This window comes from Streptopelia decaocto (assembly GCF_964273445.1).
Source record: "Streptopelia decaocto genome assembly, chromosome: 17".
Lineage (NCBI taxonomy): Eukaryota > Metazoa > Chordata > Aves > Columbiformes > Columbidae > Streptopelia > Streptopelia decaocto.
The window spans coordinates 10,558,424-10,683,769 of record NC_138672.1 but is presented as its reverse complement, the minus strand read 5'-3'; the positions used below and the strand labels follow the sequence as shown (position 1 = coordinate 10,683,769).

Sequence of the window (125,346 nt, the reverse complement as noted above, 5' to 3'; positions counted from 1 at the left end):
TTTCAGAAATACATATACGTTCTTCTAATCACAGTTAAATAATTCTGTGCATACCTCAGAACTTATTCTTTTGGCTGTGGCGAGTAAAGAAGATACTGCAAAAAATATATGGCAGTCATTTAGTAATGTGTTTTTTTGTCCTTGAGAAGGGTTTGGCAGCAGCCCCCGCTTGCTCGGTGGATGCCTTCTCCTCAGAATCAAAACTCCACAGGCCTTGATTAAAATACCTGGTGGGGTCTTTGTGAGCGAGCAGAGGAACGAGGCGCGGCTCCGACCCCCTCATCCTTCTGAGCGCTAGTAATAACCAAGTTAGTAATTACAGTTTAAAAAGGAAAGTAAACCATCGACAGCCGCAGCGGAGACGCGACGCTGCAGGCCGAGGAGCCGCTGGGCGGGCCGCCAGGGGGCGCTGGCGGCAGGTCACGTGGGCCGGCGCGTCTGCGCCACCGTCTCGATGGTAGCGCCCCAGCGCCTGCTCCCACAAGGCCCCGCGCCGCCCCGCCCACCGCCACGGTCACGTGCGGGGCGGCGGCGGGCGCGGCGCAGCCGTTGGGCTCTCGCGCGGCGGCGGGCGGGTCTCGCGAGAGGGGGCGGGGCGGCGCTCCCGGCTGTCAGCGCGATGAGGAGGCGCCGCCGAGGCCCCCGCCGCTGCCTCCGCCGGGCCGCGCCGCGCTGCCCGCCCCATGGCGTGTGAGAGGCCGGGGCCGCCGCCTGCTCCCGGCCCCGCCGCCCGCGCCTCGCAGGTAGGAGCGGGCTGGGCGGGGGCGGCCGGCGCGGGGGACGCGGTGACCCGGTAGGGCTCCGCCCGCCCCCCCTCCCCCAACCCCCCCCCGCCTCTTCCCCGGCGCCCTGCGGGGTCCCGGCGCTGCGGAATCCGGGCGGGGAGCGGGGCCGGGCCTCGCCCGCCGAGCGCGGCCCGTCAGCGCCCCCGCCCCGCCGGGGACCGGCCGCCGCTGCGGCGCGGGGGAGGGGGCTGCGGGGCAGCCATTTGGCGGCGGCTCCGAGGTGACGGCGAGGGCCGGGCCGGGCGCAGGTGCGCGGCTGCTGGCAGCGGCCTGGCGAGGGGGCGAGGCTGCGGGGGACCCGCCGGGCCTGCCCGCCCGCGCTGCTCCGCTCGGCGCCGGCACCGGGGCTGCTCCCGGTTACCTCGCCTGGGCCGGTGTTGTGGTGTTCTCCGGTACAGAGGAGAATCGCACCGGCACCATGGGTGTTCCCGGCCTTGTGGAGCTGTGCTTGAGGGTAATGGTGGAGAAGAGTCATGGTGGAAAATGGGCCCTGGAACTGCACCCGTCATGTCACGTTTAACGTGTCTTAAACAAAAAGCCCAAAGCAACTGACCAGGAAAAGCGTGTCTGAGTTCTGCTGATGCTTGAGGTGCACGGAGGATTTTAAGTGAAGCTTTAGACGTCAGCACAAGGCACAGAAAAAGGCAGCAGTGTCACTGGAGGGTGAGGATGATCAGTTACAGTCAGGGTTCAAAGTGGGTCGGCGCGTATCTTTAATGAGAGAAAATAATGGCAAAGTTTAGGCCGACAACCAGGAAAATTTCTGCTTGAGGTCTGTTCCGCTAGTACAAACTTAGGATTTTGGTTGGGTTTAACTGTAATTCCTGTAGCTCCTCTTGTGATCATTCTGTCATGCCCATTATAGCTATATCATAATGGTGAAACAGAAATTGAAAATAGCTCTTCAGATTACAAAGGTGTAAATTTGTAGTTGTGACAGAAAATATTTTCTCGTTTTAGATGAGAAGCAACAAGTACAATTGTAACAATCGAAATACTCTTATTTGACCTTTGGTCTGTGTTAAGTATCTGTGGAAATTCTAGAAATTGAAGGTTGAGTTGCTAATATAAGTATTATTCTGTGAAGCACTGAATTCTTAATTTTTGTAATTAATCGCTTTCCCAAGACCTGCATGCCTTGTTAACGAACTTTTCGTTGTTTCTGCAACATAAGCAAAGCTTGCCACAAGAAAAGATTTCTTATTAACTCGTGCTCCTGTCATGTTTGAGGTCATGGCCATTTCTCTCAGAAATACTCAATTCCAACAACTCTAGTGTCAGTGCTTGAGATATGTCAAACCCAAGGCCTAGTACGGAGTATTGATCACTTTTAGTCAAGGCTTTGATTTACAATAGGTGGGATATTTACGGTATCCACAGGGTAGTAGCTAGTAGTGTTTTTGTCAGATGTATGGTCTGTTTTGTTTAGTAAGATTTTGCGTACCCCTTGATGGGATCAGTGGAAGTGATCTCACTGACTGGACAATCCCAGTTAAAGAAAAAATAATGTATATCCTGGCCCTATTAAGCTATTCTGCATGAACTTTACACATGCTTTCCAGCTCCAGTGGAACCCTCTGTTTTCTTGCCCATGTCTCAGAACGGAATTGGTATTTATTTTATAAAATGTATAGTTTCAACATGGAGGTCATGGGTTAAAAAAAAGGGGGGGGGGGAGGGAGCACCAGGAACTAAACTGTACATGAGGGACCTTATTCTCTGAAAATATTAATGAAGAGTAGGGAATTCCTTAGTATATCTCTTCTTGAAGTAATTGTGTCAAAGCAGATCTGCTTAGAGATAGGTTCCCTTTCTCTGCATTCAGTGTAAGCTCAACTGATTTTGATGACAGAGAAATTTTTTCATTTATTTGCCCTTCAGTTAGTCCTGAAAAGTCAATACGGTTATAGGAGCTGAATTCGTATCAGGCTTGTGGCAAGGACAATCTCTCCTTTCAGTGGCACCTACGAAGCACAAAAAAAACCCACAGTGGCATTACATAAGTATATAGGAAACTTTTAAAATCTACTCACAGGATTTCTGCTTGTGACACTGGAACAGGAAAGAGCAAGTGTGAACTGCTGAGGAGCCACTGACTGTGGTGTTGATGTGGGGATTTACCTCTGAAGGGGGTGAACTGCAGCAGCCACTGAGCAACCGTGAACTTATATCAGAGGATCGTACCCCTGCTCACGGAGTTATTCTTCAGCTGTGTTTCAGGGAGGGAGAGGGGATCTAAGCTTTAATTGTTTAAGACAACCAGAAGCAAAGTATCCTGTAGGCATTTTGACAAAATGTAGTGTGGATAGAGATACATATTCTAGTATGTCACCAAGTTTTCTCCTTTCTGGAATTTAAATTGGCCTGTAGATACTCTCCATAGCATTAACATTGAGTGGAAAAAAAAATCATTGAAATAGTATCTTTAATAGCCATTAAAGATTCTGCTTTATATATAGAATTTGCACGTGATATAAGGAGATTTACATGTGACAGATATTATGGAACGTAGAAATAAGCAAGTCTGCTCTGTAAAGAGGATTTATTTTAATTTCAAGCCGTCATAGCTGAATGATGCAAAGCTATTATGGGGATGGCCCTTTTCTAAGCCTTTAAGGAAGCTTATTTTTTACATCTGTAGATGATGGGTGTTGAAGAGAAATGAATAAAAGGTTCTAGCCCTTTCAGAGAATAATTCAATGCTGATAACTTGATTATGTGGACGCTACATTTTTGACCTAGTCAGGATGCTTTCAGAACTACATCATTTAAGAAGGAAGGCTTGGAAAAGCTACCTCCTTGTAGTGCAAACAAATTATTAATCTGAAAAATGGAAAATTATAATGGAGATCACTTAGAAAATACCATAATCTCTGCAATCAATATTAAGAGCAAGTCAACATCAAGGACTCTTTAATTTAGTGATCAAAAATCAAGTGAATTCTAAGATTTGGATTGAAACCCACAGTGGGATTGTAATTGGACTACCTTAATTTGTGAAAATGCTGTATAATCCCAGAAGTTTTTCAAGGTTTTCCTTGGTTAGCACCGACAGAATTATTCCATGTTGCGTTCTCGTGCAAGCTCTGCTTATTAGACTCTCCTTTGCCTGTGTCCCCGGGGGAGCTGATCGAGCAGGTCTCAGCAGAGCAGACCGAACGTGGAGCTACTTCTGTTCAGCCACACGGCTGCTGCTGATCCTTCTCTTGTTTTCCCTGGGCACTTGCCTGGGCTGTGGGGACCTGAGCGAAAGCCTTCAACCCTTCCTTTGAAAAGAGATGAAACCTGCCTATCTTGCATTTTGGTTGATGCCCTGGCTCAGGGCGATGTGCAGCTTTGAAGGGGATCCCTCCCTGCCTCACGTTGAACCTGTTTGACTTCGAAGAGAAGAAAGTTTTCTCAGGTTGAACCCCATGCTGCCCAGGAACCAGGGCAGGGAGCTGGGGAGGAGGCGCTGCGTTTTATTATGCCTTGCTCAAAGAACTATACCTAGATTTGATCCAAGGGCTGATTAGGAAAAATGCACAAATGATCTTTAAAAATGAAACAAAATCCAAGTTGTCTGCTCGGGCAGCTGAAAATGAAGCTGCAGTTGTCTTTGAATATTCAGTCCTTTTATGTGTGAGGAGTAGCTTCAAGGGGAGGGACTGAAATTGCCCCATCTCTAATGTATGTGTTTGGATTAAAAGTATTTAAAAGTAATTGAATATGTATCTCATATTGTAAATGAGAAATCTAGTCACTGAACTAAGATGCAAGGTAGCACAGCACTACTAACTAAAAAATATCCCTTCCTATGTTTTTGTGTAAAGTTGTTGGTCTCCTGAAGCTGTTAACTTCTGGTGTGGAGAAGTGAACATCTCCCGGTGTTGGGCCTCTAAGCCTTGGATAAAGACAGACTGTAAGATATAAAGCACTGTCATCAGATTTCTAATCAGCTGGTCCAGACACCGTTCAGCTCAACGTGCCGGCTCAGTGTCCTGCGGGGGGTTCTGAGACCTCTCCTGGCTTAATGAGTATCGATACTGAACTCCAGAGAGCAAGTGCCGTATGTTCAGCATTGCTCTTCATAGACCAGGCCCTGTGTCTTTAGAGGTTTGTTGGAACTCCTGCAGATTTGTCATGTCCCTTCCTTCCAGATAGCCCTTTATTATATCTGAACAAAATGTGATATTTTGGGGCTGGGCTCTGGTTGGCTGGTTGTGTATGTGATGATAGATCAGAGAAGCAGGCAGAACAGATGGTGATGCTGGAGCCTTTCATGAGAAGTGTGCAAATGTGGACCTTTATCCAGATAGCAACTTTCATGGAATGTATATACATGACAGATGTGATGCATCTCTATCAGGTTGGCTCAGAAATGATCCAGAGGTCCTGAGGTTCACATGGAATAGGAGTAGACTAACCGAAAGCACAATCATCTAAGCGTGGTTTCTTTAGGAAATCAGGATTAAATTAATCACGTCCAAAGGTTGTTGAGTAAATACAATGACTTGGATTAGTTTAAAAGAATGTCATGGGATCAGATAGCTAAAAGTTAATGTAAAATAAGAACATCTAAATCCTACCACTTCCAGTGTTTGTAAATGGTACCGCTATTCAGGAAAGGTTTTGGGGCTTCACCTTCCTCCACCCCTTCCAATTTCATCAAATATTCTGGTCTAAAATTATGATGAGAAAATCAGTCATTTATCATGGTTGCTACACTCCATTGCAACCATTTCTGCAGTGGGAAAGTGTTATTGTATTAGAAACAGAAAAATTACTTAACTGTAATAGTTTTTATTATGTAATTTCTGAGCTTAGACTTGTGCATTTTTCAGTTTGTCATCTGAAGTATTACATCTAATGTAATACTATAAAATTTATTGTAACTATACTGTGTAAACATCGTCTAAGTAAAATCTCCCGTGTCTTTTCAACCTGTTTACCTTGTATGTTTGGCCAGTGTCTGCATCAGCAATTTGGGGGGGAGTTTTTTGCAGGGTGCTTCTACTAATACGTTACTGGGGAAGAGATGTCCTGTGTATGTCTAGCGATAGATAGACCAGGGGTGATGGTACAAACTGAGTATACTGCCTGTTAAAAACAACCCCAAAGTGATTTCTACTTTGCTGCCTTTATTATGTTTTCCTCCTTGTGTTTGCTCTGTTTGGAGCACTGAAGCAATTCAAGAGGACATCCCTGAAACACATTGTTTCTGACAAGGAGCAAGAATCTGTTAAACATTTGGCTTATGCTTTTTGTAGAAGGTGACATGGTAATTAGGAGATTGTTTTCTTAACACGCTGGAGTGCAAGAATGGCAGGGTAGCTGGCGTGGCTCGTGGAGTCTGGAGGCTTCTCTGTGTGGCTGTTTGAAGCTGGGGGAGTTGGGGGCTTTCCCCAGCTGTTTGCTGATTTAATTATTCTTTTTTCTTTTTCCTGTCAGGAAATCTGAAGGTCAACACATGCTTAGTGGAATCTGTCATTTATGATGATTAAATACCCAGAGATAGATCTTTAAAAATTGGTGGTGCATGCTTTAAGAATGTATTGTTTCATTTCTGTGCTGCTCAGGAAAACAACGATATTTTAAAAGCTTGTAAATAGATCTTGCAAGTCTCTGAAGTATCTGTGAAGACTGAACGTGGGTACGTCTTGGAGCGTTTGAGATCATCAGTGAGCAGGGTGGAAATGGAGACTGTTTGCTAGTGACCGGCAACATCTCAGCAGCTGAGCTGTGTGTGTCCTGGCCTTTTTGAACTCTCGCCTGTGTGAGTCATGGAGCAGCACACCGGTTTGTGCTGTTGGCCGTGTCGTGCGTTCCGGCAGGTGCAGAAGCACCGACAGCGTTCCTGGGTCAGCAGCGCTGCCGTGGGGATCGCGACACTTCTGGGCCGCTGGCACAGGGCTCTCGGGACAGCGCTGCCTGCGGAGCTTCGCGCTGCCGTTCTGCACAGCCCTCGTCCTGCTGCTCTGGGGGGGAAGCTGAAGTAGATATGCTAAGGACATGGTGGGATTCTTGACAGAGGCTTTAAAAATCTTTCTAGCTGTGTTGGCTCTTTGTTTGGTTTTGCTTTTGTTTGTTTTGCTTTTGAATTTCCTTGGTTAAAAGACACGTATAGCAATAGTAGATTAAAGGGGACTGCAGGTCTTTTTTCATCCCTGCGAGAGCTTCGCTTGTGCCTTCCTAGAAGTTGGATGAAAATCTCTTTTGCCCAATTTGAATAGTCTGGCTTGTGTTGAACGTGTTACATCAGCAGTTTGGTTTTGAAGGGACAGGTTCAACCTTCAGTGTGTTGTGTTTTACACTTACTATGGGAATTCGTTTGGGGGAGAAATTGCTGCATAATATTGAAAAGCTCACTGAGATAAGGACAGCGTGTACGAGTATCCTGTTACTTAAAGGACACTGAATGTTCGTAGTACTAAATAGAATTTCTAAACAGATGGTCATAATTAACATAAACGAGATCCACAGATAGTCTATTTGGTGTTCTAGTGATTGTTTCAATGATCTGATACTTTAGCATTAATTAACTGTAGCACAGCCAACAATGGAATTGCAGTGAAGAGTTACCAAATTCAAATGGGGAGGGGAGATCTCAGCTTCCTCAAAACAATTACCTTTTTCTGTCATGGGAGAAAAAAAAAAAACAGAACAGTAAACATGTAATTAAAACATTTGTGTATTTGCATTTCTAACAAGCTGCTGGGAGGAGCTTCTTCCCAACCTTGAAGTGAACTAACTGGTCTGGAGGTTGTGCAGAGAGTCACCATCATTGCACATCGCAGCCAAGGGTGGGGCTGCGCCTGGAAATCTTCAGCATGAAAGCTTGAATGGAAATGGTTTGGGTGAACTTCAACCTGTTATCTCTTTCAAGAACATAAGTTACATTAGATGGGGTGTCTTTCAGAACAACCTCTATAAATCCGTATTTTCTTTGTAATACATTTATGTAAAAGATTTGCGTGGTACTACTGCACTGTTTCAAGAGAAGAGACTTAGTAGTAAGCCAACCGAAGTTATTGCTTGTTTTGTCATGAGTTTTGTCCTAAATACCTGGACTTTCAACACATCAGAGGTTTTCTTGCTGTGTGTTCTTGGAAGTGGAGTTGCACTGTGTAAGGTAGAGGTGTGAAAAGCAAACCTGAATGCAGTGATCTCTGCCCTTGGGTGCTAGTGTCTGATGAAGTCTGAGTAAGGTTTGCAGAAGGAAGGTATTGTTCTACTTCACCTCAAATGGAAAGAACATTTTAACTCCCCTCCCTGAAAAAAAACCCCAAAACCGTATGTTCTCCCTACCCCAGAGCCATTGCAGTCCCAGGGCCACTTTCAGGGCTTTGAGAACGCGAGGTTAGGTGAGAGAGTGTGAGAGATGATTACTGTGATTCATGCCTTTGTGCCAATAAGTGTCTTCCTCTTCCTACGCCAAAGGTGTATTTAATCCTCTGAGAAGAACTTTAATGCCATTTATTGTGAATAGGTTCTACTTCAGTTTATGGTAGTCTGCATTAATTCAGTTCATGAGCCTTTTCTGGTACATTTATTAGACTAACACAAAGCTGTTTTTTTTTCAACACAAGGATTTATTTTTATTGTGTAAAATATTGAAGTGCTGGGTTTTTTTTAATTAAAATAATTCTAAATTATCAGAAAGCATGTTTTAAATATTCTGTTATTCACTTACAGCTGCCAAAACATAGTACAGTGAAATAATGGTCTGCTAGCCTGCTAAACAAGTGTCCAGCTTCCACAATGCCTGTGCAGGCAGCTCAGTGGACAGAATTTCTGTCCTGCCCAATCTGCTACAACGAGTTTGATGAGAATGTGCACAAACCCATCAGCTTAGGCTGCTCTCACACTGTCTGTAAGACCTGCCTGAACAAGCTTCATCGCAAGGCATGTCCTTTCGACCAGACTGCCATCAACACAGACATCGATGTGCTTCCTGTCAACTTTGCACTCCTCCAGTTAGTTGGAGCCCAGGTATGATTTAAGCAGCTTTTTGTATTGCCACTTAGTGTTATTACCTTTTACATGCCAGTTGCAATAATATGCTCATCATTTTCCTTTGTTTTAGTGTAAAAAAATGTAAGATTAACTTTGTAATATCTAGAAGTCCATACATATTCTTAAAAGCAATGACACCATTTTCAGGACCATCCTCTTCTCATACAATATTCTAGTTGTAAGCTTATTCTGGCTCAAAAGGCTCCTGAACTGTGACTGGAGAAAAATACCCATGAGGAAATAGACAATTATCTGTCACAATTGGCATTAGAAAGGTGAACCTGCAGATTGCATTTGTTCATCATGCTCTTGGCAAGGAATCTTGTTTCTACATGTCACATGTTGGGAAGTAGCGAGCTGTTTAACCAAGACTCAGAAATATATGTGTATTTAAAAAAAAAAAAGCACGGTGATGGCTTTTTGGTTGCATTTTCAGACACAGGCTAATCAGGCCAGGAATGTTCCCTCTGCTGTCTCGCAGCAGTGGCAAAACAGCAATTATATAATCAGTACTGCGCTTTATGGAGACTAAATAAGTCTGTTCACCTTCTGCTGATTCATATGCTTTTTCATGTTACTCTCGCTATACCACCTGGGTGATGCAGTAAGGAGATGCTTTTAGAGTTGCTTTTTAATGTGTTATCACATGAATTGGCACAGCTATCGGTAAGAACATGATCCGTATCAAAGTGGTTTGTTTCTCAAGTTCACATGTTCCTTTTTTATTTTTGTGTCAAATCACTGCCTTGATCTTGCAACATTCATTTTCCTTGTCTTCCGACTTCTTGCAATGTCTTTCAAACAACTTAATGTATTGTGACTAATACTCCCTCTGTTTTCATTGTCTGACCTTGTTATTCTACTTTGAGTTTTTTCCACCAAGTTAAGCTTCTGGTTCTTCTCTTTGAAGATTTTCACATGCCCAAATTATGCTTAAATTATTTTTTGACTTTGCTTTTGATTTTTTTCATGTTATTTTCTTGCCAGTTAATTTTGTCTTGTAACTTAGTCTGTCTGCAGTAGATCATGCTGATCTTGCATACTGATCATCCTCTCCCATCTTGTGTTCTTCATCTTTTAAGTACCTTCTCATTAGACCGTGGCTATTTTTTCTGTCCTACTTCTGTTCCTAATGTGTTGAGTACTAACAAAATTAATCTTGCATCACCCTGATCCTAGTCTTGAGTCTTTTTAGGTTATTCCTTACTACATTTTACATACCTTGGGTGGGTCCTGTCTTTCACTTCTCTAAAAAGCGGTGTAAATCTGCAGGGTTGTGTGATTAATATAGAGATGTTGGTACCATCACAGGCACATGAGATGGGTCAGCTGGGTATATATAATTCTCCCCCTTCCTCCCCCTTGCATTTTCTTAGGTACCTGACCATCAGACAGTAAAGTTGAGTAATGTAGGAGAGAACAAACATTATGAAGTAGCGAAGAAATGTGTTGAGGATTTAGCACTCTACTTAAAGCCGTTAAGTGGAGGAAAAGGTGAGTCTGCTGAACCGCAGAGTTTGGATGTAGCTTCTAACAGCATTGTGTTTTCAGCACTGATTCGAGAAGTCAATTGGGTAATCCTGTCATTTTGTAATAACATGTTCCTTATGTCTTTAAAAGCTTATTTACACCTGTGACACCTGATATTTTTTAAGTTTATATTATATTCTTTTATATTTAATAATATTTGGGGGGGCTAACTTTGCACTAAAGCTTGACTTTCCTCAGGGGATGGGTTTGATATCAAAACTTTAATTAAAATTCTTTTTGATAATGAAGAAGTTGCCAAAGAAAAGGAGTTGCCAAACAGAGTCTAGTATCCGAGTCCTAGAGAGAGACACGTGCTCTTAGACATTTTTGTTTGTCTTATTCAGGTAAATTTTTCTGCTTAGAAGCACCAGTTTTCCTTTTCTCTCTTTCTTTGAAGGTGTTGCAAGCTTGAATCAGAGTGCACTGAGCCGTCCGATGCAGAGGAAGCTGGTGACGCTGGTGAACTGTCAGCTGGTTGAGGAGGAGGGTCGGGTTCGAGCCATGAGGGCAGCTCGGTCCCTGGGCGAGAGAACCGTCACCGAACTGATCCTGCAGCACCAAAATCCTCAGCAGCTTTCTGCCAACCTTTGGGCTGCTGTCAGGGCACGAGGATGCCAGTTTCTAGGACCAGGTGAGGTACCTCTAGAGTCTGCAACAGAGAGTGATATTTAGCTGTACCTTTTCTTAACACAAACAACATTCTTTGGCAATTTCTTCTGTGTGATTGAATATTTAATTACTTCTAGTTTTCAACTCTTTGCCAGGAAGAGGGGAGAAAAAAGTTACAAGTTAGAAAAGTCTGCTAGTTTGAAGTTGTTTGTGGTGCGTGGTGTTTTTCCTTATGAACTGTTCTTTGAAGTTGTCGGGAAGCATTTCAAAAATTCTGGCCAAAAGACCAGATAAGCATGCTTTCTGCACAGTTTGTAGTGCAGTGTAATTTGCTATCTTTTGGTTTTGTGTGTTAAAGCTATGCAAGAGGAGGCACTGAAGCTTGTATTACTGGCACTGGAAGATGGCTCTGCACTCTCGAGAAAAGTTCTGGTACTTTTTGTTGTACAAAGGCTAGAACCAAGATTTCCTCAGGCCTCTAAAACGAGCATTGGTCATGTCGTGCAGCTACTGTATAGAGCATCATGCTTTAAGGTAAAATACCAGTATTTGAAGTTTGTTATCGTACTAGTGCAGCTCCAGAGAACCCAGCTTTCTTAGCTGGAAGTAGTGGAATTGGTAAAGTTTTGCACCTGCGATCCTGTAAAGACTTGAAGAGTTGGCTGTTCTGCCTGTGCGCTGCCAGCTGAGTGGATCAATACATGGAAGAAAATTAAGTATATGCTAAATATACAAAAGCGATACTTTTGTGATTTATGCTGTGTAACTGTCATTTTCTGATGGAGATTTTTTTCTGGTAAAGGAGGAGTATTTAACTATTGCTGTTTATTAGGTCACTAAAAGGGATGAAGATTCTTCTCTGATGCAACTTAAAGAAGAGTTTCGGAGTTACGAGGCTTTGCGGAGAGAACATGATGCCCAAATTGTTCACATTGCCATGGAAGCAGGACTTCGAATATCACCAGAACAATGGTCTTCCCTTCTTTATGGTGATTTGGCACATAAATCACACATGCAATCCATTATCGACAAGGTTTGTGAAAGGGATGGCTTTAGTATCTTTGTATTATTAGATTTAACTACTAAATGTTATAATAAAAATCAAAGAACTGCTTAACTTTTTGTCTGTTATCATATCAAATATTGATTAAAATTAGAGTGAAGGGGCTTTTTTCCCCTACTGTAGTGTATTCTTCATATGAAGACATTTTGTTTACCAGTAGTTTAATACTAATTCACTTTTTTGTGTCTTATGATGAAGCTTCATAGGGCAGATTCTGAGCTGAGAAATGAACTTTCTCTCCACTGATCCTCTCTATGCCATCTGAAGACACTGTTACATTGAGGAACTTGTTTAATGGGAATCTTTTTAAGATTAGTAGTTCACGGTTTGTAAGATGCAACACACTAACGCCTGCTTTGTTTTCAGCTCCAGTCTCCCGAGTCTTTTGCGAAGAGTGTACAAGAATTGACAATTGTCTTGCAGCGCACGGGAGATCCCGCCAACTTAAACAGGCTGAGGCCTCATTTAGAGCTCCTGGCAAACATCGATCCAAATCCAGGTGTGCAAATGAAGCTTTTGAAACCTTTCTTGATATTTTTTTTATCTAGCAAGGTAAACTATTAAGATGATAACCTCCATTCCTGCTTTCAAAATTCCCATTAATTAATATAGTATGTCATAAACCCTTCTTCAGGGCTGAGTTCTGTCCTCGTACTTGGTGTTTTGACATACTGGAAGAGTTTCCTCCTATACTACTGGAATTATTGACAGAATGACAAGCTTGCTTTTAATAATTTTAGATGCAGCATCTCCAACTTGGGAGCAGCTGGAAAATGCAATGGTCGCTGTGAAGACTGTGGTACATGGGCTGGTGGATTTCATTCAGAACTACAGTAGAAAAGGCCATGAAACTCCACAGGTAATTATGTTTAATTGTTGCAGTATATTGCTATTGATTTGAAATATTTATGGAATATTTTGAGTACTTATGGAATTTTCTGTGGAATAACTGATGATACTGCTATTTACTGCATTCAGGTTTTTGGCAACATTTCTGAATATGGAATGCAGCAGAGCTTGCTGTAGTGAGCTTGATACAGTGGCAGAGTACTTAGCCCAGCAACAAGACATTGCCTTAGTTCTCTGATTAAAGGTGCAAAACCATGGATATACTTTGTGTATTTTATGCGTATCTTTTTGTAAATGTTTGTTAGACTCTAAGAGGAATGTCTTGTGTTGCTTTTTTTTAAAGCCACAACCGAATAGCAAATATAAAACAAGTATGTGCCGAGATCTTCGCCAGCAAGGGGGATGTCCAAGAGGAACAAACTGCACATTTGCTCATTCTCAGGAAGAGCTTGAAAAGTGAGTGTGGGAGACCTTTTTTTTGGTGTTTTTTTTAAATAATTTCCTTTTTAATTTAAATCTAAGCAATCTCCATAAAATCTTGAAAACACTTTATTCTGTATATTTATTCATTCAGAAGGATTTGTGAATCTCTTGAAGAGATAATTCTTTACATGGAATTGAAGGTACAGTGAAGCGATGTCTGCAAACTAATTCTAGTTTTATTTTACCTCATGTGAAGTAAAATTTCATTTCCTGAAACTGAGTCTGTCCGTCAGGGATTTGGTTATATCACCCACAAGAGTGACAATGTTAATTACATTTTGATTGATTAAGGAATGAGTTATTTAGATAGTATGGTAACGTCTCAATTCTTGAAGCTGTTTTCACCCAAATCCATTTTCAAAGAACTGCAGAAGTGGATCTTCTCTATGAGGAGAGGTGATCGTTGGTTACAAGGAAGACATTGATGTTCTATTTGCAGATCATTGAAAATAAGCACCAGTTTTTTGAAGTCTTGTAATTTTTTTATGTCGTGTTCCTCTTATTCCCTTTCTTTTGCTAGTTTTGCAAATACATTAAACTTCACAGTAAGCACTTTTAAAAATGTCTGGCTTTGTGTGTGTTTGTCCATGCGTTTGCTTATAGATATCGCTTGAGGAACAAAAAAATCAGTGCAACAGTGAGAACATTCCCCCTTCTAAATAAAGTTGGCGTGAACAGCACCGTCTCAACCACAACAGGAAACGTAATTTCGGTCATAGGAAGCCCTGAAGCAACGGGGAAGATGGTGCCAAGTACTAACGGAATAGCTAATCTAGACAGCGGTGTTCCCCAGCTGATCCCTCGCTGTGCAGACACCTCCCTGAGAGCTCTGGAGAACACCAAGAAGGGTGGGAAGGCTGGAGCCAACAGCCAGAACGTTTCTGGATCCCCTACAGAATCACTACCTGAAAAGTAGGTAACTTTTTTTCATAAAGACAACGAAGCACAACATTTTGCTTTTAGATTATCATGGAGTTTGTGGATGGCAAACAGTAGGTGCTGAATTATGGTCCTGACCGGCCGTTGTGTAAGATCTTGTACTGCAGTGCAGATACCGTTACACAAAGTCTGTGAATTCAAGTTGTCAGAGCCAGCAGTGGTTGTTTTGCTGTTGAATGCTCCCATGCAGTGTTGATAAAATGGTAAATCTCTCCCTTTATTTTTTATTCTATTGTTCTCAGTGTAGTATCTTACTATTGAGTTACTACATTAAAAAAAAAAAAAAACTGAGAACTTGCACTTAAAATGTGACACTTCCTGAAACCAAGAGGGGTACACATAGTGTCTGGTCTCTTAATGCTGGAAACCTTCTTGGGCTTGGGTTTTCCCTTAAAACTTTTAAAATACTTCTCCAGGAAGCACTGAACCTCTAAACAACTCTTCAAAGCCTTTGTCTTTACCAGAATATAATTAAAAGTGGTGTGTAAGCTGCTGGGTACACAGCAAAACATTTATATCTGCTTTTGAGTTCTCTTAGGACAAAGTCTGAGATGTGATAATAGTGTCAGTTTGGGATATGAAGAATAAAATTCCAGAGGCTGTTATATGGCCAGTCACACATGGGAGTGTTCACAAAGAGGTGACTGAAGGAAGTAAAGATCTGCTTAATGATTTTTTGGTAATCCTTTTCAGTAAAATTGGTTCTCCACCCAAGACTCCTGTAAGCCAGGCAGCAGCTACCTCAGCTGGTCCTCCTAATATTGGAACAGAAGTTAATTCTGTGCCTCCAAAATCCAGCCCGTTTGTTCCCAGAGTTCCTATCTACCCTCCACATTCTGATAATGTTCAATATTTCCAAGATCCCAGGACTCAGCTGTCATATGAAGTTCCGCAGTACCCGCAGACAGGTGAGTGAGACGAGCGCTGAACCAAAAGTAGCTCTGAACTTTTCTCCAGATAAGCCTGAAAAAGTCTTTCATCTTAGTTTTGTGGATTTTTTTCAATATCAGCTGAATCTTCTCTGAGTGAAATACTAATCTGGTCTGGTGCTGAGTATGGGAGGGACCTGCAGTTTACTCGCAGTGTTGGTGCTTCTTGGTTTTGTGTACTGTATGTTACGCAACTTGTACCTCAGCATCCGGAAGAACTTGAACCTCAAGGTGTTTCATCTACTTTTTCCTTTGTTAGCATTTAGTTGCATTTATTTAGTCTTGCTCACCTCATGCCCTATCCATGAGGGTATCGACAGGCAGTATTCAGACCCAGAAGCACTGCATGCTTCTTCTGTGAGACCTACACGTCTTTGTGCTTGCTCAAATGTTTTTGAAAGGTTTCAATCATCTTTTTGGGTTGCAGTACGCATGTTTATGTTCAAGCAAACAATTACATGTTCTAGCATCAGGTCATTCACAAGCTCTCAAAAGAAAAGGTAGGGGCGTTCAAACATATTTATATCATAGTACATAGGAGCAACGGCAGAGAAACTCTCTTTGTCCAGATTGGGTGAAGGTGGTAAAGGGTCAGCATTACCTCTGTGAATACAGTTGTCAGGCGTGAAACTATATTCCACAGAAAAATGATAAGGGTCAGTAACAGGTTTGTAAAGTGTGACCCTTCTCTAAAGCTACTTATCAACACTATTTACAGTTTTAGAAGGTGTAAAATTCTGGGTCATTTGTGGTTACATTAAATATGCCTTTTTCCAATTTTTAAGGATATTATCCACCACCTCCAACAGTACCAGCTGCTGTGGCTCCCTGTGTTCCTCGCTTTGTGAGGTCCAATAACGTTCCAGAATCCTCCCTCCCACCTGCTTCCGTGCCATATGCCGATCATTACAGTACATTTCCCCCTCGAGATCGACTGAATTCTCCTTACCAACCTCCTCCTCCGCAGCCGTATGGACCAGTTCCTCCTGTCCCTTCTGGAATGTATGCTCCAGTTTATGACAGCAGGCGCATCTGGCGCCCACAGATGTACCCACGAGATGATATTATTAGGAGCAATTCTTTACCTCCCATGGATGTGATGCACTCATCTGTCTATCAGACATCCTTACGTGAGAGATACAACTCTTTGGATGGCTATTACTCTGTGGCTTGTCAGCCCCCGAGCGAACAGAGGACTGTGCCTTTGCCAAGGGTAAGTGAGAGCCAGCAAGGGAAGGATGTAGTCTTTATTTTGAAGGTCTTTAATGTAAAGTTGGTAAATAATTAGCATAGACCTCTTCTGTTTATTTGGGGTTACAATGATACTAACATGTGACCTGGACAAAGTTCTTGTTTTGGTTTGGTTTTTTTAACCTTAATAAACTGGGCTTGTAAAATACACCACTCTAATCTGCATTTAGATCAGATCCCCTCTGCCTCTTTAATTCCCAAGCAGGTTGCTTGAATTAACTACATATTTAAGATTTGAGTTGCCGTACATGGGCCAGGTTCTCCTCCAAACCTTGTGAAATTCTTCTAGTGACATCAGTGGGAAGGTTACAGACCCAGGGGAATTTGAGGGTCCAAGTGGGTCCCATGCAGGTGTTTGCCTTCTGTTCAGAGTATGGTCAGATATCCAGTCCTGTATTTATTATTGCCAGGAGCCTTGTGGTCATTTGAAGAGTGGTTACGATGAGCAGTTAAGACGGAAGCCGGAGCAATGGGCACAGTACCACACGCAGAAAACTCCTCTGGTATCGTCAGCCCTTCCAATGGCAACACCATCTCCAACGCCACCATCTCCTCTCTTCAGTGTAGACTTCGGAACAGAGGTGAGAAGCCAAAGAACTTTTTTCCATTCCTGTTTCTGTAAGATGCCATGTAAAGGTTTTTCTATCTGCTATCTATTGTTGATAAAATAAATCTTCTAGTGAAAAGTAGTATCTAATAATGAATGCATTCAATTTGATATTAAGGTGATGCTGAACAAGATTGCTGAAAAGAGGTCAAGAAGTGAAGTGATTCAATTTACCCTCACTAAAAGAAATGTGATTTTATTGAACTAGCTTTGTGAATCTCCAGTTTTTTTGTGTGGTCCTTTTCATTCAGGTTGGAGGGTTCCAAGTCATACTTCTGTCTGCCATTGGCTTCTCAATTTAATTACTGTAGGTGTTTGCCTGAAGAAACATGCCACTAACATAGTGACACTGATTCCAGTGTCTCAGAGCGGCAGAGCTTGTCCTTCTTTGACAGTTGCCAGCTGTACTAGTTTAAAATTTGAACAGGTTGTGTTTTCCCTGAGTCAAATCTTGAAAACGGCTGGAACTCCTTGGTTGACTTCTCAGATAATTTGATTAAATAGCAATAAATGTATTTTCTTACTTTAGTACTGAATTCGTTGTTTTTATTATTCCCTTTTCTGTAGTTCTCAGAGAGTGTCAGTGATTTGAGTGGAACTAAATTTGAGGAAGACCATCTCTCTCACTACTCACCGTGGTCTTGTGGAACTATCGGCTCTTGTATAAACGCTATCGACTCAGAGCCCAAGGATGTGATTGCCAATTCAAATGCTGTGTTAATGGTAGGGGGTTTCTGCATGATCTCTCATTAATGTAATGATGCTTACATGCTGAAGTGTCTTCTGTTTGGTTAAACAAGCCTTTAGGGAACAAAAGCCCCTTGATATGAATCATGAAATACAGCTTATCTCTGGAGGGGTAAGAGCTCATGTGTTTTGGAGACTTTCTGCCATATCGTGTCGCAGGTTTCCTTTATGCTCTGGAACGCGCTTGGAAAAGCAAAATTATTTCTCCTAGCACTGGCAATAGCTTTCTTGTGGTCGGGTTGTCATTGAAGGGCAGTAGGTAAATCATTGAGACCCATCTTGGCTCTCTAGTTGGACAGACTTTCAGCATTGTATTCAGCAACAATAATGAGAAAGTTATTGGCCAGCTGAAGAATCTGAATAACCTCAACTGAGCCCATGTGTCTTCTGTCTCCTAAATATGTAGGATTTGGACAGCGGAGATGTTAAAAGGAGAGTGCATTTATTTGAAACTCAGAGAAGGGCAAAGGAAGAAGATCCTATAATCCCATTTAGCGATGGACCGATCATCTCCAAGTGGGGTGCGATCTCCAGGTCGTCCCGCACAGGTTATCACACAACAGATCCTATTCAGGCCACTGCTTCCCAAGGAAGTGCTACTAAACCCATCAGCGTGTCAGGTACAAGTCCAGGCTTCCTATGACAACATAGCATACATCACAAGTACTTCATCCTGTTCATGCTTACTACAGCAATGAAGATGCAAAGAGCTAAAATACCTGCATATCCCCCTTCAAGAGCAGAGAAGATAATGAATGGTGTCTTAATTTGTTACAGATTATGTCCCTTATGTCAATGCTGTTGACTCAAGATGGAGTGCCTATGGCTCAGATTCTACTTCATCAGCACGTTATGCAGAACGGTATGGACTTGTTTTGGTGTGTGTTCTGTTAAAAGATTTTTCTATAGCTTGCTGTTCTTCAAAATCCTGAATGTGGGGGGGAACCATTAATAGACATTCTTAATTTAAAAGATTTTTTTCTTATCCAACATCCTCCTGCTTATTCCCCATGCTGCACGCATTGGGGTGCATGTATTTCAGAGAGCGAGCCAAGCACACCGATTTCACCCCAGGGGTATGGGAGGCCTCCCAGCCTTCATGAACTCTAGAGTGATGCCCCACTGATGCCAGCCCAGCTACAGCCCCATCCCCTTTCGAGTCTAGTTTAAAGCTCTCCAAATGAGCCCTGGTAACTCCTGTGCCAGCATCCTTTTGCCCCTGCGAGATAAACCTTTCCCACGTATCACTGTTTGGACAGGTGTCTTGTAAAACCAGCCGTTACCAAAGAACCAAAGCCCTGCCTGTAGCACCAGTCCTGGGCCAATTGTTTACAGACTGAATTTTGCTATTCCCTCCCATATCATCACCCAAAACTGGAAGGAGGAACATATCTCTTGACAGACCTAATCAAAGAATTGGAGTCTGTCCTATCCATGTGTAAAATAAGGATGTTTGCTTCATACAGTGGCTTGGGGTATTGTGGGCCCCAATGAGGATGAAGAGTGTGTTGTCTTAGTCATGTAGTTTATGTCCAAAAATCTTACTTTGATAGACTAATGAAGTTTATGGGACCTTTGATTTAGAGAACTTGTTTTTAATTCGTAGTTCTGCCTTCTTTCTCTTGAAGGGACAGGTTCATAGTTACAGACTTGTCTGGTCACAGAAAGCATTCCAGCACTGGAGATCTGTTGAGTATTGAATTACAGCAGGTAAGATCAGGTATTATACCATGTGGGGTTTTTTAATTTAAAAAAAAAAGGTGGTTTAGTAAAGTGGCTTTAAATAAACTTTCTTAGTGTATCATACAGAAAATAGTACGATTGACAAAACCATCAGTACAGGTTAACTAGACGGTAGCACCGCAACACTTAGTATGATGCATAAGGACCACTAGTGCGGGCTGTTCCATGGCGTCAGTGAGGCCACTTTTGAGAGGAAGTGGTGGGCCTGGTACATGCCAGTAGAGGCAGAACAAAATAAATGCTGTGCATTGAAGGAATTCACAGTTGTCCATCTAGCAAGAGAAATGCTCTTTTTGTAAGCTGGTTTATTTTGCCATTTGACAATCCATGGCCTAAGCATCATTGTTGGTAACTGATGCGTTTCTCTCCGTAGGCCAAAAGTAACTCGTTATTACTTCAGAGAGAGGCGAATGCACTAGCCATGCAACAGAAGTGGAATTCTCTGGATGAAGGCAGTCGTCTTACCTTAAATCTTTTAAGCAAGGAAATTGATTTGAGGAATGGTGAGGTAAAGAAAGGGGTAACTGGGATGAAACAGATCTTTTGAGGTGTTTTGTATATATATAAGTGCATGCGTTGTAACTAAGAGTTAGAACTCTTAGTTTTAACATTTCCAAATATTTATAACGTATTCTGTGCAAGTTAAGTCACTTGTTGCTGCACCTGAGATCAAGGAGGTGCACCTGCTGTGCTGCTGCTCCCATCATCCATTTACAAAATGGGAAGAATGTGACAATCCATTTTCATGCAGTTATTGTTCTTCATTCTATTTGTACATGTTGTAAGTCTAAACATTCTGCCAATGGACTCTACAGAAATTTGTTTCAATATTTATTTTCTCTCTCTTTTTCAGTACTTTAACGTAATTAGATTATCTTTGTATCCTGTGTTGTCTGTGCCCAAAGTTGTGTCTAACTAGCTCTTCAGTATTGTAGAAGTGTCCTAGAAATACGTCTTCTGCTTTGACTTTAATGGATGAGTGTTGTGTGAAGCAGGTGAAAAGCCAATTTGAAATGTACAGAACATATTAATTCTTTTTTTAGACCGATTATACAGAAGACTGTGCAGACACAAAGCCAGATCGAGACATTGAATTGGAGCTGTCAGCCCTTGATACAGATGAACCGGATGGGCAAGGTGAACAAATAGAAGTAAGTACAAAAATCTGTGTGCCTGAAGAGCTCATTGGGTCCTTTCGTTGGCTGCTAAAAAACTTCTAAAATTTCTTTGTGAATTAGTAGATCGTTGATAGCAAAGCCTTTGGGTTTTAGTCTTTGTAGTGATAACAAACATTTGCCTTATTTTAGCACTAGGGGTCTCATACTTCTCATTCAGACAGCCAGCGTTACTGACGTTAAAACCAGCTCACTGTGTTCTTTTGTCACAGCTTCCAGCAACTGATGTTTATACTTGTGTTGTCATTTGCTGCCATTTTGAATAACTGTTTTTTCCTTTTCCTATAGTAAAATGTGATAGACATTCAAATGGTATTAAATAAATATAAGGAGTCTTATGACCAGCCTCCCATTTCCATCAGCTTTATGTAGTGGAATATAATAGGAAAATGTAAAGCTGGTAGCAATGGTATTGATGGACATTTCTCCTTTTCTCCTGTAGGAGATTCTGGATATACAGCTAGGTATTAGTTCTCAAGATGATCAGCTGCTCAATGGAACAACTGTAGAGAACGGGCATCCGCTCAAGCAGCACCAGAAAGAATCTATGGAACAGAAGAGACAAAGTTTAGGTGAAGACCTTGTGATTCTGTGAGTGTTAGACAAAACAGCAGTGTCTGCCAGTGTTAGACAAGCAGCAGCAGCAGCAGCCTAGGTGAAGCGAGATTGTTTAAGGATGAACTACGTTCCTGCTCAGACTCGGATTAGACGTCTGCATTGTGTGTACATGGTGAAGTGAGAAGAACTTGTCAAGGAATAGAATTAGGTCACAAATATGAAAGTCACAAGATGGTACCGTTGTTCCTACGCATTGTTGTAATTGTATATACTGAAACACGTCACAGCTGTTAAAAATACCTTTCACATTCAGTAAGCAAAAAAATCCAAAAGTATTTTTATAGTTAACAGAAATTAAGAAGAACTTCAAAAGGTTTAATGTCATACCGTTTGCACAAATCTCCATAGAGAGGTAGTTTTTAAAATACACTATTCTAGGTTTGTATGTTCTGTAGTCTTTAACGTGTAATGCAGCCTTTGAAAATGAGGCAGACTGCATTTAACATCTTGAGCGTACCGTTCCATAGTAAGATGTTTAGCCTGTTGCTAAAAAATGAGTTTGTGTCAGTATTTATTTAATGCACACAATTCAGTTCCGGATACTTGTGCATGTACTTGATTAATATTTGTATAACTTATTTTTCTCCTCAGGGAGGAGCAGAAAACAATCCTGCCTGTAACTTCTTGCTTCAGTCAGCCGATCCCAACATCTGTTAGCAATGCGAGCTGCCTGCCCATCAGCACAGCAGCCAGTGTTGGCAGCCTCATTTTGACAACTGCTCACATTATGTCTGAGGATAAAAATGACTTTTTAAAGCCTGTTGCAAATGGCAGGATGGTTAACAGCTGAAAGGCATTCATCTTTCCAGCTTGTGACCACACCATGGAAGCATTTACACTAGCTTTTTATATATATAATATATATTATATAATGTATATTTTTTTTAAAGAAAATAATATTGGGGTCATGCATTTCCTGTGGACTCTTTGATACTTCAAGCCCCTCTCGCATTAGCATTCTGAAGAAGAAAAAACTTACTTTACTAGAGTAAGGCGTTCACTTTCCACAAATGAATGGAATTTGGACATTGTTTTACTTAAGCTTAAAGCAGCTTTTTATGAGTTTGTAGCAATCCGGTGCGGTATCTGAGCCATTCTTGTTTAAAATGGCTTCTGTAGAAAACTAACAACTCAGTTATTTAAACTAGCAGGATCCTACAATGATACATCTAGTGAAAGGAAGACTAACTTATTTGTCTCTGTTTTGTTTCATGAGAGAAGAACTTGTGTCTTGTTGCAGCTGCTTTTTCTTTAGTTGTGGAACTTGCATGGAGTATAGTTTCCAGTTGGAAGACTGAGAGGTGGAGATTTGGACTCGAGACTTGTACAGGGTTAATACACCATTAGCTTTGCACTGCTGCGTTGTGTGCAGGTCTGTGGTGCAGTGCTTTGCTGCGGCTTTTTGTTTCCATTCCCCCCCAGTTTCTGCTTTGGCGCTGTAGATACACATACACAGGCTACTTGTCCAAGTAAAGTTACCAGAAGTAAACCAAGTGCCTAAGTCCTCCAGCTAACGTACTAGGTATTGATTTCCCCAATTCATATGTGAAACACTTTTCAACCGTTTTGAGAGGTTATGCACTAATGTAACAGCAGGTTTGGGGTTTCTTTTTTTTTTTTTTTTTTATTAATTAATAGTTCTCAACTTGGAGATTATAGAATCCAGATGACTTGGCAAAAAGCATCGGGTGCTCTTGGCTTTCCTTTGAAAACCCTGTATGTAGTGTTTGCACTGACTAACAAGATGGTATTGCTGTTTTTTGTACTGTTTTGTTTTTAATTTAAACTAAATATTGGGAATTTAAGGCGGTTGTATTACCTTTGTTTAAATGTTGTTAATCATAATTTTGTATTCAGGTTTAATTTTTGCTTGTTCAGTGGCAACTTATTTTCAGAGACCTTGAAAATACAATAATATAGCATTATCTGACCTTCGCAGTACTGAGAAGTGTATGAATTTATGCCCTGTGAAGATGTGACTGAGAATCAGACATGGCAACTGAAAATTGGTTTTCATAAATACACACTAACCAGAGCCCTGGGCATATTTTTGTTGAGAAGCTTAAAAATCCACTTTTTTGGAAAAGCAAGCAGGATTCTCCCTCCTGATGATTTCCTGTCTGTGTTTGTCCTCTTTGCTTTGTGACAAGTTTTACTTTTTTTTTTTCTTTTTTTTTCTTTTTTTTTGATGTTTTTATTAACTTCTGTGAAGTTGTTTACTCTGAAAATGATACTGGAATATTTTAAGCCAAGCTGATCTTTCACCAGGTGTACTGCATGTAAGGGCTTTTCCTGCTAGCAAAATGCTTAAAGAGGATCATGTTACTGGTCGTCTGAGTTGTTGTTTTACAAAATCACAGCTATGTGGTCGGCTAAGATTTTGATACCTGTTTTGTGCACGCTTCTGGGGGGTGGGGGTTGGCATTTCCCTGAGGGTCACTGATTAGACGGAGTAAATATTGGTGTTTGATATCTCTCCTAATGAGCCTCTCCATGAAATAATTATGTTGTAAATATACCTGGAAATCCAAGGGTTAGTTTTGATATTCTGGTGTCAGTATGGAAGATCTTACACGTCTCTTTAATACTCCAATGTAAAGGAATGTATGTAGAAAAGCAGTCCAGTAGTGTGTTGTAGTTCCTTTGGCTGTTGCTGTCCCTCCCTAGAGCCGGTGCCACCGCGGAGCTCGGATTAGGCTGACGCTTCGTTTCACTCGCAGCTCCAAGTGAATGGATACAAGAACCAGACCACCTTTGTCACCTTAACTTATTTCCTATTGATGTTAACTTTAACTTAGAATGTTAGACATAAATATAATTGTTGTATATTTTATACCAAGACCATTCTGTAAATATGAATTTATATTACTTTTGAAATGCTTCTGAGATACTATTATTTGCTGTACAATGTAATTCCAAGACAGATATGCAAACAAGTATGTCTCTTTCATGGATATTTAAACAGTGAGATCTTCCATGTTGAAGGTGATGTAATTTTTTTAAAAGATTTTTAAATTTTAAATTGCTATTTTGTTACAAAAATAGAGAAAATATAAAGGTTTGAGAAGTCCTTATTTGCCCTCAGGGAAAGAGCCCTCTGTGCACCAGAACTCCACAGAACATCTTCAGCATGATCTGAGGGTGAATATATACTACATAAATTGATTGTGTATTTACCTTAACTTTTTAATTTTAAAATTACACTTTTAAAAACTTGGTTGTGCTCTGCTGGAGGAGGATTGGGATAAGCTGCTTACACACATTTGCCTGTTTGTCCAGTGAAATTACATAAGCCTGACATGTTCCTGCTGACTGTTTGAGAACAGCTGTGTCTCTGTGCTCCTGTCTGCGGCAGGAGGTCCCGCGATAAGGCAGCTCTCTAGGGTGACCGGACACTTCACATAGGAAGTTGGTTCTTAACTGAGGCTGGGGTTTTTTTAGTTGCTTATTTTATATATAGAATGACAGGCAGAAGAACTCGGGGGGTTTAACAGCATGCCAGCTTTGTCTTACAGTTGTCACACTGACTGTGTGCCTTCCAGTGCCCTGACAAGAAGCTGCAGGTGGGAACCCAGCTCTGGCTTTCTGCTTTGGTGAAGTTTCAGCCCTTGACCCTATCCAAACAAGTATGTATTCATTTGTCTGGTTGTCAATCAGGTGCCTTTGGGCTATGGAAGGGCTTATTTTCTGACACTGAGAGACAGTGACTAATCTTTGTGTGTTAATGGCAGCGATTCGTGTTTGGGTTTTGGCCTAACTTACCTGTGCTGTCGGAAAAAGGCCCATAGCAGATTGGGGAAAGAGATTGGCTCTTTTGCTTTGCTTGGACAAGCATTTTGGGTTGTTTTGGTTTGCCTTTTTTTTTTTTTTCCCCCCTGCTAGGGGTGCAGCAGAGATTTCACATGCAAGAGATACAGGAATTATTAGTATCTAAGTTAATTGTGTTGCCTCACTACCTGGATTCATTCCTTGGTTTGCCTCCTTTCCCACACAGGTCTTAACAGAGACTAATGCTTGTGCCGGGAGAATGTGTGTGTGCGAAGTGATTACCTGTACGTTCTGAACGTGTACTTAGAGCAGAGTGATCGCCCTGCTACTGATATTTTGTTCCTGTAAACAGGTGACAAGAAATGAATCTTAGTGTTTATGCAGATTTTTGCATTGTAGAATGTATACTAGACCCTTCAGAGGAAAGGTTAGACTGTGCACAGCAAACTGGCATTGGCTCTTGCTGGTCGAGTACAGGGACACCAAAGTTTGACATTTGATTTAGAGGGGAGAAAAAAAAGTTGTATGCAGCTGATTACATAAACTCTTAATTGCTCTTTGTAGAAGCCTAATTTGGAAGGTTTTGGTGCTTTGATGACACAATTGAATTTTTAATTTATCCCGTACTCAAGAGCTGAATGCTGGGTGTGTATGGTAGTGTACGAGGCTGGATGAGGTACAAAATGATGCGGAGTGGTCAGAACAGCTGAGGAAAGAATGCTTAATAGAACTTGATCTAAACTGAGAACAGTTCCCAACGTTGTTTTTGTTTGCTTTCTTAAAGCACAAGTTGTCAAGTTGTACCTGTTGCTGTACATACACACTGTGTGCCAGCAGCTCCTCGATCATATTTGTGAACAGACTTTTCATTATTATTAGACCGTTCTTAAAGGAAGACGTTGAATTTCAGAATGTAACAAAATGAGAAATGATCGGATTATCTCTAGTATGTAAAAGTCCATTCTTTACATTGTAGTTTAAACCCTTTGTTAGGAAGTTCCCTCTCAGCAAGGGACCCCTCTGCAAGCAGAACACAATAAATGTGCTTTTGAAATGACCCGATGTTCCAGCGGAGCTGACCGGCTGACTTTGGCTGTAGCCACCGCCGTGTGTCTCTGCTGGCAAGGGAGCACGGCAAGGAAAAACCCCACCTGTCAGTGACGGAGTAAACCAAACCTCAGTTATCAGAATGACCGATACTGAACATAATCCTGTACTCCGTTATGTGAGGAGGATGTTTGTGGAAGCTTTTAGTCACTCAAGATTTTGCTGTAAAAGCTGAAATACAACAGCCGGCTACATTTATTACTGCCAAAAGCCACGGTCATTTGCACATAGCCCATGGGTTTATCCAGAGTAGATCTCCGTTCAAGGCATGGAAGTGCATGCGTTTTCTTAGCTGGGCAAACAAGTACATTATACGGTAGTTGTGATACAACACACGTGGCTTTGATTTGTACTGCACATACCCACTGTACAGCCACTCAGAAGTATTGTGGTTAGCTTGCAGCATCTGCTGTCCGCATTTATACTGTTTATTGCGTATTCTTTTCCCTGGAAGTTTTAAAGAAAATTTTTTTTCTTGTTGCATTGATTATATTTTATAAATTTGCTTAGCTGGAAAGTTTGGGAAAAGAGGCCTGTTTGTCAATTGTACAACCGATTGTGAAGCTCTAGTGTGAATATTTTTACGTCTGTATTAGACATTTTCTTTGCAAATCTATTGTTCGATTGAAATGTAAATGAAATAAAAGATGGTGTACACCCATCATGTATAAAGCAGGCACCATCGCTACGATGGATTTAATGCTCATTTTTATGGCGCATTCTCAGCTTCTATTTAAAACTATAATTTAAAAATCTGTAAAATGAAATGGGGATATATGGGGGAGTAAATTCTATTCCGTTTATTTGGGTTTTGGGTTCCCAATGGTCATGTTTCCCTTGTGGTAGCGTAGGGGGGCCCCGGCGGGGGTGCCGTGTGTGTTTGCTGTCGCGCTGACGTGCGGAGGTTGTGGCGTTGGCCGGTCACGGGGTTGAGCATCCTGGTTTTCCGTGTTTGAGAGACTTGATGGAAGAAGTTTGCAGTATTGACATGTATTTGCATGCACGAATAAAAATTATTTGTCCACCTTAATCGCCTCCTCGTTTAACCGGGCCGGGGGGCGTGGCCGCGGCGGGGGCGGAGCCGGCGCTGGCTCCTCCCCCTTCCCACCGTGCCCCGCGCGGCGGCCCCGGAAGGCGGCGGGAGAGGGTGAGGCGGCGGGGCCGGGCTGGGGGTCGAGGGTTCGGGGCCGGGACGCGGGGTCGGCGGTTCGGGGCCGCCCGGGAGCGCCGCTCGGTGCAGCCGCTGCCGGCCGAGCCCGGGGCGGAGCGCGGCTCCCCGGGGGCTGAGGGCGGGGGTACGGCCTGCGGGGAACGGGCGGGCGGTCCGCGGGGGGAGCGGGGCGGGGGCTGCGAACGGACTCGCCCGTTGCTGCTGGAGCCGAACGGCTCCGCTTTCAGGCTGCGCATCGCCCGCTGGTCTCGGCGGAGGATCCGCGGTTCCGACAGCGATTTGCGGCGCCCGGAGCGGTCCCGGTAATCCCGGCCCATCTGGCGCTCTCCCCGTAATCTGTTTATCCCGGTTTTAACCGCTGCGGAGCCTGCAGGGAAGCTGAAAGCCCTTTCCATCCACACATTGCTCGGGGTGCCTTTGTCAAATACATTAAATCATTTTGTCTGGGTGAGACCCTCGAGATCATCGAGCGACCATTAAAATACACGTTACCGGGGGCCGACTTGCAGAGTCCTGCAGGGTGAAGCGCGTTCCTTTAGAGGGTGGGTGCTGCTGGGCTTGGTTTCTGCTTAGCAGAAGATATTTTGCATAAAGAAAACGTTTAACTTGGGGGCGAGTGAAGATTTTTAGGATAGTTGCAATCACTTCATCAGCGCGTCGGCATCTGACTTGGTGTTGTCCATCCAGACGACGCTGTTGGCGCTGTGAAGGTGACCAGCGTGGTCAGTGGGCAGGAGGAACGATGAGGGACGTGAAGATCCTGCTTTTGATCCGTTATTTCTTAGCCTGGTCATGAAATTGTAGCACTGAGCTTAAGAATTTTATCTTCTGTCTCAATACCCAAAAGAGTGTTTTCTGTGTTTGAGAATAACGTTTTTTTATTAAACAGCAACCACAGTTACGTTTGCTTGAAACTCTTTTCCTTGCATTTGCCGTCTTCCCTACGTGTACTGACTTTCTGCAGAAGGCATCGTCTGCAGCAATTTGAATCAATGTAATCTGAAATTTCTTCTTCCAGGTGTTGATAGAAGCTTGTCTCTGAAAGACTGGAAAGTAGTACAGGTCAGAACGTATTAATTTGATTAATTACATTTTCAGCTCAGATAAATCATTGTTAAAATAACACAAGTGATACTGGAAATTTAAATTGCAATAACTGGAAAATCAACCTTATAGAACTGAGTGAGGCTGATAGACTCCCAAATAAAGTCAGAAAATTAATGCCTTGTGAATGAGAAGACACATAAAGTGTTCTCGCACTAGTGAGCCTCAAAAAGTTCTATTCCTAAAGGTTTTTAACTCCAGCGAGTTTGAAATTGTGACTCAGAATTAGCTCCTGTGACTGTCTGCAGCGCAGGCTGTTCGATGGTGGGCTATGAACTGCCCTCATTTGGCTAAAAACTGCTCTGAGGAGGTAAAGCACCATCGTTACGCATTTAAAGTGGTGTGTATTTGATTAAGAGACATTCTCTGCTTGGTTAATTTATTTTTTAGGGCATCATGACTGCTTTGGATGATAAACTGCTGGGTGAGAAGCTCCAGTATTACTACAGCAGCAGTGAGGGTGAGGATGAAGACAGCGAGAAGGAAGATAAAGAAGGGGAGAGCAGCATTCCCGAGGGCGTTGGGGAGGTGGAGCTTTGCAGCGATGGCAGCGCTGTCAACACAGGTATCCCAATATCAAACAAATTGTTTTGTAAAGACTTTGTTGGAAAATTCATGTGGTTTTCTACAATGCATTTTTCTAGTTGGAAGTCCTGGTTTTGTGCATCCGTGGGTCAGAGGTGGATCCTTTCCTGCTGTAGTCTAAGAAGCGGTTGAGGGCTGGTGGTTCTATTTCAGGAGCACTGATATTAATCTTCAGAATAATCTTTAGGACAATTTTGAGAGTAGCCTAGTTAGATAAACTTCAGTCTTCTTAGACTAAAAAAAACAGATAGAAGCTCAAGGACATGTCAGTGGCAAGTTACTACTTGTGTTTCATTTCAAGATTTTGCACAGTATCTAAAAAATTCATGAGGGCCACTATTTTCCTACTGGCTTATTACTTGAATTTTGAATTATAGGTGTAATTTTGTTACCCTTTTATACCAACTGTCAACATACTTAATTTCAGGTCCCAAAGGCGTCATTAATGACTGGCGGAGATTTAAACAACTGGAGACTGAGCAGCGGCAGGAGCAGCGCAGAGAAATGGAGCGACTCATTAAAAAATTATCTATGACGTGTCGCTCTCACTTAGATGAAGAGACGGATAAGCAGAAGCAGAAAGAGCTTCAGGAAAAAATCAATGGAAAGGTAGCACAGCACAAAGGAATCAAAATGCCACTCGAATGTTTGAACGTTCTCGGTTCCAGCACACAGGAGCCCTTGTTCTAGCGGTAGATCTCTCTTGTTTCTCCCAGTGAGCAGGAGCACAGCAGCGGTGTGGGAGCTGTTCTGGAAATGTGTTTGCCAGGTGTTGTCAAGGTTAATTATTTTGCATTTTAGTGATACTTTGGGTGCCCAAATCAGTGCTCGTGGCTTGGTGAAAGCACAGAGCCACCGTTAACCTGAGTTAACGTGGGAGCGCGGAGGGGCCACTGGTGTTATTAGTGCAGCCCCGGAAACCAGAGTTCCCAAAGCTGAAATCGCTGTTCCCGCTGGACGTGGTTTCTAATTAGATCAAAATAGAATGTAATACAGAGGGTGCCTGAGCCTTCGTGAGTTGTACTTTGCCATCATTAAAGATGAGTGACCCACATTAATCCTCTGGATTTAAATTATATAAGTTATCCATATGGTGCTGCGGGTCTTTTTAATATATCTTCGTATGTGTTTTTAGATGACGTTACAAGAATATAACATGATTCACAATGATGAAGACGATGAGGAATTTTTACAGCGATACAGGAAGCAGCGGATGGAGGAGATGAGACAGCAGTTGTACAGCGGGCAGCAGTTTAAACAGGTTTTTGAGATCACCAGTGGAGAAGCGTTTTTGGACACAGTTGATAAAGAGCACAAGAGCACGCTGATCATGATCCATATTTATGAAGAGGATATCCCCGGCACCGAGTCCCTGAACGGCTGCATGATCTGCCTGGCCACCGAGTATCCAACGGTGAAATTTTGCCGCGTGAAGAGTTCGCTCATTGGAGCCAGCGCCCGCTTTACTAACAACGCTCTGCCGGCTCTGCTGGTCTATAAGGCAGGTGAGCTCATTGGCAATTTTGTGCGAATCACCGACCAGCTCGGAGAAGATTTTTTTGCTGTCGACCTGGAGGCTTTTCTGCAGGAATGTGGTTTGCTTCCAGAAAAAGACCTGGTGCTCCTGACTTCTATACGTAACCCGTCTGCGTGTTACAGCGAGGACAGTGATCTGGAAATCGACTGAACCGGTTGTACCGAGGGGCCAGTAGGTGTAGTTGTGCTGTGGGATGTTCTTGTGCTAGGGATTGCTCTCTTCTTCCTTAGTGTGGATACATATTCTTCCCCTTCATTCACTTTGACTTTTGCACGTTAAAAACTCGTTAAAAATAACATAAGGAATTCCTAATATTTTCTTAAATTAATTCAATAATGTATGCACTGAAACAGTCTTGCTTTTATGCAATTAAAATGTATTTTACTAAACATGGAATTCTAACAGTTCAGTAAGTTTAGGTAATTGTGCATTGTCATCTCTGTTCTCCAAATCGCTGTATTTTTTTAAACATTACGTTCTCAGATCAGCTCTGTATGGGCAGTGGTTACAGCTTTCCTGAAGCAGTGTACGTGAGCACCGGTCGGCTCGAGATGTGGCCACCTCCTCACTCAGGTCAGAATTGAGACTGCGAATAAAGAAGTTTTTAAGCATTCAAGACACTTACTAACCTGGAGCTGAACTGCAAGGCCCCATCTCCTGTTCCCGGTTTGCAGTCTCCTTCTTGGAAGTACCTTCTTGTTCTAACACTTGGCATCAGACTTCTGTTCCTTTCTCAGGAGTAACAACAGCCCTGACTTCATCCTGAAAATTCATCTGGAAAGGGTTCTTTTTTCTTTAACCTTGCCTGAGACTTAAATCAGAAACTCTTTGTTCAGTTACAGCTCTTAATATATTACAGGGTTTTAAAATACCCACCCTTAGAGTTCATAGCAGTCACTCCATCAGAAAATGATCCCTGCTTCTTAAGAAAGATACAAAGAGCTCCAGCATGTGCTGAACAGCATCAAGGAGAATTTTGCTGGCAAAATGCAGAATTAGGACTTGAATAGCCTCGGAATTTCATCTCTCTGAAGTCGCCGAGTCCATGCTCAAGTTCATTTCTGTCATCTGCCTCAGCTGGGTCACCAGGTGTGTTTTGAGTGTCAATAACCCCTGGGGCTGGGAGGGGACCGGGGCTGTGTGGGACAGCAGCCGCGGGCCCACAGAGCAGCTCCCGATGCAGGGGCAGGAGCAGGAGCAGCTCCCGATGCGGGGGCAGGAGCAGCTCCCGATGCGGGGGCAGGAGCAGCTCCCGATGCAGGGGCAGGAGCAGCTCCCGATGCAGGGGTAGGAGCAGCTCCCGATGCGGGGGCAGGAGCAGCTCCCGATGCCGGGGCAGGAGCAGCTCCCGATGCAGGAGCAGCTCCCGATGCGGGGGTAGGAGCAGCTCCCGATGCGGGGGTAGGAGCAGCTCCCGATGCGGGGGCAGGAGCAGCTCCCGATGCAGGAGCAGGAGCAGCTCCCGATGCAGGGGCAGGAGCAGGAGCAGCTCCCGATGCCGGGGCAGGAGCAGCTCCCGATGCAGGGGCAGGAGCAGCTCCCCGATGCGGTGGCAGGAGCAGCCCCTTTCTTTGCAGCCGGTTCCCTTCTCTGAAGCTCGGGATCCAGTTTCTGCACAAGATGTTCAGCGGGATCAAAACATCACTGCTGTCCCGGTTTTGCTCTTTGGGAGCCTGGCTTTGTACGGTGCATCCGTGGAGTTCACTAGCACAACAACGCCTTGGAGCGGGGCTGAAACCCCAGTGCAGACTGCAAGTTTTCCCTCTGTCCTTTGCAGAAAACAACAAGTAACAGCCATCTCAAAAGCAGCACCGCGGCTGTTCCAGTTGCTCAGTGCTACTGATGTTAAAGTTCTCATCTTCCCCAAAGGCGCGGGGTGACTCCTGCTGCTGGACTCTGAATAAAGGCCACCCAGCGCCAGCCAAGCCCGTTTCTCTTCACGAGCATCACTGCTGCTGAATGCAACGGCCCTGTACTGTGCTCCCCTCCCGCAGCACCTTTGGCATTACCCTTTGTCACCGATTTCATTTCATTAAGGTGCGTTTATTTATTTTGTTCATGCTCGACTTACTTCATAAACCAGATCACAATATGGGGAAGTAATTTCCAGGGCTCATGGTGCATTGTAGTTCACGCTCCTCCCGCCCAGCTGGTGCTGCGAGGGAACCTGGGGACAATTAGGGACCATTGGCAATTTTTGAGTGAGATCCTGCGAGGCGAGCGTGCACTCTGTGCTTCCTTATTGTTGGATCATCTCCACGTACTTCATTTGATATCCCAACATGTTTGCTTTCTCATGCATTGCTCGTTTTGCTTGTTATTTTTTAATTTTGAGGAAAGTAGACTATCGTTACCTAAGTATGTGACCCAATGTAATGCTGTGTTTAATGATTAAATTTAATTGCAAGTTTTCCGTGAGGTGTTTTGGAACACCGGGAGGAAATTAAAATGTCTCTATGTAAGCACTAGGTTCTTAGTAAGAATGAATCTTAGAATAGAAAAGGAAGAATTTGTAATTGTATCTATTTGAACTGTGTTTTAAAAGTAGTACGGGCAGAAAAATAATTTGTAATTAAAAATTACTGAATTGGCACAAGTTGTAGCTGTTTTAAGGGAAACTGGCAGAAATCCAGATTTTAAAATGTGGTAAGAAATTATTTCTTTTAATCTCAGAATTGCAGAAAAAAAACCCCATGAAAGTTACGTGAAATTAAATCACTGAGCATGGGTATCAGCACATTTAAGGAATAAAAGCTGATGCTTCTGTGGGTTCTAAATCCTTCCAAATTGACCCACTGGTAGTTGTGTGCCCTAAAAAAACAGCATTCTTAATGTGCATTAAGCAATATAACAAAGTAAACCTGATTTAGAAGAGGTTAGTTTTTAATTTTTAAGTGTCTGCCCTTCATCCATTCAATAAAAATAAAAACTACAACTCGTAGTCATGTTGTGTCTAGAAATGTTTTGGTTGTAGTGTTAAATTCTGCTTTATTTCTCTTAATTATCGATGTGGTCCTGACCTGCAGATTAAGAATTGGGGTGTGTTTATATACACATATGGGGACTAAAGTGAAAATTAAATTGTACAAACAACTACCTAAAATGAAACTTGGCATCGAGAGGTCGCGTTTTGGGTTGATCAGGCGCCTCTCCTTCCCCAAGGCCGTTCTGTTCCCTCACCGTCAGAACCTCACTTCAATCCATGCATTCCTGCTCAACGGTTTGGGCTTGAATAAAGGATGCTTTTTAATTCTGTCAGATTACAGGCACAATTCAGCCGTAAATAAAAAGCAAGTTTTCTTAAAATATTTTAACAGGACAAGAGAGCTCAGAAGGACAGCGGCTGGTCCTGGACAATGAGGTTGGTATTTGTCTCCGTTAAGTGTTTTGAAACATTTACACTGGTTGTATGTCTACGGTATGACAGTAAGTTAAGGCGTGGTGAAGAGCCAACGGACAAGACTGAGGTGCTGTGTGCTCTGCCTTTGCCGTCTGTCCTTTCCTTGTCCCGTTTTCTCTGCTGCCTCCCAAGCACAGACGGACGTGCAGACGCGGCCCCGCGGGGTTCGGCTCTTCCTGCGGGGTTTTGTGCGTCCCCGTGGCCGCAGCCTGGTCTGGGTGGTGCGATACACCCCGCACATCAAGCAGGTACATGTACCAGGTCTAAGTCATCTCTGCGTCCGATTTTCATCTGCAAGAAGTACTATAAATAGGAGTTGGAGAAACCACTTGTCAGGGAGGTTGTGTTGCCCCGGGGGACGTTTTGGTTTGGGCAGCCAGCCCCGCTGGGAGAGGGCAGCGGAAACAATGGGGTTTGCGGGAGGGTGTGATTCTGCGTGGGGAAACAGGAGTGGAAAATCACCTGGGTTGGTTCCTTTTTAATGATGTCCCAATACAAACAGCGGAGTTTGGCCACAGGACGTGAATGCACAAGGAGGCGCAGTCGCTGCTCGGCAAGGGCAGGAGTTAAATCACGGAATGAGCTTAACTCGGGCATTTAATCGCAGTGTTGACCCGGGTGCCGGGCATTGAGGGACAAGATTTGTCTTGAAGGACATTGAAGGACAAATTGAAGGACATTGAAGGACATTGAAGGACAAAACAGAAGTTCATATGGATTGTTTTCGCCTTCAATCTACGTCTTCTTTCTGTAATGTTCAAAATGTGCCTTTGTTGAAAATCTAAACAAATGTTCCTGTGCAGTCACGCCACGAAGGGGCCCGTGGGGCGGGCTCGGGGGAGGCCAGTGCCGTACGCAGATGGGGGTTTGCTTTTCCTTTCACCGTTAGGACCCGACTTACTTTTGCCAGCATGTGGTTAAACAACTTCCCAGCGTGGATCCTGTGGTGCGTGGGGCCGCAGGGTGCGTGGGGCCGCAGGGTGCGTGGGGCGCAGGGTGCATGGGCCGCAGGGTGCATGGGCCGCAGGGTGCATGGGCCGCAGGGTGCGTGCTGCCCGCCAGGGAAACCCGGAGCAGCTGCAGCGCAGCTGCAACCTCTGCCCTTCCCTCCAACCGCAGGGACCGCTTTGCATGGAACAGCATTGCGGAGAGCTGAGCTTCCTTGTGCGGTCTGCTCGGGTCGGTAACAACCTCCTGCTCGGTGAGTCATCGCTGAGGAGGTCGCACAACCACAGACAATGGTTTTTGTTGTTGCTGCTCGTGCCGCAGGAGCGCAGGCACTGCTGTCCTTCTGTCTGCGTCCGTCCCTGCGCGGGCAAGTCACAGCTGGGCCCTTGGAGACGTTGTTTAGATAATCAGAGGATGTCCTGTGAGCCGTGTTTACGCAGAGCTGGGACAGCGGGTGGGTCTGGCAGCACCCGCCTCTGCGCCGGCCCCAGAGCTGGCGGTCCCGGGGACACCTGGAGCCCGGCCTTGGCGAGGCTGGTGGATGCTCCCGACTAAACACCGTGTTTAGATGCAAACTGCTGCCTCCTACTTTGGCTGCACATGGCGATGGCCAAGCTGGTGAGGCTGTGAGTAATTTCTGCAAACCAAAAGACTAACAAAGAGCACACAAGGGCTGGGCAGTGCTGGGCTGGGGGAGGCTCCACGTGTGGGGCTGTGCGTCCCCAGGATCACGGAGGAGCAGGTTTCAGTATGTGTCAGATGCTGTTCCTGGGGTTGGTACAAGTTACCCCTCCAAAGAACCCATCGCAAAGCTTTTCCGGGTAGCAGAAGGGTGAGGTACAGGAGGGAGATGCTTTGCTGTGCTGGGCTGTGCCGTGTGGGAGCTGGTGGCACAGGTGGAAGATACGTTGTTGTTCAAATGACTAAAACTTCCAGGGCAGAAGGGGGGACATCACAGGACTGTTGCTCCCTCCCCAAATGGCCAACACCTTCATCTGTCCTCATATTCAACCCCGGGAATAGCAACAGAGACTATGGAGGAGGCTGTCTCCACCTGCATGTGTCTACCTTGGGGGTACCACATGCGCTGGCCCCCTCGGCCCTGCCTGCCCTGTCCCTCGTGTGCCGCCTGGCCCCAGGTTTTGGGGCAGTGCCCTGTACCAGGACCCTCTGCCCCGGTTCTCCTTGTTTCCCAGGGGGTCAGGGTGGAGAACCCCGCAAGAAAGGGGGAGCAATGTCTCTGGTGCTGGTGAGACAAAGCTTGGAAACTGGCTGGAGGAAATTAGAGAAGTTTTAAAAATCATTTATTATTCTAAATGTCCATTCTCTTAGAATTGGGAACTGAAGGGGATCCAAAGGCAGTGACAGTAGCTTGCCAGCTACCACGTCATTATGTCAGTGAGGGCTGGTGGCTGCGTGCGTTGCTGGAGCAGGACGGAATCGTGCTCTGTGTGCCTTGGGGACACCATTTGCTGAGCTGTTATTGCAGGGAAGTGTAACGATCATCGGGTGGAAGAGACTTCACCGCTGTGTTTGCACAGAGGTAGCGCCTTGCTCGGAGCAGCCCTGCTCAGGCAGCCCTGGGTGCGCCGGGGGCCCAGCCAGCGGGTTGGAGGTGCTGGAGGTCTGATCTGACACTTCTCTCCAGTCTCCTCCTGCAGAGATGTTGCTTTGGTTCCTTCTCCTCGGCCGCGTCTCGGCCGTGCCCGTGTGCTGGGCGCGGCGGGTCCAGAGCTGCTGCAGGAGAATTGCATCAGGGCAGGTTCGAGCTGCAAGCTCAGCCGCTGCTGGGCCAGCACAACCACACACGGCGTGTCCTCCCCGTCCCTCGGAGTGCTGTCACCTGCCCCCTCTGCCTCCCCTGCTGGGCTCAGCAGCTTAACCGGCCGCAGCACAGGAGGAAGGACCACGAGGGCTCCCCGGGCTCTGCTCCTCTGTCCCTGTGGCAGAGAAGCTGCTGGTGGCCTGATGCTGGAAAGCTGTGTGGCCCAGGGGGTGACAAAGCACAGGGGAGTCCAGAGTGTCTCAGGGAGATGGGTGTCACCTGGGGAACCCCAAAGCTGGCTTAGTGCGAGGTATTGGCAAGCAAGAGAGTTGTGTCTCCTGAGGACAGCGGTGGCAGCTGCACTCCTGAGGCACTTGAGCTTTTCGCAGAGCTGGTACCAGCCTCTCCTCGAGGGCTGGTGTGGAGGACACCCAGGGTGGGACCATCTTCTGTCCTGGTCCCGCTCAGCACAGGGGTGGGCATGTCCCCGTGTCCCCTGCTGCCTGCAGGAAGGAAGGGGACGCTCAGTGCCCAGCCGGCAGCTCAGCTCGGCCGGCACTGGGGGGAGGACGGTCTCTACCTGGGCAGGTTGTCCTGGCGCTAGAGCTCAGCAGATGATCCGCCAACCCGAGGGCTGCCCTTTTCTGCAGCATCCGGCACCTGGAACGCCACGTATGGGCACTTCTTCACGTTGCGGCACACAAGTTTCTCAAGTGATGCTGAATTGACTATCTCAAAGCCAGTTGCTCCGCCGAATGTACTGGGTTTCCAGTACTCTGGGGAGCAGATGGGGTTTCCGAGAAGCCCCTTCAGGGAAAACGGAGATCCAATCTCAATCATGCTTTCTCCAAAAATACCATTTGGTTGAGGTTTCTCAAGCAGCAAGCCCAGATAGAACTCCAGAGCGTCGATGTCTCCATACAGCTCTTCCAGTTCTGCTGCCTTTTCTTCCTCTCCTGTACCAAGTGAACATCAGAGGGTTTTAGCAAGGGAATCGCCCCCCGGTAAGGACTGTCCTTGCTGTGGGTAACAGCGCCAGCCCCGTCCCCCCGCTGTGAGGGTGACGACCTGGGCGGGAGCAGCTGCTCTGCTGGGCCCAGCGCTGGGTGGCAGCTCCTGGTCTCACAGCCCAGCTGAGGGCACAGCGCGTCTGCGCTGCCCCAGCAAAGCCCCGAGAGCTCCCGCAGCAGCGCCGCAGCCCTACCTGTCAGCTCCTGGAAGGACTTGTAGGGCTTCATGCCAAACCTCTTCCGATACTCGTTGAACGGCTGGAGCCTCAGCTGCCGGGACTCCTTGATGACCCCAACGGCCACTTGCAAGACATTGGCATTGATGGTTTGTCCCCCACCGATCTGGAGGGTGAGAACACAAGGAGGAGCAAACGTAAGGCACAATGTGGCACCAGCATCCACTCCAGAGGAGCCACCGCACCAAAGCATCCAGGTCCTGGGCACAGTGTCATGGAGACCAGCACATCATCACAGCAGCAAGGGGGTGGGAATTACTGGTCATTGCGACAAAAAGCTGTAGAGCAGCTTGGGTGAAAGTTGATCCTGTTCCCAGGGAGGGTCAGGGAGAAGCCACAGATGGAGCCACTCGTGGGAGGAGGAGAGAGATTATGGGGGTTTGGGGTCACAGGGGGAACCCAAGCACCCAAGGAGCAGTGGGTCTGCACCTCAGTCTCGCTGCTTTGCAGGAGCCAAGAGGGTCACAGCTGTGGCTGTAACCACTTGGAAGAAAATATCCATGTGATGGCAGCAAAGAACAACGCCAGGCGAGCTGCTCCGTGCCCAGGCTGCTCCACGGCCCTCTGGGCAGGAGATCCCAGCTCACCGCAGGCTCCTGGCGTCACCGTGGTGTTTACTACGGAGCGGAGACCAGGCAAACGGGGCTGCCAAAGCCCAGCCTTGCTACGGTGCTTGTGAGGAGGACTCGCGGCGTGCCTGTCAGGTGCTGCCCTGGTTAAAAGACTATATGTGATGTGTGACCCACTGCTGAAGGGGGATGTTTGTTACTGCGGTAACGGCACTGCCTTCAGGCTACCACCAGCATCCCTCCCCAGGTACCACGAGCATCCCTCCCAGGGTCCCACAGCCCTGGCGCTGGCAAGGAGGGAGGGGAGAGCAGGACCTTACCCTTCCTGCAACCTGCTTGGAAAAGGACTCCACCAGCGCCTCCACACCGTAGTCCATGAGCATGGAGGTGTTGTAGAGGAACTGCTCGTAGCTGTACTCTTGCCCCTGGATGATGAAGGAGTCGGGCATCAGCCCGTGCCAGTGATAGAGCTGGTTGAACTCCACCGCGATGCGATTCCGGTACTGGAACTGTGTCCCAAACAGCAGCTCGGGGTCGAACTTGAGGCTGAGGAAGTACCCGCTGAGGTGCTGGACATAATCTTCAATGACAATCTTAATGGTCTCCCCTGGGCAGGAGGCGAGAGGAGCGGCTGTCAGCTCTGTCCGCGAGTGCTGTTACCACCCGCGCGGCAGCGCATCCCAGCAGCCGCCGGGCAGCTCCCCAACCGCAGCCTTGTTGACATGCTTGGGAATTTTTCAGTGAATGATTTTTTTCACCAGCAAAAGTCATTCTGCCAAAACCAAAATGGTTCTGGAGGAAGCTGACCTTGATTTGCTGCTTAGAGATAATGTGCTGACATGGCTTTTTTCTGGATTTTGGCCAAAAATGACTTTTCATGAGATTATAGTAAATTTGTAATAGAACATCAAAAAGAAATCATTCAAAATTATGACAAAATTATTCAAAATTAGTTTTTTTGATGAACCAAAGCAGAGATTAGGGCAACAAAGATGATTAAGGGAGTGGAGCATCTCCTGTGTGAGGAAAGGCTGAGGGAGCTGGGTCTCTTTAGTTTGGAGAAGAGGAGACTGAGGGGTGACCTTATTAATGTTTATAAATATATAAAGGGTGAGTGCCACAAGGACGGAGCCAGGCTCTTCTCGGTGGCAAACAATGATAGGACAAGGGGTAATGGGATCAAGCTGGAACACAAGAGGTTCCACTTAAATTTGAGAAGAAACTTCTTCTCAGTAAGGGTGGCAGAGCCTGGCCCAGGCTGCCCAGGGGGGTTGTGGAGTCTCCTTCTGTGCAGACATTCCAACCCGCCTGGACACCTTCCTGTGGAACCTCAGCTGGGTGTTCCTGCTCCATGGGGGGATTGCACTGGATGAGCTTTCCAGGTCCCTTCCAATCCCAAACATACTGTGATACTGTGATACTGTGATTTGCTATACGGACAAAAGCCAACGATCTCCAGAAGGCTGCCAGATAGAGTTGTCCAGCCCCTAAACCCAGCCTGGCCCCCACCCTCAAACAGAGACCAGCTACACCTCGGGGCCTGCCCGGGCGGTGGGACACGGGGCTCCTCACCGATGAGGACGAGACGCGCTGTCTGGAAGAGCTGCTCGTCGCCCCAGGTGGGATGCTCCCGTTTCAGGATGTCGCAGACACGGTTGTGCTCGCGCAGCCAGAGCGTTTGGTACATGGAGAGCCCGGGCAGCAGCCCGAACACCTCCTGCCCCATCGCCAGCTGCCGCTCCTTGGGGATGCCGGGCGGGTAGACCATGTGAACTGGAGCATCGGTGACCATCGGGGGGTACATCTCTCCATCCACCACCTTAGAGAGACAAGGACAGGATGGCAGAAAGGGAGGAGGGGAGAAAACCACCCTGTGATGGCGTACCCAGCTGGGACCTGCCGCCCTATGGGCACTGCAGCCGCTCTCCTGCAGGCATTGAGCAGGATGGAAACACCTCCCTCACGCAGCCCTGGCTGCGGGTACCTGCTGCCACCAGAGCAGCTTCACCCCAAAGCTCTTCCCTCCAGCCAGCAGCTGCTGCGGGGACCCAGGTGCACTCCCCATGGGGCACCAGCCCTGGGGTCTCCTACAGCGCTGGGGTCTCCTGATGCTCCCAGGAGCCTCTGGCCTGGCAGCTGTCAGAGGGACATGGGCTTCAAACAGCCCTGGATCACAGGGCTGAGACCGGTTGTGCCGCGTGGTACCTGGAATTTCAGCTTCCCATCTCTGAAGAGTCGCAGCTGGTGCTGCCGCTGCAGGTTGTCCCCATACAAGTGCCCAAGGTCCACCTGCCAGGAGAGCACGGAGTCAAAGCTGCTCCGAAAGGCCCTGTGCACCCCAGTCCCCCTCCTTGCTCCCCACACACCGCCCTCCCCAGTGCCCTCACCCCGTGCCCCAGCGCCTTGGTGAAGCCACGTCCCATCTTCCCAGACGTCTTGAAGAACTGGTGGGTGAAATGCTGGGCGAAGAAGGCGAACATCAGGTTGGTGCCTCGGGGATCAGCTTCAAACTTCTGCCGCAGCAGGAACCTCTCCGCCAGGAGCTGGGGGTCGGGGAGCTGCTGCTTCCCTGCGAAGGACGGGGGCTGAGGGCGGCGGTGGCGGGTACCGGTACCATGGGCTGTCGGCGAGCGCTGCCGTGGCTGCTGCAGCACCGGGCACGGACTCGTCTGCACAGACACCGCACAGCCCTCCTGCACAGGCTACAGCATCCCCAGCAGCTCAACCAGAGCCACCCCAGCAGTGCTGCAGATGCCATCAGGCTTGTCCTGCCTGTGGGATGGTGGCACCACACGGCACTGCTGGCAGCAGCTCGTGGATTATCCACGGCCGCGAAAGCTTCAGCATGAGCAGGTAGGAAACACAGATGCTGCACGAGGTATGGACCCAAGATGCTGCTGCAGCGACTCAGCCCCACGCTGGCACCGCGTGGGACCCCCTGCGCCAGCCACGAACCTTTAGTCCCCATGGGCGTGGGGCAGCCGTCCGGCACGGGCGGGAGGATGCGGGTGTAATAGCTGACGTTGGCGTAGGCCTCCCAGCTGATGTAGCCGTAGTCAGAGTTGAAAGTGGGGGGGCTGGGGATGAGATTGGCGCGAACTGAAAGGAGAGAGGAGGTCAGCGCCATGGGGCCTGGGGCAGCACCCCGTGAGCTCTGCCCCCAGCCCCTGTCTACCCACTCAGTGCTGCCAGATGCCCTCCCCGACACCCCGAAAACCAGAAAGGTCGCAGTGGCACACAGGCATCCCGGGCTGTGCTCTGAGCCTTTTAAAGGCTGCAGCTCCCTGCAGAAGAAGAGAGTTCGCACTGATGTACTAAGTGGATTCTTGGATGATGAACAGGATGACAACCACACAGAAACAGTAAAATCAACAGCCAAAGCCTTGTGAATGTGTCGCTGCAGCTCCAAGGGCTGGAACCTAAATATTTATGCAAAGTGCAGAATGTGGGGACAGGAGTTACAAGGGCCAGCTCCACATTTCCCCAGCCTGCGTTCCGTGCCACTGTTTAAAGAGCACTTTGGGCCCAGAGAGCACAGCGTGCCAAGCGTCACTCCTGTCTTCCAGCTGGCTGCTAGCCTGGTGTGCGGCCGGGGACACACGGCTGGGACACACGGCTGGGACACACGGCTGGGGACACACGGCCGGAGACACAGCTGGGGACACATGGCTGGGACACACGGCTGGCACACACGGCTGGGACACACGGCTGGGACACACGGCTGGGGACACACGGCTGGGACACACGGCTGGGACACACGGCTGGGGACACACGGCTGGGGACACACGGCTGGGACACACGGCCGGGGACACAGCTGGGGACACACGGCTGGGGACACACAGGCAGCCCGGCGTGACGACCCCCTGTGCCCCGCTGCTGCCTGGCCCAGCAGGACGATGGGGTGACAGGATGACAACCACTCTGGGTGTCCCACTGTGGTGCCTCAAGCCCAGTGCCCGCGGGAGCTGCTCAGCATCACTGCCGCAGTGCCGCCCCCACCTGCACCTCTGCTGGTGCCCGGGAATCCCCAAGTCCTGCTGCACCCCGAGAGCCGCTTCAACCCCTCACCTGTGAGCACGAGCCTCATGAGCGTGTCCCTGATGAAGGTGCTGTTGATAATGTCCCAAAGCCCCGTGAAGTGGGTCAGGATGAAGTGGAAGAAGGCAGGGCTGGGCTTCAGCAGGTCGCGGAGGCGCGTCCAGAACTCGGCTAGGGGGAGACAGACCAGGCAAACCGCTTGCCCCACTAATGAAGCTCGTTAACAGCGCCAGCCCACCCGCACTGTCACCGCCGGTGAGAGCACATGCTGCAGGCACAGCGCTGCCCCGGGACCCATGGCTGCTGGGGGTCTGGTGGGACAGAGGGACTTACGGGAGGTGCAGTTGGCCCCAAAGTATCCCGTCCGCGTGCAGTCACACTCATATCCTGCCAGGCCGACCCTCACGCACACCCCTTGGTGCTGGCAGGGGTAATAGCAACAAGGATCCACTGCGGGGAGAGAGAGATGTCACCATCCATCACAGTGTCCCTGTGCCCAGGGGCTCCCTGCTCCCCATGGGATGATGCTGCCCCAAACACAGCTGAGACAGATGCAGCTCAGTTGGAAGCACTGTGGTGTGTCCCCCTAAGATGTGATGCTTTGTTGCCAGCTGCTTCTATGAGCCTGTCACCGAGTCTGGTGTCACCGACGTGCTGCAGGGAGATGGCAAAAAGGCTCTGCAGGAGCCAAGCACTGCCCTGGCCATCGCAATCCCAGACCTGCTCAGCTTTTCTTTAACCTCCCTGGTGAGATGTTTCGGGCAGGACCATCACTTCGGCACCGTACCTGCTTCCTTGTGGAAGTCAGCCTGTCTGAAACACCCAGGATTGCCAAAGGAACCATCTGCACCCCACGGCCAAGCACCAATGGGTGCTGCAGCCCCAGCCCAGTGCCCCGTGTCACTGCAGGGAGGTCTCACAGTGGCCTCCTGCACAGCCAGGGCTGTAGCCTCATGCACAGGGGCCACTGTGCCCCCAGAGCCCCAGCGTGGGATAAAGTCGTGCAAACACAGCACCGCTGTTAATAATAATGGCAATTGTCAGGGCTGAAGTTTGCTTTGGCAAGCGGCTCCTCCGCCCTGGCCGCCCTGAGCCGATGAAAAGGCCCGATGGCTGGGCTCGCTCCCTCTGCTCCCGCCTGGCCCCTTCCTCCTGGCCCCTTCCTCCGCTGCCTTGCGCCCCAGCCTGCAGGCGAGAGATAAGGGCCCCTTCCCGGCAGCGGGATCCTGAGGGACAGACGAGACAGGAGCAGCTGCCACCAGCCTGGGTCAGTCCCCATGGACCCAGGATGGGGCCTTTGTGGCAGGAGAATAAAAGTTGAGCTGGAGCTCAACCAGCTGAGGGTTTCAGCGGGACAAGCGGTTACCAGCTCTGCCGGGACGCACGCTGCTTGGGGACAACGGTGCCACCAACACACAGTGCTTGGCCGTGGGGACAAGGATAGACAACACGCCTTGAGCACCAGAAGGGACCAAGAGCTGTCCCCAGTGTCACAGCTGATGAGGGAAGGTCTCCTGAGTCCATTGGCCCGGCCACGTGGTCGATGAGCTCACCAGACCCCTGCCAGACCCTGTTCAAATTCTGCTGGAATTGAGGAAGAGGTTCCAATGCTGGGGTGGAGGGACAGGCATGCAGAATAGAAACCACATTTTTTCCATAGGAAATTGCAGCTAAAAATTAACATATTTGAAACATAAAGCTAATTTTGCAAAGTGGCTCAGTTCCCCAGCTGGCTGCCCGCTGTGACCCTAAATCCCTCGCGCCATTGGGGCCGGCTTGCAAAGACATGTTCAGCTCCCAGCCCTTCCATCAGACTCCCTTTCATCTCAGATGAAATGCATCCAGACGGAAGGCAGCAGGCAGGTTCTTATTTATCTCAGACAAATTAAGGTCAGACCACCCATTCGGATTTTTGCAAGATGGGAACTTTTGCAAGGGGGGCTGTGTTGCAGTGCAGCTGCAGCATCCTTCAGGCTGTTCCTGGACCGGTAGCTCTGTGTTTGACTCTGCTGCAAAGACCTAAAGCTTTGACAGCCCCCTGCCATGCCCAGTGCAACAGGGGGTCAGAAGGATGCTCCGTGACGCTGGCTCTGGCACGGCAGGTCGTGTCCTGCCCCGTCTCTCCAGCTGATGCGGAGGGTCATGGTGAGTTCACTTTGCCGGGGCTGTCCCGGCGCAGGGCTCACGGTGGTGTCAGTGCCGCGGGGTCCCGGAGGTGGGGCAGGAGCAGCATGTTCCAGCCAAACGGGTGGGAGGGGGACAGAACGTGTCCTGGCCTGCGACAGCAGCTCCTCGCATCCTTTCGGAGCCTCCCTCCTGCGGTGGCTCTGAGCCGCTCCCCGGCCAGGAATCCTGCGCCGGCCCTGCCAGGACGGCTCGAGGTGCAGGGAAAGCTGCTGTGAGCCTCTGTGCTGGAGCACGGCCCCTCCGTGATGGCAGGACTGGTGAACACGCTCCATCACCGCTGAAAAATGCCAGATTTCAGGGACAACATCCGCTCTGCGAACCGCAGCCAAAGCAACCTGGCGTGAATCATGGCCAGGCTGGGACTGGCCTCGCTCGATGGGACATGGCTCCACGGCTGCAAGCTTTTAAGATGATGAAAGCTTCATGCACTTGTTTTTCTGATTCAAGGAGGTTTTCTCGGGCCCACGAGTGGTTCACAGAACATGCAGCACGGCCAGATTGTCATCTGCAACTACTTCTGGCGGCACCGTGAGCAAGAGTCGTGTGCCAGGGCTGCAGCTGCACACCACATGGGGCTGGGCCCTTCTCCCCCTGCACCCATGGCCAGGCTGTGCCCCACGGCCGGGCTATGGGCTGACCTGCCCATGGAGCTCAGGTGATGTCCGGGTGCTGCCGCATGTCCTGTTTGCCAGTGGGTGAAACAGCGTGGGCTGTGGAATGGCCGTGGAGAGGACGGTCAGGTTTATTTTCCAAGAACACTTGTAGAAAACTACACCCCTGAAGGCAAGCCAGCAGCCAAGGGCAATATCTGCCGGGGAAAACAGAGAAACACCATGGGACCAGCTTGGCTCCACTCACAGCCAGAGGAAAAGTCTACAGAGAGCAGACATCGTGGCTCGGAGCCAAGGTGCAGCCAGCAAGCAAAGAAGGGCTGTAAGCAGCAAACACCAAGTGAGCTCACGAACACCAGCTTCAGCCCAACATCCTGTTATTTGGTCTTCGAGAGCAGATTCAAGGGCCTGATTAGTGCTGTGGTCCTTCTGGTGCGGCGCAGGGATGGAGCAGGAGCCCGGCTGTGCTGCTGACAGCGCCGTGGGGCACGGTGCAACTCCCCTAATTCCTCAGTCAGATATCTGCTTCCCTAATTAAGGCTTGGAAGAGAGCTGTCCTTTCATGTAGATCCCAGGTATCTTTTTTTTTTTCCCTTCAGGTAGTAAAATTTGCTTTGATCCTGGCGTGCCCCAGTCAGCTCCAGGAGCTGGTAACAGCTGCGCCATCCCAGCGTGTGTCTGTCCCAGCTGCTTCGGGCATGTGGGTCCCCAGTGGGTCCCCAGGCCCTGCCCTGTGCCCAGCAGGACACACAGATGCTGCTCCCTGTCCTCAGCCCCCAGGAAGAGCTTCTCAGGGAGGTGAGACCCATGTCAGGAGAAGGCCAAGCTGGAGGAGGGACTGGACAGAATCTGTCCCTTGCCCGTCCCCACCCGCGCTGCCTGCTCAGCCCCATGCACCCACCCTGTGCACAGTTTGGGAGCTCTTGGGTTTGGACACATCAGTTCCCACCACAGTGGGTAAACCTGGGCAGGCTGCTGGAGACAGTCACCATCAGCACCATTTGCACTGCAGGCAGCCGGAGCCCTGCTGAGGGGTACGGCCCACATGCTGTTGGTTTTGCTGAGCGTGTTACTTTAGTGAGGAACTGTAAAACCTGAAAAGTGCTATGACCTTAATGCTGGGATGGCATTTTTTCTGCAGGGAAGAAGGTCATTTCTCGGAAGAGGGACTGGAGTCAATGCTCCATCAGGACCTGGAGAAAACTGCACGGTACGGGCTGGAGATGGAGCTGATGGGATTCCACACATGGTTTTATTTCACAACATGCTCTGTGGATGCCTGCCATAAGCAGCGTTACTCCTCGACATCCCCAATGCACAAGCAGCCCAAGCCCATTGCAGCTGTGCTAGTGCATGGTGAACTGCTGGAGCACACGGGCACAGGAATGAAGCAATGGCTCAGGACACTGATGCTGTCTCTGCTGCCCCCAGCCTCCATCCTTACCCCCAAACTGCAGTTTCACCTGCTATGTTTGGGAAGAGCAAGGAAGGGCCCTGGCATTCATGGATACTATTCCCCTTTCTTCTAAGAATCCCTATCCCAGCTGGGATGCTATGGGGAGCTGCCAGGTGCAGCTCCTCAGCGCGGTGGCCGCGAACCTGTCCTGCCCCGGGCCCCTGCGGGGTGGCGGTGGGCTTGGCGGGAACCCAGCCCTGTCGTGCAGCCACACTTGGGCCAGCGACAGCTCCTCCAGCCCTTGCGTGTGGTCTCAGCGTGGCCGCAGCAGGAGGCAAAGGGGAAGTTTGTTTTTCATGGGTGATGTTACTCTCCAGTCTGGCATGACCAGCCAAACCCTGCAGCTCCAGCTGCTGTGGGGACTCTGCCCCAGGCGGTGACCTCGGGGCTCCCGGCCACTGGTGCCACAGCTCCTGCTGGCTGCCCGGCTGCCCCTGCCCGCCCTGCCTGCCCGCCCTGCCTGTCCTGCCCCGTCTGCACTGCCCTCTGCTCCGGGGCCCCAGGGCCGGGTCCCGCAGCGGCGGGGCGAGGACCAGCCCGGGGCGATGGGCGCGATCCCAACCCCGGGGGCCCGGCGGAGCGCGGACCCGGCCCGCAGGGCTGGGCAGGGGCTTGGGTCGGACACCCCGACGTCCCCCGGCGCCCTCCGGGACCAGCTTCCCCTGCATCCCCCGGTACCGAATCCCCCGGCGCCGGGTCTCCCTTCGTTCCCACCGTTCCCCTGGTGCCGGGACCCCCTCGCTCCCCGGGTCCCTCGCGGTACCGGATACCCCAGTTGCAGGTTGTGGTCGCTCCCCTCGATACCGGATCCCCCGGAGCCGGGTCCCTCCCCGCTCACCGAGGCCCCTCGATGCCAGATTCCCCCAGTGTGAGATGTCGCGTCGCTCCCCGGTACCCGCTTTCCGGTCTCCCTCCTTCCCTCCCGGTGCCGGCCCCCGCCCCGCGTACCGGAGCCGTCGGTGGCGGCGGTCCCGGCGGCGCAGAGCAGCACGGCGTGGGCGAGGAGCAGCCGCAGCCCGGCCCGGCGCAGCCCCGCAGCCAGGGGGACACGGGCCCGACACCCACCACCCATGGTGAGAGGCAGTTCGGCCGTGTCCCGCCGCCGCTCCCGGCCCGGCCCCGCCGCCCCCGCCCTCGCCGCGCCTCCTCCCGCCCCCGACGGGACGGGGCCGCCTCCGACAGCCCGGCCCGCCGGTAGGAGCTGCCCCGGCCCGCGCACCCTTCCTTGGGATCCCCGTGACCACCCGTGCACCCCCAGTCGTGTCCCCCAACATCCCCACGCTCTGGCCATCAGGTCTCCCTAGTCCCCACGTCTCCAGCATCCCTGTGCCCACACCCTGGTACCCACATCCCTCTGCACTCCCATGCCCACCCCCTGAGCCACAAGCCTGGGTCCCCATGCCTTGGGACGCCGTGTGACAGTTCAGGCAGCAGCAGGGCCATGGGCTGTGGGCCCAGCCCAGTTCCCTCCAATCTGTCGCAGGAGGCTGCCCCAGCAGCGCTGCCCAGCTGGCACCAGTAGCCGGGCTGCCCACAGCCGCCAACAACCAGAAAAGCTGAGTTTATCAGTGAAACCATCGCTGAGTGTTTCCTGCCTGGCTGCCTTGTCCCCCGGTGCCAGCTTGCTGCCAGCAGGGACAGGATCAGGCCAGCCCAGGCATGCACCGGCCACCCCACAGGGGAGTGCATTGGGTTGGGAGAGCTCTGCATGGGACTGGGGTGGGCGAGAGCACGGTGGGCTGCAGCTCTGGCTGGGACAGCCTCACAAGATGGCCCTGAGCCTGGTAGCACCCAGAGCCCAGGAGCTGTGGCTCCTCTCCCTATCCTGTGCCGCTCTGCGGTAGCAGCAGAGACCCTGGCACAGGCCCGCGAGGGTTTCAAGATTATCTGGAGTTTTGCAGAGCAGCAGGAAGCCCCGGCAGAGCTGGGGGGTGCGCGGTTCCTGTGCTTTGCACAGAAAGCGGCTGTGCAGTGGGGACAGGGGCTCATGCTGCGGGGCTTCCCTGGGTTTCAGCAGCAGGGAGGGAGCGTCCACACAGGGCCAGCGACTTTTGCAGGTGTCCAGAAAGGAACAAGGGCCTCAGGTCCAGCTTTAGTGGGAAAATGCATCAGCTGGAACACGAAGATGAGCTCAGCAGGCCCCTGATGTGCTCTCACAGGGTGGGGACACTGGCTGCCTCCCAGTGATGAATACGCACTGGAAACGAGGGGTAGGTTCTGCTGTATGTCTGCAGTTGATATGGTCAGTGTGTGCTGGGCCCAGAGCTGCCCTTGCCTGCTGAGCCCCTGCCTGTGGGCAGCGCCGTCACCCCGGGCACTGCACCCCCGGCACTCGCCCTGTCCTCTGGCCCCTGAGACAAAGAGTGGCTGATCCATGGGGATGGGCACTAGATATAAACCATGGTAGGCTGCTGGTTCAGCATAGACGGATGGGTTTCGGCAGGGTGTTGGGATGGTTTCAGCATGAGCGTGGGGAGACGGTGTCAAACACTCAGCCAGGTGCTGCCCCGTCCCCCTGCCCCACGCCTGTGCCCTGTGGGGCTGCAGCAGGGGGGCAATGTCAGGTCTCCCCTCCCACTGCCACCACCGGCACCACGGTGTTGTAGCCCACAGGGAGCAAAGCACTTCACCCTGTAGCTGTGCGTCTTTCGCTTCCCTTCATCACCTCCAGACCCAGCTCCGGCCTTTCGCCCTCCCTACTCACACCTTATCACCTGGTGCTGTTGTCTGCAGCATTGGGACCTGGCCAAATGCAAACTCCCTTGTCTCCCCTGCTCAGCCTGGCAGCCCTTGGGGATGTCCCATCTCTGGGACTGCTCCTGTGCTCTCAGCCCCCTCTCTTCCCCCTTGTCAGGTTTTAATAATAATTCAATTGCACAATACAGGAAATTATTGCAACAGCCCCAAGGCCAGCTGTCTCGCCAGGGCCACCGGGAGGCTGGCACTGAGGCAGACGGAGCATGTCCTGGCACCCAAGGGTCATCCCCACCTCCTCCTGTGCGATGCCAGGGCCTCACTGTGCCTTCTGCCATCCTCTCATCCCGTTCCTCTTGTCCAGCCCTGCGCTGGTCTCACACTACTCTTCTGCTTTTCACAGCAGGGGCCATGGGCTGTGGCTTCAGCCCTTTTCCTCCTGTGGCATCGCTCTTCCTTCCAGAGGCATTGCTGGAGTTTTGCTTCCCTTTTCTCCCTGCTCCACCTTCAGCTGTCTCAGGGCTGTTGGTGCTGCCCTTGGTGATGCGCCGGCACTGGACCTTGGTCTGTGCTGGGAGACGTCCGCTGAGCAGGGTGGATGCAGGAACCAGCACAGCAGTCTTGCTCCAATGTAAAATAGGATGGAGAAGGTGTGTTTGGAGGTGCACTGCAGCGGTGCTCGGGTGCACCCAAGTCCCCCCATCGGTGCAGCAGCTCTGCCCATGCGTTGCAAGCCCTGAGACACCGCTGGGAGGTCACCCCCGGACAGGGGACAGCGAGGCTGCGGGAGCCGGAGCCGCCGGCCGCGTCCTCCCATAGGGAGGCAGCAAAACACCGTCTATGGCAGCGCAGGCGGCCGCGGCTGCGGCAGCACCGGGCGGCACGAAGCACCACTGTGCCTCCGGCCGCCCGCAGCTCCTCTCTGCCCCGGACCCCCTACCCGGCTGTGGGCCGGTATCGCCTCCGTGAGCCGCAAAGCCACGGGGCAGGACAGCGGGACCGGGAGCCTGCAGCAGGTGGGCATCCAAAACTCTTTTCCCTCATCTTCCTAGGCATGCTGAAGCTGTGGGGACACCCTGTGCTGGGGCTTCACAGCCGTGGGGCAGGGGCAAGGTGGCAGCTCGGGGAGCCCCCCACAGGCAGCAAAAGAGCCCAAGCCCCAGTCTGGGAGCAGAGACACCCCCTCTGCCCCCCAGTCCTGTGCTCCAGCTGCAGCCGTGGCCCATGGAGCATCGCCTGGCCTGACCCACCCTTGTGCATCCCTGAGAGGCTCCTTGGGTGGGACAGGACTCAGCGGGTGGACACCTGACCGTGGGCTGCACCAAAAACAGAGAAGCCAAAACCCTCTGTTTTTCTGCCTTAAGGTTAAGAGGTGACTGGTGATAAGTCCCCCTTGGGGAAGGTCCCCAACAGCCACAGGAATTTCAAACCAGCACAACAGCACAGCAGATACTGGTGGCTGGAGACCCCTCATGGGGCATCGGTGTGGTCTGGTCCACCCTGCTTGGCGCTCGGGGGGGCTGCAGGGGCACAGGGCTGAGTGGGGCAGCAGCAGGGCAGCCTGGGGAGCAAAACTGGCCCCAAAAGCCAAACAGACCTGGCAGCCCCTTCCCCAGCTCCACCGGCCACGGCAGCAGAGGACCCAGCATTTCCTCTGTCATGGGGAGCTGACAGATGCTGTTTGGGGGGCTACAAATCAGAGCTGAAAACCCAGGGCTGGACAGGCTGTCTGGGAACTCGTAACCTGAGCCCCAGGAAAGGAGGACTCAGGAAAGCGCTTTCAGCAATCATATTCATCATCTTCAGCTCAGACTCATTAGGCTCGCGGAGCCCAGCCCCGCCACTGCCAACGCCTCCCGCACGCAGATAGAGCCGCCAGCTCAGACAAATAAATGCTTCCAGCTTCCCGGTGGATGCGACAGGTCAGGGAGCATCTGATGCCAATTACCCGCGGTGTAGGGTTCCCTGGTGCGTGCAGCGAGGCGGCTGCCGTGCTCTGGCACTCCTGCCCAGGTCTACCCTGGTCACAGGGGTACTCGGCCACCTGCACAGCCCCTCCAATTTGGGGTGGCCCCATACATCACCCTCTGCTGCTCCTTGTGCCAGGAGCCTGGGGGGCAGCCACGGGGGGAGAGTTTTAGTCTGCCCTTGCAGAGGAAAGAGCAGCCCTGTGCCACCCACGTTTTCTCCATCCTAGGGTCGGGGATCAGTGCAGAGATTGCCCATCTGAGCATTTCAGGGCATGCTTGGTGGCCACCTCTCCGTGTGGCTGTCCCCACCATGGCTGGCTGTACACAGCATTGGGCACTGGCGTGTCACTGTTGGGGTTTAACTTCCACGGGTTGTTTCCTTCCAGGCTGTTCCTGTCACCCGTGCTCACAGCAGCTGCCCCGCTGGCACAACACGTTTGGAAAAGTCCTGGCCAAGGGTCCCACAGAGCAGCCACTTCACCAGGCGTTGGGAAGCACATCAGGGCTGCGCATCATTGTGTGACACTGCGTGGGTGCCACTGCCCAGGGACATCCCTGGGGTGGCACATCCCCATTTAGAGGTCTGAGTGGAGAGAAGCTCTGGGATTCCCCATCAGGTTCGGGTCCAAAATTACAACAGACCATAGAGACCCACAAACAGGGCTGGGAAGGGACCGCAGGGTCTGGGCACCCTCCCCAGCGGTGTCAGCAGCTGGCACAGCCAGGCGGCTCTGCCGTGCGCTGCGGGGAAGTGGGCGCAGGCGGCTCCGCTCACCTGGCAGCTCTTTGGGGCAGCTGCACGTTCCCACTTCTCCAGGCTCAGCCTGGCCTGGATGTCCTTAATTGCCCAAAGGTCGGCGTCCCCGAGCCCGGGGCCACGTGTCAGAGGGACCCCGGGCAGGAACCTGACACAGACACGAGTCATTCGAGATCAATGTTGGGGGCCAGGAAATTGCAATGGACACCAACCTAAATACACCGGGTGTCCCCCCAGGTAATCAGGGGCCGGGCCAGATTCCGTCTGACAGCTAAAATGCCTTAATTCCTCGTCCGCTGCGGTTCAAGGGGGTCTCGTGTGCTGGGGGCTTCTCCCAAACGGCCCGTGAGCTGGAGATTTGTCTGTAATTGGAGGCACGTCGCATTCCCCTGAAAGTAGCCAGGTCCCGCTGGAGGGGGCTGCGGGAAGGCAGCAATTTCCCTTATGGAATTATTTACCTGATTAGAGAGTTTATTTTATCAAAATTGCTTCAGAATGGGGCTGCTTGGTGTGTCCAGCACGGGGAGCTCCCTGGTGGGGCTGGCGGCCTGGAGACAGGTAATTTGTGTGGCTAATGGGACTAATCCACCAGGCAATTACACCAATAGATTTCACGGCTGCGAAGTGCTCTGTTCCCATTAATTAAAAATCTGTTAAGAAGATTAGCACATAAAGGTATCAAAAGAAACCCGAGAGTTTCTTTCCTCGCTGGCCCCCAAAGGTGAGTGTGGGAGTGCTGGATTGCTCGCATTAGCACAGAAATTATTCTTTTAGAGGTAAGGGCTTCACATCCAAAGTAACTGCTGACAGTTTTCCCGACTTCCCCACCAAGAGGTCCTTTATGTTTAATTATAGTTAGTTGAAATTAGCCCTGATTGTTCGCATGGAGCGTTAGTTTAAATCTACTTAGACCGCGTGGTTCCCCCGTGCCCTGGCTGTGCGGTGCGAGGAACAGCCCACAGGTGCCCCCGCCACCGGGGGATGCTCAGAGCCACCCCAGGGGGGACGCAGGGCCCGGGAGGGTCGAACTGGGCATCCCCCGGTTGAGATGGCCACGCCAGAGCTGGGGACGGCGGCACCGGCCACAGGCGGGCGCTCAGCCACCGAACCCTGTGCCGCTCCGGCCCTTTGTCCACAGCCAGACACTGAGCAAAGCAACAGCAGATTCCCCGGCAGCTGAAGGTGCCATTTTTACGGCTGGGCTGGAAAAGGAAGTATTTTTTGATCTCTTAAAAACCCCGAATATTATCTGACAGTTTATCTTGTTTCTCCGCATCCGTGTCTTTGCAGCAACGCCAGCTCATTTACATGTGTATTGCGCCTGCCTCCACGGGTGCTGAGGTCAATTGAAACTCAAGAAAAGAGGAGAAATTTATGCAAAACTGTTGATTGCATTTGTATGTAATGAAATCATCCAATATTCATCTGACTATAGACTCTAATCTGAAAGGAGAAGTGAAGGACATAAGAGTCACTGGAAAGCAATAATGAGCTTCTGTAGTGATTAAAAAAGCTCTTGAGCTTTCTGAAAATCCAGCCAGAAATCGTGTCTAATCAACACGGAATATAGGAGGCAGAGATTACATTGATACATTTTGCAAAGCTCACTGTTGAAAATGTATGCGAGCTGTAAACTCTGACATGCCATCCATGGTCTGTTTTATACAAATCCGGGCGGCACACAATCAGCGCCCGGGCTCGTCCCTGGCACAAAGCAATCTCGGTGTCTCTGCTCGATGACTCACAAGGAGCGCAATCACATCTATTTTGAAGAGCAATGTTGGTTTTTAACTATGTCGAGAGCTTCCAGCTTCCTCAGAGTTTTTCCTTCCTTTCTCCTCTGCGTTTCCCGGTGGCCGTGGGGCTCAGCTGGGGGCAGCGCCTGCCCCAGCCCCTGCCAGACCCCTCGGTGCGGCTGCCCCAGGTCAGTGGCTCAGAGCAAACCGGATTGTCCCGGCAGAGCCGAGCGTGTCCGTGTCCGTCCAGGCGCCCCGGGAGCGTGCGGGTCTCTGCCTGGGGTGCGATGAGCAGGGATGTGCATGGGGGTACCAGGTTTGCCAGGAGTGTGACCCCCCCAGGGACCACTGACCCCCTGGGACATGGCAGCACCCACCAGGTGGGAACCCAAGGGGGCCCCAAATCCACGTGGGGTTGGGAGAGGGTGCGGGACCCAGGGCACAGCTCCAAGGGTCCAGCCATGCTCCCCCTCACCCCCTGCCCTGCATCACCAAGGAGTATTTGCTGCCAAGGCCAAAACACCTCGTGGCCAAAGCAGCGTAACTGACACCAGATCCATGTTACATCCAGCCCAACCATTTTCTGGCCCACAATCCCCTTTCCTCCTGGTTATTTGGCGCAGCTGGAGCTCCTTCCCCACCCGCCAGCAGCATCAGCTGCAGCTCCTGATCAGCTCTGGGTGCTGGTGCCAAGGGAGAGGTTCCTGCTGGTGGAACATTTTGACCTGGCATGTCTTGTGCTGCAGCTCCTGCTGAGGAACACTAGAACAGCAGATGATTTGAGCAGCAGAAAGGAAAGTGGGTCCCATCTGGAGCCTCCCTGTGTGCCAGCTGGTCACAGGCAGCATGGTGAGTTTCCGTCCTCTGTTCTCCTGGGTGTTTGCAGGTGCCTGTGTGGTGGCTGTGGCAGGTGGAGGTGGCCTCGTGGACCATCCTTGTGCCATGCACCCAACTGTGTGTGGTGGGTGCTGCCACAGTGTGAGGGTGCAGGGAAAGGGACCCCCAAACCCTTCCCTGCCATGTGGCCATCAGCTGCGGTTGCTCGGAGGACACGTCTCTGCCTTTCTTCAGATTTAAAACCTATTTTTGCACCTGGCTTTGTCTCCCAAAGGCACAGGGCAGGGCTGTGTTACGGACAGGCGGTGGTGTGGTTGTAGTAGTAGATTTTAATTTATATGAGATGCTACAGGGTACGGACCAGTCCTAAGCCCAAGCTTGCAGCAGCTTCTCCACCTGCCCTGGCCCAGAGAAACCCCAGCTCAGCCGCTCCCGGGCGGGTACCAGGGAAACCCTTCCAGCCCAGGCAGTTGCTGGGATGCCGAGGCTGCAACAACAGCAAAAAAAGCCTAGTTGATAAATGTCAAAAGAAATGCCGTAATCAGCTGAAAGCAATTTACTGAGCCATGTAACTGCCCTGGGCTCGCCATTTTCCTTTATTCATTTATCATGGCAAGCGCTTTGGCCAAAATACACAAAGCAGAGAAATTGTTGACATGTGGGGCCCTAGCAGAGCAAATCCTTCATCCTTCTCCCCCTCCCCACTGCACACAAACTAACTTTTTGGGAGTTGTTTATTTAAGGACTGCAGAGCACTCGGTGCTCTCTGAACGCAGATGCTGGCGCGGGGCTGCGGTGCTGGTCACCACCTTCCCTCTGGCCATGGCCCGGGAGGCGCCGGGAAATACCTGCTGGTGGTGGAGCTGAGCTGTGCGATGTGCTCGGGACCCCGTTCTGCTTCTACCTCCTCCACCCCCTAAAATGTGGTACCAGTAGCTTGCACAGGCCTTCTGTTGCTGGTCAGGGAGGGCAGATGCTGGGTTTGGAAAGTCCCTGTGTTGGCTTTTGGTCTTGGTTCAGGCTAAAACAGCCACGCTGACAGCACAGGTTTCAGTTCTCCATCCCAGGGGAGCGTGGAGCCGTCTGCCCTGCCCGCTGGCACCGCTCGGTGCTGAGCTCCCTGGGTCCTTCCCGCTGGCCAGGCTGCCGGCAGCTCTGCCGGCCACGGGCTCCTCGGGGTCACAGGAACCCGAGGGGACGCGCCGACCAGGAACGGGCTGTCCCAAGGCTGCTCCTCCATATCTGACTTTATTTTAAGCAAAAATAAACGCCGAGGTTCGCAGCGGGACAGCACAGGTTTCCCTCGCTGGGGTGCAAACGGGCCGGTGTGAGGCGAGTGGGGCAGCCGCCCCTCCAGCGTTTCAGTGTCCGTGAGCCCCCCAGCAGCCTCCAGCCCTCCTTTCCGATAGTTTATAGTTCACCCAGTTCTGTTGCCACCCGGATGAAGAACAGCGAGGAGAGTTCCCCCCTCCCTCCAGCACAGTCCACAGTGGGGACTGGAGCAGCCAAAGCTGGGGCTGCTGCATGGGGCTGGGGTGGCCACAGGGGCGGGCGGCAGTCTGTCCCTGCTCGAGGAGGGAGTGTGTCCGTCGGGAAGATGTTTATCCAAGCAGCTCCTTGGTCTTCGCGGCCAGCAGCTTGTCCATCTCCGCTGCAGCGCTGTCTGCCATTTGCTGGATCTGCAGCAACATAACACAAGTCTGAGCTGTACGCCAGGTGATGCCAGAGCTTAAAGGGAAAGCAGTGACTGGGTCACCTCCTGAAACAAAGCCTGAAGTCTTAATAAAACCCAAAATAGTGCTGGGGCAATAATGGCCTCTTCCTGGGGGCCCCCACCAGCCCTCAGTGATTCCGTGCCCGTGTTGCATCTGCGCAGTGAGAACAGGGACAGGTCAAAGGCTCTGAGAACAGGCACAACATAAACTCCTGGCTGAGCTTGGTCAGGTCCTTATTTAACAGAGCGACTTCAAGGGAAAGCAGAGTTAGAGACTGGCTGGTGTTGGCACCAGAGAAGAGAGGGCTGATCTCCTCACCTCCTGCCACCTTTCCACTATTAGAATCAATTAGGTAACAGCAGGAGCACAGCCGTAGTACACGCTAAGAACTCGCACATCAAGTAACAGATCTGTTCGCTTCTTGTAAAAAGAAATGAGTGGTGATTGCTAAAGCCCTGCCCAGGGATCAGGTCTCCTGGTAGCACCAGATGGACATGGCAAGCACATAAATAGGACCAAAATGTGCAGGCACTTATTTAAACAAGTGCAGATAGAGGTTGGAGCACATCGAGGGGTCTTACATACTAGTTTTACAGGACCAATTTAAGATGCATTTGCTTCTAAGGTGTATGATGATGACTCTTCCTCAAGCTGAAAAATCTGGGGTACAAGCAAACATGAGACTTGAGACGCTACCTCTACAAATGCAGAGAAACATCTGTGTGCTCTGGGAGAACGGCTTCCCAACAGGATTCAGTTACAATAGCATGGCCATTTTTCCTGCTTGCACAAACGCTCTGTATATCAATGTTTATTTTTGTGAGCACACAGAGAACTGTCCTGAAGCATTTGCAATGTATCTAACTTTAGCTGTTAATAAACAAACAGCTAAAAAGTAATGGCCTGCCTTCACAGGCATCAACTCAGCAAAACACTTAGGCTTGTGCCTGAGTTTATGCCCAAGTAATTGACTTTAGTGACATCTGCTCTTAGGGAATTAAGCATGTGCTTAAGTATTTTCCTGAATTGGAGCCAAAAATCTCCTAACAGAGATAATCTTGCTAGCCTTTTCATTAATAACAAACTGGAGCAATCCTCATTAACACCAGCTGGTTTGCAGTGGCCAGGCCCTGTGTAGATGATGGTAAAGCTACAGAGGTGGGTCAATTTGATCCCCAAGTTCAGCTGGTTTGTGCAAGTCCCTTGTAGTATGGAAGCTTTTGGGGAGTATTTGTTTTTTCCTGTGTCAGTTTACAACGGTTCATATCATAAATTCGGCTTTGAGACTGAACCCCCAAACCTCACAGAGAAAAGGCAAATACAGCAGCCATCGCCAACTCCAAAAACTCAGCCCAGGGCCACCCGTTGCCCAGCCGGGTCCTCAGCGCTGGGAATTTGTCGGCAAGGGCTGGGACACACAGCACTGAGCTGGAAACATCATGATATGGCAGAAGGAAACAAAACCAAAATTACCTGCTTCTCCAGCAGCCAGATGGTATCTTCAGACACTTTGCTCTTGAACTTCTTGACCTGGTTGACGCTTTTGCTTCGCACCTTTCTCAGGGCCTCTTTGGACTTGTTGGTGGCCTGCTTGGCCAGCTTGGCCAGGCTCTCCCTGTGCTCCCTCGTTACCCTGGAAGTGAGGGGAAAGGAGAAACACCAAAAGCAAACAGTGTCATGTGTAGCACACCCAGATTTACTTTCTGCGATGGACTTGGGGTAAATGCAGCGATCCTCCCTGGCTGCTCGAGCCAGAGCTGCCACCGAGCCAGGCTGCGCGGGGACACCCAAAGCCGCCGTGTTAAGATATTCTGCTCTGCGTGGACGCTGTGTCACAGGGGCAGGGGAACTTAACAGCTCAGGGTGTGCTTTATCCTGTTTTGGTCCACCTGAGTGAATGGGCACCTCTGCGCAGCATCGTCGGGGCGGTGCGCCCCAGTTAAACTAGTCTTGAGCCTGGAACGGAAAGTTCCCAGCACAGCCCTAAGCTGAGGGACTTGGCCCGAGTCTTATTTGTTCTATAGTTGTCACCAGTGCCTGAAAGTCATGCTACGATGTTCAGACTTTCCCTTTTTCTGCTGCCAAAGCATCTGTGGGAAAAGAGGGAAAGTCCAGCTCCAGACCTGAGAGATGGAGCTGAAAAGTGCAATCCCGCAAAGCCAGGAGGCGACTTCCATCCCTGCCTGGAACTTCGTGTCACCTCCCTGCAACTCGAGAGCCTCAATTCTACACCTGGAAGCCACAGAGCTTATATTTCACTTAAACTTATTCCAGCTCATCATAAGGCTTTTCCACCAACATGATGTGAACTCCTGGTTTGACATGAGGATGATGCTGGACACACCAGCCACAGGTAACTCGGCCCAGGAGAACTTCAGCTCCACCTTCCTGCCAATGCAGGGCTGGTTACTGCTGTTGTGCCATAAGAAAACCCTCAACTTTCCATCCCAAACTGAAAACTGCAGGTGATGAGGGAGTCTGGCCATCTGAATAAGGCACAGGAATGGGTGACGTGTCACCTCAGCTCTGGTAATGCTCCAGCACCTACAGCTGATCACTGTCAACACCAACTGCTAGGGCTTAACAATAATATTTTAATTATTTTCATGGCTATTGAAGTTTCCAGACCGCCTTGAGAATTAAAACCCTGGCGCGCTCACTGAGACTCGCTCGCAGGAGAGCGCCCGTCTGCTCGCAGAAGATATTGCAAAATAAACATTTCACAGGAGTATTTAGAAATTGGCTGCAATAGCCTGGGTCACCAAAACACTGAGGCCAGGACTCTTCCTGCAGAGCTCAGGAAACGTGCGGCGAGGGTGTGTGTTACGGGGAGGCTGTCGGGGCAGGATCGGACCCTCGGTCCCTTCCCCGGCAGCCGAGCGCTCGTCCATGTCTGCAGACACCGGCCTCTCGCCAGCGATCTTTATTGCACGGTGCAAGAGGGAACGGGCTTCTCAGAACTGATTAGCAAGCACAGGATTGCTAGAAAAGCTGCCAGACCTAGAGAGCAGCGACCTGTCCCCAGTGTCCCTGGTCTGGGGGTAACCGCAGGCAGCAGCTCGTCCCCCCAGCCCATCCTGCTCCCCACTGAGGGACAGCGGGGAGGTGGCCAGTGAATGGCACATGTGGCAAGGAGCTCCTGGCCAGCGCAGCCTCCAGCCTGGCCCGGACGCCTCATGAGAAGCGAACGGGGTGACTTGTGGTTTCCTCCGCATCCCACCAGCGATGCCTTTAGGGCTTCTCGAGTTCGAGGTCCCGCGGCACACGCGCAGCCAGCAGAGCCGGCTCGCAACCAGAGGTCCAGCTGAGGTCAGATTCTCAGGCAGCTTTTGGGGGGGCTGGGAGTCAGTCCCGGCTGCTCAGCTCGGAGGAGGGAGCTGCAGATCTCTCCCGTCTCCGCAGCGGGGCCGCCCCCACAATGGGAGCCCGAGCTCCCCATCAGCTCCTCTCCTCCCCGCTCGGCTTTTGCGAACTGTGCCGAGGGTATCGCTCGCCTGCTTGGGGCTGCCGAGCCTTTAAGGAAATGTTTTTGTTTATGCAGCGCTGCCAGATTTCCTATGCTTCTTGGCACGGGGTCACAGCTTTCATGCCTCCTTGTCTGTCTTTATTAACACCAATTTCTTTTTATCACTGCGCAGCGCCGTGGAGTTTCTCAGTGGGTTTTATGTTCCAGCCAGACTGTGTGTAAATTCTCAGCAATGCTACCAACAATGCCAGAAATGGACGCTTTTTCAAGCAGATGCTGTTTCTGGTTAAGAAATCCATCAACGCAAGCCAGGCTCATGGTTTCTAAGGACAGTTGCTTAATCCTGCCCCCAGATCTGGGACTTTTAAACTGTTCTTAGATATGTTTGCTTTTCTGTCTAGTAACCATTGGCCTTATCCCACCTTTAAAGCTAAAAAGTGCGTGAACCTGGGGAAGGGGTGCCAGAGGTGGGGAACAAGGACGAGGAGCCGCCTGCAGTCCCTTCTCCTCTCCCCGCAGCCCGAGGAGCAGCAGCCCGAGTCCTGTGGTTCCCCAGGGATGCTCCTGCCCTGCCGGGACCGGGACGGAGCCTGGTGAGTTCAGAAGCGCCCGCGGTCCCACGGGTGACATCTCCTCTCTTTCTGCTCCCCCAGCACCCAGCGGTTTAAGCGGCGCAGCCCTCGGGTGCTGCTCTCCCCGCGCAGCCAGCGGCCACGTCTCGTCTCCAGCGCAAAGACGTTTCTGTGGGTAAGAATAGTTTCTGTATCTCAAACGCTAGGAATTTCCTGTGAAGGAGAGGGATCAGTTAAAGGAAAGTAGGCTTAACTAGATACTCGGCATGCATGATTGCAGATAAACACAGGGTGCAACATCTATTGCTCAACAAAAAGCAGGCAAGAGACTTCTGGTGATGAGCTCAGAAACAGCTTTGGGTTTTCTCAAAGTCATTTTTTTGAGTCCGTTTTCCCCATAGTAGGTATCTGCGCATATTTCTTAAAGGGCAAAGGAAAAAAAGCTCACAATGAGTCATTAAACTTTCAAATGAGTCATCTGGCTTTCAGTAAAGCATGTGTAAAAATATTACTGATTTACAAACAATATCCAGTGTAACACAATGGGTCCAAAAAAGATGAATCTAAAAATGAGGCAATACCATAAAAGACACAAGGTCAGGTCAAATTCGGCCAAGAGATCAACCAATACAAATGTTCCCATGGCTGCTTTTCTTTCTTTTCTTTTTTTTTCTCTTTTTAAACCCTCAGAGAATACTTTTTATACAAATAAATATTGCCTATGCAGAGCTAGCAACACAAACACGCGAAAGCCTTGGGGAGCAGAGGGGATCCTAGCAGGAAGCACAAGTAAACACGCACTAAAGCAGTGTATTTTTTCTGCTAAAACTGCAATGCAAAAACTAAACTATTAGAATAAATACTGCAAAGTAAACTCCGTTTTAAAATGCTCAGTTGAAACACACTTCAGCACTGGACCCGCACAAGGCAAAATACAATGCATATGTGTCCAGCTGACAGGTCAGACTAAGAAGTGTTTCTAATAACAGGCGAGGACAACTGAGGTCTGAGTTTGCTTTTACTGTGCCTCCCGCCTGAAAGAATCCGTTGCTGCAGAAACTGTATTGTCTCTTCATTTCTGATTTGTTTGCTTATTTTGCACACCTGCCGTAATTTTGGCAATTTCACCGCATCTGTCTGTTCTATTTTCCTTCATAAACATGTTTAGAATTTGGAAAATGAAAAGCTTAGAAAATCAGAAAAAGTCATTCAGGGGTATCAAAGAGAGGCCTCTAGCAGAATCTGATTATTTCCACCCCTCTTTGCATTAGGAGGTTTTAAAAGGTTGAAACAGTCTTCTTGTCTTTTTGACAAGTGGATGGAACTCTGAAAGACCCTGTTGTGTTACTAAGGAGCGGGTGAGCAAACGGGACGGACGTGCCCATGCAGCAGATCTGCAGGACATGCGTCCCAAGCCAAAAACCTCCTTAACCTGGGACTCTCTGGGCTGCCAACCAGCCAAGGAGAAAGGAGCCACAACCCCTGCAGAGCAGAGGAACGAGGGAGCACACGAGGCAGATCTTCCCTGGGGAAATAAGACCCATTTTCGCTCTGCAGCACCGCAAAAGAGAGCGACAGACCATATACATTTGTTTAAAAAACAATATTTTTTTTTTAAGATTGGGATTTGCAGTTTCGGAGTTTCCTCCCCTGCAATTCATATTCAAGGATGACCCAAGTGCCCATTAACAATCAAACCACTGTGCAGCAACCCGGGAGCCTCAGCAATTATGAAGATAATGGTGCCCTCCTCCTCCTCCCTGAGGAATGGGGGAAGGGCAGGGAGCACAGGGAAAAGGAAATCAGCAAATAGAATGATAATGTCATTCCCTCTCACCGACAGCAACGGAAAGCTGCAATTAGACTTCTCCGATCAAACTGCTAGATGAAATTCCATAGAATTTTTAGAGTAGATCTAAAGCATGAGAAATACTTGGCTCATCTTTACTGGAAGTCACCTGCCCGTAAAACGCAGCACACGTGCAAGGTGTGTGCACAGGCAGCACGGAGCCGTCCTCACCCCTCGTGGGAGTCATTCTTTACCCTTTATGGGAGCTGTTTGCAGCCCCCAGTGCCAGGTAACCCCAGGGTGTGAGAACGTGTGCATCCGCATCTGCCCGGGGTATCTAGACAGCTCCACCGCTGCAGGGTCCGAGCACCGGCAGGAACTGGTGAATCTTCCTTGTATCGCGCAAAGCTGGGCCGAGCAGAACTGCCCCTGCCGCAGGCTGTGTCTGCAGCCCTGAGCCGCGGGGACAGCCCCAGGGGTCCTGCTGGGGGTCCCACTCCACGGAAGGCCCAGCCCGGTCCCAGGGACCGAACACGCACGCACAGCAGCGACTCGCTCGCTGCACCCACTCTCTGTTTAGCACTCACGCGGTGGCACCTCCTGCCTCACCCGAGGGCTGGGAGCACCCATGACGGGTGAGGGCAGCGATGCTGCAGCCTGGGCCAGCAGCAGCCGGCTTCTCTGTCAGCCCCACACCAAAGTTTCTGTGCAGCCTCAGTTACACAACATGTATGACACGAGAAGAGTGGATTCTTTTAGCCAAAGCTATCTATTTCCTCCCTTTTTCCTTCATTGCTTCCTCTTAGTGTTCTCTGCAACAAGGTGCTATTCACCCCTAACACTACTGGCTCGTTACTGCTGCTCTGCGCTGGTTTAACTCAAGGAATTTACAGCAGGGCAGCAAAGAATCAGCCTCTGAATTATGGCAATACAGCTCCAAAAGCCTTTCCCTGTCTCTTGCGGAGTGCTGCAGCCAGCTAGGACCAACTCTCCCCTGCACAGGGAAGATAAAGAACAATAAGACCAACCACCAGATGCCAAAATGCGGTGACTTACAGCTCAGACACTTGGAAGAGCTTCCACTAGACACTCTTAGAGGCTCAGATTTTTTTTTTGGAAAGCAGCTGGATCACAGCATTACAGCAATTGTGTGTGTTCACTCTCTGAAGGACACTGACTGCAACCTACTGCGTTACCTTGGATGGTGATGAACTTAGGCTGCCATCAATACTCACTTAGGAATTGGCACCCGAATTATCGTCCCATCTGCTTCTGGGTTCAGGTTCATGCCACTCTCCCTTATAGCCTTCGTCGCTGCAGCTGTGCTCTGTAAAACAGATCAAAAGGTAAAGGGAATTAGGAAATAATCATTCCCATATGCCAGAGCTCTGTCAATAGTTGGCAATCCATCTCCATGGAACATGGAAACATTTACTTCTGTTACCAGTAAGATCAGGAAGTTACATTGGTGCGGAGAGCTTTGATCAAACCGAGTGGGAAACTACGGCCGCGCTCGGTATCGGGGTAGGGGGCACAAAGAGGGGGAGCGGGGAAGGGAAGCAACAACAAAAGCAAACTGTTTTCCTTCTTTGAAACTATTTCAATGGTTTGAGGCAATGCAGAGTGAAACCGCAACAAATTCCCAAGGCATAGCCCGACTGTGGCGAAGGAGATGAAAGATTCTGAGCATTTAAAAATTCCAGTTGAATGTTTCCCACTAGAAATCACACAGTGCCAATTTAGAAATGTTATTTAACTTAACCACTTCAGCGCTACAACCTAACCACATTACAGCCGGGCAGTAGCAGTTGGCTGGGAAATAGAGCCTGTGCCCAGCTCTTATGTTTATTTTACAGCTTACTACTTTGGATTAACTTCTCAAAGCTCCATCACCGCTGGCTGACACTCTGCTCTGCTTGAAAGGTGGGGCGCGCAGGTTTGCCTGGTAGCTGCAAAGTGACTAAACGGCTTCCTTCTCCCTCCCAGGGCACTGGTGCACCTCTGCAGAATGTCAGGATTTATGGTTAAACTGCGGTTTTGCCGGGAGCTCCGCAGTGCTCTGCCAGGTCGCTTCGTTCTCAACGCTGACAATAACAAGCCCAAGCGAGTCTGTGTTCTTGTGGCACTCACGCGGCATTTCCTACAAGGTGCGTTGCTATTTCTGATGCCCTTTCCCATCCTTACCTTCAGCTCCAGGCAGCTGCACTAGACTGTATTTATGAAGTTCAGCTTTTGTCAACTGAGGCACAAAATAAAGCTCTGCATAGTTGTTTAGGTCCCCAACGTGTGACATCACTGAACAAAATGACTGTTGGTGTTCTGTAAGACATAAGTGCTGTCCTCTAGAGCACAACAGGGGCAGAGAAAATGTAACCAAGATGATCTCAGCTTGTTAGGAATGTAAACGTGTTATTCTATGGACGGTGCTTGCTCTGTAGGAAGGAAATGCTCAGTAAAAGCTGTGCTGTTTAACAGACATATTGGAGGATATAGAGGAAGGGGCAAATATTGCAATATTGCCCCAGCCTTTTGCAGCCCATGAAATAAATAGCCATGCTTAAAATATATAGTCCTATCTGTTTTTCTAACTCTTGGACAAACAGAATTTGACCCAGCAAGTCCTTTGCTATGATTATTTTCTTTCCCAGACTCTTCAGGCATTTTTATTTGTTTTCCAATGCCACGAGGCACTGGCTGTATGCTGTCAGTAACAATAGCAAGTGAATGTGTGTGTAATGGTTTTAAAGAGTTCAGTCTATCCGTGGAACACTTATGGTATAAAGCAACTACATTGAGATAAACAGTTTTAGCTCTAGTTCAAATGAAAAATGGTCTTTTGGCTTAGAAAGCAAATGTAGGCAATGGTATATACTGTGGTATTTCGTTTCTCACGTGCCCATTTCTCATTTTGAGACATGGGGCATGTCACGGAGTGACGTCCCCATCCCTCTCAGCTCTGGCACTCCGAGGGACCTTGGGGCACTCGCTGATGAGGGGCTGTCACCCTTCACACCACGATACACGCTGGGTACGCTTTAAGAAACACTCAGGCATCAAGTGCCTTATACTGACCTCCTGAGACTTTGCTGACTTAATTAATTGGGGAAAGCCTTTGCAAAATAAATAGAGATAAGCTCTGGCAACCCTCCAGCCCTGGAGTGGGATGAGCAGCTAACCCTGGGCTCCTTACTGCTCTGGGCTGAGCCCGCTGCAGGGCACCGCTAGCACTTGATCCTAAGGTGGGGTCTGGATTTGCTGCCTCATTTAGGGCCAAATCTAACTAGGACCCCTGCAGAAAATTAAGGGAAGTTGGCCCTCTCATGGGATAGGTCAAAGCACCTAATTCGGGTTCTGACCTGCAGGTGCTTGCAAACCTCAGCAGAACTTAAGTCAGGCCCCATGACAGCACTTAGCACAAGCCTGGCTTAGTCCTACCAGGGTGGCTTTGCAGAATTTTGTAGGCTACATCAGCAGCTTCTTCCATGAGCGCTCAGAGGGGTTACCAGCCCTGGTTTTAAAGGAATGTAATGGTGTCCCAGCACAAATCCAGACTATTCCAACCACGAGTCTGTTTCTGTGCATGGCCACGTCTTCATAAGGAACCGAAATGACCCATTATCATTATCTCCTCTCACAACGCCTTTGGCAGCGTGTCCTTACCTCTGGAAAACTGGCCATGTTCACTATAAGGAGCTGTGGTGACTTCTGTGAGATCTGCCCCAGCTGGTTCAGCGGAAACTTCCCGTCTTCTGTCACCACGATGATGTGATCGAGGGCCCCTCAAAACAACCAAACACAGGGAGTTTCAGTATGTGCCAGCAGCTCACAGCGACGCTGAAGAATAACGCATACGCAGTGTCCCACTTCCCCTCCGGTATGCAAAATATAGATGTTACAAAAGAAAAAGAAATCCACGTGTTTATTCAGCCTTCAGGTGCTGTTTGTGTTCATGCATCCCCTGTGGTACTTGCAAGCTAAATATTTCAGCACTACTCTAAAGTGCAAAAACAAAACGCGTTTGTTTTTGTTACTAGAATAGGAAAACAAGCAAGATTGTTATGAATTAAAAGGAAATAGTTATTTTTTAATTCTTAGAACTTAAAGAAAATCAAAATGTTGTTATGAAAATCCAGACAACTATTGTCTTTAACTTAGCAGTGTTCTCTTAAACCCCTCATCTCTTTTCCCAGGTCCCAAGAGGAGGTGCAGTATACTGACTAATTTAAGGTATTCGGTTTCTCCCTGAGCTACTCTTAATCTGCTCTCTAGTTTCTGCTGCAAAATGTTAACAGGCCAAAAGGCACATGGGACGCGAGGTACTTTATCAGTGCAATTAAAAAAAATACCTATGGTTAAAATAAATAGTTAAGAGACTGAGCTACGCTCTCCAACTCCATTAAAGACTGAAGTGCCCCTGCCAGAGCTGGGGTGGTGAATGATTCAAATTTGGTCATTGTTTAATGTTAAATTTTATCCCTGAAACTTGATACTAGTCATAAATCCGTATGTTCAGAGTGTTATAGTAACTGTAGCTTAGGCAAATATATTCACATTTCTTCCTAAGACACAAAATTCACTAAGTGAAGAAGGCTCATAAAGGTCACTAACCACAAGGACACAGAGCAAAAAGAGTTTGTATATACCAGACACCAGCCTGATGGCAATTTCCAAAAGGCTAATTTAATGGCAATTGGATTTTTCCTGCCCTACTGCACCATTAGCTGACAACCTGCTTCTTCATCACATCTGCAAACAGTTCACTTAGACACTTTTGACATCTCCCACTTACAAAAGCTATTTCCAGGAAGCTATTAACAAAAATGGATTCTTCCTGGTCAAGCTCAGGGTGAAGAAAACCTTTAGTTGGAGACGTCAAAGTTGTAGTAATTGGGTGCATAGTGAATAACTCAATAAAATCAATTTTGAAAAATTCAGCGTTCTCCGTTGCTGAGACTGGTATCATTATTTACAGGCAACAGAGCATCACATGAGAAAGTTACCAACCTGGTGAGGTTCTAACACTGAGATTTCTGCTGAAATCTTCTTTCAGAGCTTCTACCACTGCCTGCATGTCTTCATTGGTTTCCTCCAAATTGATAATATCCTCAACCAGGGCCGCACTGATATTCACTCTGGCTTGAGTCTGCCCTTTACCTTTAGCTGCAGAGCACAAATAAAATTAATTTCTGACAACAGTTAGTTGTTGCATTAGAAAGTAGAAAGAAGACATCAAACCCCTGTTGGATTCAGAATTGAGTCTAAGATGAACTGGATTAACTGTATCTTTTAATGAGTAAATTGCCCAGCACTTATGCACATAAGCCAAAATATATTTGTAGGTCACACTGCGGGCACTGACTCCAGCCCGGCCTGTGACAATTGCCACCCCAGCACAGCAGCAGCTCCACGCGGTTCCTCTCCTGGGGGAAGAGCTGAGCTTTCCTGCACTCTGCAACACCAGCAAACCAGCTTCTCCAGAGCTGCGTCCTGCCCGAGTTAGACCAATGCTGGTACAGGAAATAAAAGGGATAAGAAAAGAAATTCTGGCAACGTACTGAGGTTGCAAACACTAGGAAAAAGGCTGCTGCCGTTACCTTTTTTGGTAGCTAGCTGTCTGCTCAGCAGCATCTGATGGCCACAGTGGCTGCAGCCAGACGGGAGCGGGGCCGGGGGGGCCCGCGGTGGCCCCCACAGCGCAGTCAACCGAGAGCGATGCAGCAGGGAGGGCAGGTGACGGAAGCATCTTAGCGTCATCGCCATCACTTACAGCTCTTCTCTAATTCACCTGGAAAAGAGAAAAGGTAGGTGGCTCACTGTGTGCTAAAAAGCAGCAGTGTTGCTCGGTGCAAGGTGACAGCCCAGCGGCGTGGGGAGCGGGTCTGGGTGTTCTGCAGAGACCAAGGGCTGAATGTGGTGGAAGGGGCTTGGTGGCAGCCAGCTCCTACCGCGGGATCTGTGTGGCCTTTGCACAGAGGGGCCTGGGACGCAAAAGCCACGTCTGCGAAGCAGAACAGCCTGGATTTGCACATCAGCCCAGGAGAAACTGTCACACGACATTTGGGGTGCCCAGCCCCTCCGCGTTCACCGGGTTTATTTCACACTGGACTGTTCGGGGCTCTGAGGCGTTTCTACAGCTCTGCCGCGCACAGAGCGGCACAAATACGGACGGAAAAGCGGGTCCGTTCAGACAAGGGCGCGATGTCCGGCGGGAGCCGGGAAGCTGCTGCTGCCGGCGGCTGCCGGAAGGACCGGCCTCCCGCTCCGCCGCTCCGGGCGCTCGACTGTCCCCTTGTCCCCCGGCCCGGCGGGGACCCCGCGGGGATCCCGGCCCCGCAGCGCCGCGGGGTCCCCGCGCCCCCCGGCCCCGCCGCACGTGCGCACAGGCCACGCCCACCACAGCCCCGCCCCGCGTGCTGCCCCGCCCCTCCATCTGACCACGCCCCCAGCACAAAGGCCCCGGCCCGCTCTCCTCAGGACGCGCCGGCCCCGGCCCACCCGCGCCCCCGGTGTCCCACGGAAGGTCGGGCCGCCCCGCCCGCCGGGCCGGGGCCGGGGCCGGGGGACGGGACCGGGGGTGGCGAAGGGGAGGGGGAGAAGGAAGAGGGGGAGGGCCGGTGTCCGCCGCCCCGCTCACCGTCGCGCAGCCCCGCACGCGCCTGTGGCGTCATCGGGCCGCGCCCCGGCGTTACGTCACTAAACAGCGCCAAGGGCGGGGCGAGGCCTGCGGGAGGACGGAGCGGCCGCGGCCCGCGCGGTCCCCGGTGTCATGGTGAGTGCGGCCCCGGCCGGCCCCGCCGCGTTCCCCGTCCCGGCCCCGCTCTCACTGCTGCCCTCCGCAGAGCCATGGAGCCGGCGCGCCAGACGCTGCCGCTGGAGAACGCGTCCATCCTGTCCGAGGGCTCCCTGCAGGACGGGCACCGCCTCTGGATCGGCAACCTCGACCCCAAGATCACCGAGTGAGTGACCGAGCGGCGCCGCTGCCCCGGCCCGCTGCTACCCGGCCCCTCCCGGTGCCCCCTCCGCGGCCCCGCCCCCCCCGGCCCGCGGGGGCGCCGCCTCCCCCCGCCCCCAGCAGCGGCACCGCCGCCCCCGTTGCCCGGTACCGGGTGTCCCGCACACCAGCAGCAGCACCGGGCGGTGCCGCATCTCCCCGCTCCGGTGTGACCCCCACCGCTGGCGGCCCCTCCGGTCCCCGCTGTGGGACAGGTCACAGTCGGGGGGTGCGTGTTTGGGGGTGTCTCCAGGGCTGCGCTGGCCCCACGGACCAAGGGACTCGGAAACAGGCACTTACACCACGACCCACAGCAGTTCAACGAGCTGCTGCCCGGCTGGGGGTCCAGGGGTTGTAAAGGTCTTGGTTTTCTAAACTAGGGAAGTGTTAGAATTGTGGGTTGGAGAATTCCAGGATGACAAAAAGCCTTATTTCCTTATTTTGCTGGTGTCAGCGGTGGGATGTGCATTGAACAGACAAGTGGTGGGACTGGCTGCTTGTGGTGGATAAGTGCACAAATCAAACGCATGTGTGTGCATTTTGTGTTTTCTGCAGACTACACATAATTATCTTCTGACCAGACATAATGTCTGAATAGCCGCATGGTCAAGGAGTAGTGACTTGCTGCCCAATGTCTAGATCGTGTGTTGAAAAATCAGTAGGTTATGTATAAACAAAAACCAAAAAAGCACACTGTCTGAGGTTTGATTGCGGGGTGACAATAAAACCGTGGCAGATGTTTTGTTAACCCCTTCTTCCCCCCTGCCCCCCTTCCCACTAAGGACAGGTGATTGGGAGGGAAAGAAGGATGGAGAGAAGAGAGTTGGAAAAATTAAAAATGTTTTACTAATGCTACTAATAAAAATAGAGAAAATAATATACAAAATATACAAAACCAATCTTGAAAGTCACGGCAACTGCAGAGCCGGCACCCGAAGTCCTGGACTGGACTCTGCAGCCAACTGGAGCTGGATTCAGTCTGTCACTAGGCTTCAGTTCACAGGGATGACTAGCAAGGTCCTCTCCTAATGTTGGCCATGAGGAAAAAGGGACAAGATCCTTGTGATCTCCCACTTCTATATGAAGTATCATATGAATGGGATGTAATACTTAGTTGGTCAGTTTTTGATGACCTGTTTCTCATTGCCCCTCTCATGGGATGTCCATCCGTCCTTATCAGTGACCTCGCATTCCATTGCTATGTCTACCAAAACATATATTTAGCTTTTCAGGAAAATGCAGCTAATAAGGCCGTAGCTGACAGGCAAATTCACTAAAAGACAAACTGTTTTTTAACAAAACCAGGACACACACAACAAAAAAAACCCATGAAAACCAAACAAAAAAACCCACCCACAACCCAAAGCAAAACAATTTTGGGTTTATACACTTCTAAGAAACAAGCATTTTTGATTAACTATTGTATATGCCTGTCATGGAATACTTTTTTCTTCCTGCTTCTTTTTGTGTGTGTGCAGGTGCTTGGTTTTTACTCTAAATGTGCTTCATCTTAACAGAGCAGTTTCCTAATAGCCTCTAAATAGAATCATTTTGTGCTCCTTTGTGCTTTTCAGCCATTCAGCTTTGGGTGGTTTCTGCATTAATTACCATTTTTCAGTCCAGGTTGTTCCTCCAAATCTAGGCCAGAGAAGTAATAGCTTGGTATGTCATAACTTACAATTTTCGTAGGCTGTGTGAGGTGAATTTTGTGGGTTTCTGTTGGGTTCTTGCACAGGTGGGCTGTTCCTTTTTGAATTACCTATTGCAGCTGCGTGAACTGGGCAGCTGGGGTGGGCACGGCTGCCTCGCTGCTGGGACTGTGTCTGGAGCAGCGTCCCGGCTGTGGCCAAGGGACTTTGTTCTCCAGCATCACCAGACCCAGAGCGCTTCCATGCTACTAAATGTTCGAAGCGTGCCCAGTGATGAATGACAGTGCTTGTATATTTCAGGCCTTATAATTCTGTGTCTTGCTTTAAAAAATGGCTATTTTTCTCCTGCAAACTATATTGTAATCTCCGTTTCCTTGTGAATAAAAAAAGAGGAATTTCCTTTCAACACTTTCTCATTGTAGAGAAAGTGAGGTTCTATAAATCGTCTTTACCCTTACTTTCTCATAATAAGGGCTTACATCTCTGCTCATAGCTGCTCATCTGAATTATCCCTGTTGATCGTTTAATAATCACATGACTAAAAACAAATACCTGAAAGCTGCACAGCTATTTCTTCATTTGCTGCTTTTATCTGTTTTTTTAAAAGATGTTAGATTTGTTTAAGACGGAGTAAAGTTGATTGAGTTGTTAGCAGGGTTAATAACTGGTTGTAACATTCTCAAGCAGAAATGAGTTCGGAAAGTCTTGATTTAATCCAAGACTTCTATTTAGAGAGCAACCTATAGCTGCAATCAAGCGCAAGAGAGTTAATAGGTAATGTACACGTTTGAGCACAAGCACATCAAACATTCGTGATATAGGACACTGTCTCCTTATACTTTAGCTACATCTCCTGTGTGGCAAGTAGAGCAGGACTGCCTCCTCTGCCCATTCCTGTTTGTAAAGCCTTCGGAGACTTCTCAGCATTCTGGACAGGCAAAAATTTCATTTCCAGCTCTACAATTACACATACATATTCTCTAGTTTCCAGTAGCCCTTGAATGACCGTTCATTTTCCACAGGTATGAAAGAGCGGGTGTTGAACTTCCTTGGCTGTTCTGCTGCTTGTCTGTGATCCCATCTTGATGAGTCTCACCCAGAAAACAATGTGTGCATAAGTTGTTGTTACAGACTCCTACTGACTCCCAGTGGGGCAAAATTCTTTGCAATAATAGGTTTTGCATGTGGCCCGGTACCTTTGCGGTATCCTTGGGACGGCATTGTTCAGAGGAAGCCGTGCCTGCGTTTGAATAGCGCTTGGGGTGCCAGGAGGAAGAGCGGAGGAAAAGGAAATGGGGGAGCTGCTGGTTTGTCTCGCATTCACATCAGATGACGGGAAGTGGAAATTGCGCTTGGCTGCGGTGATCTGTACAGCACAGCGGGGCCACATCTGTGTGAATAACTTCCAAGCTCTGGACAACCCAAGTTGTTGCCATAGTAAAGCTTTTTACATGCTACCACTTTTTTTTTTTAAGGTTTTCCGTGACAGATCTTCCTTCAGGACTGCAGTCCTCTTGGCTTGGAGAACTACTTGTCAAGTTACTGTTAATGCCCTCATTATATTTACAATAATGAATCATACAGCCTGGAACTTGTAGTTACACAAGACTTCAGTCCTGAGCTGTCCCATGGAGAGTAGGTGACCTGCAGTTGTAAAAACTGCGTTCATGGTTGGAAAATAGTGTTTGCATCATCTGTGATCTAAAGTTTGAGTAAAATAGATTACATAGGTTGCATCAAGACTTTTAATGGAATTTGTTTTAAAGGAACAACTGCAACTTTGCTGCTAAGAGTATTACTTAAATACAGAGGTTTTCAGGAAAAAAAAGCTACAAAGGGTTCCTTTTAGCAGGGGAGCTCAGGGGTTTTGTTGTTGCTGAACAGAATGCGATGAGAATCCTTGTTGCTCTTTTACTGCCTCTGTAATTTGCTGATGGGGAACAGCATTCTAGTTGTGGCAAGGACTTTCTTTTCATACTACTGAACTCGCGAGTGCCTTTTGTAGCGATACATTTACAGAAACAAACCCGAGGTGCCTTCATATATTTTGGAGGCTCTGAAAGTTCAGTGTGTGGGGTTTTATATGCATCACATGGCACCAAAGTTAGTGTTTTTACCAGTACGTGTGTGCCTGCTTGTTCATAGCTTGAGGTGCAGTGGTGAAACTTATCTACTGTGTAACCAACTCCCTTTTATTTTTTTACATTAGCTCTTGCTTTTCTGCCTTCTGAGCAGAGCCTGAGGGTTCCTCGGCCCCTTGGAACCAAAGCACCACAGTGCTTTGTCTGTACTTTGAAGGCTGTAGGAAGCCTTCCATAATCAATTACAATGTGTTTGTCCCCATGGGAGATAACTTGGCCCTTCTGCGCTGCTCGTCTGAACACTTGCTGCACCTTCACCTCTTTAAAAGTGCACATCCTGAGTGTCCACCGTGACCATCCTGTGGGATGACTCACATTCCTGGAACTTTCTTGCCTGGCTCCTGAAGCTTAACAAAGGGCTGTGGCCCTTCTCAAACATCCTATCGGGCTTTATTAGGAAAAATGTTCTCTGCCCTTCCTATTTGGACTGTCCCTGAGGCTGCTTGGTGCGTTTGGCCATCTTGGGCCACTGCTGACCATTGATATCTGGACGTGCAAGGTCTCATCCAGCACCTGGTGCTCCACGTGCGTGCTGAGTTATCCTGGGTGGCTCAGAGTGCTGAGTGTCATCTTGCAAGCAGAAAATTAGGCTTAGACTATGTGGCTTGTTAACAAATGCTGTACAACTGATCAGAAGAAGATGAGTCCAGACTAAGACACCCTTATTAAACCCTTAGATGATCCTTAAACTCTACAGCTGGGATCAGACAGTGAAGTAGTAACAGGTGTCATTTGCCTTCTGGGTCAGCTGGTGGTGTTAAACACTTTGATCTGGGGAACCAGAAAAGCTGCAAAGAACTGTCAGGATTAGATGTGGCTTGTACAGCAAATGTGCTCCGTATTTAAAGTTGCTCAGTGCGCTAGATACTAAGCAGACAGATTTACTCTGGCTTTTCCCAGTTTTATCAGAACCAGCACACTCCCAACTGGATGGCAGGAAGATAAGTGGCCAAATAGTCTCTGACTTTCATGTGCCTGTCCCTGAAAACTGTCTGAGCCAAAAGCACTGGCAGGTCTGGCCTGGGTGATACTGGGGTCTGTCTGGTGCCTCTCTTTGCCTGGTCTACTGTCAATTCCTGGTTGCAGTTTGTTCTGTTCGTTCTTCTGTCTTCCTGCTTCCCCAGCTCTGCCAGGCAAGTGGGAACGTGGCTGCTTTTCTGTGTGATGGGGGGACCAAGGTTTATGCTTGAAAGTAGGTGTGATTTAGGGAGGCAGGAGGCAAAGCCCTCCCAGACTCCTAGCAAACCATTGCGTGGTTGCTCAGAAGCCAACTATGAATAGATCTTCTTCATGCCCTTCAGCTGGCACCGCTGGGAGGAAAACTTTGTTCCTTGGGGTTTTTGAGCAGTCACTGACAGTGCAGCTCAGAGCTGTGGACACTGAAGGGTCACTGTACAGGGCACCCAGCTTGGTGGGTGTTTGGGAGTACACGTGTGACACAACCGAACAGCTCGTGTGACTGACTGTGAAACGTGTGTGTGTCAGGGGGTTTCTGTGTCTCCTCGTTTTGGGACTGGTGGAAGTTTTCATCAATGTCTTCTCTCCTATTCAGATACCACCTCCTCAAACTCCTTCAGAAGTTTGGCAAAGTAAAGCAGTTTGACTTTCTGTTTCACAAGTCTGGTGCTCTGGAGGGGCAGCCGAGGGGTTACTGTTTTGTGAACTTTGAAACCAAACAGGTATGTTACTTTTATCTAAAATTCTCATTTAAATGACTGGCTTCTTTCCCAATATTTTTTTTTAATGTTAATGTAAAGCTTAAACAGGAAGGGATAAACTAAATACCTTGTCTACACAAACACACTGGCTCTAACAGCTCCACTCTGTGACTGCTCCTGGAAGAACCACTAGTGATTTCCTTTCTCCTGTGCTGACTTTTCCTGAGTGCTAATTGGAAAGGGCCAGTTCTTTGGTCTGCTTTTGTTGTGAGCTCATGGAGCTGTACTGTAGCGGTGCTGTGATCTGCGTAGAGCCTGGATCAGCCTGCCAGACAGCCTGAAATCCAGAACTGCTCTCAAGTGCTCCTGTTTTTTCTTTTGGCTTCATGAATACACAAGCACCAACTTGTGTGATGCTGCCAGATGTACAACATGACACATCAGCAGCATCCTGGAGTGAACTGCCCCTGGCTGCACAGTTGGGGTTTTAGCTCTTGTTTCAAAGTAGGAATTTCAAGTCATGCTCACCTGCAACAGAGTTGTCATTATTGTCATAATTCTGCTAAATTTGTTCAAAAGTTAGGGATAACAGCATGTTTGGAGGTTGCTTATGTTTGCATGACCTCATTTTTTTGCTGTGCAGTTGCCATAAGGATGTCTGAAGAGCCCTGACATGGTGAGTTAGCTCTAGAAAATGATTAATGGGAAGGTGGAACAGCATTGCAACATAAATCTTCAGCTGCTGTGAATTGAGTTTTGTGGGAGAGTCCCCAGACTGGGATTCCACTGCTGAGCCTAGAACAGGACGGAGTGGTAATGTCCCTGGTGTGGATGAGCAGGATCTGGAGTAGGCATAGACCAGTGTTAATGAGACACAGGTAATCACTGTAATGAGTCACAGTGTTTTCTAGAGAAACTCCTGTAGCATAAACCTCCCTCTGAATGCTGTTCCAGTGGTCTCTATGTTTGGTATTTTCAAAACTCCTGATTTTTTTTCCACATTTCCTCCCCAAAACCAAGTAAAAGAATAAACCAGTAAGGCTGATAAAAGTCTGTCTGCTCACATGTTGGACTCTTCTAAAGATATTCCTGCATTGGGATACAGTGGGATAAACTTTCTTTGCTGTCAGTTGGCTGTACTTACAGAAGGCCGCCTAACAAAGAAAAAAAGGCTCTTTATGTCTGAGTCGGTTTTGACTAAAGACTGGTTTGTTTATTGAACTGTCTTCCTGCGCAGGAAGCAGAAAAGGCGATCCAGTGTCTCAATGGGAAGCTGGCCCTTTCCAAGAAACTGGTGGTGCGGTGGGCACACGCGCAAGTCAAGGTGAGCTGCTTGTTGTAAGGAAGAATTGCTTTTAATTTGCAAAATCGAAAAACTTTAATATCAAAATAACAATTCTTACCAAGGCTCTCGTAGCCTGGCAGTATAATTTCAGTCAATTCTAGGAAACAACTCTTACAGAAAGGTTATTAAGGATCTACCACTTCTCTTGTCTACCTAAACTGTGCTGGATGAGCTGGGAGTAAGAATAGGCCATTTAATCTGATGTTCTTCATATGGGAGTTTCTGATCAGAGGGGTGGGAACAAATTACTTGTATAAATGTCCATGTTTCAGCTTTTCCCAAAGTTAGTGAGTGATTGGCTGAAAGTCTGAATCCTTCCCTTCATGATTTTACTCCTTTTTGGATAGGAGATACATGGAAATCCCCATTACCAAGTACTTTGTTCTACTTCTGAAAGCACTTATGTGGCATCAGCCCTAATTACTTCTGACTTTAAAGCAACATATTTCACATCTAAGCTAAATATCCTTTTATTGCTTGCTTTGTTGATATTAACTCAGGCAGTACCTTCTTGGAATGCCCCTGTTTTAATTTTTTAAATGATTGTCTTGTTTCTCCTGCAGTTATTTACTGTCTGGTATTTGATAAAGCAATTTATTTTGAATAACTTTCTTTGCAGATAAATGGATCTGGGGAGAGGTGGGGGGAGCCACTTGTGGCTGTTTCCCTTTGACTGGTTTGCTTTCAGCATGTGGTGTTTATCCCACAAGCAGCTTTCTCCCCTCTCTCTTATCAAGTACACGAGTGCATCTGTTTTGGATGCTAAAAAAGCCAAACCAGGTTTCTTCATTAAAGGAGACCATGTTGTTTTAATTACTGGCTTCAGGAGCTCCAGGCTCTTGTCAGCACATCCAGGCTGGTGCACATCCAGGCTCCGTTCTCGTCAGCTCTGTGGCTCCCAGAGCAGCGTGTTCGGATGCCTGGGCAGCCATCGGGCCGTGCGGGGACGTTCAGCTGGGGGTGCAGCGGGCGGCTCAGCGCTGGCCGGCCAGGGCACGGGGAACACCACAGAGAACTCGTTCGGTTTGCAGGGCTTTGTCTGATCGTGAACGCAAAGATTGATTTAGACAACACCAGCACCGTGCTAAGTAGTTTGAAGATGAGTGGCCGAGGCTTACCAGACACTGTCGGTTTGAGCAGCTCTGCTGAAAAACAAACCTGACTTTGTGCCAAGCGGAGTAAGGAAGCAGAGCACCGCGAAGAGTTCAGGAGGCCCGTTGCTCACAGAGATGGCACTCACAAGCTGCCTTCTACAGAAAGGAGGGGGTTCCTAACTGCTCTCCCAGTGCTGTGCAAGTTACCTTCTGACTGCACGATGGCTGGATAAAGAGCATAGCAATACAGTACAGTAGTTACCTTAAAATTTACCATCTTTGCTTTATGCTTTGTATAGAGGGCAACAAGAAGTGGTAAGACAGGGTAAGGTTTAGGAACCCGTAGTACAGTGCACCTAAGTGTTCAGTATTGGAGTCAACATTCCATGTTGGTACTAAACGAATAAGGTTGGGATTTGTTTCAGTGCTTGGCCACTAAAACAATTCTTAGCAAAAACTGCACAAAATATGAGGTTATGTTAATCCAGCTTTAAAGTGTATCTGTGGGCAAATGTTCCTCCGTTCGTAATTCCAGCTGACTTCAATCCTTGCTTTTGTTCACAGAGATATGATCACAATAAAAACGAGAAGATCCTTCCGATCAGTCTGGAGCCATCGTCCAGCACGGAGCCGCCCCAGTCGAACCTCAGGTAGGAGATGGGGGGCTGAGGGGTGACCAAACTGCGCAAGAGGCAGGAACTGACCCTTCAGATTCAGTGAGATCTGGAGTTGTTGGCATTATGTTTGTGCTAAAAATCGAACATGGCAGCAAGCTGGTTTTAGAAGGGCAGCATGCTGCAAAGTAACTCGTTTGGTGTGGGATGCTTCAGACTTGAAGTTCATTTTCTAACATGTGAAGCTGCCGGGGCAGTAGGAAGGAGAAGAGGTGAGGAGAGGAACTGGGAATGTGTAACACTGGAGCTCATTTGGAGAGAATGTGCTTTGCACATTTCATATGAATTTCAGTGAGAGGTATTTTACTGTAGTTATTTGATCAAGCAAAATTCTTGTGAGCAAGGATTTCTATTATAGTGGTAAAAAATTAAAACAAAATCAGAGGTGGTACCTTTTCTTTTTGCCATTGTTGGGGCTGGTAGGTATTGGTCTTCTCCGTGGTATGTGGTAAAATTCTCCAACCCTTTGTTTAACTAAAACATTTAGTGCTGCTTTACTAATTCAGTTGGGTTGAAAAGATATGTGATTTTTTTTCCTCTGTGTTCCGTCAGTGGAACCCTGAAAGAAACCAGGACAGGGGATAATGAATTTGCCCACAGATAAAATGAACTTGGAATTCAGAAGTAACACACAAGGAAGCAACGAGCAGAGATTGAGTCGTGCAGATTGTCAGCTGTGTCAGGGACACAGAGGGGTTGTTCTCGTGAGGCTGGATGCTGCAAGAAGCCGCAGCAGAGAAGGGAATGTTCCTCTGTACCCAGTGGAGGACAATGAATAACAAAAGTCCTTGGAATTTGGGGTGTAACCTGGGATAGCTTCTCCCTTTGGGATAAACCCTGCTAATGCTGAAATAATGTTTCTTCCTGACCTAATTAGAGTCTGGGGTTTTCCCATCCCGAGCGGTCTTGTAGCTGGGAGGAAGTCTGGCTTTCATTTCTCTGCTGCTTCCAGCAGCCTCGTCTGAGCTGCGCTCTGCTGCACATGCTCAGACCTCTCCAAATGACATCATTTCACATGGAGTAGGAAGCCTTGTTGTCTACTTGTCTCACTCACTGTCCTCAAGAAAGTGCTGAGTAGGTGCAAGGACTATTATTTTGTGGTGCTGTGATATATCTTGGAGGACCTTGTCTCAGCAAATCTGTGCTGGGGATTGAAATGAAGCAGTGTGGGCTTTAAGCAGCAGATTCCTGCCTCCCGTCTTCACGCGGTTGTGAATGCAGCAGCGGGGGCTGCCCGGCCCCTCCTCGTGTGACTCAGTATTCTCACGTCAACAAAACCTCTGGATTGCTGTAGTCTGATTCCATGCTCAGATCAAACTCAATTTCCCTTCTGCTTTTCCTCTTTTCAGTGTCAGTGCAAAAATCAAGGCCATCGAAGCCAAGCTGAAAATGATGGCAGAAAACCCAGATGCCGAATACCCAGCAGCGCCTGTTTATTCTTACTTCAAACCGTCGGATAAGAAAAGGACTACTCCTTATTCCAGAGCTGCCTGGAAGTCTAGAAGATGATGCTTATGAATGGATAATAGTAGCAAGAAGCAGTGCTTTGTGTTCCTGGAGTCCTCCAACGCTTTTGTACTTTGTGGGGTGCGCGGGATGCGCCGGCGGAGCGCGGTGGGGTGTCCGCGGCGCCCCGGTGACCTGCGAGCGCTCCTGGCTGCGCGCAGCCCAGCGCTGCTCACAGAAGTAGGTTCCCTTCAAAGCCTCTGCTGAACACGCAGACAACCTCTTGTTAGTGTGCATTCATTAGCAAGATTAGAAACGGTAACTAGTGTGTGGAGTAAAGCGCATCCAAAAATACTCCGTTTAACTGATTACTTTTTAAAGTGTTTTGGAACAAAAAGTATTCCGATTTGTGGGTTTTTTTAACGGGAGGGGAAGCACTCGGTTTTGATGAACATTCTGTAGTCACCGCGGAAAACTTTTTCGTCTCAATAAAACTCATTTTAAATAGATTTTGCCACACTTTTAGTAGAACTGCATGCAATATTTTATATGCACCAATGAAAAGTTATTTTGCATTTTGATTTGCAAAATTTCAGGTATTAGTTCATGATATAGTAACCTTAAGATAAGACATGACACAGCCCAGGTGTTCCTAGTGTCCCTCGGGCTGTAGGTGTGTGTCTCCATGTAGGAATTAGCGTTCTGACGCAGCGCGGGGGTCTGCGCTGTGCCCCGAGCTTCCGCGCAGCAGTGGCGCAGCTGATGTTTGCGTTCAGTAATCCCTTCGGTGGTAGCTCTTCATAAACCAGATGTGACAGCGTGAGAACGGCCCTGCAGCCTCGCAGGCATCTGCCACGCACGTGACCTCGGCTTCGCCCACCAGCGCGTCCGCTGCTGGTGTTACTGCCTGGTGAAGCCGGTCAGCTGCCTTTTGGCGTAACATGGCACAGGTGTTTGTGCTGGGGATACCTGCCCTGGGTGTGTAATTCACAAGTCTGATGGGTGGCATTTTGCTTAAACCATTTTACCTGCAGCCCTTTTTTTTCCCCCTAAAAGTTATCTGCAGAGTAGAAATCTGAGGGGGCCAAAAGCAAATGTCTGGCTGCGTTTTCTCTTTGGTGCGTGCAGTGGCTGCGTGTGCAAGGGGGTGTTGGGGAGCGTGTGCGCTCGGGTCCAGCAGACACCGCTCTGGCTTTTGCTGCTGTTTGCTCTCTCTAGTCCTGTCAGTGGTGAATCTTTACCTCGCATTCACTCCTGGGTTGCTTCCCCAGGCTGGCTGACAGTGGTCTCAAACAAGAGGAGGAAAGTAAGGGTTAGCCAGCCCCTGGTTTCCATGTGCAGGTGTTGCTCGCTGGCACAGCACAGGTTTGTATTCCTGCAGCGACACCTCCAGCAGAGCCCTCCTGCTCCCGGACCGAGCGTCAGGGACGGAGCTGTGTGTGCGTGATGGATTGTTCAAAGCCTGAATTGTTCAAAAGTAGGTCTTGTGCTGTTAGATATTTGCTTTCTAGTTTTTGTTTCCCTGAGTAAAGACACAAGTAGTATCACTGCCAGTTTGTATCCCTAGGAATGTCGATAACACCCATTTATATTCCTCTGTAAACAGCCTGTGTTTTGTTCTTCCGTGGTCTAATGTTTGTAGTCTTCCAGATCTGTATCTGCGTTATTTAGAACAGCAATCAATTCCATTTCTGTTAGAAACTTAGAAAATACCTAGACTCAAATTTGGTATGTGGTTGTGTTCCCATCAGAAACACACTTTGATATTTATTTGTATTTAAATACAATTTGTTGGAGTTCTTATGGTTCTAAATAAACATTTAAAATGCATGTTTTCCTCCAGGAAAGCGAGGGTGGTGAGCAGGAAGTGCGGGTGGTAGATCCTTGGCATCAGCCGGAGTCCACTGGTACAACGCTGGGTACAATAGTGGTCCTTTTTTTAAATGTTTTGCACTACACAGTCCCTGACAGAAGCGCCTTGTCTGTCCGGCCGCACTCAGACCTGGGGGAGCTTTACTGCAGGTGGGTGTTTGTGTCATTCCCGCTGCTGCCGGCCCGGCAGGCGCTGGTGCCGCCCGCGCTCCCCAGGAACGCCGCGGCTTCCCCAGGGCCCCGCGCCTCGTGGGCAGCAAAGCCATGGAGGTTCTAACCCTGGAGCTGCGAGGAGGTAAATGCTCCGTATCACTTTTTTTCCATGAGTGTCAGTTGTGGAGCTTTGCGTGTTGACCGTCACAAACAGGCAGCGGGAAGCACGGCATCGCTGCGGTGGAGGATGCGGCCGGCGCTGGAGCTGTGAGTACGGAGGTTGGCTGGCTGGTGGGGGAAGGAGCTGGGCTTGGCACCCGCACCCCAAGGAGTGTGGGGCTGTTTCTTACTGCTGGCACACAGTCCTGTCCTCAGGTATGTCCAGCAAATCCCTGGGGGCAAGGTGAGGTACCGAGGACCAAGTTCACCGTGACCACGATGTGCGTTTTTCCGTCAGTATTTCAACAATCTCCCTGCCTTTGATGAGACTCCCTCACTCGGGACAGGTACGAAATCATACCCATGGGAACACAGAACACAGCCCCAAATTTTGGGATTCTGGCTGGGTTGGTGGTTCACACACCCCCCGCCCCATCTTGCTGCTGTGGAGAAGCTTCAGCGCTGGTGGGAGGGAGGATGTGGGGGTAAAAGGGAGCATGAACTTGGTGCTAATACCCAGCAACTGCACTGCTGTGCATTGCACAGTCACTGCATGGGCTGTGTACTCACACGCTGGAGATCCACCTTCTCCCAGCAGGCAGTGAGGGCAGGAGATGCCTTTTCTGATTTTGTGGGGCCCAGAGCACCTGGTCTGTAATTATGAGAGTAGGGAAAGCCGTCAGCATGACTGGGGTGTGATGTTCTGCGGTGTTCCAACCCTGCATTGCCCTCAGATGCAAACATTGCCCTGTTCTGACCGGTGCTGTGTAGGGGGCAGGCAGCTTCTATGGCTGTGTCTGTGAAAACTACGTGTTTCTTTTGGAGCAGTTGGAGCTAATTCAGACTCTGTCGTTGTGGATGAGTGGTTTAAATTGTCCTTTCCGAGCATCGCTCCTCTGCACTTGTCCATGTGCCCCCTCTGCTCTGCCTCTGCAGAGCCGAGTATGAGCTGGTGGGCCTTAGGCTGAGTTTCCTAGGGGTTGCTTGGGCTTTCTTGCAACCTCAATGTTTAAACCTAATGTCTTGTATTTATTCTAAAATGGCTTTCATCTGATTTCCCTCTCGGTTAACAATTTAGTTGTCAAAATCAATAACGGCGAGGATCCATCCCTGGCCGCCATCAGCTCACGTTACCGTCCTGCAATTACTCCGCGGTGGAACCGCTGCCGGGGCTTTGCTGGGGAATTATCAGGTTACTAATGAAGCCCGGGCAGGGGCGGGCGGCCAGACGCCGCGGCGGTGGGTGCGATCCCCGCTGCCGATCCCGCCCCGCGGGCAGCGGGGGGCTCCGGGGCCGCGGCCGGTCCCGGCGGTGCGGGGCGGTGCTGCCCCGGGGCCGGCCCGGCCCGTGCGCCCCGTCGGGGCGGGCAGCGACTCTGCGGCCGGGGAAGGACCGGACCGGGACCCCGCTGCCCCCGCCGCGCCCGCGGGCGGTGCCGGTGCCGCCGCCGCAGGTAGCGGGGCCCGGCGGGGCGGGCGGCCCCCGGGGCGCGGCGGGGGGGCGCCGCTTCCTGCCCGGCCCGCGGCCGCCCCCGGCGGGGGAGCGGGGCCGGCGCGGTTCCCCGCCCTTCCTGCCGCGGCCGCGGGACGCGCCGCCCGCGGGCACGGAGCGCGGCGGCGGGCGGAGCGGGGCGCGCCCGCCCCATGCACCGGAGCCATGAGGGCGGGCAGCCCCGGGGCCCGGGCCGCCGCGCCCGGGCCGGCGCCGAGGCGGGCAAGGTGAGCGCCGCCGCTGCTGTCGTCGGGGCCGGGAGCGGGGTGAGAAGCGGGGCCGGGAACCTCGAGGCGGGCGCGGGGCCGGTACCGGAGCCGGGCCGGGGCCGCTCGCTGCCTCCCGCGCCCGAGGGGAGGATTTTCCTTCCCGGCGTTTTCTGGGGCGTTTTGTGCTCGGCGGAGGGAGAGGGGGAAGAATTTCGATTTTTAATTACTACCATTAAAAAAATCAAATTTGCAATTCTTTGGGTGGCCTGATGGATTCCCTGATTGACAGGCGGAATTGACACTCTGGGTACCTCTTATCTCGGGCATTTACGGCAATTTCTAATTGCAGGTAGTTTGTGGGTTTTTTTCAGCGCTTTGGCTCGCATGGGAACCGAGCGATTACTTCAAGAGGCCCGGGTTAAGTGCAGGCAGGGAGAGAATTCAATCCACATTCAAATTGCTTCATTAAAGAGACGCAGCTTTTGTTGCAAAGGATTTAAATGGCCACTAGAAAGTTCTTATTTATTGTTTTGAGGCGGTTTATATAGGGTGCCCCGCGCTCGCCCGGCGCATGGAGCCGCAGCCTCCCTCTCCCGCTCTCTCCCGCAAGGTGATGCCGCCGGAGCCGCTGCCCAAAGGGAGCGTCCGCTGCCTCGACCCGCACACCCGCACCATGGTAAGCGGGGCCGGGGGCTGCGGGAACCCGCCGGGACGCACCGGGGTTTGTGCGGCGCACCGGGCCGGGGGATGTGCGAACCCGCCGGGCCGGGGATTACGGGGGCTGCGGGGACCCGTCGGGACGGTTCGGGCCGGGGCTACGGGTAACGGCGGCGCGTACCGGGGACTGTGCGGACCCGTCGGCAGTCATCGAGCCGGGGGATGCGGGGACACGCCGGGACGCTCCGGGCCGGGGCTGCGGAGGGCGGCGGGGCCCCGGCTGACGGCCCCGCGGCCGCTCTGCCCGCAGTCGCAGCCCGACGGGGAGCCGCTGCCCGGCGCCCTGGAGAAGGAGGACGCCCGCTCAGCGCCCAGCACACCCTCCACCCCGTCTGTCTGCTCCCCGCCATCCTCCTCCTCCTCCACGCCGTCGGCCGGAAAGAACGTCTGCTCCAGCTGCGGGCTGGAGATCCTCGACAGGTACCTGCTCAAGGTGAGCGGCTGCGGCGGCGGGGGGCGGCGAGGGGCTCCGGGCGGCCCCGGGTCTCAACCCCTTCTCTGCCGCAGGTGAACAACCTCATCTGGCACGTCCGCTGCCTGGAGTGCTCCGTGTGCCGCACGTCGCTGCGGCAGCAGCACAGCTGCTACATCAAGAACAAGGAGATCTTCTGCAAGATGGACTACTTCAGGTAGGGGACACGGGCTGGGGGGCAGCTGCTGAGGGCCGGTACCGGGGCCGCTCCGGTGCTGGTGGGGAGAAGGTTTGAAAAAAGCCGGCAGGCTCCCCAGAGCGGCCCGGCGGAGAAGTGTCACCCCCGGGGCACGGGGAGGAAGCGGATTTGGGGTGCAGCTGCCCCAGCCTCGGAAGGGTTCGTGACCCTCGGGCCGGGCCGTGCGGGCCGCCCCGAGCCCCGGCGCCCCGCGGGGGTTGCGCGGCGGGAATTGTCCCCTCGCCTGGTGAAATGCTGGTTGAATGACGTCGTGCCGGCTTCTGGCAGGAGGGTAAATATGTACCCAACGGTGTGCGGTTCCGAACGGCTTTTAGAAACCTCTGTCTGCGATGTAGCATCACAAATGCCGAAGCCTCCGTGGCGGGATTGTGTTAAAGAACCGAAACAAATTCCCGGCAGCGCAAGCCCCTGCGGCCGGGCCGGGGCTCGCTGGCTGCCGTTGGGTTCGGTCTGGACCTGGATCCCCCGGGGAGCGTGTCCTGCAGGAAGGCTGTTTCTGGCTTCGACAGCCTTTTAGTTATAAACCTTAAACCACGAATTTTCTTCAGAAAGAAAGACAGGAAGGGATGGAGGATCCTGAGGTTTAAACTGAACATCAGAGCCCTCCCGCTCTGACTTTCCCCATCTCCTCAGGATGCGGGAATACTGTTTGTCCCCGGTGGAAGTGGAATCGCGGGCAGGAAATGAGAATGACCCCGGCGAGGGGCGCGGGGTCTCGGCAGCATCGTCCGGCCGCGGGGAGCGGGTCGGGGCCGCCTGCGCGGACAAAGGTGCCGTGGGCAGGGCGTGCAGGGGGAAAATCCTTCGATATTTCTCTTGCGGTTGTTCTTGTGAGGGTCCCCGAAATCTCGCGGCTCAGCCGCCGGTGCCGCCGCGGGGTGCGCGGCTCCTCGGGCTCCTGCTCCCCGCTCCGCGTCCGGCCCGGTGATTATTGTGATTATTTTTGAAACTGCTATTTGTTTAGTGATTTCACCGAAATTTCCTTCGGTTTCAGCAGAAAGGTTTTGGGAAGTCGGCGATGCCGTTGTGCTGCTTCGAGGCACTTTCAAGCGTTTTTCTTTAATTAATAACCGTTCCGACTTCGTTATATATATATATATATTTAATTTAAGAGTGGACCTTTATAAAGATGGCTTTAAAGTAGCGACTGGATCTCTAAATTGCCTTCCAGCAAACACAGCGAATAATAGCTCTTAAAAAATAAACCCGTTTAGCTAGAAATCCCGGCGTGGGGTCTTTGCCCGCCGGCGACCAGGGACGCCAAAGGAAAACTACAACGAAAATCGCTGAAGTGGCCGCAGGACGCGCTCGGTTCCTGGGCAGCAGTTTTGGGGGACGGGGGGGCTCCCGGCTCACACTTCGCACTTGCCTTTTTTTTGAAAAATATGGGTTGTATTTTTTCTTTTATTTTTACCTCCGTGTGAAACGCCGTGCGGCGGGAGCGGCAGCGCTCGGGGCCGCCCCGCTCCCCCCAGCCCCGGGGACTCGCTGCGACCCTCGGACCAGCCCCGGCCGGTCCCCCGCGCCGCAGCGGGCGGGGGTCGCTCCCGCCGCCTCCGGGGCAGCCGCGGCGGAGCCCGCCGGGTTGAGCCGCGCAGCCGCGGCCGTCGGTGCGGGTCTGCGGCCGGGAGCCGAGGGCCGGGGCGGGTCGGGGCAGAAGCCCCCGGCAGCCCCCTGGCAGCCCCCTGGCAAACCCGGCTGGGGGGGCCGCTCGCCCGGCCCCGTTCCTGTCCTGCCCCCAGTCTGGGTCCCGGGAGCATCCTGGTCCACAGGCTGGTGAGCCCGGGACAGCCGGGACCCGGCACTTGGCAAAGGACAAATCTGAATGTTGAGATATTTTTATTTGTTAGTGTTTATTATTTGCTGCAGATGAAGTGTCTTTTTTTTCTTTTTATTTTTTGAGCAAAGCAGAAAACCCATCCTAACACGTGCAGATCTTCAGAGCCAAGGCAGATGGGAAGGGGTAGCAGGCTGTGCTCTGCATGGAGCACATGGTGGCTTTTATTGCACCAGCGCTAATTCCCCGCGATCTGGGGCTGTTCACAGGCTGCCAGGGCTGGGGGGTTGTCAGGCGGGGGGCTGCCCATGGGTGCTGCCCCGCTGCCCGACGATGAGCGTGTTTTGGCCTGGTCTGTCCGACCTTCCCTTCCCCATTCACGTGAGGGGCTGTGTAAGTGCTGGCGCTGCCACAGCTCCGCAGCCGCGTGTGCGTTTTTAAGCAAACGCTGCTGTTTCCTGTGTCTTGTCAAATAATTGCATTTGGCATCCAGGGCTTCAGCGCTTCAAGGAGAAACAAATTAAAATTGGAGCCCATTGAGCAGAACATTGTGTTCCTGGGTGATGCGAGGGCTGCTCACGGCCAAGCTTCCACGGCTGCGGTCGCAGGGAGGCCCGGCATGGTCTGGGTGTGATTCCCACAGCACCCTGCTGTGGCCTCGCTCCCTGCCTGGCTGGGCAGCCCTTGGGCACATCAGCATGGGGTTGCTGGCTGCAGAGAGAGTCCCTGGGGCCCGGGACAGCAAAAGAGCTGTGCGGAGGGTGGGCCAGCGCCTGCAGCCTGGCTGTGGCCCAGGTGGCCTCTGTTGCCCCTTGCCATTGCGCCCCACTGGGATGATGCTCCTGCTCGAGCATCACCGTGGCTCAGCGTGGAGATGGAGTCGCTGTGGCTGCTGGTCTGCTGTGCGGTTTGGGATGATGTCTGGAAGCCGCAGCTGAATTCGGGGGCTGTGCAAGTGGCTTCCTACAGAGTGGGCCTACGAGGGGACGGGGACATTTGGAGCTGTGTTTCTTGCCCTGTCCCTGTGGGCAGGGATGGACAGTAAGGCTCGAGGAGCTGTGGCACCTGGGTACAAGTGGCATGTGAGAGCCCGGACACACCAAGGCCTCCTCCCACTGCTGCTCTTCCCGCACCCCAGATGTTGCAGCCACCCCTGGGGGAGGCGGGATGAGTCTTTCTGGGATGAGTCTTTTCTGGTAATGTTGTTGGCAGTTTCCATCTCTTGGCACTAATGATTGCAAAGAGCCGGCAGCATCTGCTCACCCAACCACAAACCATGCGTGTGGGGCGCGAGCTGCTGGTTCTGGCAGATGTTGGTGATGCTCCAGCCTGTGCTCAGTGCTGGGCTTGGGCAAAGCCTCTGGCTCGAACTCTCCTGCTGCAGCATGGCCGTGTCCCCATCCCCATTGCTGCCAGGCGGGCGGCAGGAGCCCCTTACCTGGTGCTCTGACAGCTCGAGTGGACAGGGCTCTTGGGGCTATTGCTGTCCTGCAAGTTTGGTGAACTAAAGTCTATTTTATTTTTGAGCCGTTATTTCCAGCGGTGACAGGTCAGGGCAGCCAGTTCACAGGCGTTTCTCTCCTTGTTTCTGGCAGTGGTGGTCCGTGTGGTGACCGTCCCTGTCGGGTGACAGCGGGTGCCCGTGCTGAGCCCCCGCTCAGCCTGGTTTCTGTAAAACCTGATCGCTGTGGCTGATACCAGAGGCCAAAAGCCGCGGGCGCAGCATCGGCAGCTGCCGGTGCCGCAGCCCACGCAGCCCCATGCTCAGGTCTGGCTGTTGAGCCCCAGCCGCTCTCTGGGTGCTGCTCGTGTGGTGGCTCCATGGGGACAGTGGCATTGGTCCCCGCCTGCGCTGGCTGCTGTGTTCCCGTGAGTCCCCACAGCCCCGGCAGCCCCTGCCCCCTCCCCGGGATCTGCTGCCAACCCGCCTGGCCCCGGGGGACACTGTGCTGTGGGGCTGGGGCCAGTTGGGTGTCTCCCCCAGATCCCAGCTGGTGTGTGATGGGGACATGTGATTTGAGCGGGGAGCAGTGATTACCACGTGCTATTAGCTCGGGTACGCCTGCCCCTCGTTTGATACTGTTCAGCGAGTATGACTGTTTACATAGCACATTGTTCAAAGTAATTCAATTTACAGGAATGATCTTTACTTCTAAATAAAAAATTAATACAGTTCTTTTGTTTGTGCGTTTATATAAACTAGCTGGCACAAAGTCAGTTTACAATGTTCCCATCTGAAGTAAATTAGTGAAGTCTCTTAGCTAAGTCTCTGTATAATTTCAGCACAGAAATGTCCTCTCTCAGGCAGCTCTCCATTTTTTTTTTCTTTCCTTTTGGTCAGTTATGGTCAAGCTGAAAAATTTAAACCTTTCTTTTCCTCCCAAATAGTTTTGCAGTTAGTAATTCCAGCACAGGACGGTCTCGCTGCATCTCGCCGAGCGTGCGGCGGGCGGCAGCTCCGCGGTGCAGGGCCGGGCAGGGGCCGCGTGTGCTGGTTGTGCTGGGCTGCCCTGGGCTGTCCCACCTGCCGGGGCTGCTCTGCCCGGCGAAGCCGAGGGGTTGCGGTGCGGGGTGTCTCCTGCTGCTGGCTGTGGTCTCTTCTTGGTGTGTTGTGCCTGTGCTGAGAGATGCTGGAGCTGCTGGGGCAGGGGAGGCAGCGGCTCCGCTCCCCGGCTGTGGCGGGGGCCATGGGGAGCCCCTGGGGAGCCTGCGGCGGTGGGTGCACGGGGAAGCGCAGCGGCTGCGATCAGGGCTGTGTCAGAGCCAGCACCAGCGCTGCGGTGACAGAGGAGATGGTCGCTTCTCCCCTGCTGCTCCTGCTGCTGCTGCTCATTGCAATTATGCTTTTAAGCAGCAGTGATATGAAATGCAGAAGCCAAACCAAGGCTGTGCCTGACCCTGCCTGCGCTGCAGCAGCACCTCCTGGCAGCCGCAGGTCTGGGGGTGCAGGGCCGGGGGGTCACGTCTGCCACGTCCTGGCAGAAATGAGGTTTTTCAGAAGTGCGTGCAAACACCCAGTGCCCGGCGTGGGGGTCCTGGCCGTCTTGTCACTTCATTGTGCTGAGCTGCTTCCCAGTGTAACTCATTTAAGTGCAACCATCATCATCTCGCAGCGAGGAGACTCCTTGTAGGAGGACAAGGCAGATGCATGCGCCTGTACGTGTGAGGAGAAAACACATGTTTTGATTTATGGCAAAGGGAGAGAACCAGCTCTGACACAGTTTCCATCCGAGTCTCTCACGGGCTGTTATCAAAATAAAAAAGCCCACGGGCTTGGGAACTGATTCATGGTGCTGCGTCACCTCAGCCCCTTGGCCCCGTCTGGGCCCATGGCGAGTCCACACCCCCGGCTCCTGCCTGTACCTCTGCCTGCGCCGCTGCCCGTGCCCCACCGTGGGAACGGCACCGGCGGGCGGCATCGCTGCGTCCCCCGCCTCCCATCGGTGTCGTGGGTTTGGGCTGGATGGGTGAGTGGTAGGGCCAGCAGCAGCACCCGCACCCCGGTGTCACCCTGCCTGCCCTCACCCCGTCTCTTCTCCCCCACAGCCGGTTCGGTACCAAGTGTGCCCGCTGCGGCAGGCAGATCTACGCCAGCGACTGGGTGCGGCGAGCGCGGGGCAATGCCTACCACCTCGCCTGCTTCGCCTGCTTCTCCTGCAAGCGGCAGCTCTCCACCGGCGAGGAGTTCGGCTTGGTGGAGGAGAAGGTGCTGTGCCGGATTCACTACGACACCATGATCGAGAACCTCAAGCGAGCGGCAGAAAATGGTAACGCAGCCCCAGCGCCGCGGTCGTGGCCTCACCGCGGGTCATCCCTGTCCCTGTGCTGACTCCCATCATGGGGTGCCAGGTCCTGTCATTGCCAAAAGGGGGTGATGGGTGGCTACGGGGGAGCTGAGTGCAAAGCCCTGGGCTGGCAGAGGACTCCTGGGGGTGGCCACTGTGCCGGCAGTGCCCGTGGCTCATGGGACACCTGTGTGCCATGGCCAATGCCAGGGACCAGCCCCTGGTCCTGCACAGCACAGTGTGCTGCATGCAGTGAGTGAGGGAGCCGCAGGGATTTTGAGGCTGTGAGTCATGACTCTAGAAGGTGGGAAAGCTGGAGACCTGACAAAACCTCCCCATCATTTTCCATCGTCCTTGCCCGCCCGCGGATGTGCCGCTCCCAGCTGGACCATGCCGACCCTGCCGTCCCTGCCACGGCACGCCAAGAGCAGCTGCCCGGCCTCTGCTTTTCCAGTCAAGTTGGTGACATCGAGGTCACGCAGAGCCACAGCCCCCATCCCCTTGACACCTCAGCCCCATCCTCCTTCGTGGCTGCAGCCAGAGCGATGCTCAGAGGAAGGAGTCAGCGATGTTGTTCTGCCGCCGTGCACAGGGAGGCCAGGCAGTGCGAGGGCTGTTCTGGGTGACATGGCAGCGATGGCAGCTGTAGGAACAGGCAGGCTCCTGGGCTCGGTGCCGTGGGGGGGCAGCCATGCTGGGTCCGTCTCTCTCCTGCACTTGTGTCTGCGGGGACCGATGGCCACGGTGGCTGCGAGGCCGTTTGCTTTTATCACACGGGTGCTGCATTTGGCACGGGGAGGCTGCCCAGGGATGCCGTGCAGCCACAGAGTCACCCAGGGAAGGACCCGGGGCCACCGTCCCACAGGCCCCTGCACCCAGGACCCTCCAGGGCTGTGCTGGGGCATCACCCCTGGCCGAGAGCACAGCTCCAGCCCAGCGTGCCCATCGCTGCTGCTTGGTGGGCATGGGGAGGCAAACACTGTGTCCTGCCCTGTGCAGCGTGTGGAAACCATTAACAACCTGACATGAAAATCATCAGTGTTTCTGTTTACAGTGTTTGAGTAAGAGGATGAAAACAGAGTGCCCGCTCGGGCTGGGAGGGTCCCAGCTTGAGATGCGGCTTGTGGCATGTCGGTCCATATGGTCGGCTGCCATGGAGGCGCGAGCGAGGCGGTGGGGAGCAGGGATGGAGGGGGAGCTGTGTGGCCTGGGGGAGCAGGCTGTGTGAGGATGGCCGGCTCTGGCGTTGGGGCATCCCACAAAGTTGTTACCCCAGCCGAGGGCTGGGCAGGTGGGTTTGTGGCTGCTTGTAGCATCCCGCTGAACCCCACAGTGTTGGGGCAGTGCTGGGGGACATGGTGAGAGTCCTGCGTGGGTACCTGTGTCCAGGTGTTCCCTGGTTTTGAGAAGGGGATGGGATCGCTTTGGAGAGCAGCAGTTGCTGCAGAGTTGGATGGCCATGCTTCCCCCCTCCAGTAATTACCCAGCAATTTCTTCTGCACATGAGGTTTTACATACAAGAAAAATAAACAGATGTTGCTTAAGTCAGAGTCCCATTCATCATCCTAAAAGAACAAGTCAAACTATATGAGAAAGTCCTTCAACTCAAGCCAAGACAATCACAGCCCGGTCCAGCTTGCAGAGCGAGCGTCGGGTTGTGCAGGCACATCCTGGGAGTGGGACGAGCGCCGGCCCCGCTCAGGCATCCTCCCTCATCCATCACCCCTCGGTGCTTCACCCCACTGCCGAGAGTGGTTGGGCACAACACGGGCTGAGGGGGACCCCAGAGAGGAACTAGGGACCCCGTCTCCAGCTGCCCCCCAGCAGGGTCCGTAGTTCTGTGAGCATGACAGGGCTCACCCTGGTGCTGTGTTTGGGGAGTCAGTGGACAGTCCCCTTCTGGCACATCCTCCTTCAGCGCGGTTGCTGCTCAGAGCCTGGGCACCACACTGTGGGGGGTCACCAGCACCCCAAGTCCATGGAGACAATGCTGCTCCTGCTGCTGCTCTGGGACTCAGGAGGAGAAGGTTGGGGTGCTGGGAGGATTTGGGGCCAGCGATAGGAGCAAAGACTCCATTGAAACGCCCTGAGCATACAAAACGACTGATGGAGGCAGCGCCCGCAGTGGAAGATGGGGTCACGGGGAGCAGCATGGGGCAGAAGGATGGATGTTGGTGAGCCCAGCAGAGGCAGCGTCCCCTCTGAGCCACTCGCTGGAGGACACAGCCAAGTGGTGGCCACGAGTCAGGGCCAGAGGGACATTGCCTCAAAATCCATCTTCCTGCTGCCGTTTCCCCACCCCTCATTCCCCACATCTTCCACCAACTTGCTGCGTTTTTCTTAATTCAATAGTAAATTCCTCGGGCCGGTGGTGCCTCCCGGAGTGGCTCAGCAGCCCGGGGCAGCTCCTGAGCAGTGGTGCTGGCTCTGCTCTTTGTGCTGCTGCTCGCAGCATGGGATACTGGGGGTGCCCCACGGTGTCAGGTGTGTGATCCCCCGCCAAGCAGCTGTTGCACACAGGTGGGCAGAGGAGTTCCTGACCCGTGGTGTGCGGGGCTTCTTTCTTGCAGGCAACGGGATCACGCTGGAGGGGGCTGTGCCCTCGGAGCAGGACAGCCAGCCCAAGCCGGCCAAGAGAGCCCGCACCTCCTTCACCGCCGAGCAGCTGCAGGTAGCGGGGCTGGGCCGGGGGGCTGGAGGGGCTGCGGCTCCCTGGCCTCATCCTCACCCCCTCTCTCCTCTCCTCTCCTCTCCTCTCCTCTCCTCTCCTCTCCTCTCCTCTCCTCTCCTCTCCTCTCCTCTCCTCTCCTCTCCTCTCCTCTCCTCTCCTCTCCTCTCCTCTCCTCTCCTCTCCTCTCCTCTCCTCTCCTCTCCTCTCCTCTCCTCTCCTCTCCTCTCCTCTCCTCTCCTCTCCTCTCCTCTCCTCTCCTCTCCTCTCCTCTCCTCTCCTCTCCTCTCTCTCCTCTCCTCTCCTCTCCCCACCAGGTCATGCAGGCACAGTTCGCTCAGGACAACAACCCCGACGCACAAACGCTTCAGAAGCTGGCGGACATGACGGGGCTGAGTCGGAGAGTCATTCAGGTGAGGGGCAGCGGAATCGGGCAGGGTGAGGCACTGTCAGCGAGGAACGGGCAGAGGAGGAGCCCCAAAAGGCTGGTGCCAGACAGGACCCGTGTCCCACAGCCCCTCACTCCCGCACATCCACCCCAGCACTTGCCGTATCCAGCAGCTTCACGCTGCTTCACCAGTGTGTCGCCTTCACCAGGTCCTGCAGCAATGCCAGCACTGTCCTTTTGCTGTCTCGCTTGTGGGTTTTCTATTTGTTTTTCTCTCTTATGATGCAATGAAAAAAACAAAACAAGCCATACAGCCCTAGCCAGTGGCAATGAATTGCCGGGTGGAGAAGCCGCCCTTACTGTGTTGCCTGGAGCCCTGTGCTCAGCCCTGACAGCAGCGCGGGTGCTTCCCGCAGGGAGCGGGCAAAGCCGGCAGCTTCGGGAGGCATTGGCATTGAGAAGTTTGAAGAAAATGGGGTTTGCAGCCCCAGGAGAAGCGGTGGCAGGAAGGTCGCTGCACTTGTGCTCTTCAGGAGGGAGAGCGGTGCCGTGGGGACCGAGAGAAATGTCCCCTTTGCAGCTCCCAGCTCGCTGTCCCTGCAGACAGCCCAGCTCTGCTCCCTGGTGACGTTTATACTCTTATTTTAATGTTCTGCTGACATACTTTCTGCATACAATGAAAACATAAGCAATTAAAACAAATTTGGAACTTCAGTCCAGGATTGTTTTGCCAATTACACATCTAAATTTTGTGTGCGAAAATCCAGCTTGAGCCTCAGTTATTGAGATCCTTCGTTTAGCTAAAGATCAAGCAGTCTGCACACTGCCTATTTTTTATGTGGATATTTTTTAAAGGCACTTTCAACAGGAAACAATTTGTCAAACACTTACGACTGTTTCCTTCTCTGTGGTCCAGCATGCACGGTCTCAGAGAGCTGATCTTCTCTAAGCCTTGGAGAGGATTTTTACTCTCAGCTATCTTTCAAAAATTAAAGCATAAGAAAGAAATCACCACATTAGCATAGAACCCCGCTCCGTGCATGTTTTAACTCCAAGGTGTAATCCCCTAACTATTTCTCTAATTAGAAGCAGTGAGATATGGTCAGAGGACCACACTTCAGTTGAACTGTCTCTCCCCTGACACAGGGTTTGCTGCTTTTGTTTCAGGTTTGGTTTCAAAACTGCAGAGCCCGCCATAAAAAACACACCCCCCAGCACACGGTGCCACCCTCGGGAGCCCCCCCGTCCCGCATCCCCTCCTCGCTCTCGGATGACATTCACTACTCGCCCTTCAGCAGCCCGGAGCGAGCCCGGATGGTAACGCTGCACGGATACATTGAAAGTAAGTGCCGGCTTGCAGGGATCTGGCAGCGGGGTGCTCGGGGACAGCAGCGGGGTGCTCGGGGACAGCAGCGGGTGCTCAGGGACAGCAGCGGGGTGCTCGGGGACAGCAGCGGGGTGCTCAGGGACAGCAGCGGGGTGCTCGGGGACGGCAACGGGGTGCTCGGGGACAGCAGCGGGGTGCTCGGGGACAGCAGCGGGTGCTCAGGGACAGCAGCGGGGTGCTCGGGGACAGCAGCGGGGTGCTCAGGGACAGCAGCGGGGTGCTCGGGGACGGCAACGGGGTGCTCGGGGACAGCAGCGGGGTGCTCGGGGACAGCAGCGGGTGCTCAGGGACAGCAGCGGGGTGCTCGGGGACAGCAGCGGGGTGCTCAGGGACAGCAGCGGGGTGCTCGGGGACGGCAACGGGGTGCTCGGGGACAGCAGCGGGGTGCTCAGGGATGGCAGCGGGGTGCTCGGGGACGGCAGCGGGGTGCTCGGGGACAGCAGCGGGATGCTCGGGGACAGCAGCGGGGTGCTCGGGGACAGCAGCGGGATGCTCGGGGACAGCAGCGGGTGCTCGGGGACGGCAGCGGGGTGCTCGGGGACAGCGGTGAGGTGCTCGGGGACAGCAGAGCAGTGGGGTGCTCCCCAGGAGCAGGCAGTAGCACCGTGGCACAGAGCGCTGTCAAAAATGCCCTTGGACTGTGGGTTCATGACTTGTGCGTGTGCTGCTCCTCCTCCTCCTGGTCGGATGAACTTTGTCTTTGGGATTTTCTGAAGGGCCAGTTATGGAGAAGCCCCAGAGGGGAGGGAGAGCTGCTGCAGCCTCTTTCCCTCCATGTGTCGTCCCCAGGAAAGTCTCTGCTGGGGCTTTACCTGCCCAGTCCTTGGCCCTCCTGTGTTTTTCTTGTCAAGGAGAAAAGTGTGAATGTGCCCTGTTGAGCTCGCTGGTCAAATGGTCTCCTTCTTGCTGACAAGCTCAGAGTTGCTTTCTCTAACAGTTGCCAAAGTGCTGGTGACTCATTTGCGGGTGGTGGGCAGCTTTGGTCCTCCCTGGATGGAGGTTTTGGCTCCACAACCCTTGTGAGGCTTCTCCTCCCCCTCACAGGCCATAGGAAAATGTGGGGTGGTGTTTGCAGTAACAGAGGCTGAAGCCTCTTCTCGTCCACAGGTCAGGTACAGTGTGGACAAGTGCACTGTAGACTGCCCTACACTGCTCCGCCAGTGCACCTCAAAGCAGACATGGAAGGACCACTGTCTAATAGGGGTGAGAAGGTAAATGGTGTTTTAGCCTTTGGGGCCAAAACTTAACTGTAGCACAGATTTCTGTGTAACATCATTGCCACTACCATCTCCTCTCAGCATCACTGCTTCCCCATCATCTCCGGTAGCTGCTACCCGCTTATGTGTCTTTCCTTAGTTTTGCTGGCTGTAGATTGATGTACCAGCTGTTGGTCAAAACGGTATCACTTTGTTCTTCACTAAATACCCGCATGGTGATGTGCTGGGACGCTGAGCCTGCGTTCACTGAGGGCTGTTGGCATCCTCCTGCCTCAACTCCCCTCTCTAGTTTCTCCCCTTCCCGTGTGCGATGAGCCCCGTTCTGCCCCATTCTGCCCCATTCTGCTCTGTTCTCCTCAACCATCTGCACACCAACATCTTGGTGTGAACAGTGACCGGCTGCTAACAACGGAACAGGGGGGACCTTTAGCATACACTCACTTTCCAGTTTTCCATGAGTTAATAAGAAAGATTAATTTCTTGGGGATTCCAGTATTGCTTAAAGAAATAACAACTGGCTGTTACAGTCTCTGAGGTAGGAATGTTATTTCACAATGTCTGGCCAGGAAACAATATTGCATATTGATATTTTTCTGTTCACCGCTTAAAGTATCTGTCTGTTCTAACACACAGCTTATTTGGGGGCAAGACTTCTGAAACATGCTTAGGCTCAGAAGATTTTGTTTAGGATCCCAGTTTAAGTGGCTTCCTTTTGAAGAAACACCGAGCCTTTGGCAACTCTTACTGGTATTTGCAGAGCAGCGAGGCAGAGCGGTTTGAGGGAAGGCTCTGGTGATTAGCGGGTAGAGTAAGGACCATTAGCAATGGCCTTTATCTTTCTTGGTAGCTGCTGTATCACAGAGCAGATAAACACTGGTGTCAGCGTGTGTCTCTGCAAGCAGCTAACGCTCCGTTCCCGTTTTCTCCCACCAGGTCATCCTCTTTCAGTACTGACCGCGCAAACTCTTCCTCACCTGCCCCTGGCGCTACCAGCACCGCTGCCCCTCAGCCGCTGAAACGCAGCGTCCAGCCCGCGGCACCGGGTGAAAGTCACGCGGGAGAAACTCCGATCCAGCATTCTCAGTTCTTTCCATTGACCAGCATCTCACATCCACTCTAATTTCTCCAGCGACACTCTGTGTATGTGTGTGTTGAGTGCAGAGTTACATTTTTCACTTGTTTCTTGTGGACTTGTAGAATGACCGTGAGTCTCTCCAGGGCAATGCCAGACACAGTCAAAACTAGTGACTCTGCTGTGCTTGCAAACCTTGCTCCCAAACCCATGGGAATATGAACAAAGCGGAACATGCCGAGTCTCGGGGGGGTCGATGATCACCTCTGAATATGAAGGAAGGAGGAATTTACGTGGTTTGGCCTGATTCTCTTTTTGCACCAGTGAAGCGCTGTCGGTTCCCGGACATCCCTCCTTATTTCCACTTGCACGTGTGAAATCTGAAATGGGCTTTTTTGGCTCAGCAACTTGATATATACACAGACCTTCCTGAGCCAAACTCGCAGGTAGCTGAGACTCCACTAAGTGGAAAACATGATGCCAGCTGGAAATAGGCAGTTTTCCTTCCTCCTCGAAGTGCTTTAGAATCACGTGTCCTTTGATTTACTCCAAGGTAAGTAAATCTTAGTGTTTTTCCCCCCCCATTTTATAGGAGGGGAAACTGAAATGTCCTAAACTGAGAGGATCCGTGGGGGTTGGTGGCAGAGCCAAGTTTAGCACCCTGAAGTTTGTGATTGCCGACTTGTTCTTAGAGCACTGAGTATCTCTCTCCTCTCACAGCCATCTGCCAAATCTTTTTAAATCTTGTTTTTTTATTATTCTTGCTCTTTATTAACAAGCTACTTTATTTCCTTGGAGTCATATTGGATCACAAATGAGTGATTTCAGAATGTACCTACACAAAACTCTTAGACACTCCATACTCTGGGACTGGGAAATCCTGAATGGAAGCTGACCAGAAATGTGTAGAAATGTTCTGCCCTGGTGTGGACCCCAGTGCAGTCAGTGGAAACAGTGGGGTAGAAACCAGAGGCCAGTTAAAAAGGTGAAAACCGCAGTAAGGCCAGCAGGCCAGCGGCTAACGGAGCGGACAGCGAGGTGATGGCGCATTCCTGTGTTGCTCTGAGTCCTGGTGCTGTCCCTCGCCGGTGTTCGCTGCAGCAAAGGAAGCACTCAGCCCCAAATCCGGGAAAAAAACCCGAAATGATCCTTCATTGACGGGAATAACAAAAAGTAAACAAGTGAGCTTTGCCAGCCCTTCTCCGTTTGCGCTTGGCCAGGAGCAGGTCTGTAAGGAAACCTCTCTCTGTGCAAGCACACGGGTCTGTCTTGCCACGCACGGTCTGTGAGGCTGTGCTTCCAGCAACGGGAAAGGCCACCCGAGCCACCATGAGCACGTAACGTGACCGAACTGTGCCTGGGGAACAGAAGACACGGATCCATCCGTCACACAGCTTGTTTTTAATTGGAACTGTAGATACGTGTGGTTTTCTCTGGATCCCGGATCACTCTGCAGCATCGGCGGGGTGGGCAGCCGTCCCGCCGGTTTGGCCGGTCGGTGTTGCACGCGTGGCAAACCTTCTCCTGCCCATGTCCCCGAGCTCCGTGTGACACCAGCGCTGCCCGCGTGGCCCCGGGTGACGGTGAGGCACGCTCGCCACGCCGGCTGGGGACGGGACAGCGTGAGGGGTCCAGGTGGCCACCAAGACCTCGCGGTTTGAGAAGTAACCGAATGCAAGCATGCATTGATACTTGTTGGAACAAATATATATGTACATACACACATACCTCTGTGTGTGTATATATATTTAAAAAAAAAAATACAGAGAGAGAGAGAGAATGATGGCAATAACTTGGCCGGTTGGGTCAGTATTCTGCCTAATTGCAGCCAGCAGTCAGCAGCTCTATCCCAAATTTAAAATAACATTTGAAAGGTGAGAAGAAATTAAGTTTGCAAGGTATTATTGTCACCTCCTGATGTGCAAATAGCCATTTGCGGTGTGTAGGCAGTGACAAGGCGCTCCTGCCCGCCTGCCCTGACTGGAGCCACCCAAGTGTCCCCTCGGGGAGGGAACAGCCACCAGTTGAACCCGTCGCGGTCACTTTTCTTCGTGTCCGTAGCCATGAGAGCAGGACGGGCGGTCCCTTCATTGGCTGTTGGAGCATTTGTGACCGTGAGGTTGCAGTGGGTTGTGGTGTCCACACACAACAGCCCTGAGATGCTGGTGTTGGTCAGCAGGGTCACCGGGGCCCAGTGTTCTTCTCTGTTTGTGCTCGCGCATCCTAATGACGGTTTAGTTGTGGAATTAGTGCCATAAATGAGTGCGTAGCTATTTCACTGAAGACTGAAGGAGAGACTTCAGGCTCTAGCTTGACCTGACATCCCACAGTACTTGAGATTCCCACAACTGTTTGGCTGAGGGAGAAAACGGTTTGTTGCATTTCTCTTCTGTCTCGGCGGTGCGATGAAAGGGAAACTCTTAAATATATACCTGCTAAATATCAACTTAGTTACTGATCGAAAAAAGCCCACTTGTGAAATGTACTGTATGTGGAGGTTGTGGTAACGGCCGGGGCTGGCGGGGCCGAGGGTGCGGGTGCTGCTCCGGCTCTGCTGGGGGGCACGTCCCCCCAGTGGGCAGCCAGGAGCAGCTTTGCTAATTCAGAAATCATTCAGAATGCTCTGTTTATATTAAGCCCAAATTGTTTGCAAAAACTGGAAGCAATTCAGCTTGTGCAGTTTTTAGAGCTAATTATGTGTATGGAAAATACTCAACTGTACCCAAGAATGTAAGAAATCCTCTAATTTATTCAGTACATTGTTTCACAACGTATTTCACACTGACTGTTGCCACTGAACCAAACCTTATCTCAGGTCATTTGCATTCATCTCCTGTCTGTAGATTAAAAAGAAAATAAAATGAAAATCATTCTCACTTTCTTAGTTTATTCAGTAATTGCCAAGCGGGTTCTGGAGCAGCAACGCAGCCTCTGCGTACTCAACTTTCCCAGTTGCTATTTACAAAACCTTTTGCAGACAAAAGCCAATGAAGACAGCCAGCGAAAGGCTTTTCACCCGGGTTTAACAAGGTAACTAAATATGGTGAGGGTCTGAAAGTGGAATGGTTTACAGTTTTATTACTGATCTTGTTTTTTGGCTCATGCTGGTTAACACCAGCGCCCGAGCTAAAGGTGCTGACACAACGTGCTCGTTGGGGCAGGAGTGGGAACCAGGGACGGATCTGCAAGATGCCAACTATCGACACAGCGGTTTGATTTCATCTGCCGGTCATTTGTTGTCGCATGTTGCAATTCTGCATGTCTTGGCTACAATGGTTAAAAAAAGTTTCTCTGAATGAGTGGACAGTCAAGACTAATATTTATTTTAAAAAAGTAAAACTAAATTGTAAGCACTTTTTTTGTAAAACCAATGTCTGTTTTGTTACATACTTTTAATGTTGTGCTTTGTAAATGTCTTATTTGTGTAATAAATAAAGTTAATGCAAGTAGAAGTGCTGGCACTTACATCCAGAAAATGATGTAATTCCATTTTCTTTTATTTTTAAATACTTTCTGGCTTACTAATCAAGCAGCAACCCACCCAGTTTTCCTCTTTTATTATTTTGTTAAACTCTGGCTTCAGGAGAGTTCAACAAACGTTCGTAGTAAATGGATATAATTTCCTAGTTAGCAAACCAGTCATTAAAGAATACCTCTGGTGTACATTATTACAATGATCAATCAATATCAAAGTACTGAGCAAAAAGAGAGGAAAGGAATTCACCAGGACAGCTAACTAAAATCTGGGAAAATAATGTTGATTAAGATGGATTTGAATGACTTCAACACCGAATCTGAGGCACTCTTTTTAACAAATTGTTTTCAGGCTTAATAACGTGTGTATGTACCACAGCACACACCTCTCAGCAATATCATTGTGCGCACAGTCTGCTGTTTTCCGTGGCTTTTTCCCAGCATGACTGATTAAATGATTATTTCCATTTTTGTTTGTGCTGACAGAGATGACAAAAAGATTATATTCTTGTGGAGGGAAAGGGTGAGACAGATCCAGAAGGACAAATTAGGTCTTTTGTGAATCAGATTACCTGCTTTGGAATATTATCGTCTAGCAAAAGCTGTTCTCATGGTTTCGGTTGATGTTCAGTTGTTTTATACTCGGCTTTCCGGCAGGTCCCAATGATCCATTCGTGCTCATCATCACCTAAAAGAGAGAGAAAGAAATGCCAACTATCACCATGTCCGACCTGCTTTTTGCATCACTGGGTTGCAGCTCAAATAAGCAATTTTGCCTTTGAGAAATAAATCTGTTTTTAGCCAATGGCATCTCTTAGAATACAGTTTGTTTTCTTTAAAGGACCGTGTGCTGTTCTGTTGGAATCTGACAAGGCAGGAGGTGCTGGATCTTTGGCAATGACTCTGATTATTTGTCTGTTTGATAAGATTAACTTGGGTGAAACGATGAGATTTACAAGTATATATTTTATATTTTGACTTTCTGGCAGATGTGCAGGAGATTACGTTGAAACTATCAGAAATGAAGATACATTTTTTAAATTCTGTGTCTGCATTGCTTGTCGGTTTATGAAAAGTGAAGGTAAAGCAAAATCCATAGGCAAAGGCTGGGTTCTTGTCTTCCAGCTTTTCCTTCAGTGCTGTTTTTGAAATGTGTGTTATGCCAGGTATCGATAAGCAGATATAATGGCTGATAGATATGTTAGAGCATCTTTTGTGTCCCTTGTTAGTATTCACGTCTGTCATATTTATTCTCAGAGCATAATGACAGTGTGGAAAGAAAAAAAATCAAAGACAATGTAGGAGAAAACAATTGTGCAGCAAAGTTTGAATAGAAATCTTGTGTATGATTGGAAAAAAATAACTTGGCAGATGTTAATATGTGGCTTCTTAATTCTGGGGATTTAAACAGTCCTGTCTCCAAAAACCGTTCTACAGCCTTTTCTTTTGTGTTTGTGTCAGGGAAAAGAGATCAGTGCAGAGCAGGAGAAGCAAACTTCAAAAAGCCTTGAAAACCAAAATCCAAGTATTACTTACAACAATACCTGTATTTATTTTTCTATAAATGAAATGTAGTAGAGCTGCTGCTTGTGTTTACCACTGTCTTAGCAAATTCACATCAGCTGCCTGGGATGTGTATTTCTAACCTGCCTCCATTTAAATTTTAAGGGGTTTGTAGCAGCCCTTATTACCTGAAAGAACAGATGATTGTGGGCAGGATGGAGCCGAGGGGGCTGCAATCTCAGTGCTGGGACCATTGCTTGGCATGGCACCTAATCCCATTTATTGTATTTACACAGCCGCCCTGCTCAGCTGGGCTCCCTGCCTAGGTAGAAAGAAGCATGTTGGTGCTTGCGAGGAGACCCATTTTCATGGGGATCTTGGACCTTTAAGGGAAAGCGACACAATAGCATTAGAAATGCAAAATGTAGGAAGGTCCTGGGCACAAAGTTGTGCTGATCTGAGAAGTGAAAGTTCAGAGAAGGGTGTGTGACAAATTAGGTCTGATGCACAAGTCTCCAAGCTTGGGGGTTACTCTTCTTGATTGCGGTGGGGTTTGACTTATCCACTTTGTCTTTCCTTTTTATATATGTATATATTTTTTCACACTGCGCTCCCTTTCCTCTCATTCCCGTTGCAGAGAGTTGAGCGCTGGCCTTGGCTCCTGCCAGGGTGCCGCTGGCCGGCAGCTCTGGTGGCATCCTGGCCACCACCTGTGCCCAGGCACCATCCCTTGGCTGCAATGGCACGTTTCTTGTTTGGGTACAAGCCAGCAGAAAGCAAAACGCTGAAAAATAAGCTAAAAGGGAAATGAAGAAGATGCGCGCTGAATTTCGCTTAAAGACCAGGCAATGCTGGCAGAGGCAGCGATTCCACTGAGGGCTGCGGCAGGAATGCAAATGCGGTCCTTAAGCTTTCTTAAAAACAACATCAAAGCCGTAATCAATGTGCTGGCTTTTGTTCTATGCACTAGGTGTTCCGGCGCAGTAATGATGCCATCACGTGAGCCTCGGCTGGAACAGATATTGTCCAGCCTCGCTATCTCTGGGATTTTAGCTGGAAGCACCTTAACTGGAAAAAAAGAATATATAGTTTATCTGAGCTTGTAATAATTGCAAGAAAATGAAACTTTGTCTATTTGTGCCATGGTGTGGGAATAAGCAAAACTTCCAGGTGCTGTACATCTGCACCCTCGCTGGTGTTTGGGTGCAGATGCATGGGGCTCAATGAGTGCCAGCAATGGCCAGCCTGCCTCCCCAGGGCAACCACAGCGCCCGCCGGCGGAGCCGCGCGGAGGAGCCGAGAAAGGCAGACGCCAACTCGCTTTGCCCAGATTGTTTCCTTCTGTGCTGCGTGTTTTCCTGCTCTCCGAGGAAAGCACACAAGGCAGGTTGCTCTAAGGATTTTAGCTCCCTGGACCCATCCCAAAACGTCTTGGTTCATGCAGTGATGTGATCCCGTGCAAATTAAATACATGTTGGTAAGCGCTGCTTAACATGCATGTGGTTTAATCAGATGCAAAAGCTGAATGAGCTATATGAATTTCAACTTTCTATAGGAGAAGGAAAAATAGATGTAATGACTCACTATTCCAAAAAATACCCTAAAGCAATTCTGCAGAGCTGGGGGCCGAGGCGGGCGCACCGCACTACTGCTCCTCGCACCGCGCAAGGGGAAACGGGAGAATGATCCAGCACAAGCCCAGGGACGAGAATGGCTGCAGGGCTAGCTGTGCGAGAAGAGCCAGGGAAATATTAGAATGTAAAGAGTTAAGCTATGGTAAAACATACTTTTGCTACACTAAAGAAGACTGGTTGATAATTACTGTAGTTTTAGGGCTATTTGAATCAGTGCAGCTGCAACCTCTTCAGTAGTAACCCCTGAAACAAGACAAACTGGGTTTATTGTACTGAACAAGTCTTAAAGCTCCTCCCTGATTGTTAGTAATTGGCAGCAATGGACTTAACAGCCTCTTGACTACCCTTTTTACACTCTACCTGACTGTGCAGCTAACAATTTAAATCACAGATGCCGATCCCTCTTTGTGGCAGCTGCTTGTTAACTACACGTTCCTCTCTTTCTGTCACTGGCTGCTTCCATAACCCTGCAACACCAGGGTTAGATTGGAGAATCACATTTCATCAATATTTAAAATGGAATTAAACCTTGAAGTTTGATTAATGCTACCGGATAGTGAGTTGTAATTACTATTTTGCAAATTGCAATTGTTTGAATATGTTAATATGATTGTCTAAGCACATCTTCACCTTCAGAAGTAATTTTCCTTTTAAAAAGATTTGAAAAAAAAAACCCCACCAAACTCTTTAATCAGTGGTAAATTATCACCCTGTGCACAATTAGGTGGTGTGGGGCTCTCCATGTTGTGCGCTGAATTTTGTGTCAGCATGTTTATCTTTAAAAGTTTATCCATTTTTTTAGATTTTCCTCAGTAGAATATACATTCATGGAGCAGACTTTGCTGAAGACCATTGACCACCTTGATATTTGAAGGTAAAGGAAAAAAGCTTTGTCTGAAAATGTTATTGCAATGTGCTGTATCCCTATTCAGTTAGTAAAGGTTATTTCTTCCAAAGTTAATGAAATATTGTTATCATGACATATCATTGAAATCTTGAAACAGAGACAGTGAGAGATTTGAATGTATGAGCTGTTAGAATACATGTGAGTATTGACTGATTCTTTTGAATTATTTCCTTCTGTCTCAGTCAAAACCAAGAACAGTTTTCTAGCACCCACAAGACATATTTTGAATATTGTGGGCCAGCCCCTCAGCCAGCCCAAACCGGGCTAGCTTCTTTTTAATTTTGGTAATTAATGCAGGCTGTTTTCGTTAAGCAGGCAGAGGCATCGGAGCCGGCCCCTGGACATGGGCTGCACAGACAACAGGTCAGTCTGGATAGAGGCCTTTTAGGCAAATAAGACCCGACTAAATCAGTTGGTTGTCCTATGTTCCTGTAAGTAGCCCATTTCAAAATTTGTTCTTCTCAACAATTATTGCTTTGCAAGTTTCTTCCTTGGTTTGAGCGGCTTTAGCGGAAGCTCCAAACTCCCCGTCCAAACAGGGGTCTGTTGAAAATGCTGGTAGGTGTGTTCCACAGCGAGCTCAGGCTGCAGCCCGCCTAAATCAGTGCATTTCTGCTCAACATCTCTGCAAAACGAAACCACTTGTCTCATTTTCAATGCGCAGTCTAGGAGTAGTGGCAGAAGAGACTTTCCCAGCTACGCGCTGCAGATTTATCTCTCAGCCGGGATTAGAAACAGCTGAAAATTCAGGGTGGGCTTGCTTCAGTGTGCTTCCAAGGGACGACATGAAAATACACTGTAATTTAGGTGCATTTAATCTTCCTATATTAAATGCATATTGCAAGGTTTAGAATGATTTGCTTGGAGCTATTGCATTTCTGCGTTGCTTGTGGCAACCTCAGCCACGAGCGACCCCTGAGGACCCTGCACCCCAGGTGCCGGCCGTGGCTCGCGGGAGCCGGTGTTCACAGCAGACAATCCTTGACCGAGAGCGGTTTCCTCTCTGTTTGCAGAGGGCCAAGCACACACAGACCATTGTAAACAACAGTATCGTTTAATTCTTTCGCGTGCTGGGCTCCTCCCATCACCCGCAGCGCCGTTTATCGCGTTCTTCCACTGCACAATTCCCCTGGCGTGTGATAGCATCTCGGCCGTGGATCCTGCCTGGCACACCCCTCTCATTTCCACCGCCCTCTCGCGTCCCCAGCACCACTTTCCTTACTGCACCTGACTCCACCAACATCGGGGCTGGCAAGAAAATGGAAAATACATTTCCAATTAACCTTTGCTTCCACCCACAAATTCTCAGCCTTCCATTTACTTCTAATTACTGTAATTCCAAAATGGCCCCCAAATGAACTTTCCATCTCTCCTAAATTTTGTTTTCACATGAACTGTATAGTTGAATATAAGTGCCTATAAGACTTGTGTGTAACCTATTTAATGGATACACAATAGGATGGCCGGCACACAAACAAAGGTGTTATTCTTGGCATGCCACTATTTGGAATTGAAATTTTCACAGTTTTTTTTTAAGACCAGGAAGCCACAAGGGACAATATATCTGCAAAAGCTATAGCTACCGAAATTATTGTAGTAACTTATATCACAATGCATATATTATTATTATCATTGTTGGCTACAGTCTTGAATATAAATAATATTGACTCATTTCTATATAAAAATATATTAAAAGAGCATATGATGGGTAGGAGAATTGGTCCAACATTTAAAAAAGTGTTTGGGGTAGAGTAAGAATAGACATGAAGCTACTTCTTGTAGGAGTCTGGGGTCTTTACATGAGATAGACTCCGCTTCCTTCTGCCATCTCCACTTCCACACCCATTGTTTGCCTTCCCCCCAGCAGTCCCAGTTGGACACTTGCTGATGTGCTGTCTCCCCTCTGTTTAAGATCCGGCTCCTCGACTCATTGATTTGTTAAGCTTGGGAGATTATTTAGGTCCAAAGCTCTCACCTCAAGACAAAAGCTCTCCAACCAAAAAATAGGAAGAGATGGATGAGCGACACTTGGAGATCCAGATGAAAGAGCTATGATGCCGTTTCTAACCTTTCCCTTAATGTAATATTTTTCAAATCTTCTGACTGTTGTAGAAGCAGTGGGTCTGGAAAGCAAGAACCGGCAAACTGGAATTGTATGAATGTGGGCAAAAAAACCCCCATGTCCTGGGCTGGACATAAGAGAAAAAAGTGTGTGGGAGATGGAGGAGACAAGATCAAGAATTGAAGTTGTACAGACTTGCGTGGAGCTTTGTGGGCAAGGAAAACAAGCTGAGTGCCACGGTACACAGAGAAAATATGTCTTGCAATGGTGTTTTGGAGGAATATGAATCAAAGAGGCCAGAGAAAGGAGTTAGCAGGAAAAAGGACAAGCACTTCAGCTGTTTTGGGAACAGCAAATGGCTACTCACAGTTGTGAGCTCTACTGTTGTAAATGGAGAGTAGTATTGGCTCTCTGCTCTACAAAACCCTGCTTTCAGAAAGAAGTTTGTCAGCCAAAGCAAAGAGAAAAAGATCAATGGATTGCAAGAAACAGCATTTAACATAAAAATGAGTAAAATTTACAATTCAGTTAACTTGTTAGATGTTAAAAAATCAGCAAACAATAGACACAATTTGTTTTGTTCAGAGCCCAGAGGTAGAGACCAAATCCTCTAAATTAATTTCTGCAAAAGCTGGGTTTTTTTTCCAAACAGGTCTGGATCCTATTCGTTGTAGAATATACTGATTACCAACTATTTTTAAGAGCTTTACACAAACATTATTTCTTTTGTTGTGTGAAATGCAGAATCAGCCATCTGGCAAATGCCCCAGAGCTAAAATCTTTTACATGACATATAATTCAAAATGATTAAATATACAACAGAAAATAGCTATAGCATTGCACTTAAAATAGCATGAACTTTTACTGCCGATCAAAACTGATTTCTTTAGCTTAACAAGTATCCAAAGAACAATTATTTGAAGAGCTTTTAAGAGTTTCAATATGTAGGAACTAAACCTCATCTAAATTCAGTATCTTAAGTCAAATAAAAAAGAAACAAATGTACAAAAGATTAAATGGTCCTGCGTTATAAGTAGACATTTAAATCTATGGGAAGCTAAATTCATTCGAACAAAAATACTATATTCCCTCTGTAAGTGTGTTGCTGGGGCTCTCCGCTCCTTTGCTAAGGGCATCTGCCAAAACAACTCCGACATTCTTAGGCAATGAGCAGGGACCAGCCTGGAATCAGTGTTCATCCCCTCCCTCCATCAGCAGAACGGGCAGTTTCAAAGAAGAACGGGGAATAAAGCTCCGTGCACGATCCCCAGGAGCAGTCAATCTTTCTTCCTGCACCACAGCCGACTTGAAGTTAAACTTGCTGTCTTCTTTCCAGAAATACTCCAGGCCTGAAAAATTGCCAGGTCTTCATCCCACACCCAGTTCTCCAGTAGTTTATGAGAAAGAGCACGCAAACATCTGCATGTATTTGGGGTACACGAGGGTAGGTACAGAAATATTACCCTGTGCAATTATTGAGCGGTTATGGCTCTGTTTCTCAACTACATTTTTCAGACAAGTCTACATTTCTCAAAAAGCACTCGGTGCAAGTCAGCTCTGAGTTGTAAGACAAAAACGTCTAAATGTAGGAGATTTATCTCATGGATTTGCACGCTTGGATAAACCCAGAATGGATGAATATGTCGTTGTGCACTTTCAAAAAATTTTGCTTCTAAATTCTTGCAGACCAAGTATAAGAATCTTCATGCCAAGGTAACAACGTGAGGAAACTGTACTACAGTCTGTGATTACTAAGGCTCAGAATTAAAATGGCTTCGCACCCTTGCCTGTGGAGTTGGGTCAGCCTCGCAACCCAGGGACGTCAGACATTCTAACCCCAGACTTTTCTAAACTATAATAAAATAATGTTCTTGAATCTTGACCTTTTCAGCTCATAATGACTCCTGAAGCAGCAGGATTTTTCCTGCTGCTTTTGACAAGACTTCCAGGCTTGTAGAAATCCCAAGCTGATTGCTGGCTGGCTTGGCATTGCAGCAACACCAAAAACTCTCCTCCTAATAAGACGCTTGTCCTGGTTTTCCTGGCCTAATCTTGCTCTTAATAACACGTGTGTTAATTCAGTTACCTGCCTGAGCTTTCAGGGTAAAGGCAGGCTTTGTGTCTTTTCTATGATTTAACCCATCCTGGGGAGAACCAGAAGAGAAACAGAGTGATTTTCATCATAAGTGTCTTTGCTTTTCATCAGCAGAGAGGTGACCCAGGCAATCTCCTGTAATCTCTCCGTGCTAGTAGAAGAAAATTCCTACTGCTGACTGTATTTTCTCTTTGAAAGCTATAGGCTTCTTTGATGTTTGGGGTCCTAAAACCTGAATGTCTCTGCTCTCCTTGTACCTCCCTGCTTTGCATTAAAAATAACATCAGATATTTTCTACTTTTCACTGACAAACTGGGAAATCTCGCCATCTCTCTTTTTGACCAAACACGGTTACAAAGGTGCCAGGAGTCCTATTTCTGGAAAGAAAAAACATGTAATAGCCCTAGTGAAACAGGAGTCTAGTACTAGCATCTATTCAAAACAAACAACCTATCTTCTTACAAATGAGCATTCCTATTCTTATTTATGTGTCCAATTTCGCGTACTTCACAATACTGGAAAAAAAGAAAAGATTGAAGAACACATGGAGAATCAAGAGAAATTTGAGCATCCCCAAGGAAACAGAGGTTTAGGGATGGAGCAATAACTGCAGGACTGTAATGAGAATTTGGAAAACTTTGCTAGATAAAAACGCTTAAGAAAACTGTTGCTGTCATTTAATTCCCTGGGCCTGATTATGTTTTCACGATGGGCCTTTGCACTGCTTTAGCAGTAAGAGCTCGTTGAGTAAATGAGGATCAGACCTCCACGCTCGCGAAGAGCAAGGCTTGCCAGATTCACCAGGAGCCTCCCCGGTGCTCCACACACGCTCATCTGGACAAAGCAGCGAGGAGAGCAAACTCGGTGGTTTCAAATGGCGTCTCTTATTTTCTGGAGTGGTACCGGGACGCTGCCCGCTTGGCCGCGGGCCGGTGCCAAGGCCGCGCGCTTCCTCGCCCTCCTTCCCAAACAAACCAGGAACAATCAGAAATGGCTCCGTCCCAGGGTGAAAGGTGAGAACCGGAGCGCTCTGAACGCCTGCTGCCAGACCCGAGGAAGATCGTGTCATTTTGGTAAACCTGTCAAGCTGTTGTAAGAACTTCCTGAATGCTTCCTACCATCTGCTTTTGATGCTTTCAAGACTTGGCTGGAAGCCTGGAGGTTTTCCTGCTCCTTCCTGCCCAACCTATAATGGAGCAATTCTGGATCTGTTCCCTGTCATCCCAGCCTCTTCCTCAGTTTCTTCTGCTTACAGCTGGCGTTTTTTCTCCTCTCTTTTTTTTCCTCACCGCAGTGGCCTTGTGTCCTGAATCATCTCTCCTGGGGCGGTAAGAGTTCCTCTGATGTCGAGCAAGTGCCGGGCTTTTCAATTGTGTTCGTGTTCTTGAGAGGAAGGGTCTGGCCCACACGACACATTCCTCCTTCACACTCACATCAACAAGTTTAACTTTGTGTACAGGGCTCTCAATGGAACCGCCATGCAAAGCACCTCTCCAACAGCTCCATGGGGCTGCACGCCGCTCCGCTTAGCAAATATTGATTGATATAGTTTGTAGGGTTTGAGATAAATGTCATAAAGGACAATGAGTTCAAAGAACAGATTAAAAAACAATAAATTGAATTCCAAGGCGTTCCCTCCTGTCCTAATCTGTGTAGGTTCCTGTGTTTTTGGAAAGCATGGTGCTTATCTTCCTCATCAGTAGGCCCACTGCATTCCAGTATTTTGGATCAATGCCATTTGTAATAATCTAGATCAGTTTTTATTCAACGTTTATAAAACAGGCCATGTATCATAGGGTATATTTTATAGCAGATGGTATCTCCGATTCATTTAACCCCCCTTCACTTCCCTCCTCCAGTATCACAGTGTATACATATAAAAGCTCCTGAAAGTTGAGCTGAGCAGAATTTTTTCAACAAATAGTAAATCCACGGAAAAAATGGAGATTCCAAGCAACAAAACTGTTAAACTGAGTCACACTGAAGTGGAAACATTCTGTCTTCTGCAATCACCAAGTGTTGCAGTTTGGACATTAAGGAGACAAAAAAAAAAGTGGGGTGGGTGGATGGGTGCTTTCAGAAATAATTTTAATTTTTAAAAAATCTGCACTAAAAAGGTGATAAACACAAAGGTTAAACAGCCAGAACACAAAGCGCTTTTTCAAGTCAGATTACACTTTTGGAGTTGTCTCACTTCTGTGTGTTTTTAATTTGAAAAGTTTCTCTTTTGGCTTGATGAGAACTAATTCGCCCTGAGGCTTATTAATTTGAGTATTGATCACAACACTCAGTATTTGCCAGACTCTGCCTAGAACACAGCCCTACAGGGTGACAAGAAAGCTCCCTGTTCAGCAAGGTATTTTGACACAGCCCTCAGACCCATTTCAATAAAATGGTCTCTTCTAACATTTAGAGATAAGCACAAGCTTAAGCCCTTTGCTGGTTCAGAACACGGAGTTTATTCCCTTTCAGGATGGGTGATGTGCACCTTACAGCCACTCCCTTGCCTGAGATCATCATGGGAGAGACTCAACATTTTCCTGAGATTAACATACCAAACGGTAATAAAATACATTTATTTATATCTGCTTGGGAATACCTCATTGTAATTTTGCAAAATATGATTTATACAACTCTGGGGATACAGAAATCACTGATAAAAATAAATAGGTAAAAAATATTTTAGGTCGGTGATAACAGAATCAAATCATGGACTTCTAAAATGTCTTACATCTAATCACGCATCCCAGAACATAACATGACAAATAAACCCATCTCAGTTTACCTTGCAGAAGAAGTGAATCATACCTGCGTTTCTCAGAAACCTGAGTTTGTAGTCAACAACAACCCTGGTTTCAGGATCATAGAATCCATCACCACAGTCGTAACATCCTTGTGGGATATTTCGGGGAGGATCCAGATTTGTAAGCTGAGAAATGCCTAAAGAAAACAACAACAACGAAGGGTTTGCTTTATTTTGACCTTTAATTTTGCATTTGTGCCTTTGATCAAGATAACTAACAAATATTGCATTTCCACTGCATTTACTATAAAAACAATGTGGTTACCTTACAATAAATTGTATGAAACTTTTTGCCAATTTTGAAGATAGAGAAAATGAAAATGGAAAAATCCATACACTGAAAGTGTGTGATAAAAAGATATCACTTTGATTTCCTCATTCACAGTCCTGTGATTCAGCCCACTGAGCGAACATTACACATCTGACCCCAAACTCCAAAACGGGGCCAGGGGACTTGCTGGCCTCCCAGCACGGCTACACGTCATCGCCAAAATATCCTGTCTATAAAGAAGAGTATTTTATGTATTACATTATGTACTTTAGTCACTTGTTCTTTATAAATATTTTCACCTTTTGACTACAGGCAAACAGCAATATTACAAAGGTCTTTAGCAAAAATATAGACTGGACACAAATGTTTATGTTGGTATCTACTAAAAAGCTACGTGGGACCGACGCATTCAAACTTTATTTGATCTTCTGGATGTAAATGAATTGCTTTTGCTCAAGTTTTCTATATTAAAAGCACACTGCTAATGCAGTGAGGGCAAGATGTATAAAAGGGTTAATGAGGATGTCAAAAGCTGTGGATAACAGAGCCCGGTCCTGCGGGTCGTCACTCGAGAAGAGCCCACGCGGCCGTTGGGCGCTGCTGGAAGGGGGTGTCAGCATTCTTCTGGCAGCGTCCGACGGCCGGGCCTGAAATTAGCCAGAGCATTTCTGCTCCATGTTACTCATGTAGCCAAATTAATCTTTCTTAAGCAAAGTTGTTAGTTTAATTCCTTCCAGACTCTCAGGATCGCAAACGCAATTCAGTACCTGCTGGTTTAAGACCAAAACAGATTTCTGTGTAAAATCTTCTGTCGTAGCCGTCACAGTAATGCCATTTTTTATCTTCGTATTTGAGACCATCTGCAAAAGTGTATTTCCCCTGCAAAACATGTTCAAGCACAGAGTTAATAAACATGATGGATGGGTCGAGCATGAGCAGGGCCGGCGTTCCCGCTGCCAAAACCGCGCGTTGGCTGCGCACGGGTCTGCGCGGCGCTGGGAACCGCATCTGCGGGATGCCCGGCCCCGGGCGGCGCTGGGAACCGCATCTGCGGGGTGCCCGGCCCCGGGCGGCGCTGGGAACCGCATCTGCGGGGTGCCCGGCCCCGAGCGGCGCTGGGAACCGCATCTGCGGGGTGCCCGGCCCCGGGCGGCGCTGGGAACCGCATCTGCGGGATGCCCGGCCCCGGGCGGCGCTGGGAACCGCAGCTGCGGGGTGCCCGGCCCCGGGCGGCGCTGGGAACCGCATCTGCGGGGCGCCCGGCCCCGAGCGGCGCTGGGGACGAGATGTGCCGAGGGGACCCAAAATTGGCTTGGCTGAGAAATCCGCTTATTTCAGCTCAAAACCTCCCCCGCAGCGTGGTCTGCGGGCGGGGCCGCTCCGCGGTGGTGGGGTCCCCCAGCCCGGGGTACCTGCGTGGGCACCCCGCGGTGCCAGAGCGCCCGGTAAGAACCGCCGTCGGGGAACAGCAGCTCCCCCTCTCCGTGAAACATCCCGTCCTTCAGCTCGCCCCGGTACTCGGTGCCCGTCGGCAGCGTGTAGGAGCCCTGTCCCTCCATCCTGCAGGAGACAGCGCGGTCGGGAGGGGCCGGGCGGGGGCAGCCCCGCTCCCCGCCGGGCCCACCTGCCGCGCACGGTGCCGCCGCGGTAGCGCCCGCCCGTCAGCTCCATGGCTGCCCGGCCCGACGGCGCGGCAGCGTCTCCATGGCAACGCCGGGGCGCCGCGGGGACACAAAGCTCCGCCCCCCCCGCCCCACGGCCCATGCGCGCTGCCCGCCCCCTCCGGCGGCGCATGCGCGGTGCGGCGGGCGCTGGGGGACGCTCAAGGAGAGCGGCGCCGCCATGCCCGGCTCGCTGCAGGTGCCCTCGCTGGAGGAGCTCGATGTGCAGGAGGTGAGTGAGCGCCCACGGGCCCTTCCCTTCCCCGCGGGCAGCGCCGGGCCCGGCCGCCCCACTGCCGCTGTGCCCCGCTGCAGGTGACGGTCAGCTCGGCCGTGCTCAAGGCCGCCGCGCACCACTACGGCTCGCAGTGCGACCGGCCCAACAAGGAGTTCATGCTGTGCCGCTGGGAGGAGAAGGACCCGCGGCGCTGCCTGCGGGAGGGGCGCCAGGTCAACCAGTGCGCCCTCGACTTCTTCAGGTGAGCGGGACCCCGCTGCCCCGAGCGGCGCCGCCCGGGGCCCTTTCGGGGTCCCCCGGGGCCGGTTCGGGCTCTCCCGGTGCACGGCGCCCTTGCCGGGCTTTGTTATTCCAGCGTTGGCAGCCACTCGGGTTAATTCAAAATGCCGCCATCACGATCTTCAAACTCTTTATTATCGCTTTTCTAACTCTTGGGGGTGGAGGCCGTGTGCGTTGTGTTTTGTGTATTTATGTGTGAATCTATCCTTTTGTGTGTGTCTCTGCGGTGTCTGCTCCAGAAGTGTGTTGCCCTGGGTTTTGGTTGGGTTGGCAGGGGGTGGTGGAAGGTTTTGCTGCTTCTCCACCTGGTGACTGTGTTACGAATACCAGGAAACCCACCCGAGCTTTGCCCCATCTGCCCTTGCTGTTTCACATTATTGTGAAACTTTGATTAAATGCACCATTTGCCTCTTCTGACCAAAACTGTAGACCCAGGGCATGTGCCAGTATCATGTTCTTAAGTCACTAGTAAAAAGCTTCGTTAATTAGCTCAGAGCATGTCCACTTCTAGTATAGCAGCTATCAGTCAGAGAAACTTGTGTTCTAAACACATTTTCTTGAGCTCGAGAGGTCAAATTAATTTGGAAATATTAGAACATCATATAATGTACACTAAATTGTTTTGCAAAACAAGGATCTCATAGGGAGAAGCTGTGTGCATCAACCTAGCAAGAATACCTTCCACACATTGGTCATTACTATCCCTACTTGTACCTACGATACAAATTTTACTGCTATTGGTAGGAAGTTCTGTTTATAATACTTCAAATACTGACTTCTTTCTGTGATCTCTTACAGGAAGATTAAGACGCACTGTGCGGAGCCGTTTACCGAGTACTGGACGTGCATTGACTATACCAACTTGCAGGAGCTCCGTCGGTGCCGAAAGCAGCAGGCGGTGTTTGATAACTGCGTGCTGGAGAAGTTGGGTTGGGTGAGACCTGATCTGGGAGACCTCTCTAAGGTAACTTCACACCTTCCTGATGGGAAAGTCACGTTCTTCTCTCCCTTCTTATGGGCATTTCATCCGGACCAGGGTGCAAACTTCTCCCAGCCAGAAGGTGATTCATGAACTCAACACAGGACACTTGTGGACTTTACTAGAAGTCAAGACTTTGTCAGCATTCTCCAAAAGACTTGCGTTTTTCTTAGACAATGCTTCTTTTTTGCTTTTCCTAGCACAGAGACCTTTCCTTTAGCAGTGAAGTTCACACACATTGGAACTATTGTTTGCTTAAGAGAGAAATGTCCCTCCCTGCCCCCTTTTTAAGTACTCTGGAGACAGGAGCTTTCATCAGATTAATAATGTGTCCTTAGCGTCGTTTGGTACTTATTGGTAGTTCTTCCTTTAAGTTCTGACTCAATCTAGCTTTTCTATTAAATACTGTGAGGAGTCATATCACTTCTTTTTTCTTTTCAGGTTACAAAAGTGAAGACAGACCGTCCTTTGCCCGAGAATGCCTATCACTCTAGGCCTAGACCAGAGCCGAACCCACCCATTGAAGGAGAGCTGAAGCCGTCTCCGTTCGGCAGTCGGCTCTTTTTCTGGTCCTGGTAAAGTGGGCAGACTGTGCTGTAACCGAAGTGCAAAGATTTATTGCTTGCAAATGTAAATTGTCCAGTATGCGTTGGGTATGAGTTTAATGATTAAAGATCCCCAAACTGTTATATGGCTTAGTATATTTCTTTAAACATACTCACACATCATAGCAACCAAAAAAAATGTGATTCCCTGTTTTGCACAGTGCTCTCTGCAGTCATACAGGCCTTAGGGCCATCTTAACACTAATGTCAGGTGCTTGATAGTAACTTCCAGGCTTGTCCAAGATTTATATAATTGTAGCTGAGTCTTTGACGACTGTTTCAAACAATCACAAACTGGCGTGAGACTTTATTTACTGGGTGGGAACACTGTCACTTGGATCAAGGAGACTTTCAGAACAAAGACGTTAATGTTTTCCCTTAGTCTTGCAACTGATAATTGTGTATTTTTTTTTTTCCGAGGGACTCCTTTTGTATAGGTGTAACCTAAAATCTGTCTCAGAATGAGGTTTTAGTCTGAATCTGTGGCATTTGCTGGGTACCAGGTCAGTACTGATTCTGACACAGGTTCTTGTTCTCCCAGCTGCTTGTTCTTCATGCAGGTGGGTTAGTTGCTTCCATTAAAAAAATAAAAATATTGGGAGAACACAAGGTACTTCATCAGGAAGATCACACTACGTTTTCAACACCTTCAAGGAAAAATTACCCCCTAGAGGATCTTCGTGTCCCATTAAGCGGTGTAAGAAGGTGGCTTGTCTTCTGTCTCAAGGCCCTGACCCGAGGAGTTTGGAGCAGATCCTGCCCATTGTTTCACTATGATATTCTTTTTGATAGAGGCGTAAATCAACTTTATCTTTTCTGCAATATCTAAGGGTCATATGTTGCATAGGAAGTAGATCTAGACTTTCTTGCACTTCCACCCAATAGCAAGGACCTTATTACAAAGGCCAGAAGAAAAATGAATGAACTTGTTTTCACAAGCCATATGCAGCTGATCTTGCGAAGACTTGAGTCGTGCTTTGCTCCTTGAGGAGCCTAGCGGTTATTAGGGTCTGAAGAGTCACCATCTCCTTGTTTGGGGTGGGATTAAACTGTAATGGGCTGGGAGCTGCAGCATGTGTTTCTGATCCATGGAGCTAGAGGGCTAATTGTATAACGTTTATCTAAAAATAGCTCCCGCACCGTGCGGCTCACGGGCTCTCGCTGCTTTCTGCCTGCCTGTGTTGACTGGGACTCAAAGCAGGTGCTGTGACATACGTGTTTGCGTTTTAATGTATGTATCATATGGTCTTGCCAGCTCCATGTCTAAATCCGTGAGCTGGTGTGCACCTTTGCACTCCGTCAGGCCGCTGCCAGCGTTTCAGAGCAGCCGCACATCGCTGAAGAAAAATAGCCTCTTCTCTGCAGAGATTGAAATTAGGACAAGCTCGAGGTCTAATTACATTCAGCTGAGTGAGTGAAATGAGGTTTGGCCGAGTAGAGGATGAATTGTTCTGGGATGTTAACGCGTGTCACATCTGATCTTTTGTTGCTGACCTACTCCAATAGTTGGGCAACCTCGCAGAAAGACTTTTCAGATATTACTTGCTATGTTTTGCTAATAACTTACTATTGTCAGCATAATGTATGAAACATTGCACTGCCGAACATCTGCTTTTGAATAAACAGGCATGGGCATTCCAGTAGTCAGCCCCTAATCATAATTAAAGAGTATTTTTCCCATTAAATTGCTTCTGAAGAGAATGACGTGCATAAATAGGGGAGCAATTTTTTTTAAACAGCCTTTTACGAACCCCACCCTTAAGTTGGCTGGGACTGTAAGGGGGAAAATAGTGATTTATGCTGCAGCCTCAGAGCTTTAAGTTTGTTCGTCTGCTTCATGACAGCTGAATCTACTGCCTCTTGGGTCAGAGGTGGTTGATCAGTAACGACGCGTTGGCCACGTTTAAAAGCCAAAATTAACCATCTGCTCGCCTGGATTTCCACTTCAGTTCCCTGCAGGAGTGGGCCGGTGAATGTGCACAAGAGAACAGGAGAGGAGGACAATGAGGTGCTGAAGTCAAGTAGGATTCAGCTGTGCCGTGAGCTCTTCTGTCATGAACCTCTGTCTTTATCTCTTGGCTGAATCTCTGTGAAAGTGTTGCCAGATATGTTTCCTGGCGCTTTGCACAGTGCCTGCCTGTAGCTATTTCTGTTCAAAATCCCGTGGCTTTACTCAAATGTAGGTGCCCCCTTTGGAGCTGTAATGTTTTCTTGGAAACCTTAGAACAAGTGAATGTCAAGACTGAGTAAAGACCATAAAAGTATTTTTGAGGAATGTATCTTGACGTTTTTTTGGCAGATGGAGAGCAGACATGTACAGATTCAACACAGATATTTTACTGGAGATGTGAGAAGTGTTATTTGTGATGTTGTACGCTCTTAGCTCTGCCAGAGCTTCTAATCACATGTGTTGAATTAACAAAGTTTTAAGGCAGTGTCATTGTAACTTCCCACACCACGGGTTAGATCGGGCAGAACCTGCTCTGTTCTTTCACATTATGGATGGGAAGAGTGAAATCCCAGCGCAGTTTCTAATCCAGGTAAGGTGGAGCGTGCATTTCTGGTGCGGCAGAGCCGTGTGGCACCAGCACGGCAGCATCCTCCCGAAGAGCGATTCCCCATCCCACACATGGGGCGGTTTGGCGTGTCCTGCTCTCAAGGGCTCTGCTCGTGCCCGAGGTGACGGCTGGAGACGGTGCATGATCAGCCAGAACGGCCTGGAGACCCACAGCGAGTCCCGCTCTGCTCACGGCCGCCACATCCGAGCGCGTCGGGGACACAATTGGTTTTATTTAGATCTCTTGCCAGTTTCATAATCCTGTTACATAATCCATATTCTCATCCAAGCTGAAAAAGAGACTTCCAGAAGTCGTTTCAGGTGGAACGAGCCTTTCGAGCAGTTGCAAGCTGAGATTGGCTGAGGCAAAAACCATTCGTATACTCCTCTCCCTCTGCCTTCAATTGCACCATGGTCCTAGAATGGATAAATAAGGTAATTCTCTACCCCTTCCCATAAGAAAAACCCGCATCTTTATACCAAGGATTCATAATTTTAAAGACACTTTACCTTCAGAACAAGGATACTGCTATAAAGCCAGAGAAGAAATTTAGAGCTCAGGATAACTTTGCACAGTCCTTTTGAAAGCTGTACTGTGCGCTCGTGGACTGGGAGCGGTTTGAAAGCAGAACCCATACGGATATAAACAGCAGATTTAAGACTCCCTCTTGTGGCTGCATTGAGCCGATCTGGGGCGTCTGTGTGAAGATTTTGCCATCATGAAAGTCCTGAGGCTACTTCAGTATTGCAAAGAGAAACTTGATGAGGCCTTTTGTCTCTGCCACCAAATTCACTTGAACGATGAGTTTTCCTATGTATGAAAACTCCTGAATTCAGTATGAAGTGAGAGGAGGAAGAAAAATGTCTTGAAAACCTTCTGGTCACCTCAATCACATTTGATGTGACTCGAGGAAGTTAAGGCAGAGCCAAAGTAGCTGGAGCTGGTTGGGAAATCCCAGTGCAGGTTATATTTGCTCCTCTGAACCCAGAAAGGGGGTGTCCCTGGTGCGGCAGAGAGCAGGAGGGTTCTGAAACTGCAGGGCAGTGCTCGCAGTGTGATGGGCAAATGCAGCAAGCAGGTTAATTGTACCATTTAATTTCGTGTAAAAACACGTTCTTTCTTTTAATTAGGAATAGACATGACCTTACTGAATGGTCTCACTAATGCAACCTTGCCCTTCTGTTAATAGTTTTGTGTTTTTTTCATGTGAGCCCTTCTAGCTGGGGACTTGATCCGAGTCTGTTCCAAGACAGCTTCTGCACAGTCCAGCATGGTACAAATAGTACTTGGGCAAAGGGAGAAGATCTGAGAAAATACAGAGCAGCCAAGTAGAAGCAAGAAGCCTGCAGCATTATTTTGGGTGTTAAGGCGGTAACTCAGCGCAGCGAGCGCAAGGCTGCTGGAAGGGGGTGGCTCCCGGAGCACGAGGGCAGCAGCGCAGCCCACCTGGCGGCTCAGGGGCTGTGCCTGGTTTTGGTTTCTCTCTGTTTCAATGACAGGTTTCTCCACTCCCCTACGCGTGTTGCAAACCCTTGGGCCAGCCTAAGGCAGGCGTGGGCTACTCCTGTGCGCGACGTCCTTGGCGAGAGCGGGTGACGAGGAGCCGCGTCCCGAGTGCCCCAAACCTGCCCGGCTGCCCAGAGCTGCCACAGGGGCAGAAACCGCTGGGACGTGAAGAGCTTCGCTGTGCCTGACAGCATCCAGGAATACGGGCTCAAAGAAAAGAAATGAGAGCATTTCATAAGGTAAAAGCTCTTCTATCTCACCTGCATCCCAAGCATCTCCCTGTTGCTGCTGCCCTTGCTGTCTGTGAAATAGCTCGGATCACGTTTATCTGCATTTGTCTGTTGCAGATGCCTGAACAAAAGGATTCCAACCTGCGTGTTCCTGTGCTCGTGGCTGGGCTGGCAAATGCAGATGGTTCAAGTGAGTGTTTCGTTCACGCTGTGTTCTGCAGCACAAAATGGTGAACAGCTTTTGCTGTTTTGATAGGGTTTAAATTAATTTCTTCTTTCTCACCAGGGGAAATGAGGGCTGGGAAGAACGGCCATGCCTGTTGCTTTGTTAAGCTCGGCTTTGGCTCCAATTCTGGCACTGAGAATGGAAATAAAATACGGGGAAGGGGAGCTTTATAAAGAGCTATGGGTCTGCTCCCAAGTTGATAGGTTAAACCGTACAAAACACTGGCTCCGAGGCACTGCTGTAATATTTGTAAAATCAGCATGGCAGCTCTGTTAAGGGCTATGAGTCACTCTGAGGGTGGTTCAGCTTTTTATAAGTCATAGCACAGCCTTCTGCTTCCATGCAAACCGGAGCGAGGATTTTAATGGAGCCAGAATTACCCCTTTGGTTGGAGCACCGTCTGACCTCTGCTTTGTTCTCGCTGCCTCCCATTTACAGCTGCGCGGAGAGTGGAACCTGACCCATCTTTGTCTGGGAGAAAAGGACGGGACGGAGCCCTTAAACGTGAATCACATCAATTGTAACCGTTGTCCCCCTAGTCCCCGTCCGCTCCTGCTCCCGTGGTGCCCGGTGCTGCTGCGGGATGCTCAGTGCGGCCCACTCAGCTGCGGTTCTCAGGGAGGCGCTGGCGGCGGCGCTGGCCCGGCCGTGTGTGCGGCGGGAGGCTCCGCGTGTCCCCCGGCGCTGGCCCGGCCGTGTGCGCACCGGAGGCTCCGCGTGTCCCCAGGCGCTGGCCCGGCCGTGTGTGCGGCGGGAGGCTCCGCGTGTCCCCCGGCGCTGGCCCGGCCGTGTGCGCGCGGGAGGCTCCGCGTGTCCCCCGGCTCTGGCCCGGCCGTGTGCGCACGGGAGGCTCCGCGTGTCCCCCGGCGCTGGCCCGGCCGTGTGCGCACGGGAGGCTCCGCGTGTCCCCCGGCGCGGCCCCGGCGCTCGTGGCCAACCCGCGGCCGGGCCAAACAGAGGAAGGTGAGGGTCAGCGGCACAGAGCTCTGCCCAAGACGCAGGAAGCACATTTTGGCAGAGGAAAGAAATACAATGCAAGCAGGGAGGGAAACTCAGCTTCCATCCAACCCCCTCCAAGAAGCTCTTGGCTCCCTACAGCTGCTGGAGTCGTACTATCAGTTATTGGGCTCTTTATTGTTACAGGCTTTCGTGTGTTTGTTTTCTGTCTTTTGCACCAGCGTGTTGCAGAGGGGAAAGAACGGAGTAAGACGGGAGGGCAGAGCCCGCGCTGGGGGACAGGCAGCCCGGCTTCCCTTTCCTGCCCGGCACTATCTCATTGTGTGGCCTTGGGGCATGTCACCATGTCACTTCCCTCTCTGCCCCGGCTCCTCCGTGCCATGGGCTGGTTCCACCCAAATGAGCACTCTCTGCTTGTTTACTCGTCTTTGTCCTTGGAGGAGTCTTGGGGGAAGCTCTGCATGGCCAGGGCGGCACAGACCCATCGCCCAGGGGAGCTGCAGCCAAGAGAGGAGCGTTGGGGCCATCGCCCTCCCCTCCTCGCTCACACCAGCAGCTCCCTGCTGATTGAAGCGCTTTCCTCTACAGACTCTGCCCATCCTGCCCTCTCATCACAGCAGCAGGGAGGGCAGATGGAGATCCCACTGCCCGAGGGATGGGAGGTGAGAAGTGTCACACCGAGCAGCCTGGACAGGGTATTTCCCACTGAACACCACATGTGGCGTGTGGAAACGGCTACATACAGGGAACAGAGAGCAAGGCAGGGGTTACAGGAGCAAAAGTCCCCAAAACACATTTAACAGCAGTGCTTGTCCTTGCAAACCCCGCTCTGCTCCCCATCATCACTTGCTCGGAGCCTTTGTTTCTTCCAACCATGAGTGAAACCAGTCATGGGATGTTGTGTTCAGGGCATGACATAATCTGAGTCTGCGACTCCACGGGAGGAATCCTTTTGAAGATTTACTAGTCTGGCTAATTACAATAAAACAGCAAAGGTGCTGCACTCTAAATGATTCGCGGTTAGTAAGTGGGGGTTTCTGCTTTCTTGTGCTTTTGGTAGGAAACAAACCAGACCGATTCTGGGGTCGTCCATGGCCTTTTCTTTGAGGAGGGGGGTCTGTCGGAGGCGTGCTGACATTTTCACAACGCCGCTGTCCATCTCTGTGCTGCTGACAGCAGATCGTTTGATGAAAAATATAAGTCCCTTCCTTGCTCCTTTCTCTGTATGTTGCCTTTCTGCACGTCTTTAAGCTTGAGCGGTGACAATAGCCAGCAGGATTCATTTGCTGTTTGTTGACATTTTCACTCACTGATGCGCATCCCTACGTTACCCTGTGGAGTTCGGCTCGTGTCAGCTGCACAGGGATGGTTTGAGGACAGGCAGCATTAGCTGGAAATGCCCCTTCCACCCTCAATCCCTCTAAAAATGCCTATTTTAACAATAAACTTAAAATCTGCATTTGAATATCTACTTCCATGTGTAGTCCCATTTAGTTGCTATTGTCCTTAAAATATGTATTTGCTATCCATACCAGCATCTTTATCGTATTTTCGAGAGGATGTGTCATTACATCTCATCTGCGGTAAGTCCCTGGTGCCTCGTTCTCTGCGGTGGGCAGGTTCTCTGCTCCCTCTCGGTGTTCCAGCAAACCTGCCCCAGCGCTGCCCTCTCGTCTCCTGGGGGTTTCCTCCTGCCCAGCAGCTGCAGCTGGGGTGACCCAGGCTGCTGTCACATCGATGGCTTTAGCATCCACAGTTCACAGGTGTGAAATTCTGTGTGCTTGTTTAGAGCTGTGAGCAGTGAAATGTATAGAAGCGGGAAACGGATGAGAGAGGGTTCTGGGCGAAGCTGGTGGGTGGAGGTGGCAGCGTGACACCCACGAGGCTCCAAAGCCACCCAGAAGCTCCGTAACTTCAAGCCCTGTCCTGGGGTTTCTTTCAGCTGTCACAGGCCAACTGCCCCATGGATCTAAGGGGGGAAGAGCCAAGCCCCACAGGTGCTGCTGGACCCCCATGTCCACCTGTCTCCAGCATTTCCAGAGCACCAGCAGCTCCCGAGGAGCAACCAGAGCTACCGGGTCCTGGCGCCGGTCGGTGGGACGGGTGACCGGGCCCTGGCAAAGCGCTGTCGGAACAAAACTGAATTGAACTGATTCTTTTCCTCTCCCCTCGGCCTGCGAAGAAATTTTTTTCCATTTACTATAAAACATGGTCCTTAATAGTGCTGAAGTGTTCTACGTATTTTAAATAAACATGAGTGGATTTGAGCCCAGGAGGACATGAAAGAATGCAACATTTGCGGGGTACCGGCCGGCACACATGTCAGCAATTTGGCTGCCTTGTGTACTTTGGCTTTTAAAAAAGCATTTAAAAGTAAACAAATGAAGGAAAATCTGGCAGCTGGATTTCAAAGTAAATTGCTTTCAGCTGATATAGCCTGATTCCAGCTTGCTTGGGTAGTATCAAGCCGTACATATCCAGCGAGAGGAGTGAGCGGCCGAGGAGAGTGGAGGCGGGAGGGAGAACAAAAGCAGGGAAGTTCTGTGGATTTAATTCTTCCATTTCCTTCCTTTGCACTAAACACTCCCTGCCTGTCGCTGCCCTCGTGTCACACAGGCAGGTTAGTGCTTCGGACAGCAATCGGTGCTCCATCTTCTCCGGGCCCTGGTTCTGATGGGCTCTGCCTCCCTTCCATCTGGGATGGGATGGGAGTAGCAGCCATGGGACAGCATTAGCTGGCAAAGAGCTGAGCCTTGAGCTGCTCCATCAAACCCTCATCCCAACCGCTGCCCCATCCCACGGTCCCAGCCCCCGGGGACCAGCAGGACGGATCTGTCCCCCGTGGGGTCCGCGCAGGCGGGGGCTGGGGTGCTGGTTCCTGGGCCTGCCTGCCCAGGAAGGGATCACCCCCACTGGCCGAGGGAAGCGGAGCTGGAAACGGCAGAGATAACAGAGTCATGGTGGGGGCGCAGGCTGCGGCGAGGCCCCGCTCCCCCGGATGGGCCTGGTGCGTCCCTCCAAGGAGGAGACTCAGCAAATGCTGACAGATAATGACGAGGTCTCGGGCTGGACAAAGAGGGGAGGTTGCTGAGGTCACGCTTTGGCGCGGCTTTGTGCTCCTTCTGCTTTGACTTGCGTTTCCTCAAGTTTATAGAACCTTCTGCAGGTTGGTTCAATGGAAAGGGCAGAGGAAACCGGTGGGTCTCAAATCCTGGCAGCGTGGGGCTGGGGCAGGGCTGCTCCCGGCCCTGCGGCGGAGCTGGCGAGCAGGGAGGTGTGAGCGGTGGGCGCTGCGAGCTCAGGGCGAGGGCAGCAGCCGCCCAGTGTCCCCTGGGGCTGCCGGCAGTGACAGCAGCTCCCGCTGCACGGGGCTGCGAAGCTGCAGCCCCTGCAGAGCCCACGGGCCGAGCGGAGCGTGGAAAGCCCCGTGCTGCAGGTGACGCCGCGCTGGCAGAGCGCCGCCGCGCTGCCCCTCCGGCACCCGCGAGCCGGGGCGGGAGGCGGCAGGGGGGCCGGTGTCCCTGAGCAGCGCTCAGCTCCCTGCACCTCGCTGCGGATCCGGCTCTGCTCCCCAGCCACGCTCGTGGCTGCAGACGCGGCTCTGTGTGATGCACCGCGCAAGGGAGCAAGCGCTGAGAAGCTCTTGTGGCTTTTCTGCTCCATGTACCTCACCAAAGGAGCTCCCTGTCCCGGCTCAGGACTCACCTCTTGGTTCCTGGCAGCGCAGAGCTGCTGCCAGCTGTAACTTGCGAGGCGAAACCTCCTGGGTAAGCACCGCAGAAGGCAGCGGGGGCTCCGCCAGCGCCCTCGGCACAGGCGGCTGCGACGGGAGCCAGCGAGGCTGGCTGCGCCCGCGCTCCGGCACGGCGCTCATTATCCCTTGGCACAGGAGGCCCCTGGCACTGCTGTGGGGAGCTGGCAGAGCCCACACGCACCTGCCGGCACCAACGAGCTCACCGGCAATTTCTTGGCTCTCATTAGTCATTTTCTGTGCTCTTTCCCCTCTGCCATGCACATGGGCTCCAGCACCACGCTCTGGCCGGTAGCAGGCAGGGCTGCTGAGCTTTGCTCCAGCTTGGGAGGCACGTCTGCACCCTCTGGGTCCTGCCAGCTTTTATTCACTCCCTGATGTTATTTTTGAGAGTGAAGTGGCTGAGCGGGACCCCCACCCTGTCCCCCATGAGCCGCTGGGCACAGGGTCTCCTCCATGCCAGGAATGGTCACCCCGCAGCTCCTTCAGCTCCGAAACTCGGTGCCCAGGCCGGGCACGTGGGGCTGGCAGGGGGCTGGGGGGCTTTCCCCACACTGGGGGGACACAGAGGACTTGCTCTGCATCGGGGAGCGGCCGTGGGTACGAGGTGGGCAATGCCGCAGCCCTCCTGTGGCAGGATGGAAACAACTCAGTGGAGAAGACAGTTGATCTGGATGTCCCTGTGATTAAC

General features: G+C 50.3%; 8 protein-coding genes across 13 annotated transcripts; 5 read left to right on the top strand and 3 right to left on the bottom strand.

The window, feature by feature from the left end:
- Window positions 1–596: 596 nt before the first annotated feature.
- Window positions 597–23,254, top strand: RC3H2 (ring finger and CCCH-type domains 2). Of its 3 annotated transcripts, none has more exons than XM_082068079.1 (21): window positions 597–743; window positions 8,460–8,756; window positions 10,157–10,274; window positions 10,708–10,941; window positions 11,278–11,453; window positions 11,752–11,952; window positions 12,349–12,481; window positions 12,723–12,841; window positions 13,175–13,287; window positions 13,918–14,226; window positions 14,947–15,161; window positions 15,968–16,395; window positions 16,844–17,014; window positions 17,608–17,763; window positions 18,194–18,407; window positions 18,565–18,649; window positions 19,416–19,497; window positions 19,904–20,038; window positions 20,574–20,681; window positions 21,148–21,296; window positions 21,915–23,254. In XM_082068079.1, the coding sequence occupies exons 2-21, from the start codon at window positions 8,526–8,528 to the stop codon at window positions 22,111–22,113; spliced, it is 3,576 nt and encodes a 1,191-aa protein (XP_081924205.1). In that variant the 5' UTR covers window positions 597–743; window positions 8,460–8,525; the 3' UTR covers window positions 22,114–23,254. The 3 variants fall into 3 exon arrangements, 2 of the variants coding, with proteins under 2 accessions (XP_081924205.1, XP_081924206.1); XM_082068080.1 differs by having other exon boundaries at window positions 21,148–21,277; window positions 21,915–22,094; XR_014185615.1 differs by lacking the exon at window positions 21,915–23,254 and having other exon boundaries at window positions 19,904–20,033; window positions 21,148–21,273.
- A 4,055-nt stretch (window positions 23,255–27,309) lies between these two features.
- On the top strand, window positions 27,310–30,999 carry PDCL (phosducin like). Its single transcript, XM_082067813.1, has 5 exons — window positions 27,310–27,345; window positions 28,388–28,431; window positions 28,864–29,038; window positions 29,486–29,667; window positions 30,194–30,999. Exons 3-5 carry the CDS (start codon window positions 28,870–28,872, stop codon window positions 30,743–30,745), a joined length of 903 nt encoding a protein of 300 aa, XP_081923939.1. The 5' UTR covers window positions 27,310–27,345; window positions 28,388–28,431; window positions 28,864–28,869; the 3' UTR covers window positions 30,746–30,999.
- A 5,231-nt stretch (window positions 31,000–36,230) lies between these two features.
- PTGS1 (prostaglandin-endoperoxide synthase 1) lies at window positions 36,231–47,927 on the bottom strand. The gene is made up of 10 exons (XM_082067910.1): window positions 47,764–47,927; window positions 42,895–43,011; window positions 42,592–42,732; window positions 41,479–41,622; window positions 40,911–41,092; window positions 40,729–40,812; window positions 40,096–40,342; window positions 38,844–39,130; window positions 37,913–38,060; window positions 36,231–37,664 (listed from the first exon to the last, which is right to left on the bottom strand). The coding sequence occupies exons 1-10, from the start codon at window positions 47,885–47,887 to the stop codon at window positions 37,309–37,311; spliced, it is 1,830 nt and encodes a 609-aa protein (XP_081924036.1). The 5' UTR covers window positions 47,888–47,927; the 3' UTR covers window positions 36,231–37,308.
- Window positions 47,928–55,973: 8,046 nt separating this feature from the next.
- Window positions 55,974–69,054, bottom strand: MRRF (mitochondrial ribosome recycling factor). Its single transcript, XM_082067609.1, has 7 exons — window positions 68,986–69,054; window positions 67,946–68,136; window positions 67,356–67,511; window positions 66,012–66,130; window positions 63,587–63,678; window positions 57,998–58,157; window positions 55,974–56,488 (listed from the first exon to the last, which is right to left on the bottom strand). Exons 2-7 carry the CDS (start codon window positions 68,109–68,111, stop codon window positions 56,411–56,413), a joined length of 771 nt encoding a protein of 256 aa, XP_081923735.1. The 5' UTR covers window positions 68,112–68,136; window positions 68,986–69,054; the 3' UTR covers window positions 55,974–56,410.
- Window positions 68,984–79,858, top strand: RBM18 (RNA binding motif protein 18). The gene is made up of 6 exons (XM_082067610.1): window positions 68,984–69,120; window positions 69,191–69,307; window positions 74,685–74,811; window positions 76,028–76,114; window positions 77,794–77,879; window positions 79,253–79,858. Exons 2-6 carry the CDS (start codon window positions 69,195–69,197, stop codon window positions 79,410–79,412), a joined length of 573 nt encoding a protein of 190 aa, XP_081923736.1. The 5' UTR covers window positions 68,984–69,120; window positions 69,191–69,194; the 3' UTR covers window positions 79,413–79,858.
- A 3,261-nt stretch (window positions 79,859–83,119) lies between these two features.
- Window positions 83,120–100,381, top strand: LHX6 (LIM homeobox 6). 4 transcript variants are annotated; one of them, XM_082067832.1, is made up of 10 exons: window positions 83,120–83,252; window positions 83,770–83,910; window positions 84,202–84,384; window positions 84,459–84,580; window positions 89,946–90,166; window positions 92,755–92,855; window positions 93,170–93,265; window positions 94,408–94,582; window positions 95,735–95,838; window positions 96,778–100,381. In XM_082067832.1, exons 1-10 carry the CDS (start codon window positions 83,178–83,180, stop codon window positions 96,796–96,798), a joined length of 1,239 nt encoding a protein of 412 aa, XP_081923958.1. In that variant the 5' UTR covers window positions 83,120–83,177; the 3' UTR covers window positions 96,799–100,381. The 4 variants fall into 4 exon arrangements, with proteins under 4 accessions (XP_081923958.1, XP_081923959.1, XP_081923960.1 ...); XM_082067834.1 differs by having other exon boundaries at window positions 83,176–83,252; window positions 83,845–83,910; XM_082067835.1 differs by having other exon boundaries at window positions 83,197–83,252; window positions 83,783–83,910.
- A 617-nt stretch (window positions 100,382–100,998) lies between these two features.
- Window positions 100,999–113,336, bottom strand: MORN5 (MORN repeat containing 5; the record flags this gene model as incomplete). The annotated part of the gene is made up of 5 exons (XM_082067952.1): window positions 100,999–101,078; window positions 111,400–111,531; window positions 112,433–112,544; window positions 113,078–113,225; window positions 113,290–113,336. The coding sequence occupies 5 exons, from the start codon at window positions 113,334–113,336 to the stop codon at window positions 100,999–101,001; spliced, it is 519 nt and encodes a 172-aa protein (XP_081924078.1).
- A 105-nt stretch (window positions 113,337–113,441) lies between these two features.
- On the top strand, window positions 113,442–115,511 carry NDUFA8 (NADH:ubiquinone oxidoreductase subunit A8). The gene is made up of 4 exons (XM_082067917.1): window positions 113,442–113,558; window positions 113,642–113,805; window positions 114,642–114,807; window positions 115,264–115,511. The coding sequence occupies exons 1-4, from the start codon at window positions 113,508–113,510 to the stop codon at window positions 115,399–115,401; spliced, it is 519 nt and encodes a 172-aa protein (XP_081924043.1). The 5' UTR covers window positions 113,442–113,507; the 3' UTR covers window positions 115,402–115,511.
- Window positions 115,512–125,346: the final 9,835 nt, after the last annotated feature.

Bases quoted from the DNA above. Each gene is read 5' to 3' on its own strand.
- RC3H2 (XM_082068079.1), top strand. From the start codon at position 8,526: ATGCCTGTGCAGGCAGCTCAGTGGACAGAATTTCTGTCCTGCCCAATC. The intron at 10,942-11,277 runs GTGAGGTACCTC...TGTGTGTTAAAG, and splicing joins ATGCCAGTTTCTAGGACCAG to CTATGCAAGAGGAGGCACTG. The intron at 11,454-11,751 runs GTAAAATACCAG...GCTGTTTATTAG, and splicing joins ATAGAGCATCATGCTTTAAG to GTCACTAAAAGGGATGAAGA.
- PDCL (XM_082067813.1), top strand. From the start codon at position 28,870: ATGACTGCTTTGGATGATAAACTGCTGGGTGAGAAGCTCCAGTATTAC. The intron at 29,039-29,485 runs GTATCCCAATAT...ACTTAATTTCAG, and splicing joins TGGCAGCGCTGTCAACACAG to GTCCCAAAGGCGTCATTAAT. The intron at 29,668-30,193 runs GTAGCACAGCAC...ATGTGTTTTTAG, and splicing joins AGGAAAAAATCAATGGAAAG to ATGACGTTACAAGAATATAA.
- PTGS1 (XM_082067910.1), bottom strand. From the start codon at position 47,887: ATGGGTGGTGGGTGTCGGGCCCGTGTCCCCCTGGCTGCGGGGCTGCGC. The intron at 43,012-47,763 runs GTACGCGGGGCG...CTCTCCCCGCAG, and splicing joins CGCCGCCACCGACGGCTCCG to TGGATCCTTGTTGCTATTAC. The intron at 40,343-40,728 runs GTACCACGCGGC...TGTCTCTCTAAG, and splicing joins ATGGGAAGCTGAAATTCCAG to GTGGTGGATGGAGAGATGTA.
- LHX6 (XM_082067832.1), top strand. From the start codon at position 83,178: ATGCACCGGAGCCATGAGGGCGGGCAGCCCCGGGGCCCGGGCCGCCGC. The intron at 83,253-83,769 runs GTGAGCGCCGCC...TATTGTTTTGAG, and splicing joins CCGGCGCCGAGGCGGGCAAG to GCGGTTTATATAGGGTGCCC. The intron at 92,856-93,169 runs GTAGCGGGGCTG...TCTCCCCACCAG, and splicing joins TCACCGCCGAGCAGCTGCAG to GTCATGCAGGCACAGTTCGC.
- RBM18 (XM_082067610.1), top strand. From the start codon at position 69,195: ATGGAGCCGGCGCGCCAGACGCTGCCGCTGGAGAACGCGTCCATCCTG. The intron at 74,812-76,027 runs GTATGTTACTTT...CTTCCTGCGCAG, and splicing joins TGAACTTTGAAACCAAACAG to GAAGCAGAAAAGGCGATCCA. The intron at 76,115-77,793 runs GTGAGCTGCTTG...TTTTGTTCACAG, and splicing joins GGGCACACGCGCAAGTCAAG to AGATATGATCACAATAAAAA.
- MRRF (XM_082067609.1), bottom strand. From the start codon at position 68,111: ATGGCGATGACGCTAAGATGCTTCCGTCACCTGCCCTCCCTGCTGCAT. The intron at 67,512-67,945 runs GTAACGGCAGCA...TGTGCTCTGCAG, and splicing joins ACAGCTAGCTACCAAAAAAG to CTAAAGGTAAAGGGCAGACT. The intron at 58,158-63,586 runs GTGAGTATTGAT...CCTCACTTCCAG, and splicing joins ATTCGGGTGCCAATTCCTAA to GGTAACGAGGGAGCACAGGG.
- NDUFA8 (XM_082067917.1), top strand. From the start codon at position 113,508: ATGCCCGGCTCGCTGCAGGTGCCCTCGCTGGAGGAGCTCGATGTGCAG. The intron at 113,806-114,641 runs GTGAGCGGGACC...GATCTCTTACAG, and splicing joins TGCGCCCTCGACTTCTTCAG to GAAGATTAAGACGCACTGTG. The intron at 114,808-115,263 runs GTAACTTCACAC...TTTTCTTTTCAG, and splicing joins ATCTGGGAGACCTCTCTAAG to GTTACAAAAGTGAAGACAGA.